Raw genomic sequence first — 144,179 nt, forward strand, 5'->3', positions numbered from 1 at the left:
ACAACTTTTAGTCTGTTATTTTTTTGTCTGGAAGATTGCCATTGAGATTACCATTGGAGATGTTAAAGTATTTTTTGTTTGTTTGTTTATATTTCCTTGATAAGGTCTCAATGATGTTACCCTAATATTTTTTCTATCCTTTACTACACATTTACTTTCTAGACATTCAAGCAGTGCATCCTGAGATGAATAAATTATTGATGTTTAAAAATATATATATATATAAAATAATTATCAAGTAGGCATTAAAATTGGAATAAAGATTTAGAGGAAAAGGCAAGCATATTTCTCCGAAATTAGTGGTGTAAACTACTGTGATTCTAGGTTTGAACACAAACTGATTCTAAATACATGGATTGTAAAGTGAAGGGAATAATTTTTAAGATGTGATTTCATTTTCAGAAGTTGGATTGTATTGTTGGACTATATCCAGAATTTGTTTGTAACATTTCAGCTCAATTCTATCTGCTTTTAGAAGGTCATGTGGTTATAAAATGTAGGATGTAAGGTTTCAGTTATACTTTTCTAAGGTAGTCAAATCATTGGTTTAATCAAGGGTATTATGAACAATAATTATTTGTTTCCCTGAATACTTATATAGCATTTTGATATACTATTAAAGAATCATATGCCATATTTTTAGAACTGCACTGTAGTTCATGACTTTTGTCTTATAAATTTAGATTTGAATCCCACTAGAAAAAAAATGACACTAAAGATGTAATCTTTAAAGTTCTAGCCTACTTCACTGTTTTATCATATAGTGCATTTTTATACAAGGTAAAGAAAATAGAATGTTTGGAATTAGAATTAGAATATTAAACTCAGTGGAAAGTACAAAATGATGAAAGATTTTCATATTTCCATGGAAAATTGCATATGATCCCATTATCTCCTATAACCCCTCCCTCATAAAGCAGTCATTCAGTAGATGCATTTTATAGTTCTGTAAAAAATTTTTAGTTTATAAGTTGCTCTGATGTAGGAAGCAATCCTAAAGCCCTAGGCTAGAGCAGGATTAAGGTTCTTGAGAATGAAAGAGCTATGTAATATTTTTGGCATCTGGGAAATTTCCAGACATTACAGTTGTATTAGGTCAAATAATCGAGTGATTTTCTTTTTAAATTTTAGTACTTTGCAGATATACTGAAAAAAAAAAACCCTCAAAACACCAAATGGAACTTATATAATAAAGAATGGTGCTTATTTTGTTTTTCCAGCCAGGGGTTAAGCCACCAGTGTTGTAAGACACTAACACTGGTTATTTTCTGGCTATAGTATTTAAAAAGACAACTTCTGAAGGGCTATATTCTTTCATTTCTTTTTCTTAGGCTTCATGATATGTTAGAATAATTGCAATGCATTTTTAGGCCGCTTGATTTGGAGTTAAGGACAGAGGCAAATCTCAGCTCTCAAATGTTTTAAGTTAATTTTGAGTATGACCTTAGCATTTCCATATGCATCAGTATTCTTCATACAGTATTCATGTTAGGAAGTTGCTAGAAGGAAAAAGGAAAATAAAGCCCCAAATCCAAAACCTTATCATTCCTTTTCTTCAGGTCTCATTATCTATTTCATGTCAACCAAAGAAAGAAACTGCAGGTTTTCTTCTGTTTCAAATGTCTCTTTATCTGACTATGCCTGGCATATGAATTCTCTTGAAGAACACACCTTACTCTATGCAAAACCTTCCAATAATTCCTCTTTGTTTAATTGACCATGTTTAAGCCCTTCAGCTTGGCATGGAAGCCTTTCTTCAGTTTATGCAACAGCCATACCTTCATCATTTCATGCATTCTCCTCAGATACATTCTGTGCTTTCCACTGAATCTGTTTCTTTCCATGTTCCATGCTTCCCCCTTTAAAAAATTCATTTTATTTAAAAATATATACATCAATAAACATTCAGATTACAAAGTGCAAGAGTAAATTGCAAATACATTCAAAATCATACCATCAAATGACATTGTTAACATTAGCTGAACATTGCCTCAAACATTTTTCTAAGCATATTTAGAGAGTGTTAGCTGGCCAGATGGGCAAGCAGAAAAAGCAAGTCACCTATTCAGTGGGAAAAATAGTCACAGGTCTCCAGAAATTTTCCATTTTACTGGATGCTATAGTTAATGAAACAATGTCTAGATGATTTTTTAAGTAACTTTGATCTATGAAAATTATATATAGTTACATGGTTATTCAGGCTTAATGAAGATATTTAAGCATTCTTACACATGAAAGATCTCAAGAAAGAGTCTTCCTGGCACCTGAATTAAAAGAACACCTACCATGAAATCAATTGTAAAATGTAATAATTGTTTTCTTTGCCTTAACTGGAAATGTTAAGAACTATTATTCCTTCTACTAAGGAAACATTAATCTGAAGTTCATAAATTCCTGAAAAAAAATTTTTTCTGTTAAATTCTAATACATGGTCACATACTTACATGTAATACAGCCATACTTCTCAAAATAAGAGAAGATAAAGAATGGCTTGGAGAAATCTATGAAATTATAGTTCCTCAATGGTTCGAAAGCTAGAAAAACTATTTGCACAAGAATAATACATTTAGTTTTACTGAAATTTAAGAGCTTTATTTATTTACAACTTGGCTGGGTTTCATCAAGTTGTTTTTTTGGTCCATGTTGTTGTTTCTTTTGTTTTATTTTGTTCTGTGTTATGCCAGAAGAGCTCAGCAGATTTATATTACTGAGCTCTTTAATGGTGAGGATATTTATCTTTTGCTTTTATTGGTTAATAGCAGTGTGGATGGGTATCATATTCTGAGGCCAACTTTTCATTACTTCAGAACTTTTAGGAAATTCTACAAATATCTACAGACTTTTACTTTTCTAATGATGGATAAGGCCCCAAAGTCTCCTGCATTCTTCCCCCAATCTCCCCAACCACTACTTGTAGTCACCTATTTAGTTCTTTTAATAACCTGATATTCTCTATCAATCTGAATATTCAGATTTTCTTTCATTTCAGGGATTTTTTTCTGCTATTTGTCTTTGAAAATTTTTAGTTCTATTTTCTGTTCTCTACTTCATGGAGGCCAATTAGTTTTATCAATTATCATCTTTTCTCTCTAATTGTTTCACTCTGTGTTTTATTGTTATTATTTCAAGATTTTTTTCTAAGTTAATAGTTGAATTTTCAGCCATAGCTATTCTCCTACTTGTAGTTTCCAATTTATTTTATTGTGAAACACAGACTTTTAGTTTCTGGTCTGGCATGTCAGGAACTTGGAAGTTGCACTCTGTCCTAACAAAAAATAAAAGGCTAAACAAACTAAAAAATCAGCAACTCTTTTTATTAGATCTGTCAGAGAAAAGAGGTCACAGAGCTAACTGCTCTTCCTAAAATTTGAGAGACACAGAGTTTGAGAATGAATAGAGAGCATCACAACTTACTGGAGCAGAAACTTATGAACAGAAACTTCCATGGGAACAGTGCCAGGGTAGGGAAACCGAAACTGTAGTTGACAGGTTGATGGAGGCTCAATGTGGACAACTCGGAGAGTTAAAAACTCTAAGACATTGCAGTCATAGGGGAACCCTCACATTTCTGTGAGTTTTACCTTCAGGAGCTGTAACATATTTATTTTGTGGATATCAACAAACTAATTCTGAAGTTTAAATGGAAAAGCAAAAGACCAACTAAATATTGAAGGAAAAGAACAAAATCAGAGGATTGACAATATTCGACTTCAAAATTTTCTATAAAGCTACAATAATCAAGATAGCATGGTATTGGCAAAAGAACAAACAGGTCAATGGAACAGAATAAAGAGCCCAGGAATAGACCCACATAGATATAGTCCACTGATCTTTGACAAAGGAACAAAGGCAATACAATGGAGCAAAGATAAGCTTTTTAACAAATGGTGCTAAAACAACTGGGCACCCACATGCAAAAAAAAAAAAAAAAAAAAAGCCTCTAGACACAGAACTTAGATCCTTCACAAATGTTAACACAAAACTGATCATAGACCTAAATGTAAAATACAAAACTATAAAATTCCTAGAGGATAACAGAGGAGAAAATCTAGATGATCTTGGGTAAAGCATGACTTTTTCAACACAACATCAAAGGCATGATCCATGAGAGAATAGATTGATAATCTAGACTTCATTAAAATTTAAAACTTCTGCCCTACGAAAGGCAATGTCAAGAGAATGAGAAGATAAGCCACAGACTGGGAGAGAATATTTGCAAGAGATATATCTGATAAGCAACAGCTAGCCAAAGTATACAAAGAATTCATAAAACTCAACAATAAGAAATAAAGAGCCCAACTAAACAGTGGGCAAAAGAACTGAAAAGACACCTCACCACGAAGTTATAAAACTAAAAAATAAGCATATGAAAAGATGCTCAATGTCATATGTCATTAGGAAGTTGAAAATTCAAACAACCATGAGATAATACTACAGACCTATTAAAATTATCAAAATCCAAAACACTGATAGCACCAAATGCTGATGAGGATGGACAGAAACACTCATTCATTGCTGATAGGAATGAAAAATGCCACTTTAGAGGACAGTTTGGTAGTCTCTCATAAGACTAAACTTACTCTAACCATATGATCCAGCAATCATGCTCCTTGGTATTTACCCAAGTGAATTAATAACTTATGTCCACATCAAAAACTACACATGGATGTTATGGCAGCTTTATTCACAATTGCCAAATTGAAGGCAATTAAGATGCCCTTCAGTGGATGAGTGAATAAACAAACCGTGGTACATCTAGACAATGAAATATTTTTCAGCACAAAAAAGAAATGAGCTATCAAACCCTGAAAAGACATGGAGGAAACTTAAATATTACTCAGTGAAAGCCAATATGAAAAGCTATATACTGTATGATTTCAAATATATGATAAACCCCCAGAAATGGCAAAACTATGGAGACAATAAAAAGATCAGTGTTTGCCCAGGATTGGGAGGGAGGGAGGAATGAATAGTAGGACACAGAGGATTTTTATGTCAGTGAAAATTATTCTGTTTGAGGCTATAATTGTAGATCTGCGTCACTATACATTTGTCAAAACCCATATAGTAAACAACACCAAGAGTGAACCTTAATGTAGACTGTGGACTTTGAGTGATGTGACATGTCAATGTGGGTTCATCAATTTTAACAAATTTGCCACTGTCCCATGGGGCGTCAATAGTGGGTGAGTGTGTGTGTGGAGACAGGGCACATATGGATGGGAACACTGTACTTTCCACTCAATTTTGCTGTGAGTCTAAAACTGCTCTAAAGAGTAAAGTTTATTAACTAAAAATAAGAAGAAAAGGAAAAAAAGAAAAGCAGTTTCTGACAGCATAGAACTAGCCTCGCATTGCTGTTTAGTCCTTGATATTTCTAGGAGCTGGACTTGTATCACTTGGCCTGGTGTTCTCCTATTGAACCCGAATAATTTCACAGAACACCAACATCAAACAAGGTCACTATGTGACCCTAATGGATCAACACAAAATCAAGACTACCCTGTAATCATGTCGGAATGCAGATAAAACATCCACTTTATCCATACTGTAAAAATGGCTCAATGTTTTCCTGTCTTTCTTAATATAAGTCACTGGTGTTTCCTCTCAATTACATGTTTAGTCTCACTTCACTCTTTCTGTCTCTTTGATAAGAATTGTGAAGGTAATCAATAGAATTACCCTGCTTTCTGACAGCATCCAATCCAGAGTGAAGTCTTGCTTTTTTGAAGCCTTTCCCCAAAACACCTAACACAAGCTCAAATCCTATAATAAATTCTTTCTAACATCCTCTTCCTGAGACATCCCATGGTTGCTCAAGGTGTGAGATCTCCATCATTGAAATGCATCGATAAGTTCAACTTTGTTCAACTACTGTTGTGTCTCTGGTGGTCTTTGAATGAAGAACATCAATAATTATTCCTTTAATAGTGTAAGTCTGATTTTCTTAGACCTCCCATCCCTCCTTTCCACCCTCTCTGTATTTTCATATAGTGTCTGAGTTTTCCATGTATTCAATTCATTTTCATATTAAATTATCCTAGGGTCCAAAGCATTTTGGGAAAAGATATTCCTATTCCTAAATCTATATTTTATTACAGACTAGAGTGTTTTTCTTTTTTCTGCCTACTATGTTTCTCTCTTACTTATTTTCCTAGTCTGCAAAATTTCCCTTGGCATCCATTTTTCAAGTTGATTATGCTTCAGTTGGTAGCGCTAGGCAACATTTAATTTGTTCGTAGTTAGCATGAGTAAATTATTGTTAACACCCATCCCCCCTCATCTGAGAATTGTTTTTCTTCTCTTAACTAGTTTGAGCAATGAGTACTGTTGTATTTACTTTGTGTTTGGAGATAGAGTATTGTAGTGCAGTACAACTTTGATGGGCCCTGTTGCCAGGTAAAAGGTATCATATGTAATATTTACATATGTAAGTCAAAATCCACTTCACCTAGTTAGATTTTATTCTGTCATTATGGAGAATATATCTCGGTTTTAGATTGAGGTCTCATAATAGTGAACCTTTAAAAATAGAAATTACTTGCAATTTTTCCTCTTTCGCTGAAATTCTGACCATATGTAATGGTTGTCACAGTTTGTTTTTCTGGAAATTAGATGATACTAAGTGAGAGATGTTAGGAATTTATTGGCGCAGTCTCTTTTTCCATCTGGAGTGGAGGGAGAAGGATAGAGCCAGTAGACACTGAATCATGGCTGAATCTTTTATTTCTTTTTTTTCCTTTTGTTGTTTTTCTTCTTACTAGTTTTTCCCATTTTTATGGTATGAGGGTTCCTTCTGCAGTTTCCTCTGAATATTCCTCTCTTTTTATGATCTTCTTTATGTTTCCTCAATACTGAAGGAGGGATTATCTGTGATTCAGCTATGTGTGTGTGTGGGCGCTCATGCCTGTGTGTGTGTTTTTTTCCCATCTCTACCTAGAATTTCAAATGAAGCTTCCGTTATATTCCAACTCCCTAAAAAACATTTTTCTTTTTATATTTTAAAAGTTTTTCATCCATGAAAATTTCCTGATTTTAGCTGAAATAAATTTTCTCTTCTCTGAAATCCCTGACATGATATTTAAGCAATTTTCTAAATACGAATTCTTTAGGAAGAAAAGATAATATTTTATAATCTTTGTGTATGATGGAAAACCTACAAAGATATGTAGTATATAGGTTGTTCCAGAATGAGTGTTTGATAAAGAATTTAAAAGTGTGAAAAAATTATAAGGGACTCAGTGCAACCACTGAAATTATTTTAAGAGCTATGTATTTCTTTAATAATAATAGTCTTCTCTCTCTCTTCTCCATTTTCTACTTTCTATCTTCATAATATAACAGTGTCGATGCCGTGATTGATAACTTCTACTATCTTTCTTCACACTCACATACAAAATATGAAGTATAAATATATACAAACACATATTCATGCCATGTTTTCTCATGAATTATTTTTATTAAAAAAGGATTATTCATCACAGTTTTTTTTTTTTTTTTTTTTTTGCAAGCTGGCTTTCTTATTCATTAATGCATCATGGACTTCCTTCAGTCCATCCATCAAGTTCAATTGATTTAATTTTTTAATTAAATGGTTTTAAAGTATTTTATTTAGTCACTGAATCTTTATAAATATTTTATTTCTCCAGGATATTTTCTTAAAAGCAAAATTGTTAGATCAAAGGGCATGCACATTTATAATTCTAAAGGATATTACAAGGTTAAATTCTAAACAGCAGTAGACATTCACAAATGTATGATTAATGTATCTTCAATGTATGGTATTTCTAAATCTTTTAAATCTCATGGGTAAAAAATTGATATATCACTGTATTATACTTTATATTTCCCTGGCTGCTGCACAATTCAGCTTGTTTTCAAATGTTTATTGATTCTTTGCAGATTTTTATATTGAATTGTTTCTATTTTTAAAATCAGTTAGTATTAACTTTCCGCATATTAATGTTAACTCTATATTTCCTAGGTGTATTGCACATGTTTCCCCAGGCCACTGTTAATCTTTTAGCTTTTTAAAGTTCATAGTTAAATTTACCTTGCTTTTTTAATAGTGTTTGGGTTTCTTGATTGGATATAGTCCTAAATTCTGTCCTAAAATAATTTATCATTTTTATTATGTTTAAAATTTTAATTTATGTAGTCTTATAATAATTATATGTGATATCAGGAAGTGGTTCATTCACTGTTTCTATCTGATGCATGATCTCTGGGACTGACACTATTTGCTCAACATACCATTCTTTTCCTAATCCATTGAAATGCCAAGATATTTGGTTACTAATTGCCTCTTTTACACTGACATTTCTTTGTGGAATATTTTTCTGTTATACCAATCTATTATTATTTTTATTATTGCGGTGAATCCGTCTCAATTTTTGTTTCAGTGGTTCTATGGTTACAAGTTTTTAGGTCTTAGGCACTTTTGCACAAATTTTTGACCATTATTAGATGTTTAAACCCATTAAAGATTATTTATTTGACTTACTTGGTTGGGAGTTAGTAAGGTGAGCTTCAGTCCCATGAGTTCCATCATTCATGGTTTTTCCATGGAAAGAATCTCTGATTATAGCAGCAGTAGGGCACACTTTCAACATATGAGATAGATGCTGAAAGGAAGAAAATGTTTGAATAAGAGGAAAAAGAGAAAAGAAAGTGTGTTACGTACAGTACTAATGCGCTCCATGTATTTTCTTTTATAACTTCACTTTGGGAGAAGATATTTTTTTCACTTTATAGGTGAAAAGTGGAGTTCATGATAGTTTAGTATGAGACACGACAACATGGATGCTTTTATACTATTGCACCGTGTCCCTGTCAATACGCTCATACATGCAAGTCAAACAATATGCTCATACATGCAAGTCAAACAGGCCTAGATGGTGTTGCTCGGGAGAATTGTCGACCTTTGTTAAGTAATTAAATTTCTGCTGTTACTTGCCCTGGAATATGCTACATTCAGCTGCATGTGTGAGAAACAGCTAGACTGCAAAACAGCCCTAGCAATTCTGAGCAGCTACCTTTTGGGATTGTTCATGTGAATTGATTTGAAAATCACACCTTTCCCCAGTAGTGAATTTCATATATGTCACATGGCTTACCTACATCTTAAATCATGCATTCCCTACAAACAGCTGGGGAAAACAGCATACAATCTTATTTTTGTGATGTAGTAATAGAAAATAGAAAAAAATGTATTTTTAGGTAGCTGTAGATGTCATTGTGATGACATTACACTGAAGGTTTGAACATAGTCTGACAATTTGATACACATACTTTCACTAAAATAATAAAAATAAATTAGTATTTACTATTGATGACATTCTAGAATGGTTCAATATTCTCATTCAATTTATTTTTTAAGTTTGAGAAAGGATAATTAAAGATAACTTATTTATATAACAAAATATAGTCCCACCTGAGAACTGCAGATATATACCTTCAGTTTGAATCTTGGGTTTAGTTATTTTTGAGAATTTAGGTTTATAGAGATTAAGTAAATTTCCCAGAATGATGTAATAACACTTCTTACTTATATAATTGGAAGGCCACCATGAAGTTATATTTTCTGAGACTAGCATGCACTTATTTTTTAATAAAAATTGTAATTTTGTATTTATTCATGATTAGTATATTTCCCTATAAACCGGGAGTGCCATAAAGGTAGAGATCTTATGTCTATTCTCACCATTGTCTTATTACCTTATGTAGGCATGCCACATAGTAGGACCTCAAAGTTTATATGTTAAATCAATGAAAAACATATGAAAAGGGATTAGTGCAACGTCTGACACATGATCAGTATTACTTATTAAAGATAGCTATTCATTTTAAAATGCTTTATAGCCCACAATATATTAAAATTTGGTCTTTGAGATTATACATGTCAGTACTTATACTATGGGGGTGTATTTAAGTTTTAAAATTTCAACTGATTTTAAATGAATGATGAAAAACAGAAAAATGTGGTTAACCTAAAAACTGGTTTACTATGTTTTAGCCTGACTCCCCAAAGAGATTTATTTTCAATCTAGTTGAATTAAAGTTATTAAAAATGGTGTTGCTAACAAGATACTGAGGGGCCATTAACTATAGAGATACTAGAAGTCTGCACAATAATAAATGAGATCAGTTGAATGTCATAAGCACTCTTCCTTGATATTGTTATTTTAAATTACTGCAAACATAGTGATAATTAATTACGTTTCCTGAAACTATAAGCTCACTTTCTATACTGAGAGCTGAAAACAAACCTGATATTTTATAGCAAAATGCCAAGTGGCACTTGTTGTTCTGTAAGTGTTCCCTGGAATAAGTATTTGAACAGGATAAAGATAAAAGGGCAATGCCAAAAAGATGATTTATTTCCCAATTGTTCATTCCTTTCCAATAAGCAAACAACAGTGCTGCACATTGAGGGAATTCACCATTTTGGGCACAGGAAAAGAAACCTGTACCTCCTCAAGATTTCTTTTTTGATACCAAGTTCCTTTTAAGAATTCAAGCAAATTTTGATATTTTGAAGGTCTGGGTCATTCTGAATCTCTCTGGAACTTATATCATGGAAGGGCTAAGTGATTCCACTTTTCAAATAACTGTTGTCAAAAAATGAGCAGTCTAATAGATCACTAATATGCACGTCTTGCTCAACAAATTCCTAATGTGTGATAAGTATTACATGGCATCTGATGCTTTTGTTTGATCAACATTAGTACTAAGTGGTGTTTCCACAGCAAATGTGAAACTAAGATCAACTGAAATCAATCTCTGATTTGAACATGACACAACTCTTACTTGGTAAGACAAAGAAATTCCAGATTCTGGTTCCTCTGGATCTGCTCAGCCTAGATAATTCTCATTGTTTCCTAAAGAAATTAAAACCTCTAGCACATTGCTCAGATCCCTCAGATAGTTGATGGCAGAACCCAAATTAATATCCAGGTTTCTCTACTTATAATCTATTGCCCTATTCAGTACACAGCAGAGAAGCTATTAATTAGCAACTTGACTCAAGCTGTTTTGTCAAGACAAAGTATTTACTTTAAGTCAGATGTTCTTCTTTGAACAAATCCACATTTACCAATGAGATATAGAAAAATGTATGCATATTTTTAATTCTTAGAATCTGATATTAATACATTCTCCTTCTGACAAAAAAATTGTTTTCCTATTTATATGAACTTACTGAAATCATTAAATGATTATGTCACGATACAATCACAAATTAAACTTTGACTCATGAATTATCTAGTTTTCCTTCCCATTTAAAATAATGGATGTGTAATTCTTAGAAAATAGTAATTGCAAATAAATATATGAAGACAAATATTTGAATCTTTTTTCATTTTAATATTTACCATTTATCACAACTGTAATTAATTCATCTATATTTTTAACTCAATTTTTGAACTTTGGTTTTTTAAGAGCGTATTCTAAGTGATAGATAAAGTCAAAGCAAGCATAGGACAAGTTATAAGAAAATGTCAAATCAAAGTTGTAATTTCAAAATTTGCCCATTTCAGTTTCCTTCAAAATGTTTTCATCATATGGAATTAATACTCTTCATCTGTTTCTTGTGCTAATTTTCTCTTCCCACTGGAACACAGAATGTCAAAATCATTAATTTATTAATTTTCCTTAAAATTAAAGCTTAGATGAATGTCCTGGCCATATGGTGGTTCCCTCATCATATATTCATTTTGTTCAGAATGTGCACCCTTTGAACTTAAGAGCTGGGCCAAGTTATAATGAAATGTTTGGAGAATAATAAATTGAAAATACAACCAGAGGCACTTTTTCTGTGCCCGTTGTCTCCCTAGTGCCATTATTTTGTCCAATAATACTGAGTTTGGGAAACCATGAGATGTAGCTGATACATTTTTATTTTTAAGCCTGAGACACCTAATGATTTACAGTGATAAGTATCTGCCCACAATACTGCCATCTCTATTTTTCAGATATTGTGCCCAACCCGGCAGCGGTCTGGGCCCACAACTCTTGTAGCCCTCTTTTTATTTCTACCTACCTGCATAATTTCACAATATCATGGTCATCCCTTCCTGTTCTTTACCCCAGACAAGAGCTAGAGTTAGGAACAGCTACCATAGACTATCAATATTCTTGTAAATCCATGAAAAAAAAAGGCTAATTTATTTTCTTAACAAAGTGTATTTAACTGTTTAGGCTTATTCTCAAGAATTTGAAAACCATTTGTGCTCTTCAGGTTCTAAAAGAATAGCCTGTTGAATTTCTTGGATGTGCTATTTGTTTTGTAGCCTATAGAAATATGTTCAATGAATAATACTAAAAGTCAGTATGGCTGGTATAGCTTAGAAATTAATCTAGTAAATGTGATGATAAAGTTCATGAAAAATAGAAATCAATGCAATACACAGCCAAGAAGTATAATCCTGGGGGACTGGATTCCTTGTTTCCTTTCCGTTTCTTCTTTAGTTAGCAGGGGTGGCTTTGCCTCAGCTCTGGTATTTTGCTCCAAGTGAAATCAGGTTGTAATTAGCAGTTCCTGTATAACTAGGTGGATGACGTTGGTCCTCATAGTGTATGTTTAATGCTATATAATCTCAAAGGCCAAATTTTAATATAGTGTGGGCTATGATGCATGTTATAATTTATTTTTCTCATTGTGTCTTTCCTATCCAAAACCTGTATTGTCCACATTCTTAAATATCATGTTAATGCACATCATTAAGTCTAAGGTATGTATGCATTTTACTTAGAGTTGGTTTGTTATAACACATGGCTTGTTCCTCCTAACTACATAAAACATTTTTACTATTGCTTTTGCAGTTTTACTGCTCAACATATTTGGGTAAAATATTATGTACTGTAAGATGTTCTTGATTATCTCTCTGGTGTTATGTTTTTATTCCTTGGTAGTTTTCCTGTTATTTTGGCCATTTCAAGAAAGGCCAAAAATATCCCAGGAATATTGACATGATTTGGAATTGATAGCTACATGGCCACAAGGTCAAAACCGATTCAGGGCTTAAAGGGCATTTGTGTGTGTGTGTGTGTGTGTGTGTGTGTGTGTGTGTGTGATATGAGTGTACAGGTGGGGGAGTTATCCCCAGATATCTTGACCCATAGAGATACCACCCAGGCTGTCTTTATAGTTCACATTTTCTATGCTTTGTTATCACCACCTGCAGGTTTTCCTGACTCTCACCTCTGGGGGAGCCATCAAGTCTATTCTCAGTAAAAAGGAGAGGTTCTCCTTATTCTTCTTAGAGAATCTCCCTAGATATTTTTCATTAGAAAATTTGTTTCTTCTTGTGCCAATTATTAAAACGCCTTTCCATGTGACCGTAACTACATTTTCTCTGTTTTCAGTCAAATCCTTTCAATCCAATCCATAGTTTTGCAAATGTGTGCTACCTGCTGAGACAAGCTCAAAAATGCTCCTAACTCTTTTTTTTTTTTTTTATTCTTACTTTAATGATAATGGAAGAGTTACAGGGACATAATAAGCAGTTATACTAAAGCCCAAGGCTATAAAAACACATCCTTAAGATGGAGGGAATTAGAAGGTGAGGGCAGCATGGACAGATCACCTATACCACCTCTATTGATGTCTAGATATATTTGGACTGTCCAAAGTTGTAGTATGGGAAGGCCTAAAGGGGCAGTGGAGGTGCATGAGAATGATACACACCAACTTCTGAAGAGTGTCTCCTGGTAATTTAAGCTAGTTTAAAGGGATAATGAGTTGAACTTTAGCAGTATCCTTTACTGAAAAAGGATACCTCAGTGAAAGACAGCAAATTTTTATCATCTGTTCAATATCAGTGGAGAGGACGTATGTGGTTTATTGTTTTTTTGGAACTTCTATGCAAATCTGAAATTTTTCTTAAATTAGAAAAAGTTTTTAGTAAAGTTTCATCATAAAAGGGACTAAATTATTAACCTCTTTTTACTATCTGTGTTAGATTTCATAATGGGTCAAAAGCATGTCTTTGCATTTAGTCAGCCTAAAACTTACTGAAAACAAGGGCATAACATGAACAGTGTGCAAAATAAATGATGTACAGTTGACCCTTGAACAACACAGGTTTGAACTGTGTGGGGTCACTTATATGTGGATTTTTTTAAATAAATATGTAACACAGTACTGTAGGATCTGCGGTTGGTTGAATCTGGGCATGCGAGGCTGTAATTACAGAGGGCTGACTGTAAAGTTAACTTCCAGTATGCATAGGTTAGGGGCACTGACACCTATTGTTCAAGGGTCAATTGTATTTTGAAATAACATATAAGGATTGACATTTAATGAAAACTCATAGTATTAGATTATTCAAAGATGCCAAGTGTATTCTGTTAAAATCTAGTGTTGTTTCCCTTTGTCTCGTCCTTTCTTTTTTTTTTAACATCTTTATTGGAGTATAATTGCTTTACAATGGTGTGTTAGTTTCTGCTGTATAACAAAGTGAATCAGTTATACATATACATATGTCCCCATATCTGTTCCCTCTTGCGTCTCCCTCCCACCCTCCCTATCCCACCCCTCTAGGTGGTCACAAAGCACTGAGCTGATCTCCCTGTGCTCCTAACTCTTCTGATCACTTAGTAACTATTTAGATTCCTCTCGTCCCCGCCAACAAAATTCATACACACACACGTACGTACACATACACGCACATTTAGCTTCTCTTGTAGAGCTACGTTTTGCTAGGGAAAAAAGCCTCTAGTTGAATGATTTAAATGCTAAATCAATCTCCCTCTCTCTCTCTCGTTTAAAAATATTATTCAACTATGATTTAAAGATACCTTAACTTGTCGAAGGTCACATAATCATTAAGTGCTACAGCTTAGATTTGAACTCTCACTCGATGGCCATTTGATTTCCTAGAACTGAACCTTTAGCAATGCTGTACAATTCACACAGCATTGTCATCCATCTTATCCCATCTGAGTTTCTACAGACTGTGAACTGCCTTTTCAGTTTAAACAAGGGAGAAACTGGGGGTCACAGGGCTGTGGGCTGAGAGGGAGAGAAATCCCAGGATTGGTGAGAGGATTTGGAAGTGATATCCAAGATGCCCTTTGATGTAGAGGCAATAACAACTGAGGGATTCACTTTTTGAGAGACTCTTGCTATTGTAGAATGTATTAATGAACAGATGACAGGATGGGAGGCTCTAGATTATCTCAATGAGGTGGTTGTCTTCTTTACATTGGATTTATTTTGTGTCTTCAACCCATGGTGGGAGGGCTCAACTAGGAACAACCAATGAAAAACCTAGCAGATGAATTTCTCTTGTCCTCCTCATCCAACACTTTCATTTTTCAGTGCTTTCTTCATAAGTCATGTTACGCTATGCACGTGCCCTGGACCCTCTTGCTTCCACTGAGCTGGTAGTATGCTCTATTCAGACTGCCTTGTGATTAGATCTGTTATTCTGTCCCACACCCACTCTACATTCTTAGTGTAAAAAAACAGTGTAAAAAGCTATTGTAACAAATAGTGATTGGGTGGCCATCCCATCACAGAGCTTCAAATTAGAAAGAAATTCCTAGAAAAAAAATGTCACTCAAAATAGCAATGTGATAATCGTAATCATTATAACTAATGTTTCTTAGGCTTGTGTGATATTAGGCACTATGCTTGGCACTTTAACATTACCTTCTGTACTCCTCACAAAAGTTCCGTGAGTTAGGTGTCTCATTACCATTTTTTTTCCTTTTTTTAATACAGGAATTCCTTGATATTTAAAGAATTAGCATTGCCTAAAGTAACATAGGAAGTAGTGGAGAGATTATTAAGAGTGATTTGTTGGATATCAAAGTCTATATTTGAACCACTACACTCTACTGGGGTGGCAGGCAATATACGGTGAGATTTTACCTTCATTCCTGCTATCTGGGCCCATTCCAGCTTTGTGAGGGTCAACTCTGATTCATGGTAATTCTGTGGATCTCTCATTCGTTAAACTGCAACCATTGTTTATAATGCCAGCTGATTATTCCTGAGTTTCTTCTGGTGTTGGGCACATGTGTTCAAGGTATGCAGACAGCATAGGTGAAACAGCGTCATCAAGTATCAGCACCCTTGGTGCAGGGCTGTAGTAACACATGTCACTGAAGATGGGGGCTGTGTCACTGATGGAAATTCTATATAACCTTGCCTCTCAAAGGCAGAAAATAATCATCCTGTAAAGCCAGTCTGGCCTGCCGCATAATCTTCAACCAGCGTAAATGTATTCTGTGCCCATAAGTGTTTGTCTTTAAACACACCCCAGCCTGCATAGTCATCTCACCCACCAAAAATACAGAAACTATGTTAAGTTAAATTGCCACAAAGACTCCATGGAAGGCTTGAACTCCTGGTTCTGGACGCATTGATGAATGGTTCTGCTTTGTCAATCTGCTGCTTACAGAATTAAACAGTAAATGAACAAATCTGGCTTCCTGTCCTGCCCTGCCTGAGACATTATGGGAGCACAGCCGTTTGAGAGCTATGTCTCTGTGCACGATTAGGTGTCTCCTCCATTTCTCTATACCATCTCCTACCAAGACACTCAGAATCAATAGTCTCTACTGCAAACCCTTTAATACTTGAGATCTTCAGAAACTGGCAGCTATATGACAACAAATAGGAGATGCCCTTCCCTCAGCTCTTACTGGCAGTGTCTATCTGAAACCCTCTCTGGCCCTTCCCTGTCCTAAGTTGGTCTAGACATCAGCCAAGCAGTGGCAGTCAGTTGTGGATTCACTGCTCTGAGTCTTGGAAAAACATACTGGTTTCAGGCCGTCATTGCAATGACATTATCTGAACCACAGGCCACTAGTTTAGTCTCTGCTTTATCACACTTCGTTGTTATTTTTTCAGTACACCCATCAGCCTGTCAAACCTATTTTCCTGGTTGACAATCGCTGAGCCATAGCCAGAAGACAAACATGTACTAGGATTCTTTTAGGAGGAAAAAAACAAAATCAGCCCTAATAGACTGGCTGTTTCTCACCCTTGGGGTCTAGCCATGCCACATACCAAATGGTATCTGTCCAAGCAGCCATTCTCCCGGTTTAGGCAACGAGTTTCTATTGCACCACCGCTGACAAAGGTTTCCGGGTGCAGTACACTCTTCTTATATTTATTGATATGGCCTGGCAGCAAATGAAAAGCTAAGCTTAGCTTCTGTGACCCTTGGAACAGGCCTGTATTGCAAATAGCCACAGAACTTCAAGTCACGATTTGGCTTGACAACCTGCTGACGCTTTTCTGATGCAGAATGTCTATCAGGCTTCTTTTTGTGGGGCCCGGGTAAATACTGTCACTTGATTCTCTGGGCGTTTAATTGCTAACTCTTCTGTATATTTGTAGGATTATTACTCTGGTCAGGTTAACTGTTTCCTTTTTCAATACTTCAGTCTGAAATAATTCAAAGAATATTTCAAGTTAAACAATAAAATGACTTGATATACTTTAATAGCAGAAAAAAGAAAAAAAAATTTACTCTAAAATTTTAAATTTTAACTCTAATGTGAACCAAAAATAAGAAATTGCTCAAAGTTTGAAAGCAAGATTAAAAAATCAAGTTGCATTTTTTTAGCAGGTCTATTTCACATTCCAGAGATATGCTCCAAAATGCATTCTGAAATTTAGATATAACTATTTGTGATTGAGTTTGTCCAAAGAAGAGGGACATTAGGCACATGGTCAATAGCAACTTTGTAAATTCCTCTGGTATCTTAAGTAATACAATATACTCTCATCTATGTAAGATATGACCATATCTGTGATAGAGGAATCCCTCCTTAAGATTTAAAATGCATGACATAGTGTTTTGTCAAAAGTCCAAAACAAAAATGGGAGACAAGATTTTTACGCTCTCTGAATTTACAGTTTATTAAAAATAACAAAACTAGATGTGCAGTACTCATAATGAGCGTAGGCTTATCTTAAGGTGTATGTGTGTGTGTGTGTGTGTGTGTTCACACACTTCTCCCTGTGGTTGGGCGTGCGTAAGTTCATGCATCCTGTTGTTTACAGCTCGGAGTTTTCTGAGGACTACCATCTGCTTCTTAAGCATTATGGAATAGTGCTATCTGGACATCATTTCAGCACCTGCCAAGGATCAGAAGACCTGAATTCCCTTTCTGATCCTGCTACTTACTAATTTTGTGACCTTGGCCATATCACTAAATTTATTTTAAGCAAGGTAATTTCATTCATTTTCACTGACATGAATCATTATTCCCTTTCTTCCATCTCTCTCCCCTACCATTCAAATTTAGGAAATGATATAATCTTTCTTAGTGTTTCAATTTATACCATTAAATATGCTTCTATTCTCATGACTTGATTGGATAGCTGGAAGAGACATTCCTTGTCTTCCACCATTAGTGAAGCTATCAGCAAACTTATCCCAATAACCACATTCTTTCTCCCTTGCATCCAAATTTATTTCTAGATGCATTATGGCTATATTTTCACTGCTTACTAACTGCATCCTCGTCAGTCACACCACACTGGACTCAGTTTATGCACCACACTGCATCTGTGAACTTGGTTGCTTTTTGGCCACAGTACCCCGAGCAAGAGCCTGCTCTTCTATTAGGCGTGAGTTAGGTTGTTGTTGCTGCCGCAGGCTCTAAAGACCATGGGCTTTGCTTTGGTGATTGCTTCCTGGTCCTCCCAGTCACATAAAGAAAAAAACCCAGTGGTATGTAATCTGATGCCTGCTTCACATGCCTCCCACCTTTAACTCTGGGGCTTCCCTGATACTGCTGAGGCATGAGAAACGGCAGGACGTGCTTGTCACCCAGGGATCCCAGTGCAGGACCAGGGGACAGGGACTTGCAGGCAACAGGGGACAGGTAAGGACTTCACTGACCTGTGCGAGACCCGGAGGCTGACATTTGCTCTATTGGACCCTGGCTTCTGCAGCAGTGGTTTGGGGAAACTGGTACAATTCAGAATCTTGGGAGAGTTGAAGCCCTATCAGGTAAACTTTCACTAAATAGGATACAGAAACCTGCAGATAAATTCTTCTCCTTTCCTGTCTTCAGGACAGATGGTGCATGCATAGATCCAATAAGGCCTCTAGGAAAGTGTACTTCAAGAAAAGCCGTAAGAGATGCTCACCGCTATGCCTTAGCCAGTTCAGCGAAGCCCTTTGTAACTTTGCTTCTCTTTTCTTCCCTGCATCGTTCCCTTTTTCTTTAGCTTCTTGCCGTCCTGAAATTTTACTCTCAAGTAATATATTTGCACATTTTTTTCAGTATCTGTTTTGTTTTGTGGACTTAGACTATAACACACATTAATTCCCAAATTTTAAGTCTTAATTCCTTTTGTTATGTTTTCCAGCTCATTTTTCAAATCCTTTTGTTTTGTTGACTCTATATTCTTAATTTTCTGCCTTGTGATCTTCTTTAATAAAGGTGATTATGTCTTTACAATTTTGTTTTCTTTTTTCATAGCAAAAGGTTGATCATAATTTTGTTGTATGAAAATATGGAAAATATCTCTGTTGAGTAAGTTTACTGCATTTTTTTCTACATGTTTTCTTATTGCATTAAAAAACATCTCCATCAGTTGTTTTTTTTTTATCATCTTTATTGGAGTATAATTGCTTTACAATGGTGTGTTAGTTTCTGTTGTATAACAAAGTGAATCAGCTATATGTATACATATATCCCCATATCTCCTCCTTCTTGCATCTCCCTCCCTCCCACCCTCCCTATCCCACCCCTCTAGGTGGTCACAAAACACTGAGTTGATCTCCCCTTGCGATGCAGCTGCTTCCCACTAGCTATCTATTTTACATTTAGTAGTGTATATATGTCAGTGCTACTCCCTCACTTCGTCCTAGCTTGTTTTTATTTCTACTAAACAAAAGAGTTAGATTTTCTGGTGTGGCTATTTGCAAGAGCTTCTGGTGTAGGATAGGATGGGGCCATATTAGCCTTCTAGGTTGTTTAACTGGGAAGCTCCTTCTCCTTTGTGGTCACAGGGAAACATGTTTCCCATAAAAATTTCTAGTGTGTATAATTTTTGTGTGTGGCTTTGCCTCCCTTGCATCTCTGACACCAGGACTAGGAGGACTTGTGCCAAAAGCCATTGTGCCCATGTTCCCAGTTCCATGTTCTTCTGTTAAACAAGAGATTTAGCCGTTGTACTTCACAGAGACACCCTCCCCTTCTTCAAGGTTATTCATACAGACAGTTGCTTTTTAAAGTCTGGTCTGTCAGGCCCCTTGCATGCTTCTTGCTTCTTCCCTTATTTCCTTCTGCCCATTTTCAGCTTCGTTTGGCAGCCCTTACATGTATTTGGAACGTGTGGGTCATATCTGAAAATACATAGGTATTTATCACCTGCTTTTGTGGATTGGCTAGCTCACAGTAGGTGTTTTCCAGTCTTACATAAAATGACAAGGTGTATAATGGCAACTTTTGTTCACAAATACTATATACATTTTAATAACCACGTTGTTTAAAATAAAAATATGTATATTCAAATGACTAGATAATAGATTAACCACAATAATATATTGTTAAAATGTATGTTTTCACATAGGGGGCATAGCTATTCGTTTCTATTCATACAATGTTTATAAGAAGCTAAATAAAGTAGTAATCATAAATTCACATACATTCATAGAGAATTATTATAGAAATTAATTTAAATATTGCATAGTTTACCTGACCCAATATGTTACTTTCTATTACCATTTTGATATTCTCTCAAAATTTCTGTTTGAGCAACTTCCTCGAAGTGTAATTTACTACCTTAGAAGGCACATACATTCCATATTTGTGTATTTATCATTTTAAAAATTAATTAGTTAATTCAAGCTTTTGCAACTCTCTGCTAAATACTGTGCTAGGCACATTAATGAATAAAAAAGCTTGATTTATTTATTTTTTCTTCAAAGGAGCAAACTCACTAAAGTTCAATATGCTACTGCTATGAATCCAATAGCACATCATTTATTCAAAGTTTTGAGTATATAACTAAATGCATGTATGTATATTTATAAAATATATACATATTTAGTGTCTGTATATTAAGTATGAATAAAGGCTGAGCTCTGTCTATTCTTTTAGATAAAATATAAATGGAAATTCTGCATGTGTGTGTGTGTATATACGTATGAAACATATGTATACACACATATACATTGTACAGTTCCTTGTGCTTATGTGGTGTGTACTCACTGAGTGTGGAAGGAATTAAGGTGTTTTTTAAAAAGGCCAAGTTTCTGACTTGCTTCTTCATGACTGTCATCTCAGAGTTAAACACAGTGTTCACATAAAGTAGACACTAAATAAATATTTGTTGTCTGACTAAATTTCTGGTGAGAAAAGCTATTCAGGCAGAGGAGATGTATCAGAGATTCCTGTTAAACGGATGCATATCTCAAAAAACTGAAGCTGAAAAAAGCAAAGGTGATTAAAAGTTGCTGTTTCTAGATAGACAACAGAGAATTCACTTGAACTTTTCCACATAAAGATAATTGATGAGACACTTTGTTTCTGTATTCTATAATATTATAGGAGAAAAACTACAGTGTAATTTTTCTGTGCATTTTTCCTGTTACTCTAAGGCTTTTAATGAGAGCATTATAATTACTGATATGAGCAGCTCTAACTGGAATTTTTGTATCCAAGGAACAAAATGTATATCTTTACTTTTAAAAAAAAATTTAGTGGCTCTGTGAGCATTTCTTTCTTCATTATTAATTCTATTAATGTTCTTTCCACAGAAATTATCAATCAGATTACAATTGGGCCTTTATGCACTCAGCAATCTAAATATGTCCTTTTAAATGGACTTCATGCTTCTAATTATGTAGAATTCTCCCATTCTTTTGTTTGGCATTCTCTTCAGTTAGATTATTTTAATCAGGGATATTCTTTAATATAAAAAATATCATATATCTCAAATTACTGGGGTGAATAGGGAGAGTGTATCCAGTGAAGTAAGACATCAGAATCTCAAACATATAACTACATCAAAAGGATCATAGCAAGTGCTTTTCCAAGTGGTGATGAACATTATGAGGTAGGATAATCATGTTCTTCTTTTGAGACCGAATATGTCTTTATCAAGCTCTTTTTCTCTAAGACTGAAGAATATCATTAAAAGTTAAATAGGGTCACCTACTGTATTCTGTAGTATTATATATTTTCTTCAGGTGTTATAAATAGCTTGCATCAGAGTAACTGAGATGCTTATTAAAAGTGCCCATTTTGGGCCTCTCCCAAATGAACAAATGCCAACTCAAGATGAACCAAATATTGGAATCATCAGACATAAGCTTTAAAGCAGCTTTAACCATGCCCTGTAATATGAGTAAAAACTCTTGAAAGGAACAGAAAGATATATTTCAGGAGAAAAATAGAAACTGTAAAAGAGAACCAAATGAATGGCAGTTTTAGAACAGGAAAGCACGATATCTGAAGTAAAAGTTGTATTAAAAGGGCTCAATAGCAGAATGGCAATAATAGAGAAAAGAGTCAGCAAACTTCATGAAATCATCCAAGCTGAGGAACAGAGAGAAAAAGCAGACAACAAGTAAATAGAGCCTAAGTGTCCACTGAGATAATATGCAGATATATAATACTTTTGTCATTGAAGTTTCAGAAGCAGAGAAGAAGGATATTGATGCCGGAAAAAAATTTTTTTTAGATAACAGCTATCAACTCCACCAAAAAACAAATGTACAGATTCAAGAAAATTAGTAAATATCAAACAGGATAAAATCAAAGAAAACCCACTCTCAGACATATCATATACATACTGTAAGTCAAAGATAAGGGGAAAAAATCTTGCAAATAGTAAAAAAAAAATATATATATATATATATATATGTATATATATATATATATGTATATATATATATATATATATATATATATATATAGAAACAACAATTCGAATGACTGCAAATTCTCTTTGAAAATACCCATAGTGAAAGAACCTCTTTCAAGTTCTGAAAGAAAAGAAGCATCAGTCCAGAATTCCATATACACCAAAAATATCCTTGAGTAATGACAGCAAGATAAAGACCTCGTGGATGAAGGAAAATAAGAGAATTCAATGCTAGCATGTTCGTTCTACAAGAAATGCTAAAGGACTGTCGTCAGGTTGAAGGGACATTTCCTTTATACCAGAGGGATCCCACACTGTCTCACAGACAAGCTAACAGGCTATTCTTCTGGTTACTTTGAAGATTTTGTGAGTGGATAACCACCTCCTCCATATTATATGTTTCCTGACATATTCCATCTTGGCCCTGTGTCGAGTCCTCTATGTAAATTATGCCTTGCTAGGTCTGAACATTTACAGAGGCTTTTCTCCTGGTATCTTTTAAATCTTCTATGAACTAGAATTCTTCATTTTTATCATTAACATAATTGACAAATTTATCCATTTCTATCCAAAGTTGTTTTTGTTTCCAAGTCCACTAAGATATTAAAAATTATCTCTTCACCAAAGCTTCCAAGGGTGCAGAACACAGTCAAATTTAATATGTATTCTTATTAAAGAGATTAAAATTTATAGAGTATATTTTTCTATAGTATTTCTCTAAGATTATACAACTCTTCTGTGAAGACAGTGTTTTACAGATGAGAAAAGCAAGGTTCAAAGTAAGAGTAGGAGATCTGCTCACTTTCACATAGCTAACATGTCAGTGGTAGGTGTACAAAGGTCTGCTGATTCTCTATTCTGGGTAGAAATCCTGAGGTGACTGATCCAGAAAACTGAAAGAAGGCCAATGTAACTGGTCCACACTGAGGTAGGAGAAAAGCAAGAGATGAGATTAGAGACAGGCTGTTCCAAATCAAGCGGGGACTCTCAGGTAATGCTAACTGATTTGTTTTCTCTAAGTACAAGTGAAAACAGTTAAAGGGTATTAAACAAGAGAATGGAATGATTTAACTTGCAGTTTAAGAAAGATCATTCTGTACACTTTGTGGAGAATAGATGAGAAGATAAGCTTGATATCAGGGAAACCAAACAGTATAGTCTATTTGCAATTTAGGGGAGACATCATGTTTTCTTGAACCAAAGTCCTGTCAGTGGAGGAGAAGAGAAATGAATGGATGATTTGAGACAGAACCAGAGGCCTTTTAATGAACTAAACGTTTGCGGGGGTTAGGTGAGGAAGAGGCCGATCTTAAGCCTCATGTTTCTGACTGGAACAGTGGTTTACAAGACCCGGGTAGGAGCAGACTTGGAGAGTGGATCCGGGAGTTCCCTTAGTTGTTTTTGAGCCTGACCCATTGGTCACATTGTGAGCTACACAGAGGAGTCTCAAATTCAAGCAGTGGTGCTAGGAGAGAAATCCTTAGCATATAAATAATACCTGAACAAATGAATAAAATATTTCACCTAGACCTAGACCGAATGAGGACCAGAACTAAAGTAGAGAGACACAAAATTTACAGTTGGGCTGCAGAGGAGCCCAAATAATATCTTTAACAAAAAGAAAGGAAAGCTTAAATGGAGGAGTCTTGATTAATGAGTGTCAAGGGAAAGAGGGACTAGAAAAGAAGACACATCTACGTATCAGACACTGACTGGCTGCCTAGCTGCAATGAGCAAGGTTAGTGGTCGGTCCCCAGTGCGTTTTGTCACAGTGTGTCCCAACTTTTGACCTGAGGTTCCTTACTCATGGGATGGCCCCCATTTAATAATATGCAAGGAGGTGGTTCAAGGGCCTTGGCTTTTGTGCCCTACAGGGAGTCCCTCTAATGTGCAGTCTTTGCTGTGTAATACCTTCCTGGGCAGGCAGCAGTGTTCTCAGGGCAACATCTCAGTGGGATGGCCCCTCTTGCCCAATACTGCTTCCTCCCTTACCTTCTATAAGGCTTCTTCCCAATAAACCTTCTGAACTTCAAACTCTGGCTTAACATCTGCTTCCCACAGCACATGTCTAATTTGAATAATACTTAGGAGATGACAAGGATTATATTCCATCAGGTTTTCTGAATTCCTAGAGTTCCTAATTTCTCACTTGAATTGCACCTTTGAATAATAATTTATTTGATTTGACTCTCATGGACACTACACTAACTGGATATGTGAAATCCTCACTGAAGTATGAAAGAAGGTGTTAAAGATATTATTTGGAAACAAAAACAGTGTAAAATTTGCAATAACTTCTTGTGCTCTATATTTTTCCTCATTATGCAGATAAGATATTACTTTGCATAACTTGAAAAGTATTTCATTATGCAAGAAAAATTCTAGTAAAATAGTATTTCCTCTTGAGTATGGTCAGAAAATTAGTAGGTTTTTTTAATTTGTTTTTTTTTAAGTATATAATTTTTTTTAGCTATCAGAAAAAGTAGAGAAATAACTTATAGTGGATTTTATTTTCAAATGAAATAGTAAGCTAAACATCAGGCTAGCAACTATCTAAAAACCGAAGCTGAGTCTAAAGATATGTGGAAAAAATAATAACCCACTACAGAAGTGGCTTTTCTAGCCATTAAATAAAAAAATTTATGGATATAGAACATTTAATTTTCATAAGCTGACTTACAAACATTATATAATTTATAATTTTTCCAAATCATGTTTTACATGTCAGAATTTTTAGATTGCTTTAATAATATGAATTAATTGTCACTCAATAAACATTATTGAACTAAAGCTTGATGAATACATGTATATTTGATTCAGGCTAGCAGATAAACAGCAAAACATTTACAATTGCATGAATATTTATTAATGTCTCTCGATGTATTGGCTTATACTACTTGTATTGAAATCTAAATATTTGCTCAGTTAAGTTCCTGGTATTCAGATATTGATTGTAGTTTGAAGAGAGACTCTAGATAAAAAAAATCATAGAGTAATGTTGTGATAATTAAATAGATTTTTCTCTTTAAATTTTGAGATATCAAAGTGTTTAATATGACAAAACTATCATATATGATAAATAGGTATTTTTTACATTATATTTTTCAAAATCAGTTCATTAATTTACAATTTTTTCTTTTCATAATAGCAAAGTGCATATGATGAATTTTAAAGGTTTATACTTGACACTTGAGGGAATGTTATTGCTTTATAATGCAATATATTTTGCCTCATGGAGGGGCATTATTTTAATGCACAAAAGTTCCTAAAAAGAAAGTTTTGTTTCAGTGTGCTAAACTTATTAAAATTAAATGCTTCCTTACATCAAAAAATTTAAAACACTTTCCCTTATTTCAACCTCTTATATATTACTTAATTGTATTTAGCACATTTATTTACATTGAATTTGCTGTAATTGCAGTTACAACTAAGAAATATCTTTTTTTTTTTAATTTTTTAATTTATTATTTATTTATTATTTTTATTTTTGGCTGTGTTGGGTCTTCGTTTCTGTGCGAGGGCTTTCTCCAGTTGCGGCGAGTGGGGGCCATTCTTCATCGCGGTGCGCGGGCCTCTCACTATCGCGGCCTCTCTTGTTGCGGAGCAGAGGCTCCAGACGCTCAGGCTCAGTAGTTGTGGCTCACGGGCCCAGTTGCTCCACGGCATGTGGGATCTTCCCAGACCAGGGCTCGAACCCGTGTCCCCTGCATTGGCAGGCAGATTCTCAACCACTGCGCCACCAGGGAAGCCCCAAGAAATATCTTAATTATCTGTGTATTCCCAGACTCTCAGCATTTTGCTTGGTATTTGTAGACACAGGAGGTATTTAGAGAATTATTAATTCAAGTTCATTTAGCCTTTTGATGTTGAACTCTAACACCTTCCTAGAATTTGCCTTGAAAAGTAGCCTTTCTTGGTCTATAGCAAAGACACCCTGGCAGTTAAAGGTAATGATTTGTGTTAGTTCAGCTGTATTTTGTTTGCTCGTTGCATCATCAAATCATGGCATTATTTCTCCTCCTGCCTTGAATCTTGGATAGTCTTGTGATTTGCTCTAAATAACACAAGGTGGCAGAAGTGGCTCTATTAGTTCTAGAGCTCATGCCTAATGAGGCCTTGCAGTTTCCATTTTTACCCTCTTGGATGCCCCTCTGAAGACATGATGTTAGGAAACCAGGCTAGCTTACTGGAGGATGAGAGGACACATGGAGGAGAACTGAGACTTCCTGGCAGTCAGCCAGTACAAACTGGCAGACATGTGAGTGAGGCCATCTTGAACCTTCTAGCCAAACTAAGACTCCTGCTGAGTAGAATCACATGGCTGGGCCTGGGTTAAAGCAGAGGAACCACCCAGCTAAACTACAGAAAAATGAGAAATTCTGCACTGTCATTTAAGGCCACTAAGCTGGAGGTGGTTTGTTATGCAACCATAGATAATTATGTAATTGTTAACAGAAGGAGAGAGATAGTATGAAAACATAAAGAAGAAAGAATTTGCTATACTAGGGAAAAGATGAGCTCACAAGACAGAGTACAGAACTCAGTTTTCTCTAAGGAAATGTAGAGAGACTAGATAAAGCTTTATGTAGGTGGATTGTGAGTTAGCTGAGTGAAGATAAGGGAGCCCACACGACCTGTCTTTTTGTATTACTTTTATAATTGTTGTATTGTTATAAATGTGTATGCAATTATTCAATTACATAATTACATTGATACATTTACATTACATGTATAATTACTTTACATGTAATGTAATTACATATATTTATGTAATTATAAATATAATTACATAATATGTAATTATATAATAATTTATACATTTACGTATACATTTGTGTATGGATAGATAGATTGTGTGTGCATGAACTCACATAATGATAATCACACACAAGCTAAAACTCACATTTGCCAAAAATTACACTGAATGAAGTATTCATCTTTATCTGGCCTTCTGAAAGCTGAAGCCAAAGCCAAGAAATAGTTTTTGGCCAAATGTTAAGGCTGAAGCCAATTTTCAACTCAGTTACATTGTAAAATATCTTCTAAGTGTGAGCCATGGTCAAAATACTTGAATGACACTAATGTGAGGGTTATTCAAATGGAATAATTGTTTGGGCATATGAAAATAGCAGAAAATAGAAAGTATCAGAAAAGAGCAAGTTCTAGACTGGAGAGTGTTAGAAATAGTTACTTTATATTATGGGCTTTCTATTTTCCAGATACAATGCCAAGCACTTTTATACATTGTTCCTAATTGTCCAAAACACTCTGAAATACACATATGAGAATATATAAGAAAATTGAAGGTTAGAGAAATTTCATACTTGTTAAATGGTCCAAATTTCACAAAATGGAAAAACCTCAAGTTCACATAAAATTGATTGTAAACTCCCTTCAATTCAGACATGATAAAGAATTTAAAGAGTTTAAGGATAAGAAGAAAGAGGTGGAAAAGATAGAAGTAACACCCATAGCATCTTTTGAAAATGAGGATCGATATGGTATCTCTGGGTCCATGATACCTTCAAAGCCTCTAGCGGAGGATCCTTCCTTGTCTCTTCCAGCTTTTGATGACCCCAGGCATTCCTTGGTTTGTAGGAGCATTAACTCTAATCTCGGCTTCTGTATTCACATGGTTGTCTTCTCTCTGTGTGTCGGTGTTTCTCTGGGCCCACTCTAGTTAACTCATTGTAACTTGATTATATCTGCAAAGATCCTATTTCCAAATAAGGTCATATTCATAAGTACCTGGCTAGGGGGAAGGGATGTGTCAGGATTTCAACATATCTTTTTTTGGGCATACAATTCAACCAAAAATAACCACTAAAATACAGGTCTCAATATGTAATTTCAAAAACACAGACATTCACTGTCCTCTCAAGCAGCTATATATTTAAACCCTAAAGAAAAATAGCACAAGATGGGTCTGCACATTACATTCAATGTTTCTAGAAAACGTGAATGATTTTAAAATCTGACACATCAATCAAAATTACCCTGGGGACCTCTTAAGTGTGTGTGTGTGTGTGTGTGTGTGTGTGTGTGTGTCTGTGTGTACACACACACACACACGCACGCAGGCAGGCTGGCTGACTGATTGATTGATTGATTGCTGAAACCACCACAGGCTTTCTGAGTCAGGATTTCCAGATAGCTGCATTATAAAGAAATTTACCAGATGATTCCATTTGTCAAAACAGGTTTGAAATCCTTTGCCTTAAAAGGATTTCAGCTCCAAAAAATAATAAATAAATAAAGAAAGAAAGAAAGAAGGAGATCGGTGTGTTAAACTTAAGGCAAAATGGAACTTCTTTGATGTGTTCTTGAAATAACCTTGCTGAGCTGAGGGTGGTGAAACTTTGTATCACTGACTTCAGGTACAGCTGAGAGAGGACTAAAGACTGTCAAATGCAAGCATCCTGCATCCTCTGATTTCCTAACATCAGTTTTTCACAAATGCCCGTGACTAGAAATTATGTATTATTTTAGAAAAATAGTAATAATATTTGGAGAAATTGAAAAAATCAATCTAAATAGATTTCCTCTTTCTTAAAACAATTTGGAATGAGTTTCATTATGAGGATTTTTTTGTATGTCATTCTAAAACCCCTGTACTTAGAGGAAAAAAAAAAATAGGATCATTAATTTAATAACAAGCAAAATCTTTCTTTGTCTTGTTCATTTAAATATTTATTATATAAGGAATATATGAATAAATTATTTTGTTAAAATCTCAAGAAAGCTCACCTATAGATATCCACTGTAATCAATATGCTGTATGTATCTATATATCTATATATATATGAATATGTTGATATACATCGTATATTTTACATATGATATCAATATCTATAAATTTAGATCTATAAATAGTATAGATTTATATATCTGTCAAAGAAAAATTAATCAGTTGATCTAAGAAAGAATTGGACAATTTTTTTTTTTTTAATTTTATTTATTTATTTATTTATTTATGGCTGTGTTGGGTCTTCGTTTCTGTGCGAGGGCTTTCTCCAGTTGCGGCAAGCGGGGGCCACTCTTCATCGTGGTGCGCGGGCCTCTCACTATCGCGGCCTCTCTTGTTGCGGAGCACAGGCTCCAGACGCGCAGGCTCAGTAATTGTGGCTCACGGGCTTAGTTGCTCCGCGGCATGTGGGATCCTCCCAGACCAGGGCTCGAACCCGTGTCCCCTGCATTGGCAGGCAGATTCTCAACCACTGCGCCACCAGGGAAGCCCAGAAATGGAAAATTTTATTCCAGCCAAATTTGAGGATTATAACCCAGGAAGAGCTTCTCAGAAAGCTCTGAGAACTGTTCCACATGTTAGAAGTCTAAGCACAGTTACATAATTATTTTGAGACAGATGGCTGTACATCAAATGACATATTATTGACAGTTTACATAATCCGGATCTAAGTGTCATCATGGTGGTTCATGTGACCCCTTACAAGATCAAGAAGGAATGTTATCTTTTAAGGAATTGCCGTGTTGATGCTAGGCGAATGTTGCTGTTTGTGGCTGAGCAGGTATTCCTGCCGATGCATAAGGCAGATACACCACGCACAGTGGGGGGAGAGAAGAGGCCAAAGGACAGAGGAGATTTTTTTGTTTAAATTTATCTTGTCTTACCATAAAATATGAATTTTATTTCACATATTTACAAACATAAATGTAGATATGGATATATACTATATACAGTTACACCTATATCTATATATAGATATAGTATTATATTTTACATATAGTTCTTTTTATTTTTTTTTTTTGATGAGGGCCATTTTTAAAATCTTTATTGAATTTGTTACAATATTGCTTCTGTTTTATATTTTGGTTTTTTGGCCCCGAGGCATGTGGGATCTTAGCTCCCTGACCAGGGATCAAACCCACACTCCCTGCATTGGAAAGCGAAGTCTTAACCACTGGACCACCAGGGAAGTCCCTATATTTTACATATAGTTCTGATTATTTAATTTAACGCTTAAAATATATCTTGGAGATCATTCTATATCTGTCTATTTAGATTGATTTCATTTGTTATAACCACTTCCTAGTATTTGTTTAACATTTTGATTATTGATGCAATTTGTTCATAAAATAATGATGTTATAATAAATTTTCTTATGTGTTTCATTGTGCATAAGTGCTAGGATTTCTCTCTGCTATGTAAATTAGATATCAATTACAATTTTTGCCTATTTTTAAATTTTAAGAAAAACTAATTTTTTTGCATTTAGTTTATACTTACTAAATGCTCTCCAAAGATGTCACATTTCCATCACAATATCACAAGACATGACACTAACGATTTCTGTGAAATTCACCATTATTGGACATTATCAGTCTCTTTATTTTGACAGTTTGAAAGTTAGAAAGGATATTTCCCCCAAACCTCACATATATTAGATATTATCGATGTATTCATTTTTGAAACATGAATGTTAAAAATATTTCATTGTCATTTTAGTATTGTATTCTTGATTTTTTAATGAAATAATGCTTTCATACATTTATTGGTCATTTGTATTTCTTCTACCATGAGTTGGTTAGTTTTTATCTTTTGCATATTTTTCTTAAGCTCTCTAGTATTTCTATATTAATTTCTAGATGTTCTTCATAAATTTTGTATTTTGCCATCATTTTGGGTAAGTATTACAAATACCCCCAATCTGTCACTTTTCTTCTAATTTAGTTTACTGAATCATTGTTAAAGATGTTAATATTTACTAATATTCATCAATAGTTTTTATTTCCATGTAAACTACAATACTTACAGAAAGAAATCTTAATCAGAATTAACTTTATGTTTATTAAAATTAGTTCTAGAAGAAAATCAAATAGAATGACTATCCTAGAATACAGGAAAATAATATGACCAGTTATTGGCCTCAAACAAATGCAGGCCCTGGAGAGAATTTTTAGAGAAAATGGGACTGAGGCCAAAATGAATTTCAAGAGAATTTGAACAGGTGTTTGTATTCATCTGCTCTCATTTGTAATGGCCAAGAGACAAGACCTGTGATTCTAACTTTGTCTTGTAATTTATGCTTATTGGTCTTAGAAATATAAATACGTTGAATGCCCTCAATTTTAAGAGTTCAAACACTCAAAGTAATTAAAACTTGTATTTAACAAATAGCACTTGTAAATAAGAGCTCTAGTGATGTTTAAATGGTTCTTTTAGGATTTAAAACATTGTGCACTTGAATAACTGAGTTACCTACACTAAAAAATACATTTTTATCTTAAAACTCTTGTCCTTATGTGCATCAATTGGTGAACTTGTGCTAATGTAATATAGAAGAGGATAGTGTTTGCTGCGATAACTGAATTTTTTAAAAAATAGAGCAGTGATTTTCTTGAGACTTTGGAAAGAACTCCTACAAATTATGTAACAAGAATAGTTTTCTTCATATTTAAAATTTAGCATATTGGATAGAAACATGGTCTTGGGCAGGAATGGATCTCTTTTATGAATGGTAAATCTGCTATACAGGCATTATTTAACCTTCTAAGACTTATTCCCTCTATTTGTAAAATGGAGATAATGATGACTTACATCCTAGAGTAATTTTGAGAATTTATTAAAATAATATTTAAGCATTTAGAACAATGCCTTATATATAATGATAAATATATATTTATTAATCTCTTTTAAAATTGATCCTCATTTTTCTGCTACAATAGTTAAAAGACAATTTACTTTGAAAGCTATTTCTATTAATTTTAAAATTCGATTTGGCCATTAACAAATTTCTTAATGTCTTCTGATGAACCAAAGCTAAGGGTTAAGACCAAAAAACTAAATTAAATTGATATGAATTCTAAGATCAAGTGTAAATTTTCATAAGAGATAAATTCATATTAGTTCATTTAGTTTTTAGTCTGTTTTATCAACTTTGACAGAGTTAAACAATTTTGCTCTCGTCTTGCTGTGAATAAGTAATTGTAGTAATTAACCTAATATAACAATATATTAATTAAAAAAATCAACATACAAGTGACTTTCAACTTTCCCCTAAATCCTTAAATTTCAAAGTGACTAAAACATCCATCTCACCTGTATAGAGTAACTTGGGTCATTTCTGAATGAAAACTGATCCAAAATTATAAAAATGAAAGCAGTAGTTGAGCACTAGGATAAAGCACATTGCAAGTTTGCATTTGACCTAAATTAGTAACTGAATTACCAAAACTGAGTTGGATATATTTTCTCTTTTATTCTTCAATTTATGTTTTCAATATACTTTTGTTTCTCAGAGGTTATACTCTTTCCATGGAGTTTACATTAGAAATAATTTTGGAGATATGACTGTGTTAGAATAGAGATAATGGCTAATAATAGATGTCTCTGACTTCTTTATGAAGTAATCCCTCAGCAATAACTTAATTCATGAGATCTCTGCCTTCCAAGAAGGAAATAACCTCCTTTCAGTCACTTACTTCAGAGCTGTGCTCCATCCCCTCTGAGGGCTGGGGAAGATAATTTTACTGTGTGTACAATGCCTTGCATCACACTTCCAATTACTTCACTCCTCCAGTGAGGTTTGCACACTTGAACAGCATGACTATTAGGTGCTTAGTTGAAATCTGTGGAGGACTGTGGGGACTCTTACCAGTTAAAAGGAGTAGAGGAAGAAGATTGTGAAATAATGTGCCATTATAAGAATCTGAAAACACACCAATTTGAAGAATCAGAGGAGGACAACATAACAGCAATTGGAGTAAAAAGAGAGCTGTTGAGACTGAAGGTGATTTCTGAAAACTCTTTGGAGAAATTCTTTATCAGGAAAAGAGAAGTCTGTCTTTTAGGATTTAGGAAGAAAAGAGTTTTAAAATGAGACTTCTGATTCATTTCACTGATTTCTGTTTTTTACTGCTAGTAGAAAAAGCAAGTGATAAGGAAACTGCAAAAGTAAAAGGAATGAATGCACATTTACATGGCTCCCCAGCACAGTAGTTTCAGGGAAATTTTGTGTTACTTGCTGTTCACCTACTTTGGTTCTGTGAGGTGGTATGATTCCTCTTTGAAAAAGTACTGATATTTGTGTGTGTCGTGTTTCACAATCTCTTCCTTTATCTATAGCCTTCTGTGGCCCTTCATCTGACACAATCTTTGCTTTGAAAGGGGGCTCCTTAGAGCGGGAAGGGTAAAAATGTTGACAAATGGAGAATCTCAGCAAGAATTCTTGCTTTTGGATGAACTAGGGTTTTTATAATATTATCATGGTTTATTCAGATGAGAGTGGAGAATAAAATAGAAGTCTGACTTCAGAAGCTATGGAAAAATGAAAGAGGTAACTTGTATCACTTAGGGTCCTAATGGGAGATGCATCATAATCAAATTTTTTAAATGAGTGGAGTTTAATAAAGGAATTATTTATGAAGATGTGGCTAGGGTTAATGGGAAATATCAAGGGTTGACCTCAATTATCTAGAGCTTTGGCCGCCCTTAGGCTTCAGATAAAACTGAAGAGAACAGTCACTGAGACTGATAAAGAAGAGTTATAGCTCTGAGAGACGCATTGCCTCCCCTGACAGAAGTTGTGGCCTTTGATAGAGAGACATGGCCAAACTCTGATGAACCTTCAGGGAGGGAGGATGTGGGAATAAATTTTTTTCTGTCTTCCAATCTCTAGCAAATGACACCCAGTGATTGAACCAAATTGGAAGCCAGAGGGCAAGAGAGCCATTTGATGAAGTCCCTGGAATTAGCTCCATATGGCACAGAGAATAGTGGTGAACAGCGGCAAGTGGATCTCATGGTGCCCACAGAAAATATCCAGGACATACACACCAAATGTCTAGGATATACAACCAGGATATACAATTGTTTAAGACTTTTTTTTCCCATGATATGTACCCTTATAGGTGTTGAGAACAGAAAGATGAGAAAGTAGGCACAATCCCTGCTCTCTTTGAAGCTCATATTCTAATGCATAATTTTATTATAATGTATGCCTATGTATGTGTGTGTGCACACTTGTGTCACTGACCTGGATACATATACATGCATGTAGCTACATAAGATCTTAGAATATGTACTTTCCTGTTTTTCTTTCTTTCCCAAATCTTCCTCTGGTGGACAGAAAAATTCACATTGTCTAGAGGCAAATTGGGAGCATTACAGCCAAATATAATGAGGAAACATGTTCAGTTTGTTTTTGTTTAATTTGTGTTTTTGAATTTGCAAGCAAGACTTTTGCAAACTAAAAGGGAAGATACTGAGGGGAGAGGAATTTTCAGATTATGCCATAACAAGATTGAGAAGCTAAAAGAGGGAGGTGGAAGCAACTTTACTCTGGCCTCTACTGTCAAGATGAAGGTTCCCAGGGCTGTGAGGGGCGACATATGGTGGTAAGACCTGACCACTTAGGAGAGGTAGAAGGAGCAGATAGATATAAGGACGATGAGACGGCTGAGCACATTTTGGTCAGACCCAGGGTTCTACCTGTGGCCCATCCTTTGTCGTTCAAGTGAACATGTGACATCCTTCTTGTGTAATACAGAGGCCATTTTTGTAGTGTTGGGTGAGGATTTTGGTCCCCTCACTGGGAACATGCTGCCTGTGTGGCCTGGTAAGTAACTAGCAGGAGAATAATCCCATGTCCTCTGAAATTTTGCTCGGCACCCATCAACTCTAACCCATGTCAACAGTCCAGAACATATATCAGCCTCCTCTCAATTTTCCAAAACTTCAGTTGAGGTTCTTGAAGTACGCATAGAATAGACAGTCATGATCTGCAAAGAAAAGTTCTAGCTGGGCAATGCACACAGGTATGTGAGACAGGTATGTGAGAGGTTAGACAGGTATGTAAGGAGGTATATGTGATTGGTTAAATATCTGCTGATGCTGAATACCTAGCACACCTAGAGTTCTGGAAATTGCAACCATACATATAATTCAGTTACTTGAACTTGTTTGAACATTTTCCTTTTTATTAATTGTCATAGTCCTAGAAAACAGACTCATTATTCTCTTCATATGATTGTTTTGACATTACCTGAAAAATAATATTTATGTCTTTTTATATATTTTTTCAGGATTTATTGAAAACAAACACTTAAAGAAGACTCCAGTTGTTATAGGGAGAGGAGCAATTTAGCGGCTTTTGGAGAAGTCACAACTAAATTCATATTCTGACTTTGATCACTGCTTCCTTTGCAACATTAGGTAAGTTACTTAACTTTCCTGAACTTTACTTTTTTGTATTTTTAAAGTAAGGGTAATAATGTTTCCAAGGGATATTGGAAACATTAAATGTGCATGAAAATCTCCTAATCCTATCATTCTGTTATTCTTCCTTTTTATTTACCATCACCAATCTGGTAATATTGCCGTGGGTCCTATCAAAGAAACTGACCAATGGTATAATTTTCAATATTTATCCAGTTTCAGATTGCCTGTAAATGTCTTCTATCATTCCTAAAGACCTCAGCAAGTTAGAGATATATAAAGCTTGAATGGATACAAAGTTTTGCTCCATATTTTGCTGCCTCTTGTCTTGGTTCACATCTTGAAAACAGAAAATAGTGCCCACAGTCCAATGTGATTGTTTTTCTCTAAGATTCCTTCCAGACACAAAACTAAAGATGCCTAGACTCTTCCCACTTGCTGTCAGACTAATGATGCTAATAAACAGCCAGTTTTGAAGAAAGTCAAAGCCTAAAATGAAATCTGTGCCTCCCTACTCATGTCTAAATAAGGGGATGCAAATATAAAGTACAGCAAATTGGATTTCAAATCTAAGATTACTTAAGCAGATAAATAGAAGGGGGAAAACAAACAGAATCTTTGTTTTGTCATTAATTTTCCATCAATATGATAGGTAATTTATTCCACAAAAGCTGGATTGTTAAATTTAGCCGTACTGTTGTCATGAGAATTGTGAAATTAATGATGTAAAAAATTACCTTATAAATACTGTCATGTAAGGATATTGGTAACTAATACTGGAAATGACAATGAAACATTAAGCTCTAAGTCAAATTCCAAGAGAAAGCTATATAATATTTATTAAATACTATTGATTTCCTGAAAACTTTATATGAGGCACTTGCTTCAGATTCTTCAAGAGCAAACAAATCTCTAACTTGTTCTCCCAGTGCAGTATTTCTGAGGACATTTTTAGACACCTGAGACAGTATTAAATTCATTACATTATATTAACTCTGGGTGAAGAACGCGTATTATCCAGTTAATGATCATTGAGAAACGTACCTTTAGAAGAAATAAGACCAGGAAGCAAAGAATGATTATAAATATAGTATGATAAAGATATTTAGATAAGAATGGTCTTTTAAACAGTATAGCTAATAAGTGAATATTTAAATTATGTGAAAGAAAAAGGGAAGAGACAGCTAATTTTCACATATTTAACATACAGTTATTTATACATACATTCACACATGCACACATGCAGACACACACACACTTATATACCTACATAGGTAAAGATGTATTTATGTAAAATTTAACAGGTTTAGAGAAAATTTACTAATTCATTTAGCTCAGCGAGAAGAATAGATCTTCCTGGTTTTGGTGTTGTACTTTAATCATGCAAGCTCTTATCATTGGGACAGGCTATGTGAAGAGTGTACAGGATTTCCATGCATATTTCTTTGCAACTTATGGTGAATCTATGATTACTTCAAAATAAATGTGTTCTAAAATGGGATAATGTTGTACTAAATTTTTTTAAGTAAAAAGAGCATTTAGAGGGAAATTATGCTGTGGTTTTGAAAGCAAGATGGTACTAAATGTGAGTTAAAATGTACAAATTATTACAGGAACTAAATTTGATCATAGAATTTAACATAGGAAGTAAAGGATCAATAGGAATTTAAAAATCCATTCTTCTTATAAAGATGTGGTACATATATACAATGGAATATTACTCAGGCGTAAAAAGGAATGAAATTCTGCAATTTACAGAGAGGTGGATGGACCTAGAGACTGTCATACAAAGTGAAGTAAGTCAGAAAGAGAAAAACAAATATTGTATAATATCGTTTATGTGTGGAATCTAGAAAAATGATACAGATGAACTTATTTGCAAAGCAGAAATAGAAACACAGATGTAGAGAATGGACATATGAATACAGGGAGGGGTGGGGAAGGGAGAGTGGAATAAATTGGGGGATTGGAAATGACATATATACAGTACTATGTACAAAAGAGATAACAATGAGAACCTACTGTATAGCACAGGGAACTCTACTCAGTGCTCTGCAGTTACCTAAATGGGAAGGAAATCCAAAAAAGAGGGGATATATGTATACATATAGCTGATTCACTTTGCTGTACAGCAGAAACTAACACCACATTGTAAAGCAACTATACTCCAATAAAAATTAATTTAAAAAATCCATTCTTCTTCTGTAGGAATAAAAACTTGTTTTTATTCATTTACCTGTAATTTATGGTTAAAATCATCTAGAATTTTATGCGGGAAGCATGGTAAAAAGAAATGAGACTTTTATTTCTGAAACCACATGTGAAACATTTTCTAGGGAAAATTTAAAATGGGATTATGAATCACTTGTTCAGGTTTCCTCTTTGAATAGAAAGTCCATTTTGATTATGCAATAATTAAATAAATGTTTTCTTTTGAGTTCATTAAACATGTTAATTCTAAATGGTAAACTTAAAATGTCTCAATATCCTCATCAGAAATCCAGGGCAATAATGTATTTTTCAAAATGTTATTTTCATATGCTTTAGCACTGATAAAATATTTGTTATTCAGTTTATAAATTAATAGAAACAATGAAATATCTCTTAAAATGGTCTGATAAACAATTTATGAAACATAGCAGAGATACACTTTAAAATTATTAAAGAATGAAATAGAAATTTAAAAAAGAATGATATAAAGTTACATAGACACAAGATACTCATTTATTTTCTAAATAAAATTTGACAAACTAAAATCTTATTAATATGCAAACATAGATAATGTAATTTTGCTTTTTTATAAAGTTTTATTTGAAGTCAGTATGGTCTATTCGTATAAAATAGAGATTGTAAACCATGTGAATTAGTGATTTTTCAGCCCATACCTGAAAGTAGCAGGGCTTCCATGATGTACTGTAAGAATAACTTAAGTATATCATGGAAGAAAGAGCTATTGAAGTAGATTAGGTCATCTATATAATCTCCTTTCAAACTATTAGCTATGATCTGTCTACTTATTTCTGCTCCCCAGTATACATCATCAGCAAAACATTGCCTGGAATTCAGTCCACTCTGATTATCCTGGTTAAAATAGAAAATTCACCTTGAGTCACTTAAAGTTTCTCCTAGTTTCTTTGTGGGATTTTTAGTCTATTCTGCTTCAAAAAGGAACAGCATTTCTCCACATTAATGATATTTGGGCAACTTTGGGAACTTATGTAGACATTAATATGGAAGAAGAGTTGGAAAGAACAGCAACTGAACTGCTGAGATAATTCCCGTCAGCTGCAGTGCTCAGAACTGGCTTGTGTCCATCGGAAGCCTTCTAGTCCTGTGGTCTCACTGAAGGCAGAATTCTGCATATTATCTTTGATCGAGTTCTGCTTGAATGATTTTGGCTGAAGATGGAACATTTTTCCACTCTTCAGAACTTTACTGTTGCACTTGCAACAGTAAATAAATAATCCATGGAGTCATTTATTTTCCTTTTAACTATTAGTTAGTTCTGACTTACAGTTCTGGGTTTAAAATTCACAATATAAATTTTTCATTTGTAAGAACGCTAAAAGTCTGTAGTATCTAGACATAATAACCCAATCCAGTCCTAGTATTATTTTTGTTTTTAAACTACAAAATTGAAATAAATCGTCATTATAACATATTCTACTGTCTTAGTCTGCTAGGGCTGCCATAAAAAAATACCATAGATTGGTGACTTAAAAAATTTATTTTCTCACACTTCTGAAGTCTGGATATCTGAGATCAGGGTGCCAGCATAGTCAGTTTCTGATGATGGCTATCTTCCTGGCTCACAGATGGCCACCTTTTCTCTGTGTCCTATATGGACAAGCAAGCTCTCTGGTGTCTCTTCTTCTAAGGGCACTAATCCAATCACAAGGGTCCCATGACCCTCAAGACTTTATCTAACCTTAATTGTCTCCCAAATGTCCTATCTCCAAATACCATCATATTGGAGGTTAGAGTCTCAACATATGAATTTGGAGGGAACACAAATATTCAGCCCATAACATCTACCATATCAGGAATCTTCTTTAAAACATGTTTTAACAAAGAGTATGACAATTTCAAGTGTTCTGAAAGGTAACACTGCACAGTGTTTGTAGCACTTGACAACCTTCCTAAGAACACTATACCATTTTGTACTGAAAACAGACATGGTGGAGTTTATAAAGGGCTTATAAGAAACTATGATATTTGCTTCCAGGAAATACTGGAAGAGAGGGAAAGTCTACCTGCACGTTATAGTTGATGAAAATTAGGCTCAGAGAGGCACCATGACTTGGCCACCATGTTTCTGAGACAGGAACCCAAATTTTCATGCTGGCTTCATGAAGATCCCAATATTCATGAATGATATTTTACTCTTCTGTAAAAAAAAAGTTCCCCAATATTTCTATTTTTTTTCTCTCAACTTCTTCTTTTATTATGAGCAATGGAACAAAATTTTTGGCTAAACATTGAAAACATAAATTTTTCTAGATTTTACTTTCCACAAGTTTTCCTTTATTGATTGATGATTTGTGTAGTATTTCTGGAGAAGTAATCATTTATCTAAAAATTTCAAGATTACAGCTTTCTAGTAACCTTCCATGAGTAGGTAACAAGTTTCTCTAACATAACATACCAGAACATTTTCTGTGGTTAGAAACAGTAGGAAAATTCTCACTGGTCTGCAAAAATGTTTTTAAAGGACTGGCAAAAATATGGAAACCTAATTTTGATTTTGCATATTTTCCTATTTCTTACTTCAGTACTCTCTCTGGAATTCTGTCAGATTTATATGTTTTTCTCAGTATGCAAAACCTCGAACTATGCAAAAACCGTTCAATAGAAATCCAACCTAGTTCAGTTCACAGAGTATCTGGAATGAACACTAACTTTGGAATCAAATAGCATTTGGTTTGAATCCATATTTTAAGTTGTGTAGCAACTTAATTGTTATACTCAAATTTTTAGCTAAAAAAGACAAATGATAATAATTACTCTAATATTTACTATTTAGAATTGCAGCAAAGATTAAATGGTTTAAATTATATATCTCAGTAGGTAGTAGCCATATATATGGTGGATAATTAACTAATAACCTCTCTTCATTAAAACTTTAGTACTAGTTTATTTTTTTTGTATGACATTCCTTTGGGGTCAGCATATTGTTTTTAGTTTTGAAAAGATTTAAGGGACTTCCCTGGTGGCGCAGTGGTTAAGCATCCACTTGACAATGCAGGGAACACGGGTTCAAGCCCTGGTCCGGGAAGATCCCACATGCCGCGGAACAACTAAGCCCATGCACCACAACTATTGAGCCTGCACTCTAGAGCCCACCTGCCACAACTACTGAAGACTGCATGCCTAGAATCTGTGCTCCGCAACAAGAGAAGCCACCACAGTGTGGAAGATCCCACATGCCGCGGAGCAACTAAGTCCATGCGCCACAACTATTGAGCCTGTGCTCTAGAGTCCGCATGCCCGCATGCCACTACTGAAGCTCGTGTGCCTAGAACCCGTGCTCCGCAACAAAGAAAAGCCAAAACAATGAGAAGCCCGCGCACCACAACGAGGAGTAGCCCTCGTTCGCCGCAACTAGAGAAAGCCCGCACAGCAATGAAGACCCAAGGCAGCCAAAAATAAATAAATTAATTAATTACTTATTTAAAAAATGAAAAGATTTAAGATCCAGAAATTTGGAGTCACAATCTAAAAATATTATTGCAGGTTAATAAGTGATGAGTGTTCAGCACAGTTTAAACATTCATTATAAATATGTATTTTTTATGAATGAAAATAGGAATGAGAGCCAGTGTTAATGTAAAATCTACTTCAATGATATCTTAAGCCTCTTACGAAATTGGTATTTCTAGCCTACTTCTCATAATGGTTAATGGCCATAATGAATGACTCTCTAGTAGTTTAACCTATATAATTGGTCGAAGTCACAGGCTATCATCAGGAGGTTTCTCAGGGTTAGAAAGGACACATAAGTCTGTCATCCATTTACATACCAGAGAACAGACTGGAGGGTAGACATTCCCAGCATGAGGTATCAGGAATTATTGAGATTAAGAATTCATCTGAAGTAAACTTTTTATTTTAATATTTTTATACTGACATACACAAAGTGATAATAAAGAGCACCAACAGATAAACTTACCTGTACTATTCTTTTTTCATTTAAGCACTGCTCATAAATAATGTCATCAAAGGCTATATTTAATGTCTGCTCAAATCACAATTTTCTTTAAGTCTGACAGTGGCTTCTTTAAACATAAGAAGATTCTCTTTAAGATGGAGCTTAGTTCCTCATTTCTCAGACATTCATGTTTTTATATCTTAGCCCCAGAACTTAGGAGTATACTGTGCTTCAAGGATAAGCTAGTAACGTGAATTGTGAAATGTGTTTAATTTGAAATTGATCAAAGTGGACCTATGGTATAGCAAGATGGTAACTAATTTGAAATGGGTGGAATGGGATGGAGCTTTCAGATCTATGAGTAACTCATGAGTTTTATCTACACCCTTCCAAGCTTATTTATAAGCATTTGAATCAATGGATTAGTGTTATTATGCCAGGGTGGTTGTCCCTACTGAGTTTGATTTGCAGTATATCGGAAGTAAAAATTATTAATCTTAAAAACCTAGTGACTGATGTTATGCATAAAAATGAATTTATTTCTTTTATCACACTCTTTGGACATTAATTCCCTTGCATTTAACAGAAAATATATTCTCAAAAAGTTTAAAGACATTTGTCTTAAAATTTTTCTTGTAATGCTATTGGTATGAATTGAATGCTTTTTTAGCTTACTTCCATAATTGATAGTATATGCTATTTATTAAGTTATGTTGCATCTGAAAGATTGAGCTTGTATATAATTCTTTAACAGGTACATACTTGTTGAAGAGTTGGATTTTTTTTTTTAATTTTTTTTTAAATTTTATTTTATTTATTTATTTATTTATGGCTGTGTTGAGTCTTCGTTTCTGTGCGAGGGCTTTCTCTAGTTGCAGCAAGTGGGGGCCACTCTTCATCGCGGTGCGCGGGCCTCTCATTATCATGGCCTCTCTTGTTGCAGAGCACAGGCTCCAGATGCACAGGCTCAGTAATTGTGGCTCACGGGCCTAGTTGCTCCGTGGCATGTGGGATCTTCCCAGACCAGGGTTCGAACCCGTGTCCCCTGCATTGGCAGGCAGATTCTCAACCACTGCACCACCAGGGAAGCCCCCACAGAGTTGGATTTGAACATGTAAAGTATGATCAGGATCAAAATTTCAAGCAACAAAAAATAGGAAGGAAAGCAAAGTAGTGTGAAAGCAGGTTATTTATTTTAAATGGATGAATGCAGGAAGAAATATAAAATATATATTAAATTATTGCATACTGCTTACTAAATTACTATTATATCTGTAAACAAAATAGTTTTCATTTCTGAGTAGCAGTTGAGTGCCTCTGAATTTTTAAACTCATCTTTAAAAAATAATAATTCTTTCTCCCACCACAATGATTCATTCATTCAACAAATATTTTTGACACATTTACTATGGGGCCAGGCACTCTTGTATGCATGTGGAATACAGAGGTGAACAGAAGAGACAAATATATGTTATTTGCATGAATAAAACAAGTTTACTTATATAATTTTGGCTCAACCAAAAAAATGTATAGAATGCAGTGAATTTTTCATGGATTCCCACTTCTAACAAGATTTTTAAATATTTGGTATATTTCTTTCTGATAATTATTCTCTTAAATTTCTGTGTTTTCTTTCTGTCTCATTCATCTGTCTTTCTCTATATGTAAAATATAAGGTCATGCTACATTTATGTTTCTATATCCTTTTATTTAAACACGTTATAATCTTGTGACCATATTTCTGCACTTGGGTTATTTTTAAATGTATGCTTTTTAATAATAGATGTGTGACATTTTATTTATTAATTTCCTTTTTTAGTTACTTACTGGTCTCCATCCTTTACTATTATAAACAGAGCTAAATTGTACATCTTTTCACAGAGTATGGAAAGCATTGTGTAAACTGCTGTTTATTTCCTTAGGATTAATTTCCAGATTTAAAATTACTAGATCAAGGCATGAATAAAATGCCCTTAAAAATTTTATACTTGTTTTCATTTCACCCAGTGTATAAGAGTTCCCATGTTACCACGTTCCTATAAATGCTTGGTATTTATTTTAAGCTTTCACAGCTTGATAGTACAAAAGTAGTATAACTTTGTTATTTATTATGAGAGAGATTTAAATGATTTTCATAAGTATTATAACCATTTGTTGTGTTTCTTCTTTTCTGCATTGCCTTTTAATATAATTTGTTTATCATTTTATCATGCCATTTCTTAATCATTTATGTATTTTATATTATAATTTATACATACTATGAAGAATTTCAAAGTGTTATTGGTTAAATTGGACATTTTATTTTCCAATTCATTGTGTATTAGGGTATTCCAGAGAAATATAGCCAGTAGGATATGTGCCTGTGTGAGTGCACAGGAGGGAGAGAGAAAGAGAAAAAGAGAGAGATTTATTATTTATTACCAGGAATTGGCGTACATGATTGTGGAGGTTGAGAAATCCAGCCACAGGAGAGCCAATGGTGAAAATTCCAGTCCAAGCAGGGGTCTGAAGGCAGGAGAAAACTGATGTCCCACCTTGAAGACAGAGAAATAATTCTTTCTTACTCAGCCTTTTCCTATATTCAAGCCTTCAGTGGATCGGATGAGGCCCACCCACACTGGGGCACTGGGGAGGGCAATCAGTTTTACTCAGTCTACTGATTCAAATGTAAATCTCATCCAGAAACACCCTCTGGGCATACCTTGGCCTCAAATTGACACATAAAATTAACCATCACAACTTACATTTTAATTTTTAACAATTCTTGTTACCTTTTAATATTTTTATTATGTGTTATATAATTAAACATATCTGTCTTTTACCTTGTCTTTTATCAGCTTTTTTTTGCTTTAGAACATATTTTCCATGGTAAAATTGTTAGACTATTGAAGCATATTTTCTTCTAGTCTTTACGTGCTTTTATTAATTATTATTCAAATATTTTAGTATAAAGAAGACAGTAATTGTCTATTGTTTCATAATTAATTTAGCATCATGTTGTGATAGAAATCATACTTATTAGAAATGACATTTTTAAAAAATTTATGAATTCTCATACAATGAAGGTGTTTATAACATGTTTTATTCATCTATTTTGTGCATAGACAAATATTTAAATAATTGAGATTATTAACCCACTAAGTTTGGTAACTAGTTTATTTTTAATGCATTTCCTTTTGTTAAAATAAGATTAAGCATTTTAAAATTAAGTTTTCAGGGTTGATTTTATTGTCATCATAGATTTCTAGGAGTTATCTTCATATTCTATAATTTAATATTTTCTTTGTTTTACATGTGTCAGGTATCTACTCCCTGTATTTGCCTTGTCTTTTCACTTTTTTCATGGTATCTTTTGATGAACAGAACTTCCTCATTTTCTGTATTTGGTTGTTTAATGTTCCCTGGTTATTCGTTCATATTAAATTTATAATCATGTATTTTTTTAACATCTTAATAATGACCTTTCAAGATTTTTATTGGAAATTTATTAAAATTTTAAATTATTTTGGAAGAACTGACACTTTTACAGTATTATATATTCAGTATAATATACTACATAAATTCTGTATAATACAGAATATGTACAATATTATATATTCACATTGAAGTACATCTAGGGCTATCCTTTTAATTAGTCATTTATTATTTACTTAGTAGAATTTTAAAGCTTAGTTTTGTTTCACTCAGACCACATATTTCTTAAATTTATTTCCAATAATTCATAACTTTAGTGGGGAGAGATTGTAAATATGATGCTTCTTCCATTATGTTTTCCCAACTCTTGTTAATTTTATAGACAAAAACTATTTGTAGAAAGCACTGTGTCTATTTACTGTTGACTGAAAAAAATGCACAACCTAAAAGTTGAGAGTTATGTTTTATTAGGTGGACAAAACTGAGAACTTAAGCCCAGGACACAGCATCACAGATAATTTTGAGAGGCTGCTCCAAAGAGACAAGGGAGGAGCCAGGATATACAGGGGTTTTTGCAACAAAGACCAGATAGTCAGAGCATCAAAAGATTACTGTCAATTAAGGAAAATCAGACATCTCAAGTTAAGGAATGTAGTGCTTTCCTATGTATGGGAAGATGCAAAGTCTGGCCTCATTGAAATCATTCCTTTGGTGTGTACCTCAGCTATCTGGGGCCAGTATCCTGTGCTTCTTATCCTGAGTTTCCTCGGAGTGCACCGTGGACTGGCTGTAATGTGATGGCTTGTTGGCTGCAACATTCTTTGTTTACTGATATGGCAGGCAACATTTTTTATTCACACTACCCTTCTTCCATTCCCCATTCTTTCCTGCTAACTGAAGTCTTTAGAGTCAGGTATTCAAACGCCTCCCACGTTACTTTGTGACTCCAACTCCAGCTCCAACACTTTTTTTCTGATTATACAAAGTTAGTCATGATACTCTTATTGCTCTTTTTAATGACTGAAGTGGGAATGGGCATATAGCCAATTCTGGCCAATGATACTGGAGGCAATACCTTTTGTTGGACTTCAGAGGATCATATCATCAGTCATAAGACCATGTATCCAAAACAGACAACTTTCTGCTTCTTTTTAAGATTGTTGCTTTACATGGTATACTTCCTGGGAACTTCTGCCACTATCTTAGCCCAAGGATGAAGCATTTAATCTAGAGAGGGCAGATCAAGAGAATCATAGAAAAGTACCAGAACATGGAATGCACTAAATCTGAAGCCTATTCTACCTGTGAATTTCTTCTCATATGAAATAATGTCATATCCTTATACTAGTTTGAGACAAAGATTTTTCTATTATTGAGGTTAAAATCATTTTAACTAATAAACTATTATGTTTATAGTTGTTTTGTAACCTGGTATCACATGAATGTTCTTTTCAGTTAAAACATATTCGATTTTCTTTGGATTTTAATCATATCATGTGAAAATAATCATGAAAATAATCAGGCTCCAACACGTAAGGAGCCTGAAAACCATTAATTCATTCCTTCAATAAAAAAAAAAGGTGAAAAAACTGAAAGCTATTTTTGAATCCAAGAGAGCTAAGTTTTCAGGGCAATATGCTACTCTGCAATCTGGGAGTATAGGTACATCTAGAGACACAGCTGAGATCTGCTTACCTAGAACAAAAGCAACTGGAGCCATAAATTGGTAGGGACACTTAATTGGTAATTTTGACAAATTGCTGGAGGCTAAGTGAACTAGTGTTAGTGTGAGAAACAGCTGCAGGTTACAGTCTCAGGGGAGAGGGGCACTCTTTCTGGCCTCTTACCTCCAGGAAATTTATGATTCTCACGGTGAAGAGCCAAGAAAGATCCTTCCCTGATTTTGGCAGGGGGAAGAGAAAAACAACCATTGAAAAACACACCTAGAATATTCTCCAATACAAAGCCCTGTTTTCCAGGAAGAAGGGCTTTATCAGAGACATATTAGCCTTCCTGTGTTACATAGGAGGAGGGTGCTAAGAAACACTTGTGAAAAGTACAGCCTAGGCACACAGACCCAGAAAAAACCTGAGATTTCATCATAAAATTAGAGAATGTTTCCCTTCTGCCACACCTACCACCACACCAACAGGGTTTCAGTATAATCTCAGTGGATTATAGCTAAAAGGCTGAGGAAGGGACACTAGAGGATTTTGAAGCTTCTGGCACCCACTGATACGGCAAACATTAAATAGAGCCCAAGTTCTAGGCAAATTAACATAAAACCTCACACTAATGGTCTCTTTATCTCAATTCTCTCTGATAGAATTTGATTGGTTTTCAACAAAAATTACAGGCATGCTAAATAGGCAAGAGAAGCAAACAAATGATCAGAACCTTTCTCCAATATGACACAGATGTTGGAAATATTAGAGATAGAATTTCAAATAAGTATAAATAATATGTTTAGGGCTCTAATGGAAAAAATAGACAATATGCAAGAACAGATGGGTAATATAACCAGAGAGATGAAAACTCTAAGAAAGAATCAGAATAAAATTTTGTAGGTCAAAACAGAAATACAATGTACCTGACTGGACATAGGTAAGGGAAAAATCAAGAAACTTGAAGATATTTTAATAGAATTTTGCAAAATGGAAATGCAAAAAGAAAAAAAAAGAACATCCAGAGCTATGGGTTAATTACAAAGGGTAACATATGTGTAATTGGTATACCAGAAAAAGAAGAAAGAACAGAAGTAATGTTTAAAGTAATAATGGCTGAGAACGTTTCAAAATTAATGATAGATACCAAATAACAATTGCAAGAAAATCAGAGAACATCAAGCAAAATAATATCAAAACTATCTATACCTAGGCATACCATATTCAAACTGAAGAAAACCAAAGACAAAGGAACTAGAGAATCAAAACGCTCCATCTATAGAAAAATAAGGATACAAATTACATAAGACTTCTAGTCTTCAACCATGCAAGCAAGAAGAGAGTGGAGCAAAACATGTAAAGTATCGAGAAAAGAAGAAAAAACACCCACATAGCATTCTATTTCTAGAAAAATTATCCTTCTAAAATGAGGGAGAAATAATGACTTTCTTAGGCAAACAAAAACTGTGGGAATTTATCAACAGCAGAACTACCTTACGAGAAATGCTCTAACTCCTTCAGGGAGAAGGAAATGATAGAGGTCAGAAACTTGGACCTAGGTTTTAAAAAAAAAAAGGAAAAGTGTTGGAGAAGAAACAAATGCAGGTAAATTAAAAAAAAAAATTTTCTTATGTAATCTAAAAGATAACTGTTTGAGATAATAGTGACATCAATGTATTGGGCAATAATAGCACACGGTTAAGTGAAATCAATGACAGCAAAGTCATAAGAGATAGGAGATAGAACTATCTCCTATCAGAGATAGTGGGAATACTCTGTTAAAGGGTAGCTGCACTACACACAAAATAATATAGTGTTTTTTGAGGTGAGCTTAGATTAGTTTAAAAATACATATTTCAAACTCTGACTTGCTCACTAACATTTTTAAAAAAGAGGTATAATTAGTATGCTAAGAGAAGATGAAATAGACTCAAATAATATTAATTAAAACCAGGGAAGCCAGGAAAAGAGGGGGGAAAAGAAACAAAAACTACAACAAATTAGAAGTAGATACAAACATGATAGATATTATTAACCCAACTATATTACTAATTACTCTAAATGTGAAAAGTCCAGTTGAACCAATTAAAAGACAGAGACCATCAGAGTATATAAAAGACCTAATTATATGCTGTCTACAAGAAACACACTTTAAAGACTCAGGTTAAAAATAAGGGATGATTCACCATGCTAACACAAATCGAAAGCTAGACAAGCTATAAAATTGAGGCAAAGCCAACTTCAGAACAAGGACAATTCTCAGGGATAGAGAGGAACATCATGTAATGATAAATGGGTTAATGTCTCAAGAAGACATAACAGTTCCTAATGTCTCTACACTGAACAGCATGCTGTTAACATACTGACGCAAAAACTGATAGAAATGTTAAAAAAAAGAAAAAGTCCACTATTATGGTTGGGGGCTTCACCATGCTTCTCTCAGTAATTGATGATCAAGCATACGGAAAAGTATTAAGGATATAGTTGATCTGAGTAGAACTATTAACAAACTTGTTTTAATTGAAAATAATCATGACTTTCTCCTGCTTTCCAGGAATTATCTTCTTCTTTAAAAATTTACTTACAATGAAAAAATTATCCAGCATGATGGTAGGAATCATTGTGTGAAAATAGGAATCTTCTTATATTTTACCTGATAAAAAGTATGCTTCACAGGGCTTTTTGGTTATTTCTGTTGAACTTTTGGATAAATCTGAATAGCTGAATAGCTTATAAACTCAAGATTGAGCTTTCTCAGAAATGCTAAGAATGGTGGATCTTCCACATTGATAATTGAAAGAAGATATATTTGCTTTGATATCTTTCCCTTTGCCCTAATGGTTACTTAGTAAGTTTAGTGGTTGGCTGTAAAACTCATAGAGTGATTTTATTCTTATCCCAGGGGTTGGTCATGAGATACATGTGACCTAGGCAACATTTTCTGCCTCAGCAAAAACTGCTGAGACTTTACTTTTTTTGTATCAGACATCATGAAAAATACAAAATATTAATCAAATTTGTTTCAGAAAAAATAACTACTTAATATAAACAATTCCTTAAAGATTCAATATAAAAATTTTGAAAACCATTGATGTTTATACTAGTAGTTGTGCTAATAGAGCAGAATAAAACTAGACATGACTGGTTAGTAACTAATACTTTATGGTATCAATCACTATTGGTATATATACAAATATCTTGATAGTTATGTTTTTTCTGGCAATTTCCAGAATTTTCCAATTAATGGAGAGATTCCATGATACAAAAACCTGAGGGATCGAATGCAAGTTTTTCAATCCATCTGACACTTACCTATGGACATCATAGAGGGCTTGTCAAACAAATGTTATTTGTCCTAATGGAGCAGACATTAACATTAACACATCTTAATGATTAATTGGCAAAAATTTAAGGAAATTAAAGTTCTTAAGGATGATTCTTGACCAATGTTTGATGCCAATAGAGTTGTGAGCAACTGACATCTTATTGGATGACTAGTTAACTGCATCATAATCTGAAGCATATTTTTTCTCTCTTTCCATTTAGATATCCATCTAAATGATAGATAAAACTAAATGTGCCAGTATATCTAATTGGAATATGAATGTTATGCTACCTGTGTCTTTGATTAGTTTCTATCCTAAAGAAAAAGCATATAAAGATTTTTTTTTATTGGGGAGAAATTAGCATTTGTGTAACAGTTTATATTTAGCTGGTCACTCTTCCTGTTCCTCAAACCCCTTGCCTGGAATTATGGACCTTTTTCAGTTCTTTAGTCCTATGTGTGTCGATTCCATGCAGCCTGGATTGCACAGACAGGCTCCTGTTAGGTGTCTGCCTACACTGTTTTTCATATTCTTAGCTTGCTTTTCTTATTGGTTGTCTGGATTTATTTGTAATAATTTTGACTTACTTCTGTGACCTGCATAGTCAATATCGAGGTCTTTCTTTTGCCCAGTTTTTTATCTCCTCTTAAACTCAGCTATTCATTGGTGCTCCACTTACCATTGCTCATTTAAGTCCTTTCTCCAGCTCTACCATAACAGTTTCCAGATCTTTACAGATTTCTATCCTGCATCTGTGTTACTCTTCTACTTTAAATTCTGGGATCATCAGATTCTGTAGCCTAGAGTTCTAAGTCTGAAAGTACTCAAGATGAGAGGGCAACATTATCTTGTCAGGAATTAATCTGTGAGTTTATTAAATATTTCCCTTCCTCATCATTCTCTCCTTGAGAACCCAAGGGCAACTTTTGTCCTCTGCCTGTTCACACCAAAACAGAAATGTATACACTAACATTTCTGGCCTGAGTAGACAATAGAAAGATTTGAAAGTGTGCTTGCCTGAAATAGATGAAATTGGGGCTGGAAGAAAGGAGAGGAAGAGGCAGAAGGTTGACCTGGATTGTAAAGGAAGGAGTGAAGAAAGAGAGGGAAAGGGACCTTGCATCTTGAAGACAGGCAGCAGAGTAGAAGGATACAGCATCAAACTCTCCTAAATACTGTCTGCCTGGACATATTCAGTCCTCTCAGTACAAGATTTGGATGATTTTTAACTTTAGAGAGAATGACAGCATAACAGAAAACCTTACTTTCTGACTGAGGTAGAACTTCTCAGTTAGGAATTATCCTTTAGGACAGGCAGTGGTAGACGTAACCCCTGTGTTATAATAAGATGCATTTCTACTTTTTATTATCAATAAAGTGGCAATAAAACTTAGCTTCTCAGAAAGAGAAAGAAATCACATCTTTTCAAAACAAAACCAGCTTTCCTCATTGACTTCCATTTCCAAGTTTTCCATGAGTCAAATGAAGATGTATTCCATTAAGTATTTCTGTTTGAGGGATACTGTTATCTATCTTTGATATTTTAATATTAGTACAGAAAATGTTATCACTAATTTTCCTAATAGATACAAGGGGAAAAAAAGACTTTTCAGATGTTTTATGTTCTCAGGGACCTGAAAGTAATATAACTTAAATGACTGCAGTATGAACTTTGTTATAGAATTTTAAATTTATACTTATACAAAAAAAAAAACAGGGAACAGTGAAAAATTATTTTATACTCAAAAACTGATACTATTATTTAATAATATAAAATGTTTTAGGAAAATAAAAATTTAAGTTTTGTGTTGCCTATTTTGGCTTAATAAATAAAATCTTATATGCATGTTTTGATGCAATCATATTAGTCATTTTAAAATAAAATCAGCATTTGAATAAGTGCAAAATGAATGCAAATATTATTAATTAAGCCTACTACCCACTATATTTTAATTAATGCCCTATAAAGATATATTTGTTCAAATATTTTTTTTCATAGAGGATCAGAAAAAATATAGTGGCAGAATATTAAATCAGATTGAAATGTAATATCTTGGAATGTATTTTTGAGTAGAACAACTCCTAGATATTTATAATCATATATAACATTGGTAAAAAATACATAGAAAAATTTTATTGTGCCCCTAAAATAGAAAACGTATTTCTTAAGAGTATTATAATTATTCCATACAAAATTCTTAGTATTTTGTTAACTGTGATTTTGAGATTTATTTTTTCTAATTTCACTGTTACTAAAATAAATGTTAAGTTCACTTTTGAGACATGAACATTCACTGAAATTATGAGACATTTTATGTATAAATTATACAGTTAATCATCTGCAATCTAGTCTCTAATTAAAGAACAATTATGAAACATTTCTTAGTGCTAATTTTAACTTTTAGGTACAATTACCAACCTTTATAAATGAACCAGTGTAGGAAATCAGCCAGCAAATGTCTTTGCATTTTTCTAGTTATCAGTACTTTCTTCATCATTACAGTGAAAATAATAGTGATTTCAAAGGACATTTATTATTCTTATTGTATTAAAAATTCAGATAACATTCACAAGTATTAAAAAAGTAAGATTTAAATAGAAATGTTATAATTCAGGTTGAAACTAAACTTAAATGGAAAGATAATTATTTAAGTATCTCTAAAATATGTTTCTTAGGTTATTTAGTGTGAAAGAAAGAAAGAAAAAAGAAAGAAAGAAAGAAAGAAAGAAAGAAAGAAAGAAAGAAAGAAAGAAAGAAAGAAAGAAAGAAAGAAAGAAAGAAAGAAGGAAAGAAAAGAGAGAGGAAGGAAGGAAGGAAGGGAGAGAAGGAGGGAGGGAGGGAGGAAGGGACAAATAGAGAAGAGCCTCCGTATTTGTTAGCAGGAAATGAAATAATTTATTTTAGAATTACTTTGAGTTTTCCAGGTAAAAGTGTACAACAGAATATTTGAAATGCTAGAGCTCGGGAAAATAAATTGGTGATAAATGTGAAATTTAATAAATGTAATATGGGTAGATAAAAGGAAGAGCATGTGGAAAGAGAATGTAAGAACACCAAAAACAGTCTTTAGGGATAGAAGAAAGGCATATGTGCAAGAGTAAATCAAAGAAGTAAAGCTATTGAATAGCACAATGTTACAGGAGCTAAAAGAAGAAAGTGTTTTCAAGAAGTAAGAGTGTGTGGTCAAACTATGAAAGACTGAAAAATAAAGGCAAGTAACTTGGTTTCATATTTTGGAGGGAATGGAACATATGAGAGGCACACAAATCACTTCTGAAAGTGAAATATATAGTTATAAATCCCTAAATATAGTTATAAATCCCTACGTTAGAAAATAATAAGTACCTTAAATCAATACCCTAAACTTTCATTTCCAAAATCTATTTAGAGAAGAAAACAAAACAAAACAAAACAAAAAACAGCTGTGCTTTTGCCTAATTTCCTTCCTATTCCTTTTTGGGGCAATATCTCCCAGTTGGAGAAACTACCAATAAATCTTTATTTTTAGTAAATCCAATCAAGTTGTCCTGCCTCCACTGGCCAGGAGTGGACATGGACGTGTAAGCATGTGATATCACTCAGATGCTTTAATTAGGAATTTTAAATATTAAAATATCCAAAATATCCATTGTAATTTAAGCTGATAAACAGCAATGGAGGCACCTGAGGAGACTATTCTTTGGTTCCTTGTACCTACTGCCCTAGAACTCTTTTGCATCTCATCAATCCTTAACCATGCAATTCAAAATTTCCTTTCGGAATTGAGCTGTCCCGTATCTTTCCAATAAATTCTTGGTTTCAGGTAGACAGAGTGTTTCTAGGTTAACTGCCATAAAATTCAACTCAATATAACTTTACACAATAGGATAGATGAGAATGTTTTCTATTTTTGTCGAAATATGAAAGCAATATATGGTATAAAATATTTAGGAACAAGTTTTGCAAGACAGTGTAGGATCTGAATGAGAACACTGCAAACATTTATCAAGTTTTTAATGAAAACCTTCAAACCTATGTACTATAGGATATACACACTTCCTGAATAGAATTATTTGGTATTCAAAATGTCAAATTTCCTCAAATTACTTTATTTTAATTTTTTAAATTATTGGAAAATTTCAAACAACTGAACATGGTCAAAAAGAAAATATCAAACATCTATGTTGTCACCATTTGGAATTTACCATTTTCAATGATTTTGCCTACTTGTTTCTAGATATATTTTTGTTTTTCCTAGTTTTATTTTTACAAAAGACAGTCATTCTGTTATTATTATTTTTTTTAATCATTATTTATTTATTTATTTATTTATTTATGGCTGTGTTGGGTCTTTGTTTCTGTGTGAGGGCTTTCTCTACTTGGGGCAAGTGGGGGCCACTCTTCATCGCGGTGCGTGGGCCTCTCACTATCGCGGCCTCTCTTGTTGCGGAGCACAGGCTCCAGACGCGCAGGCTCAGCAATTGTGGCTCACGGGCCTAGTCGCTCCGTGGCATGTGGGATCTTCCCAGACCAGGGCTCGAACCCGTGTCCCCTGCATTGACAGGCAGATTCTCAACCACTGTGCCACCAGGGAAGCCCCATTCTGTTATTTTTTAATGCTATATGCATTGAAAGGAATTTTTTAAAGGTCAAAAATTAAACAAATAAGAAATTAATAAAAATAACCTAAAATTTAACTATCGACTGATTTTCTTCATTTATATTAGGGGGGCCCATTCCAGGAATTTTTCTATGAATATAATCAGAGATAAATATGAATGGATAAGTTGACTATAATGTAAAACAATAACACTTATAAAAATGATAATATACCACTGATTATACTATACTTAAAATATTACATTTACGTATTCATATCCTTTTGTGTTTTTTCTTATTTTTGTCTTGTATGTAGTAAAGAAGATACTAAGTAAAACTAGTTAATGAGTTTCAAAAATTATTTCTTAACAGAAAGGATATTATTTCTTGAAAAATAACTCTAAGGTTTAAAAATGCTTATGAAAAGTATTAGGATGTTTGAGTGATAATGATATTTGCAGTCCCCTGCTTTATTATAAAGACTATTGACGTCCTCCTTTGAAAGATGAGAACATAAGCACTTTTAGCCTTCTTTCCAGGTATGCTCTTCATCACTGATCTTTGTTAACCAGGTTATAATTTTTATACTAGGCAAATTTATTATATTCAATTAGGTTTGCTAACTTTAATCCCTCGCTTTGTTTAGCACTGATTCTATATTTAAGTAAACTCAAGGCTCACATGATTTCTCTGTTCCTGAGACCTTTATATTCATTTTCCTCTTAATTGCCTGGATACTCAATATTAACTGTTTTTTCCCCAAGAAAGGCCAGTAGGTATTATCTTTTATGAATTCTTACATATTTGAAGGTATTAGCCTACAATGTTCTTGCCTCATAATAGCTTTGACAGATTGTGGTATAAAATGTAACAGCCTCATTAAAAAATTTTGAAAAGTATTTTCTCCTTTCACTAATCTCTGCAAAAGCAAATATTTTAAAATATTTACCAGTAAAATTATCTGGGCCTGAAATTAACTTTCTGAGAACATAAGTATTCCATGTACTTTCCAAAGAATATCTACTTGGCAGTTGAGTGTCAAGTCCAATTTTTCATTTGTTTTTTCAAAACTATATTCTTGCTGAATTTTAGATTTCTTTAATCAGTTTTCAGGAAAGCTTTATTTAAATTTCTTATATGATGGTAGATTTGTTTATTTCTCCTTTACATCTGCCAAGTTTTTTAATATTTTACTCCATGATATTAAATACATAAAAATTAGGATTTATAATAACATATTGAATTTGATATTTTATTATTATGAAATAATTCTCTTTATCTCAAAAATCTACATATTCTGATATAAATATAACTGCAACGACTTTATTTTGTTACTGTTAACATAGATATATTTTCCCATTACTTGATTTTCAACCTTTCTGTATCCTTACGGTTAAGATGCTTGCTAAAGAGTAAGCAACATTTTAAAAAATCTAGTCTTATAATGTTTGTCTTATTGTTGTCTATAATTTAATTCAAATATAAAAGTTTAGTCTTGGATTTATATTTGTTCCATGTGTCCTATGTTCAATTTTTGCTTCTTTAAAATTTTTTTTCTAATTATTTTGTCTGTATTGTTATACATTCTTTTACCATTATTTTTAAAATTTATTTTATTGAAGTACAGTAGATTTACAATGTTGTGTTAGTTTCTGCTGTACAGCAAAGTGACTCAGTTATTACATATATATATTCTTTTTCATATTATTTTCCATTATGGTTTGTTACAGGATATTGAATATAGTTCCCTGTACTATACGGTAGGACCTTATTGTTTATCCATTCTATATATAATAGTTTGCGTTTGCTAATCCCAAACTCCTAATCCATCCTTCCCCCATCTTTCCACCCCCTTGGCAACCACATGTCTGTTCTCTATGTTTGTGAGTCTGTTTCTGTTTCTTAGATAAGTTCATTTGTGTCATATTTTAGATTCCACATATAAGTGATATCATATGGTATTTGTCTTTCTCTTTTTGATTTACATCACTAGTATGATAATCTCTAGGTCCATCCATGTTGCTGCAAATGGCATTATTTCATTCTTTTTTATGGCTGAGTAATAATCCATTGTATATAAATACCACATTTTCTTTATCTATTCATCTGTTGATGGACATTTAGGTTGCTTCCATGTCTTGGCTATTGTATCAATAAATAGTGCTACTATGAACATAGGGGTGCATGTATCTTTTCAGATTATAGTTTTCTCTGGATATATGCCCATGAGTAGGATTGCTGGATCATATGGTAACTCTATTTTTAGTTTTTTGAGGCAACTCCATACTGTTTTCCATAGTAGTTGCACCAATTTACATTCTTACCAACATGTAGGAGAGCTCCCTTTTCTCCACACTCTCTCCAGCACTTGTTATTTGTAGACTTTTTAATGGTGGCCATTCTGACTTGTGTGAAGTGGTAACTCACTGTAGTTTTTTTTTTTTTTTTTTTAAAGACAAGGACTTCTTTTTTTTTTTTAAACCCCACATTTGTTTATTTATTTATTTATTTTTGGCTGTGTTGGGTCTTCGTTTCTGTGCGCAGGCTTTCTCCAGTTGTGGCAAGCGGGGGCCACTCTTCATGGCGGTGCGTGGGCCTCTCACTATCGCGGCCTCTCTTGTTGCGGAGCACAGGCTCCAGACGCGCAGGCTCAGTAATTGTGGCTCACGGGCCCAGTTGCTCCGCAGCATGTGGGATCCTCCCAGACCAGGGCTCGAACCCGTTTCCCCTGCATTAGCAGGCAGATTCTCAACCACTGTGCCACCAGGGAAGCCCTCACTGTAGTTTTGATTTCCATTTCTCTAATGATTAGTGATGATGACCATCTTTTCATGTGTCTATTGGCAATCTGTATGTCTTCTTTAGAGATATGTCTATTTAGGTCTTCTGCCCATTTTTTGATTGGGTTGTTTTTTGTTATTGAGTTGTAAGAGCTGTTTGTATATTTTGGAATTTAAGCCCTTGTCAGTCATATCATTTGTTTTTTACCATTATGTTAGTAAACAGTTTAAAAATTAAAAAATACATACATTCTTAAATTATTAAGTCTAATGTCAATAATCACTTTCACCATGTCCCAGACAATGCAAGAACCTAGAATACTGTATTTTTATTAGCCTCCTACTTTTGTACAATTTTATTGTACATTTATTGTGTATTTTAATACAACATATACTTTAAATCCCATGAGAATATTGTTTATATATACATATAGATATGTAAAACTATTTTCCTAGTACTCTTTCTTTACGTACTTTATTTACTTCTGAATGTATGCTTTTCCATCTGCTATCATTTTCCTTATGACTAAAGAACTCCCTACAAAATTCTTCTTACTATTTTGTTTATTGAAGTTCTCCAAGTACCATTTCCCAATTTTATTTTTCTAAATTTTTATATTTTCCTTTCTTATATTTTCCTTTATTTATGGACTTAGGATTTTAGGCTGGTGCTGATTTTTTTTTTTTGCAGTATTTTAGAGAACTTTTGTTTTTAAACTTTCTTTTGTAATGTTGGCTCTTATTTTTGTTCATTTGAAAGTACTGTGTCCTGCCTTACCCCTTGCTCCTTTTAGTATTTCTTCTAGAACTTGTTACAAATGTAATCCTTGTTCTTTGATGATATCATATCTGATTAAATGAGGCTTATGCTTAAATGACACTCTAGATATGGCTTTGGCTGCAAAATTGATTTATTTAATTATAAAAGATAAAAACAGGACAGACTCTTAATGAACCTACACATACAACTGTATATTCATCTAAAGAAGCTCAGTAAAATATTTGTTTATATGATTTAAATATTCTTTGCTTCAATAAAAATCAGGCACCATTCAAAAAATATTCCCATCAGTTTACATAGTATAGTATACCATGGTGTTCTCCATCTTTTTTGTGTTAATACAACTTTACAATCTTAAATATTATTTTTAAATTCCAAAGAGCTTTTGTTTATATAGGCTATATCTATCAACACTTGCTATATAAATATTAAAGTAACAATAATAAGCCCAGTACATGAAAACATAGATAAATTTTTATGAAAAAAACAAGTTACCCCAAACAAAAAAAATTAGTAAGAAGAGTGGCATATACACATTTTTTTGCAAATTTCTTTAAGGTATACCTTAATAGAAAACCACTGGATTATCCTACCTACTTCTGCATTGGATCTGTTGCAATATCATAGGTTATAGAGCTTTTGGAAAACTCCTCTGTATACTCGACAGAAAATAAAAGTGAAAAATATAAATAACATCTTAGTATTATTATGAAAATGGCGTTGGCTTAGCAGACTCCCTAAAAGTGTCTCTAAAATCACTGGAGGTTACGTAGCATAAGGAAAAAGAGAAAGGAATTTTTTTATATACCAATCAGAAAATAGACAGGTATTGGTATTTAAAATAATGCCAACAAAATTCTAAACAAATAACAGGTGTCAAAGGAGATTTGGTCACTTGATTAAGATAGGATCATGTGTACGTAAGAAACAATACTTGGCTGCCTATCAAATCGTAATAAACTAAAATATTGTAGCATAAATAGAAGAAGTTTATATAATTTTATGAAAATTTACCCTGTACAGAAGTGAGGAACCTGTGTTTGTTTCAAAAAATAATCAAAAACATGAAGAGCCAACACAAGAACAGAAACGTATTCTGGCTAAATATAGAACCTCTGTTACCTGGGCAGATTTCACTGGGCAGGTTATTAAAAGAATAACCTTGTAATACTCCTGGATAAGAGAAGACTGAATTTGTCAAGATCAATTGTCATTCTAATAAAGAAAAGCCAAACTCTAGTTTTGCATTAATATAATATTTGAAAGTAAAGGTGTCTTACTTTCTAAAAAAATTGTTTTCTTATGAAGAAACTCAGAACGGGCAATGTTGATAAACATTTCCAAAATTTGGACACATTTTATATTCTATTTTCATACTAAAGTATTAGAAACCAAGACAAATAAAATTCATTTCCCTTAATCCTCCCCAACTTGTCAAACGCTCTCAAGTTGTGTCTTTCACTATGCTCTTCCATGTTCTGGAACAAACAGAAACTTTAGGACAAAACTATTGTCTTTTTCCTTGGAAATCAAAAGCTCATTCCTTAACCTTACATACACAGTTGCATTTCTCTATTAATATTGATCCTACTATAGTTCCAATTACCCATATTAATGATAACTTTTAACCAAAGTAGCTTCCTTGCATTTTACAAAGAAAATGTATAGATAAGCAAGAAATATATATCCTACATAATTATTTTGCAGATTAGCATATGGCACAATGTTTTACAGCCAAGTATGTCACTTTTGTACCTTCTTAAAGTGGAATGAATGAACACAGTCCTGAACATGGTCCAAGAATTTGGCTATTCTATAGCATATAAAAATAAGAGTCAATAACTTAAAACACTATTTAATATATTATATATGTATATGTTATTTTATAAAATATATATATTTTACTTATAAATAAATTAACATGTATCATATATTACATAATATATAAATGTATATTGTACAAATATATGTAACTATATAATATATAATATAAATATATAACTATATTCTATAAATATAAATGTATTAAAATTATGCTTAGTAACAAAAGCATTAGTATTTTAGCTTACTTAGATATTATCAAAAGATTATTTGTATTTCAATAAGTGGTGCTCAGAAAACTGGACAGTTACATGTAAAAGAATGAAATTAGAACATTCTCTAACACTACATACAAAAATAAACTCAAAATGGATTAAAGACCTAAACATTAAGACCAGAAACCATAAACAATCCTAGAGGAAAACATAGGCAGAACATACTTTGACAGAAATTGCAGAAATATTTTTTTGAATTTGTCTCCTAAAGCAAAGGAAATAAAAGCAAAAATAAACAAATGGGGCCTAATTGAACTTAAAAGTTCAATAAAAAATATAAATAATTTCTGTATCTCTTAAACGGTAGTATATTAAAATATTACCAGGTCAGTATATTTTCTATTTTTTTAAAAATATTAGACTTATATAATCACCTCTATTCTTTATAAAGCAATTAATACTCCTTGACTTTGAGTCTTTTTAATCTAATTTATTAATGCCTTCTTAGACTAGGAAAATATTTCAACTCACAAAATGAAAGATAAAGACTCTTGTCAATTCAGACATAGACATACAGAACTTAGAATTTAAGTTCTATAACCTCCATAACAGATCAAAATAAATACAGAAACATAACCCCCTGGTCCAGATTTCAAAGACCTGTTTTCCCTTCCAGAAGGCGTGAGATATTTTCCCAATTGGTTTGTTCTCCCAAATAGAAAAGCAAATTTAAAAAGACCATCAAGCAGGATTTCCTATCAGCTCTCACCCAACAGAGAACATATCTCCATCATTTACTCAACACAGACCACTAAGTAGTCAGATCATAAAACCAGATTCCTAATTTGTGCTGCCACCAGCTGGGAATAACTTCTCAGTCCTAAACAAATGACAACCACAACCAAACTTGGACTAGAACTGGAAACAAAGTCAAAAAACACAAAATTAGGAAAAATAACAGAAACAGAGAATCAACAACTTAGAGTTCTAATACCTCTTGGGAATTACTCTGGGAGTCAAGACAAGATGTGAGGTCAGGTACTGTTCTCAGGTGACTCAGTGCAATCATCTCTGGCAGGTGGGTCTACTCTGCAGAGCTTGCAAAACTGTTAAAGTGTAATTTTCTAAAGTTAAAAGCAAGACTACAATACGAATATAGAATAAACATGTTTCAACAATTTTAATAATCTCATTCATCAAAAAGGGAACCAATAAAATGGTAAAACTGGTTCAAAGGATAATTCAAGGAACAGAGATTGATGTCATGAAAGGATTCTTGAGCAGAATTTGATAATAGAAATAAAACTTAAATGTCTTATAAACCCTAAAAGTGAAACCTTGAATCCTTTAGGCTTATCTTTTCTACCTGACAGAAATCTGTAAGTTAACACTTAATTTCACAGTTTCGGGGATCTAATAAAATAATAAATAGCAAAATAAAACACAGGTGCATTCTCCTAGATAATTATATAATTCTAGAGTGAGCCTGTTAAACAATGACATTGAAAGGACATGTAGTCATCCCCCTGCTTTATTTCCAAGTTGTGGATATTTCTTTACTTAACAAAAATAATGGTAAAAAGAATCTTGCCACACATAAAAGGCTTAAGCAAGGTCACTCAAACACAGAAAGCAATTCATTTAACTTTCACAATCTGACATGATATTGTAACTTTCACAAGGGAACTATTTTATCAACTGCTAAGAACCACACATGATAAGTGAAAATAGTGTACCTAGTGCCAGTCTGTATCTTTTAATTAAAAATATAAATTACTAGTAAGTAATATTAAAAACATAAACAACTAATTTTGCACAATTACATATACTCTCAAGCCATTTCCTTGACTCAGTAAAATGGCATGAAAAAACCAGCTCAGGCTTTACGCCCACCTTACCGAGTATATTCCAATTTTAAGCCAAAGTATAAGAAAGATATCTGCTTATTGTGTTGTATTTTGAAGACTCAGATTAAGCACAGAAGTATAAAAATAAAGAGTTTATATATTATCAAAATGTCACCATGTCCATCTATGAGTCTATATGTTAAAGAATTAGAATTTTTTAATCAGTTGAATTTCAGAAGAGATACCACCTGTAGATCACATTTAAATAGAACCTAATTTCCTTAATTGAGAAAAAAATCCTGAACAGGTTAAAAATAACTTTCTATGCCCAACACATCTCTTTCCACTCACATAGATGACATTTTAAACACCTGCTGTTGTAAGTGATCTTATTATCCTTAACAGCCAAACCTGGGAATGGCAGAGCTCTTACTGCCCTTCGTGTTCAAATAGTCCACCTGTTTTTAATTAGTTAAACAATCAATCTACCTATAGCAAGCTATTTTGGGGTTATAATGACAGCTGCTATAAGGGCAGAACTTTCATTTAACCCAATCACATTTTCCATTTTCCAATCCTATCTATTACATATATAGTTTGTTACCCGCTATGCAATAGCAAAATAAGAGTTTCCAGTGAGATTCCATCTTTGTAGGATAATTTATATTTTATATAATCTTTTTAAAGATTCTTTAAAATATAGGAAGAACAAGAACTTGAAATCAGACTGTTCACTTATGAGATAATTTTTTATATTTATTTCATTTATTTTTATTTCATGGCATTTCTACTTCTAAACAGACTTCAAGGCAAAAATTTTTTTTGGAAAGAAAACTAGTTTATTTCAATGACTTTTTTCAAGTGGATCCACGTTTTGGATAAACAGGCTTAGTAAAAAAAAAATACAATCAGTAATTAAAAGGAAACAAATTTTAAAAAGCAAACTGATAGAATCTCCACTAGAGGATCCATGTTCTGGACATACAGACTGTTTTGATATACTGCTGTCCAAGACCGAGAGAGAGCGAGAGAGCGCGAGAGAACGTGAGAGAACGTGCTAGCTCCAGGAACACACCTGAAGTCAATCAAGATTTTATTTAGTTTGCTGCAGAAAGGGAGAGCACGCCTTCAGGGACCCTTGAGGGACTCAGTAAAGGGAGTTGGGTGGGTGCTGGATAGTTCTAAAGGGGTATTAGGTAAGTGAGGACCAGTTCTAGATTAGATATGATTGCGTACTGACTGTGTGTCTGCTGTTAGAAATGATGTTCAGAAATGCTGACTCACAAATAATATTTAAAGTTGTAGAAATGGATGAGAGCACTTCTATGGAGAGTGAATGAAGATAACAAGGAGTGTTCTGAAAACCAAGCTCTGGAGCACTTCACAACAAGAAAATACATCCAGTAAGGTAAGAGGAAAAACCAAGACGCTGATGTCCCACAGACAAAGGTAAAAAGTGTTTGTACAAGATTAATAGTTTCGTTGTTGTTTGTGAATATTGATTGAGTCTGACTCTAGAGCCCTATCAGGGTATATCAGAGTAAGAACAGGGTAGCTGGGAATTTGGCTACAGGAAAAAAAAAAAAAAATGGCTTGACTACATTTTGGTTGTTTTTGCTTTTTTTTAAAGAATGGTAAACACTTTCATACCATGCTTAATAATTTTAATATTTTCCTCATTCAATTGTTATAAAAGTTACAACAATGAGGTTTCTGTTTTTCAATCCATATAATAGTTAAGTAAATTTCAGTGATTTGTCCCAAGTTATATGATTACTAAGTGAATTGCAGAGCTCAGACTCTGGTTTCTGTTTCCATTTGTGGCTTTTATCACTATATTTAACTGAAATTGCAGACCAATGGTTTGTCATCTCTGGCAGCATGTTAGAACTATGTGTGGAAATTTTAAATTGGGGCGCCGGTCTCACTCTCAGGAGTTCTGCATTAATTCTATCAATTCATTGCTTTAATTGGATGAACTCTAGAGTACATCCACTGTGCAAACCACTGACCTAGATATTTCTACAAAAATGGTAGTTGGACTACCTGCTTTTCTAGAGTTCAGTCCAAGAAGACAATCCTAGAATTTCTGTATCAGAATTCCATAGAATGGAGTTCGTGAATCTTGAGTTTTAACTAGCTTCCTACATTAATTTTAATCAAATAAAGATTGAAGACCAACAGGGTAGCAAACTGATTCCCAAACATTGCTATTGCTGAACATTACAGGGGAATATTTTTAAAATTTTGATGCCCAGGTCAAACTGCATATCAATTAAATCGAATGTTTAGGGGTGGAAAACAGGCATTAGTAGGTGATAAAGCTTCCCAGGTGATTCCAGTGTGCAGCAAAGTTTGGAGATCACTGGCAAAATGATGCAAGCTAAACAGAAAAGTGATACAGATTATGTAAATTGATAAAGATGAAACTATCACATTTGAAACAAACTACTGTTTGACTTTTTTGACCTATATAATGACAATTTCATACAGTTCAACTTAAAATACAATAGTGTCCATGAATATTCTGCAGAACCAAGTTTTTTGCTTTTCACTAAATATTTTACAGAGACCACAACTTTCTTTTGGAGAATATAAACAACAGTAAGTTTTACAGGTAGAACAATAACTCTTACATCAGAACCCACTGTTTTTAGCCTGACTTTAGCACTTTTTGGGAAGTCTTGAAGTTTTGTAGAACAATTTAGTGTTATTATACCACCTTTTTCATATGCAGGTGAAATCAATGCTCTGTTATGTAAGTTTGCATTTATCTTTTTTTTCCCCAGAGCTTGAATTTATTTGTTGAAGTTAAAGTAACTGTTCTGGTTAGTTGGAACATTTTGAGCAGTTTTTCCTGTGATTTAAAAACATACATTCCAAGGTTGCATTCATGGCAAATAAACTAATTGAGCCCAGAAATATTGAAAACGATGAGAAGAATTGGTTTAGCCAATGTTACATAAATTTGCCCCTCAGCGTTCTTTTGCTAACAAATCCAGAGTTTGCAGTCCTGCTACAAACCTGCCCTGAATTGCTTAGCATAATGAAGATGATTTTATCTTAAAAAAATTGTCTCTCTGTCCCAGAAGCATCTTGGCTCTCTGATAAGCAGGACCAGATCCATTTTTTCCTGGCTGTGAAGCAAACGGGGATTGTATTTGTTGTGTGGAAGGCACTGGTGGGGCAGAGATGAAACAATCTAAATTGGAAATATCATAGGTCTATTAAGCATAAATTAGGTTTATGTATTTTTTTGAATTTTAAAATGATGTCAAAAATTATAATACCGAACTAATAAATACAAATACATTAACAGAAGAAAGGTAAAATGACTTAATTTGACTATATATCTCAAAAGGGTTTATGAAAAACTACCTGCATATTTTATGTTTGGTCTCATTTTCTTTATTGGCATCAATACCTCATTATAAATTTTCACATATACATTTTTAGACACCCTACCTGGGCACGAATTATGCCTTCAATTTTTTCCATATGAATTGTGAGATGCAGAAATACAAGCAAACAGAAAAAAAAGGGTGGGAGGTCCAACTATTTAATGATTAAAGTACATGTTTTATATTACCTTTGTCCCTCCTTCAACAGTTCTGAACTTTTTTATGTGACCCAGGCTCCAATTTTTGTTCAATAACTTTGTTATTTTGTTTCAATAGCTTTGGAATCCTATTCAGTCAAAATTCAGTTTTTATTACCTCCTTTTTCACTTGAATATGGTATTTTATATTCATACAGAAAAAACTCTTTAAACGGTCATTTCAAATGTGAGGTATGCATGCATAGAAGCATTGCGTCATTTAGCCCAATATTTTTTTCTTTAAAAATATTTGAGACGTTCTTTAGTTAATGTCATAATATATGAAATGTATTATTTTTAAGTATTTCTATGAAGCACTTTTAAAAACATATTTTTATATATTATCTCATTTAATCATTTAACATTGTTGTAATGGGATGATTATTAGCTCCAGTAAGACTCCAGTTAAGACTGGGAGTCGAATCTACATACTTAGTCCAGGTGTATCAAGTCAGTTGCAAAACCCAGCTTTGAACACACACCTACCTGACTTGAATGGCTATGCTTTCCTACCCTGAGAGAAAAGAGAACATTTTATAAAATGAGTATAGGGAGATTCCAGACATAAATTGAAGATTTATAACTTGAGGTAAAAAGACAGCTAAAATAGTTGAGCAAATTTTAACTTTAACAATGTCTGAAACAAATCCAAATGTTAAATCTAAATCTTTTAGTGGCAATAAGCAACTACTATGTGCATGTGTAGCAATTCAGTATAAACTGTTTAATTTGATATATACATTTGATCTGTACAATGGCTGCTGTGTTATAGCCAATCAGAAAAGAACCTTAATTCATATAATATTAGGTGAATTGGGTAAACAAAATAGATAGTTCTGAATTTGGAACTCATTTTTGATAACCTGATATGCACATTAAAGGCAGAGAGGGAAAACGCTACCTTTATCTGGATCATAGACCTAGTTTACCCTTGTTTTCCCAAGACCTTAAAAATGTAGCATCTGGACAAAATAGAACTTGCTGTGAGGCTTCATCAGGCTAAAAGGAGAAGCATCTGGAGGAGTTGGCAAATGCTGTCCTATTCCTTCACTGGCAACACTTGCCTTTTCTGTATCATTGAACTTGAGGATGTCAAACAATTTTGAATTCTTCTTGGTCCCTGAGATCAGATGTTATAGTAACATATGCTTGCATAGGCCAAGCAAAGAACTTTGCTCAGAAGGCTTCTTTCTCAGATGATACAAGTCACCTCAAAAAATTTACTCCATCAGTGCTCAGGAAGAAGGTTTGTGTCCATGTTGTTAAGGTATAGCTATGACTTTCTGTAAGGTCCTTATTGCTCTAACCAACCTAACACTATGAATATTTGGAGAAAAAGGTCTTCCACAGATTGTGAGCAGATTTGATAGAAGGTCATTTATGAGATTTAAAATAAGATCAGTACATGAGAATTGAGTAGTTCTGTTTGTGGTATTTTCCCCCTTGCACCAATACATAACTTCTCTATATGGATAAAGACAGAAATAGAGGTCACTTCATCCAATGGTATGTGGAAATATGATTTGCATATTCTTTTATTCATTCACACATTTATTCGTTCATTTGTTCAGCAAGTTTTTACATAGTGCCTACAATAGTCCAGTACTATGCTAGTGGCTAGAAATATATATTTGAACAAGATGTATATTATCCATGACCTTTTCAATTTGCATTCAAGAAAGGGAAAAGTGACCACATGTACATATAAAATAAAATAATTCCTGATTACTAACTACTATGAAGAAGTTAATAAGAAAGATTATTTTGTGGAAGATGATCATTAAATGCCCTTCTGAAATATGACATTTGAGCTGAGGTCTATATGAGGTTAAAGCAACTTATGCAGGTATTGAGGCAGTAAGATAAGAGTCCCTGAGGTGAGCAAGGGCTTGTCGTTTTTATGAAGAATTAAGAGGAATTTAGTGAAGGTATAACATGATGGAGAGGGAGATAAGAGCTATGTTATCAAATGAAATTGGAAAGAAGGTCAGAGACCATCATGATGGGTGGTGTAGACCTGGTCAAGGCATCTGTGATTCATTGTGAGAGCAATAAGGAGCCATTGAAGTTTTTAAACAAAGAAGTGAAATTAGTTGGTTTATATTATTAAAATGCTACCATGGTTGCTGTGTGGAGAATTAACTCTTTGGCTCATGAGTGGGCCAGGGAAATATGTTAGGAAGCTATTGCAATTGTTTAGATGAGATATGGTGGTGATGGTAGTGGAGATAGAGAGAAGAGAACAGATTTGACAAATATGTTTGGGGAAAAGTTGGAGGAATAGGAAAAACATTTACTAAGTGGGGAAGAGATTCTTAGCAAAAGAGAGGAATAAAGAAATCCCTTAAATTTTAATTTCCAGAACTGGGAAATGATCTGTGCAATATTCAGCACTTTACACAGTAGGGAAAGGCTAGATAATTAAGGAAGGGGAGCAGAGGAAAAGTTCCAGTGATGCTATAGTTTTGAGGTTACTCCAAGGTGGTCAGAAGTGAGTTGGTTTGAGAGCTCAGAACTGAGCTCAAGGGCCACACAGAATAGAGAGAATGATGTGATTAGTAGTGGAAAGTAGTGTCCAGAGAGACAGAAAGAGAAGCAGCAAAGTATTGTGCCAGAAAATTCAAGAGAGAAGGATGTTTTCTGATAGATGGAGTGGTTAACTCTGTCAAATGCTGCACATGTTCAAGATTAAAGATGAAAGCCTGTGTTTAATAAGTACAATTTTTCCGTGTTATTTTTTTTGAAAAGCCTATTTCATTGCATTTCATGAAAGGGAAGATTTCTCATTCATTCAAGTTTTGCTTAATTATAAAGTATCTCAATAGATACAATAACAAAGTTTCTTGCTTAGAAAATCTGGAGAAAAAGAATCATTAAAAGCTTGATCAGAAATTAGTCTAAAAAGCTCCCCTTATGTACAGTAATGCAGTTACATGATAACCCCGTTGAGGCTAACAAAGTTAACCAAATTTCAGAGATTAAAAGAGAAAAAAAAATAACAAATTATTATATAACAGTAAAATTTCTCTGTCAAATAATTTCATTAAAAAACATAGGGAAGCAAAAATCACAGCTTATTCCCTTGTTCCCTAGCTATGCAGGACAAAGGAGAAATAGAAATGACATGAGATTTTGAAGCTCTGTTACAATGTGAAAGAGAAAAAAATAATTGAGGGTTGTGGCTGGTAATTAGAAGACAAACTCACTACTACTGAAGGCTTAGCTCTAAGAAAAGGAACCTAATTTCAGGTCAAGAAGTAGGCTTTGAATTATATTTTATATATTCGTTTATTCTGTGAATCTTAAATGCACTAATAGAATTCTTGATAATCTACTGAAAAATCTGACATTTTTCAAAGTTGTCCATTAAAACTCTTATTTGATTAGTATTGTGTAACCACAACAAGATCGTGAAATGAACCATAAATCTGCAGCATGTTTAATGTAAAACAAAATTTGTACTTGGTAAAGAATAGAAAGTGCAACTTTCATTTCTGTATAGGGCTATATGTAATTTATAACAAACTTAAGGCAGTTACAGCACCTGAAATTAAACAGAAAATAAAATTATTCCCTGAAGGTAGTGGAGGTTGATGTTAGAAATGCATTTAGAAATGAGTACACAAATAGTTTATACTATTATTGTGTACATTACTCAGCAGCTGTGACCTCATTACAAATCCCTCACTATGTTTCTCGGAATATTACTTTAACCTCTTTGAGTGTGAGGCTTCTAGTATACCTTTATGTTACTCTGAGAAAAATATATTTTATATGGCAAATATGATGAGTTGCTATTATAACAGACATATCTTCGTTCCCTTTAATGTGGCTGAAGTAGTAGATCTGTTGGGAATGTTATCAACTATCATTATACCCCCAAAATATTGTTAGTCAATGAAGAACACGTGATGAGGACGTTGTTTGTTGTTGTTGTTTTTCAGTAATGTTGGTAGGTTTCATCATTAATTTGACAAATATAGAAAGTGTCTACTCTTTACCAGGTACACATCTAGATGCAGGGGATCTATTAGTGAGCAAAACAGATATCCTCACCTTTATTGGAATTATCGATCTATACATATTCATTAAAGAAAAATGCTTGAATAAAAATAAAATCAAGAAGAAAATAGGTGGAATAAACTTTTCAGTGTCTGATTCATCTTTTTTCCTGTCTTTGTACACAGTCCAATATAGACATCCCATGGATGAATACTACACATATTAAAGTTCATTTTCATTTAAGTCCAGATAAAAAAACAAATCTAGATCTTATAGCTTATAGTACAAGCTTACTATGTACCAGAACCTGTGCTCAGAGAAACACTGATGAACATGACTATTCTTGCATGTAGTTTACAGGCTAAAAGTTAAGACTGACATTCATTTCACACACACGTGCACTTTGTGGTTAGTTTGATGAAGGAAGTGTACATGATACCTAAAAGATAAAAGGAGTTGGGGGACTAATACCTTTTAAAAAAAAAAAAAAAGTCTTGAGTACAACTCAATTCACTCTTCCACACATCCCAAGTTTACTTCTGTTGTGATTCAAATGTAAGCTTCTCTGAACCCTTCCTCTCCATATTCTGCTCTATATATTTCTTTGTGCATTATTTTGTCTTATGCGAGCTCCTGTTGCTTTTATCCTTCCTAGAAATCTCTATTTTTTCCTCTGGAACTGTGCTAAAAAGCAAAACAAAAACAGCTACAACCTCAACCCCTTCAAAAAACGTTTCCTCCCATTCCTAGCATTAAATGTAACCTTCTTAAGGAGAGGTGCTTATTGTCCTAAATTCCACAAATGTCAGGCATGGCAGATGGTATCCCTAATCACGCTATTAAATCATTCAGAGTCTAAAACCTATCTATTTGGGGCACCTGGATATACTACCAGCTTCTCAGTTCCTTTTCTAATTCACTGAAGACATGAGCTGCATTACTCAGCAGGTTTTGAAGTTCCTGAGAAATGTCTATGACCCACCAAAAACTTTAGAATCTTAATTCTTTGACTTCTTCATCTTTAATAACCTTCAGCCATTTATAATGTAATAAAAACTATGGTCCCCAGTCTGCAGCTTAAGCTTGCTTCTCTTTGTGAGTTTGTTCCTCCGTCATTCACCCTGTTATCTAAGCAGATACCTGGTGCTTCTTCTGTGACACTTCTCTTTCATCTTCTCATATTCAAAAATCCAGTTCCTAAATATTGATATATTTCAAATATGAACATTTATTTCCATTTATTCACTGCCACTGCCCTAGACCATGACACCATAATCACTAGCTTTGGTGAGGCTACTATTAAAAATACTATAGAGAGGAAGTTGAGTACTTAGTACAATTAGTTATCAATTCTTCCATTGTACTGAAAATATTGGGGTCTATGTGATTTTTAAAATCAGTCTTGGGGGGTATTATCATGGTTTCCTGTCTTCCAGGAAAGCACCATATATAGCTTGATAATAATTACTTTCACCTGCAGAGGTTACCAAAATATTTTCTAAGTGTTGTTTTTCCACATAGCTTAATTGGAGATGAGCAATTATGAAACATTTAGCATTTGTGTTCTCTAACATAATAAAGATAAAACATAATTATGAAAGTTTTTTGCTCTTGAGCAGCATATTGTTTGCTGTCTTTCACCAAGTTATTCATATTTAACTGAACAATAACTTGAAGTATAGGCCAGACAATCCCAACGTTCAATTTTATGCCATCAGGAATGAAAAAATGTTGGTATCTGTATCAGATCATTCTAGATGTTCAGATCAGAGTCAACCTAAAAATTATGGACTAGACATTACATTAAGCCCTTTGCTAGGTAAGTCTGTGACGATATGACATTCACAATTTTGGTGTGTGTGGGTTACCACTGAGGAGATGACCCCTCACATATTTTAAAATATTATGGAGAGCTCGGCCTTAATTGCTCCACATGTGGCTGTTTCTCTGTTGGCACCGAGTGCAATGCACCCTTTTGCAGGCTGTGATATCGCTCCAAGAAGAGTAATAGTAATTGCTTTTCTATCTCTGTGATATTACAAAGCACCAAAAATGTCATCGGGTATAGGTATTTTGCCAATAACTCATTCTTCTTTCTCTCCAAGCACAAAATTTGTCATTAAATTTGCTATCGGGTTTGCAAACTTCTTGGCATAATAAGTCTTGCTTGTTTTTTCTAAGAGGAGTGATTTTCTGTCGTTTTGAGCTCTTCTCTTTTTTAAAAAAACAAAATCCGTCAATCTGCGCTATAAAGCATCATTTTGTCCTTGTGCTTCTGGGGAAAAAAGCTCAACTTTTTATCAGAGATTACTGTATTTTGTTAAAAATAATGCAAAACCTTTGTTGGCTTCACATTACAGTTTGACAAAGTTTTATAAAAAAAAAATCAGTATGTCTTGGAGCCAAATAGATATTCCCAATAAAAAAAAAAAATAAGCCAGCTTACAGATAATTGTCATCATACCTACTCAAAGTTTTCTTTTTCACTATATGTGCGAAACAATTGACTTGACCTAGATTACTGTATTTTATTATTAACTCCAAAATGAGTCTCAGAGGTCAAAATTATTGCCCAAGGTAACAGAGCCAGAATGTGAAAGAGGATGGAATGAAACCCAGGTCCCTGAGAACCATGTCATTTTTTCTCAGTTCTGTTGTCCAGCATCCTAATAGATTAAAGAGTTTTCTTAAATCTCATCATAAACATTACATGGATAATAAATTCAAAAACTTGACACAGAAGATTTTAGATGTAATCGACAGTATTTACACTCTTAATAGAATTACAACTATCGAAGAAAATTTAGTTTGTTTACAGTGGTAGATATATTAAAATATCTTTTAGCAATAAGAAAATATTTAAAGGAGATAGGTTACAGAAAAACAAGCTACAATTTCAGATTTTCCATTTTTACTCAGGATATAATCTTGACTCTCAGCTGTTATGTAATAGCCTCTACATTAGTCTTTTAAAATTTTAACAAGACGGTATGCCTCGTTCCAAACAATATTATGAAATTATTGTTAATATGTATCATTTTATGATTTTTTTTCTCTCCATATAAATAAAATTTGTAAAACCTTCAGTAGGAAAACTGGATTACTTAATCACACACTCTCATGTTACCTCGCTCCTGAGTGAAAACTTTATTGCAAATACTGCAATTCACTTTCCAGCTTTTTAGGAAGTGGATGATCTCTTGAAAAAAGTAGTTCTTTAGAACAAACAAGTCAGTATTACTCTTTTCTGTTTTGCAGTTTGCGTTATACTTTGTATCATTTCTACTCTGATTATTCAATGATCTTTTCAAGAAAATAAAGTTAAGAATATAAACATTAACTTATATAAGATCATAATTCAAAGAAATTAGGTTTCTGAAATGCATTTAAATATGGTAAAATAATTTAAAGTTTATTTGAATATTCTTAAGTATTTTCCCCTGTGAAGTAAAGCTTTTAAAAAATGCAGATAGATACAAACTCTCATATCACTCTCCGTACCTCTTTTGTGAAACATTTTTATTTAATAAATGTTCAATAAATGCTCTGTATAATGAATAAATACACTACATCATATATATTTATGTATATCTCTCTTTTATCTGGCTAGTTATAAGAAATCCTTTACTTTTCTCTAGTACCCAGATGACCATACAGTTCTTCATACATATTAGGCATTTTGAAACTTAAGGATGAGTATATGTGAATAGAAGTGTTGTAAAATATATTCTCATTATGCTTAACTTCCCATTCATATTTTAATATTTAATAGCCAATTTGATATTCAACAAGATTGAAGATATGTCTCATACTAGACTTCTTGTATAAATTAGATTACAATTTACACAATTTAATTTAAACACTTTACAGGAAAAAAAGTTATATATGCAATCATATTAGTAGGAGGTAAAATCATTATTACTAGATAAATATGATTTTCTTCTTTCTTCCTTTACTTTTTTTCTTTGTATGTACTAATTTGTCACTGCTTCTGAAGGTGGTAACTGAATTAGCTGTAGGAATAAGGCTAATAGAAGTTGCTAACAAAAAATATTCTCTAGCCCACCTATAAAGTTTAAAAGAGAAAATTGGCCCAGTTTATGAACTTAACACAATGGTAATGGCACCAACTGCCTGATTCTACATTTTCTGAGACATTGTTCTAATGTAGTATTGGCCTGACAAGTTCATAACATTATATTTTACCTATTGACTGCAACTTTTAATGTAAAATTGTATTTGGAGGTTACACTTTATTTCCTTTTCACTAAAATTCTACTTTTTGATGGCTTCTTTAGCTTTTCTTTCACTGATATATAGGTTTAACTTCTATGTAAACTTTTAATTTTCTCTAGTAAGTTTTGCAATGCTTATTTTATTTATATAACTTTGTATGATACTTTCAGATTAATAAAAACTTAATAGGAAAATGTACTTAATTTCCAGAATAAATATCATTTTAACAACTTTATTGATATCTTTGACATATAAAAATAGTAAATATATAAGGTGTACGTACAACTTGATATTTTGATATATGCATACATTGTGAAAAGATCACCACGATAAAGCCAAATAACTTATCCATCACCTCCACATGGTTACCATTGTGTGTGTGTGTTGAGAAAATTTGATTTAAAATCTATGTTTTTAGCAGATTTCAAGTATACAATACAGATTAAATAACACTTATACAAAATACCCAATTGTTTATACTTAGCATTATATCTTCCTTACTTTGTCTAAATTTTATACATTTTGCTTTTTGTGTGTGGTTTCTGGATTTTTACTTTAGATTTTGCTATATGAATTACGCTTTCTATAATTTAGTCTTAGGTGTTTTGATCGTTAGGTAAATTGTTTTCAATTTTACTAGTTTTACTAAAGGTTTACAAAATCCCTACAGCTATTGCTGTGAAATGACCTAAGCCAGTTTAATCATGCACAACCCTTAGGTTCTTATCAGTAGATAAAATCAAGCACCAAAAATTTTGAGCATGGGTAATCTCACCAGGAGAAATTTTTCCTCACATACAGGCATTTATTAGGTATTTGTTAGCCAGTAGAGGGCAAAGACACAGCTTGGAAAACCTGCTGTATAGGCTTGATGTGAATCCATGCTCCCTGCACTTGGGCTTCACAGCTCACTTGGGGAGGACAAGACATGCTCCAGAGGTAGGACTTGGTTAGACTTGCGGTTGGCATCATACAGCCAGGGACCTGTGCAAGGAGTTGGACGATTCCTAAAGTAGAGGTTACAGTGTTGGCTGGGTTCTCATACCCCACTAGTGCAGGCATGGAGCATTTTTCTACATTTTTCTTATCCAACTAACAAGTCTTGAATGCCTTTAATTTCAACAATGAACATACAATTCTGACTTTGATTACCACTGATTTTACTAATGAAAACTCATATCTGATATTCATCATTCTATTTAGCAAAGCCTCTGGTTGATAGGTCAGACCCTTGTGGTGTGCTTAATATTTAATTGTTAACATCATATTATCTATGCTGAAATATATTAAATCAATTGAACATAGCATAACAGCTATATTTGTCTTTTAAAAATTAGAAGTAAATTTGTAGAATAAATAATGAGAAAAGTAGGTCTTCTAAGTCTTCTTCTTTTGTGCATATAATCCTTATTGTGTTTTTGTTTATGTCTGTCTCCTCAACCTTTGATGGGAAGGAGTATATCCAGCCTCTGCATTTAGGCACAAATCAGTCGTGTGAAGCATTCCTAGCCCTCCTCATTGTCCACTCCTGTGATACCATCGTCGCACCTTCAGGTCACAACTAAAAAGTAGTTTGTACAGAGTCCCTATCTGAATTTGTAGTGCCTAGCAAATATTAACCTAGTGAAATCTACAGAACTGAGGTAGATACTTTTCTTTAATTTTGTTTTATAACTTACTACTTTTCTTGCTCCCAGTTCCCATCATGTTTATTTTCCTCATTCATGAAGTAACTGGAATGTGGATAAAATTTGCCTTTTATATGTGATATTTAAACAGTGGAAACTACATTTCTAATAATAGGGAAATGGTTGAATAATCCCTCTATATATTTTTATATGTCCAGAATATATCATACTGTGTAACCTGTAACCCTGTTATAAGGGATTACTTCAAAATAAAAGAAGCTGTTTATGATATGATGTTTAGTGAATAAAACATACTTTATATGTTTATAATAAAACATACTATATAGAGAGTTGACCCTTGAACAACATGGGTTTAAATTGCACAGATTATTTTTTTTTTCCATTAAGTAGATACTACTACTACTACAGATTTGTGCTTGCTTGAATCTACAAATGCAGAACCGGGGATACTGAGAGCCAACTGTAAAGTTACACAAAGGTTTTCAACTATGTGAGGAGGGGGCCATTGGTGTCCCTAACCCCCACGTTGTTCAATGGTCAACTGTACATAGTCTTTGCTATCCCAGTTTAAATAGAGAGGGAGAGAGAACATCTCTCAGGCAAAGCAAGGGCAGTGGTTCTCAAAGTATGTTCCGGGGACCCTTGAGAGTTCATTAAGATTCACTGAAAGGCCAGACTCAATGGTAAAAGTCCATTCAAAGTGCAAGACAGACCCATGAGTTTTAATTGGACAATATTCAAAAAGTTTATTGATATAATTTCAGATTCCACATTTAAACTAATTTTGAAAGAAATATCACTTATCAGTTTTGATATAGTCAAAGAATATGTTCACTTAACTGAAAAGTCCCTAAATTACCCTTTGTTTTTCCAACTACATATCTATATAAGACAGGCTATTCTTTATATAATTCAATGAAAAACAAGTTGCAACAGTTTGAAAACATAAACAGATTAAAAAATTAGACATGTTTATTAAGCCAGCTAATAGCTTTATAAAAATATAAAACAATGCCACTCTTTCAATATCTTTTTCTTTGAAAAATACTTTTAATTTTTTGAAAATATTTATTTTAGCATTTCAAAATGAAAAGGAATTCTGAGACCAAAATAAGTCAGAACCATTAAGCTTGAATATTGTTGTCAGTTGCAAATTTCTCAGGTACAACATAATTTTATAGATTATCATCACAGGAAATAATGCATGTAAAAAAGATAAATGCTTACATAATGACCATTTCAAAAATTGCATAATTTACCCCGTTTAAAATACCAATTTAAATTTTAGACTAATATATGCAAGTTGAAATTCTAAGAAATAAGAGTATACTAGCAAAGTAGTATCAGTTTAATGCATGTTAAGCTGGTTTAAAAACACACAAAGAGTGATGTCGTCAAAGTGGTGGAATAGGAAGCCACAGACACTCTTTCCCCCACAGATGCACCAACTTAATAAAAACACATAGACCAGTTGCCTTTGTAAGACATCCAGAAACCAGTTAAACTGTTGCTGCACCCCAGGCAATTGCAAAGACAACTGCCTGGAAGCCCAGTAAGAAAATCTGTGGTACTTACTCACAAGAGCCCTTCTCCCCAGCATAGTGCGGCATGATAGAAACCTCCCAGCTCCTAATTTACTTCTGGGGATGGAAAGAAAAGACTGGAATTCAAGTCCAAAATTTTGACTTTTAGCCAGGGGCTTCCCTAAGGACTAGTTTTTGACTTGCCTGAATCTAAGCACTGACACTGAAGGGTCACCAGTTTGGGAGCTCATTGAAAACAGACAGTCAGTGTGGCTTGGTCCACAGCCTTTATGACCATAGGCAGACACTAGGTGAAGGTCCTGAGTAGAATACTTATCTTGTAATGTCTTTGGTTTTGGTATAAGGGTAATGACTGCCTCATTAAATGAGTTAGGAAATGTTCGCTCTGTGTCTACCTTCTGAGAGACATTGTAAAAATTTAATGGGATTTCTTCTTTAAATATTTGATAGAGTTCGCCTGTGAATCCATCTGGGCCTGATGTTTTGTTTTGGAAGGTTATTAATTCAATTTCTCAAATATGTATATATATATAATATATATATATAATATATATATTATTCAGATCATCTGTTTCTTCTTGTGTGAGTTTTTTTTTTTTTAATTTATTTATGGCTGTGTTGGGTCTTCGTTTCTGTGCGAGGGCTTTCTCTAGTTGTGGCAAGCGGGGGCCATTCTTCATTGCGGTGCGCGGGCCTCTCACTATCGCGGCCTCTCTTGTGGAGCACAGTCTCCAGACGCACAGGCTCAGTAATTGTGGCTCACGGGCCCAGTTGCTCCGAGGCATGTGGGATCTTCCCAGACTAGGGCTCAAACCCGTGTCCCCTGCATTGGCAGGCAGATTCTCAACCACTGTGCCCTTTGTATGAAGCCCCCTTGTATGAGTTTTGAAAGCTTGTGTCTTTCAAGGAAGCGGTCCATTTCATCTAGGCTATGAAATCTGTGAGCATATTGTTGTTCATAATATTACTTCATTATCCCTTTAGTGTCCATGAGATCTGTAGTAATGCCCCCTTTTTCATTTCTGCTATTAGTAATATGTGTCTTCATTTTTATTTTTTCTTACTTAGCCTGGTGAGAGGCTTTTGAGTTTTATTGATCTTTTCGAACAACCAGCTTTTGCTTTAGTTGGCTTTCTCTAGTGATTTCCTATTTTCAATTTTATTTATTTGCACTCTAATTTTTATTTCTTCTCCTTACTTTGAATTTAATTTATGTTTTATTGTTTTTAAGGTTAAAGCTTAGATAACTGATTTTATATTTTTGTTCTAATACATTCATTTGATGCTGTAATTTTCCCTCTAAGTGCTGCTTTTCACTGTATTCCACAAATTTTGATAAGTTGTTTTCATTTTCATTTAGTTTCAAATATTGTTTAGTTTCTCTAATTTCTTCTTTGACCATCTCTTAGAAGTGTGTTATTTAATGTCTATATAATACTTTGGTATTTTCTATCTTCCTGTCACTGACTTCTAGTGTATTTCCATGTGGCCTGAGAACACATTGTATGATTTCTATCCTTTCAAATTTGTTAATGTGTGTTTTATGGCTCAGAAGGTATTCTATCTTGGTGAATATTCCATGTGAGCCTAAATATAATATGTATTTGCTGTTATGGAATGAAGTAATCCATAGATGCCAATTATATCTAGTTGATTGGTGGTGGAATTGAGTTCAACTGTGTCCTTACTGATTTTTCTGCCTCTTGGGTCTATTTCTAATAGAGGAGGTTTTAAGTCCCCAACTATTAGATCAAATTCATCTACATCTTACATTTACATGAGTTTTTGCCTCACATTATTTGATGCTCTGTCATTAGGTGCATACACTTTAAGGATTGTTATGTCTTTTAAATAATTGAGCCCTTTATCAATATGTAATGTCTTTCTTTATCCCTGATAACCATCCTTGCGTTGAAGTCTGCTTTGTCTGAAATTAATATAGAACATCTGCTTTATTTTGATTAGTGTTAGAATAGTTCTTCCCCATTCTTTTAGATCTTCCCCCTCTGTGTCTTTATATTTAAAGTGGGTTTCTTGTAGACAACATATAAGTGGGAATTGTTCTTGATCAACTCTGACAATCTCTGTGTTTTAATTAATGCATTTAACCATTGATGTTCAAAGTGATTGTAGTTGGATCAATATTTACCATATTTGTTACTATTTTCTACTTGGTGCCCTTGTTCTTTGTTCCTATTTTTGTCTTTTGCTCTTTTCCTACCTTTTGTGGTTTTGATTGCACATTTTATATGATTTTATTTTCTCTCCTTTCTTAGCACATCAGTTATACTTATTTTCTAACTTTTTTTTTGATGTTTGCCCTAGAGTTTGCAATATGCATTTACACCTAATCCACTTTCCAAGAACACTATACCATTCCATGCGTAGTTAGAGTATCTAAGAATAACAAAGTAATCTGAATTCCTCTCTTTCATCCCTTGTGTCATTTTGTTATTGATTACATTATACATAAGCATACATAAACATTTATATATGCATAAGCATACATAACTGAATATATTGTTGTTATTATTTTGGAAAAAACTGTTATCTGCTATATCAGTTAAGAATAGGTATGGATCTTATGGAACTCAGTTTTTATTCTAATCCCATTCATTCTCCAATGCTCTTCATTTCTTTATGTAAATTCAAGTATCTGCTTTTATAATTTTCTTTTCTCAAAAGAACTTGTTTTAACATTTCTTGAAAGGCAGGTCTACTGTCAACCAACTACCTCAATTTCTGTTTATATAAGAACATCTTTATTTCTCCTTCACTTTTGTAGGATAATTTCCAGGGGTACAGAATTCTAGGTTGGTGAGTTTTTTCTCTCTCAACACTTTAAATATTTCGCTCCACTCTTGGCTTGCTTGCATGGTTTCTGGGAAGTTCAATGTAATTTTTATCTTTGCTCCTCTATAGGTAAGGTATTTTTTTTCTCTTTGGCTTGTTTCAGGATTATTTATTTTTCTTTGATCTTCCTTAGTTTGAAAATTATATACCTACATGCAGTTTTGTTTATGTTTGTTGTTGATTTGTTTTTTTTTTTGTTTACTTTTTATTTACCCTTTATCCTCCTTATTTGTCATGAGTTTCCTGAGTGGTGTCTGGCACTAATTTGGGAAAATTCTTAGTCATTATATCTCATATATTTCTTCTGTTTCTTGCCCTTTATTCCTCTCTGGTATTCTCATTCTGCATATGTTAAAACTTTGTAGTTGTCCCACACCTCTTTGATATTCGGTTCTGTTTTTCTGAGTCTCTTTTCTTCTTTGGCCTTTGGTTTTGGAGGTTTCTATTGAAATATTCTCCAGCTCAGAGATTCTTTCCTCAGCCATGTCCAATGTACTAATAAGCCCACCAAAGACATTCTTCATTTCTTTTACAATGTTTTTGATCTCTAGCATTTCTTTTTGGTTCCTTTTTAGAATGTTCATCTCTCTGCTTATATTAACCGTCTGTTCTTGCATTCTCTGTACTTTATCCAGTAGAGCCCTTAGTATATTAATCATACCTCTGTCATATCTGGGTCTGGGTCTGATGCTTGCTCTATCTCTTCAAACTGTGTTTTACCTTTCATTATGCCTTGTATTTTTCTTAATTTATTTTTATGTTGCAAAATGATCACCACAATAAGTTTAGTTAACATCTATAACCACATATAGTCAAACAATTTTTTCTTAAAAGTTCAATGGTAGAATTTTTAAGATCTACTCTTAGCAACTTTCAAATACAACTATAGTCACCATGCTGTACATTGCATCCCCATGACTTACTTATCTTATAACTGGAAGTTTGCACCTTTTGACCACCTTCACCCTTTTCACTGACCTTTATATTTTTTTCTTGATAGCCAGGTATGATGTACTCAATAAAATGATCCACTGTAAATAGGCCTTTAGCAATGGAGTGGTAAGTTGTAGAGGGAGGAGAAGCTGTTTATAGCCCTTTGATTAGAAATCAGTCTTTTGGTGAGCCTGTGCTTCTGGACTGTAAATTCACAAGAGCGTCCCCCAAACTTAGGTAGGACAGAATAGATGGAGGGTACTATAATTCTCCCACCTCGAAGGCTAAAAGTGGCCAAATTGGGTATTTTGCCTTATTCTATCATATTTTTATGATATAAAACTAATGAAAGTGAAATCAATGCTTATTGTTTATATATTATGATTATTTAAATGTCAGACATAAGCCATGTAGTGTATTTTAGTAATATTTATTCCATTAAAAAATTTTGGTTTTCCTCAAGTTAATATGTGTATAGTTTTTTTTCCATTTATTTAGTTTTTTTATGTATGTTTCACTAGTTTAACTTCCGACTCTCTTCCAGTAATGTTAATCTCCACTCAGTAAGTTCAAACATCTTAGGTATTTTTTAAATTCTTGGAAAAAATTCTCTTTCTGAGACTTTTGATTTGGTCTAGTTTTGACTCATTACTTTTCAGACCTGCTGCTTAGCCATACCCTTACAATGACCCTTCAAACTTGAGATTTCCTGTCACTGTGCTCTTGTATAAGGTCACTTCTTTCCAGAGTGCAATGTCCTCCTTTTTCTGTGTTAATCTGCTTTTTAGATGGAACACATACTCCTGAAGCTTTTTAAGAGAAGATGCATGGGAAGTCATTACTTTTAGAATCCTGTTTATCTGAAAATATGTTCATTTTGTTTTCTCACTTCTTGAGAGTTTGAATGGGTATAGAATATTGGGCTAGAAATTATGAAATCAGAATTTGAAGACATTCTTTTATTATCTTATAGTCTCTGAATAATCCTGTTGAGAAGTACTCTGGAATTTTATCCCTGATCTTTTCTATGAAATACTTTTTGTTTTGTTTTTTGATTTTTTTTATTTCCTTCCTCAAAAGTTGTAGAATTTTTCTGTCTTTTTGAAATTTCATATGCCTGTTATAGATCTTTTTTTCCTTCCATTATACAGGCACTTGATGAGTCCTTTGCATCAGAAAATTCATGTCTTTCCATTTTGGGAAAGTTTTTGAAATATCACTTTAATTATTTTCCCTAATTTCTAATTTCCTATTTCCAACTTCTCCTAATTTCTTATGTTTTCTCTCCTATTTTAAATCCCTTTACATTTTTTACTCTATTTTCTTGGATATTTCCTTAATCTTATATCCCAACCCTTCTACTGAGTCGTTTTTATGGAGTGTTCCTTGATTAATGGATGCCATAACTGCTATTATATCTGATCATCACAATAATTACTTTTAATATTCTCCTCTTTTTACATTTTTCCATCGAATTATTATTTTCTCTTAACTTGCTTTGTTCAGTTTCTTTTCATTGCTTTATTTAAATGTCTGATCCTTGTCCATTTGCTCATGTTTAAGAGTGAGAACTAAAAAGCTGATTGGAAGTTCTGTTTAAATGAATTTTATCATCTGCTGTCATCACTTAACTGGTGCTTTTAGTAGTAGAATTGCTGATTTAAGTATGCTTTGGTATTTTCCATTGGACTGTTAATATTCCCTTGAGAATAATCTTGCAATTTTTCTCTAAATAATATACAATTTGGTTAACTGATTGTTATCTGATTGGGAGTGGAGGAGGGAGGCTAGTTATCTCACCATGTCTTACTTGATAGCAAGCTTTGGAAAGCATTATAAATTATATTTGTTTAAATTTATGAAGTATCCATCAGTGGAGTAGTTCAGATTATCTAACTTACTATATCAGTAGAAGTATAAGTTCTATATTGACTGTTAAAGTAATTGAATGTGATACAATTTGACTATTTAATAAAATACCTATTCCATCAAGCTTAAATAAATCATTATAAATCATTTATTTCACAGAAAATGAATGAGAATTTTGATGTTCAGATACCACAATTTTGGCACCAGGAATGTAGATCCATCTTCATACTAAACTGTTACTCTTAGTGAGGTCCTTACAAAATTCTGCATGGTATAGGTCTCAAGAAAAAAAATTAATTTTGAAATAATTCAAGTTTACTGTTCACCACCATTTCTTTTTCCCAGTTTAGATAGAAAGAAAACCATTATTGGTTTTCATATTTTTTCAAGAATATTTAGTTAACACTACCAATTAATTATCTAGAAAGGAAATATAAATTCAAATGATGTAATTGATTTAGTTCTTTCTATTCATTAATTGACTCAATAACTATATCTTTTTTTATGCCTAATATATGCAAGACATTTTGCTTCTTCCTAGGTTTTCAAATAATACAGTATGGTCTAAATACCTGAGGTGCTCCAATTAAATATCAGTTGCATGACCACAAATAAAAGCCTTTCCTAGAAGAATATCTGTAGAAAAAACTTATTCTTCAAAACTAGAGTTGACATCCAAAAGCTCCACCCCCAGTAAAGTATCATAATCTTTCTCCATCATAAGTGTTTTTTTGTTTGTTTGGTTGGTTGGTTTTGGTTTTGGTTTTGTGTGTGTGTGTATGGTTTCTCTGGATAACTTCCATTTATTAATCATTGTACAAGAAAATCTTGGCATTAATTTGAGGAGAAAAGAAGTTACTATATCCAAATATTTCAACATTGTGAAAGTTCCACTTTTATAACAGGGGTTTTTTAAGTGGAGAAAATGTTTGGAAAATTTTTAAAAAGAAACCTAAGATTTATTAGAGTACAGTTTCCAAGTAAGTTGGTCTTTGGGCACTTTATATTTGTAATGTAAGTGTTTTTGATTTAAAATACATAACACAATAAGCTGAATTGAAATTTAGAGCAAAAGACAAATATTATCCTTCATCAAGGGAATAATTTATGATGAGATTACTTGCTAAACTTCTCCATATTAAAAAAAAAAACTGGTAATTTCAAGGACAGAAGAACAAAAATCACATAGGAGCTAAATCAACTAAGAAGTTTGATCCACTTTATTATAAGTTCAAATAGCTTATTTTAGTGATGTTTTGGTGAGATGGAAGTCAAGGTGAATGTATTCCAAGTTGATTTTTCCATAAAATAGAGAGAAGAAAATGCTGCGAGAGGAAAGATATCAATGAGTTTAACAATTCAATTGGGATTGTTCGCTAAGCAAGAGGGGATTGTGTATCCTTGACGCTCCAGGAATTTGCCAAATATTGATGCAGATATTGAATTTCCCACTTAATATTTGCTGAGTCAGTACAATGATATATTAATCTCAACAAACTTTAACATGACTCCAGCAGATAACTGAAATATAGAATATGAATAAAGTGATGTGAGAAACAGGAGGGAAAAAAAATCAATTTTCTAGGAAATTTTGAGAAAAATTTTAATTGAAAATAGTATTTTTCTGTGGTCTTGAACTATCAGCTGAAGCATGACAATCAGAAAAGTGAGAATGTTTATTAAAAGATCAAAGAGCATGTATAAAGACACAGTTTCAAAAGGGTGTGGAATATTCCCTTCGAGCAGATGCTTGAAGTTGTTTGACTGAAAATTCAGGTCTGTAAGGAGGAGGAGTGGAAGCACAGTTAGAGAGGTGGGTGTATTCTGAAGACTTTTAGAGGTAAAGCTAAAGAGATCTTTTATCCAGTAGGCACTCTGCAGTTGTCTGGACTATAACATGATCTATGCATATTTTGCAGAAAATAACTTTTTTTTACAGAAAGTCGTGTTAGAGATGATGAACTGGAATATAGAGATTAGCTGCAAGGAGTCCAGGCTCTAAAGTAGGATTAGGAAAAAGATAACGAAACCTTGAGAAAGAGGAGGTAACATTGGGAATGGGAAGGGAAATGTCGGTTTTGGAAATATTTCTAAGGTATAAGTTGATGATTAAATGCTGAGATGTTTTAACTACCATATAGGCATGGATCCTACTTTATTTTTTCAAAATTTACTGGGGCTATCTCCTAGAAAGGGTCAAACATGGGTAAACAATGAAATACAATTATTTATTTATTCTCTTCTGATATTTGGTTATCATCGGCTCAGTTTCTCTCTATTGCATTGGTAGAGGCCTTTTTCAGACTTCTTGGATTAGGGAAAGCCATTAGAAAGCCATTAAATTCTCTAGACTAGGGATGCTATTTTATAGAATGTGAACATTCAAACGGAAATTATTAAAAATATCTTTGCAAAGATTTTATTGAAATAACTTCCATATTTTATCACCCTTCAGAATCAATTTCCCTTCCAATTGAAATTCTTACAAGGGAATTTAGAGGGTTACTTCTAAAGAGCACTTGGGGAAAATAGAAAGTGAAAAGGTATCAGAGTGATTATTTTTAGCAAAATAATAAAAAGAAATTACACTGAACATAACTATAGAAAGAATGTCTCAACTATCTCTATGTAAATTATGTTGACACTTTGTAGCTGGTTTGCTTATATTCGCCTCTTTTGTACATGCAGGAAGCAAAAATAATGATTCATTCTATTGAAACCATAGATGCATGTGACAAGATTACAAGAATCTAAACTTCTAGGTTATTTTTAGCTAAAGTAATATTTTTCTGATATTTGAAGTTTAAATATACAAATTAAAGGGCACTTTTGTTACTTTTAAAATTGAAAGAGGAAACCATTAATGACATTCCATTTAACTTCTTATTGATACTGTGATTGAAATATAATAAAATATATCTGTCTCAGTCTTGAATCTGTGCTGTGAAACACAGTAAATATTTTACATACTCAGTACTATATTTTATTCTGTTTTTTAATCAGCCCTTTTCAGATACTGTGTTTTAGAGTCTGAGTTACTACAATGTCCGATGATGCACACAAAGCACCAAATTACTCAACTTTTCTGGCTAGCTATGTGTAAGATAACTGTTTGGTGCTATGTATTTCCTTATAAGATTTGAAGTTACCTTATAGGATGATCTGTGATTGAATGACTCATTTTAGTATATTTATGACTCTTGGAAAATGGATGTTATTAACAAGGTATTCTCATTCTACTTAATTTTTATAAGGATAACTGTTAATAGCCTTATCTAAAGGGTGAAATACGTGGTTTCACCTGTCTGGGAAGAGAGCTGACATGGAAATGGAGAGGGTGAAGCCTACAAACTGTATGAGACTAGCTCATTGTTTCTGTACCTAGATGGCATCAGTGTATATATATAGATGGAAGTTCTGAGTAGTTGGGAGAAGCTGATGCATAGCTTATGAAAGAGGTCCCATTATCAGGAACTAAAGAACCAAGATGCTTGCATGTAAAAACATCAGCCTTTTTGTGACTATATTGGAGACTTCTTAGGTTAGTCTGAATAGGACAGGTTACATGAGGCAGAAGAGCAGAAATCTCAAGGTTTCAAACAGGACAGATACTATGCATCACATTCACTCTAACACTTCTACACTACTTTGGTTTTTGTACTTTCTTTTTTTAAATATTCAAGCCAGCTTAGCTTTACAAGTGAAATATATTAGTTAGCATAATTGATGCTATCTTCTGTAACAACTCCAAAATCTCATTACAATAATATAGTAAAAAGCTTTTTTCATTTATGCAAATTTCAATCCAGATATTCCTGGTTAAGATGACCCTCTTGCAGGGAGTGACCAAGCTATCTAAAATCTTTCTATTGGGGGATACTGTCCCTCAATACATGACCTTCAGGGTCACCATGAAGGGGAAGAGTAAAAATCATGCTTGGGAGATTTACTTTTTTCAAAAAGTATCATATCCGGAGAAGGCATATATAATTGTATGTTGTATTCCTCCTGTATTACATTGACTACAACTATTTATATGCCCTATCTGAATGCAAGGAGACAGGGTAATATTGTCTTCTACGTTCAGCAGGAAAATGAGATGGCCTTTTAAACAAGTAGTATTGTCTCATTGGCAACAAGGGACTTGCGTCCAATTGAGGGTGCAGATAATAAGAGGTGTAACAAACACCTGAGAATCAGCATATCAGTGGCAAATATGTAGTAAAGTGGGCAAAGTCTAAAGAGCATATAAAATGTTAAGAAACAAAGTTAGAGACTCTGGCTTTTTGTGCTCTAAACTTTAAGTATTCATTTAAGGACAGTTATACATGAAAGTCTAACCTTTTGTTAATTTCTAGCTTTTCCTTTTGGTTTTATAATAGTTCTCAAATCACTTTATCCTGCAAAGAGAACAGGAACTTCTTAATAAAATTAAAGGGCATACTTCCAAAGTGATTTTTTTTCATGAAGTGTTTTTACTCATGAAAATGTTTTACAACAGTCACATTTATATTTGACAAACAATATTTGTATCAAACTTGGGGTTTTTTTTAGATTTATTTTTCAAATAATATTTTCAATGGCTTACTTAATCTTTTTCATTTATCAGTTGTGGTGTTCACTTTTCAAGATTAGTTAATGTATTTAAAGATGTCCAAGTTACATCACATAATATCCTTTTGATTACCTTTTAGATTTAAAATGTGACATTGCAGTTTATTAAAGTACCAAAAAAGTAAAAGGAACTTGAGTGGTACTATAGGCATGACTATGTTCAATAAATTTTAATAGAATATCACATGTGACTTTAATAAATATACCCAGAGTAAACAACAAATTACATATTTTTAAATTTAAACACGGAAAAAACAATGTAATCAACATAATTGTGAAATTTTATACTAGCCTAACTTTTTATTTTAGAGATTATTCATAATTTTCATCATGAAAGATTTCATTGCTTGTAGTCTATAATACTAAAGTAAGCTTTTAAGTAAGTGTTCAGGAGTCATTACTGATCTCTTTGGGATATTTGGTATAATGATTTGTGTAGATTTGGGTCATTTTTCTGACAACTTTTATTGCTTATGTTGGTAATTGTGATGGTAATTTTATATGTTAACTACACAGCCACAGGGTGCCCTTCATTCTGGGTGTGTCAGTGAGAGTGTTTCTGGATGAGATTAAAGTTTGAATAAGTATACTGAGTAAAGCAGATTGTTCTCTTAAGGTGGATAGATCTCACTCAATTATTTGAAGACCTGAATGAAACAAAAATGCTGAGGAAGGAGGGTATTTCACGTGGCTGACTGAGTGAGCTGGAATACTGGTCTTCTATACTCAGGTTGGAATTTATACCATCAGTGCTCCTGAGTCCCCAGTTTGCTGACTGTAGCTACTGAGATTTTTCAGCTTCCATGAGCATGCACTCCAGTTCCTTATAATAATATATATTTATATCTGGGACTTCCCTGGTGGTGCAGTGTTTAAGACTTCATCTTCCAATTCAGGGGGTGTGGGTTCGATCCCTGGTTGGGGAGCTAAGATGCCACATGCCTCATGGCCAAAAAACCAAAGCATAGAACAGAAGCAATATTATAAAAAGTTCAATAAAGAATTTAAAAATGGTCCACATCAAAAAAATATTTAATAATATATATTTATATCCATATCCTGTTGGTCTTTTCCTCAAGAGAACCAGTACTAACAGAGACTGGCTGTAACATTAGTTCTAGAAGATTAGAATTTTAAGAAGGAATTTTCAGAATTGGTTTGGGATTCTGTAATATTATTAGATTTAAAGATATTTATGACTCTATTTCCAGTAGTAAAAAGAGCACTGATAGATCAAGCCTCTTAGATAGCCTCATCCACCAGAGGGCAGACAGCAGAAGCAAGAAGAACTACAATCCTGCAGCCTGTGGAACAAAAAACAAATTCACAGAAAGACAGACAAGGTGAAAAGGGAGAGGGCTATGTACCAGATGAAGGAACAAGATAAAACCCCAGAAAAACAACTAAATGAAGTGGAGATAGGCAACCTTCCAGAAAAAGAATTCAGAATAATGATAGTAAAGATGATCCAGGACCTCGGAAAAAGAATGGAGGCAAAGATCGAGAAGATGCAAGAAATATTTAACAAAGACCTTGAAGAATTAAAGAACAAACAAACAGAGATGAACAATACAATAACTGAAATGAAAACTACACTAGAAGGAATCAATAGCAGAATAACTGAGGCAGAAGAACGGATAAGTGACCTGGAAGACAGAATGGTGGAATTCACTGCTGCAGAACAGAATAAAGAAAAAAGAATGAAAAGAAATGAAGACAGCCTAAGAGACCTCTGGGACAACATTAAATGCAACAACATTCGCATTATAAGGGTCCCAGAAGGAGAAGAGAGAGAGAAAAGACCAGAGAAAATATTTGAAGAGATTATAGTCAAAAACTTCCCTAACATGGGAAAGGTAATAGCCACCCAAGTCCAGGAAGTGCAGCAAGTCCCATACAGGATAAACCCAAGGAGAAACATGCCGAGACACATAGTAATCAAATTGGCAAAAATTAAAGACAAAGAAAATTTATTGAAAGCAGCAAGGGAAAAATGAAAAATAACATACAAGGGAACTCCCATAAGGTTAACAGCTGATTTCTCATCAGAAACTCTACAGGCCAGAAGGGAGTGGCATGATATACTTAAAGTGATGAAAGGGAAGAACCTACAACCAAGATGACTCTACCCAGCAAGGATCTCATTCAGATTCGATGGAGAAATCAAAAGCTTTACAGACAAGCAAAAGCTAAGAGAATTCAGCACCACCAAACCAGCTCTACAACAAATGCTAAAGGAACTTCTCTAAGTGGGAAACACAAGAGAAGAAAAGGACCTACAAAAACAAACCGAAAACAATTAAGAAAATGGTCATAGGAACATACATATTGATAATTACCTTAAACGTGAATGGATTAAGTGCTCCAACCAAAAGACACAGGCTTGCTGAATGGATACAAAAACAAGACCCATATATATGCTATCTACAAGAGACCCACTTCAGACCTAGGGACACATACACACTGAAAGTGAGGGAATGGAAAAAGATATTCCATGCAAATGGAAATCAAAAGAAAGCTGGAGTAGCAATACTCATATCAGATAAAATAGACTTTCAAATAAAGAATGTTACAAGAGACAAAGAAGGACACTATATAATGATCAAGGGATCGATCCAAGAGGAAGGTATAACAATTGTAAATATTTATGCACCCAACATAGGAGCACCTCAATACATAAGGCAACTGCTAACAGCTATAAAAGAGGAAATCGACAGTAACACAATAATAGTGGGGGACTTTAACACCTCACTTACACCAATGGACAGATCATCCAAAATGAAAATAAATAAGAAAACAGACGCTTTAAATGACACCATAGACCAGATAGATTTAATTGATATTTATAGGACATTCCATCCCAAAACAGCAGATTACACTTTCTTCTCAAGTGCGCACGGAACATTCTCCAGGATAGATCACATCTTGGGTCACAAATCAAGCCTCAGTAAATTTAAGAAAATTGAAATCATATCAAGCATCTTTTCTGACCACAATGATATGAGATTAGAAATCAATTACAGGGAAAAAAATGTAAAAAACACAAACACATGGAGGCTAAACAATACGTTACTAAATAACCAAGAGATCACTGAAGAAATCAAAGAGGAAGTCAAAACATACCTAGACAGAGATGACAAAACACGACGAACCAAAACCTATGGGACACAGCAAAAGCAGTTCTAAGAGGGAAGTTTATAGCTATACAAGCCTACCTCAAGAAACAAGAACAATCTCAAGTAAAGAATCTAACCTTACACCTAAAGGAACTAGAGAAAGAAGAACAAAGAAAACCCAAAGTTAGCAGAAGGAAAGAAATCATAAAGATCAGAGCAGAAATAAATGAAATAGAAACAAAGAAAACAATAGCAAAGATCAATAAAACTAAAAGTTGGTTCTTTGAGAAGATAAACAAAATTGATAAGCCATTAGCCAGACTCATCAAGAAAAAGAGGGAGAGGACTCAAATCAATAAAATCAGAAATGAAAAAGGAGAAGTTACAACAGACACTGCAGAAATACAAAGCATCCTAAGAGACTACTACAAGCAACTTTATGCCAATAAAATGGACAACCTGGAAGAAATGGACAAATTCTTAGAAAGGTATAACCTTCCAAGACTGAACCAGGAAGAAATAGAAAATATAAACAGACCAATCACAAGTAATGAAATTGAAACTGATTAAAAATCTTCCAACAAACAAACGTCCAGGACCAGATGGCTTCACAGGTGAATTTTATCAAACATTTAGAGAAGAGCTAACGCCCATCCTTCTCAAACTCTTCCAAAAATTGCAGAGGAAGGAACAGTCCCAAACTCATTCTATGAGGCCACCATCACCCTGATACCAAAACCGGACAAAGATACTACAAAAAAAGAAAATTACAGACCAATATCACTGATGAATATAGATGCAAAAATCCTCAACAAAATACTAGAAAACAGACCCAACAACACATTAAAAGGATCATACACCATGATCAAGTGGGATTTATCCCAGGGACGCAAGGATTCTTCAAAATACGCAAATCAATCAATGTGATACACCGTATTAACAAATTGAAGAATAAAAACCATATGATCATCTCAATAGATGCAGAAAAAGCTTTTGACAAAATTCAACACCCATTTATGAAAAAAACCCTCCAGAAAGTGGGCATAGAGGGAACCTACCTCAACATAATAAAGGCCATATATGACAAACCCACAGCAAACATCATTCTCAATGGTGACAAACTGAAAGCATTTCCTCTAAGATCAGGAACAAGACAAGGATGTCCACTCTCACCACTATTATTCAACATAGTTTTGGAAGTCCTAGCCATGGCAATCAGAGAAGAAAAAGAAATAAAAGGAATACAAATTGGAAAAGAGAAGTAAAACTGTCACTGTTGGCAGATGACATGATATTATACATAGAGAATCCTAAAAATGCCACCAGAAAACTATTAGAGCTAATCAGTGCATTTGGTAAAGTAGCAGGATACAAACTGAATGCACAGAAATCTCTTGCATTCCTATACACTAATGATGAAATATCTGAAAGAGAAATTAAGGAAACACTCCTATTTACCATTGCAACAAAAAGAATAAAATATCTAGGGATAAACCTACCTAAGGAGACAAAAGACCTGTATGCAGACAGTTATAAGACACTGATGAAAGACATTAAAGATGATACAAACAGATGGAGAGATATACCATGTTCTTGGATTGGAAGAATCAACATTGTGAAAATGACTCTACTACCCAAAGCAATCTACAGATTCAATGCAATCCCTATCAAACTACCATTGGCATTTTTTACGGAACTAGAACAAATCATCTTAAAATTTGTATGGAGACACAAAAGACCCCGAATAGCCAAAGCAGTCTTGAAGGAAAAAAACGGAGCTGGAGGAATCAGACTCCCTGACTATACTACAAAGCTACAGTAATCAAGACAGTATGGTACTGGCACAAAAACAGAAACATAGATCAATGGAACAAGATAGAAAGCCCAGAGATAAACCTACACACCTATGGTCAACTAATCTATGACAAAGGAGGCAAAGATATACAATCGAGAAAAGACAGTCTCTTCAATAAGTGGTGCTGGGAAAACTGGACAGCTACATGTAAAAGAATGAAATTAGAACACTCCCTAACACCATACACAAAAATAAGCTCAAAATGGATTCAAGACCTAAATGTAAGACCGGACACTATAAAACTCTTAGAGGAAAACATAGGAAGAACACTCTTTGACATAAATCACAGCAAGATCTTTTTTGATCCACCTCCTAGAGTAATGGAAATAAAAACAAAAATAAACAAACGGGACCTAATGAAATGTCAAAGCTTTTGCACAGCAAAGGAAACCATAAACAAGATGAGAAGACAGCCCTCAGAATGGGAGAAAATATTTGCAAATGAATCAACAGACAAAGGATTAATCTCCAAAATATATAAACAGCTCATGCAGTTCAATATTAAAGAAATAAACAACCCAATCCAAAAATGGGCAGAAGACCTAAATAGACATTTCTCCAAAGAAGACATACAGATGGCTAAGAAGCACATGAAAAGCTGCTCAACATCACTAATTATTAGAGAAATGCAAATCAAAAGTGCAATGAGGTATCACCTCACACTAGTTAGAATGGACATCATCAGAAAATCTACAAACAACAAATGCTGGAGAGGGTGTGGAGAAAAGGGAGCCCTCTTGCACTGTTGGTGGGAATGTAAATTGATACAGCCACTATGGAGAACAATATGGAGGTTCCTTAAAAAACTAAAAATAGAATTCCCATATGACCCAGCAATCCCACTACTGGGCATATATCCTGAGAAAACCATAATTCAAAAAGACACATGCACCCCAATGTTCATTGCGGCACTATTTACAATAGCCAGGTCATGGAAGCAACCTAAATGCCCATCGACAGATGAATGGATAAAGAAGCCGTGGTACATATATACAATGGAATATTACTCAGCCATAAAAAGGAACGAAATTGAGTCATTTGTTGAGATGGGGATAGATCTAGAGATTGTCATACAGAGTGAAGTAATTCAGAAAGAGAAAAACAAATATCGTATATTAACACATGTATGTGGAACCTAGAAAATTGGTACAGATGAGCCGGTTTGCAGGGCAGAAGTTGAGACACAGATGTAGAGAACAAACTTATGGACACCAAGGAGGGAATACCACGGTGGGGTGGGGATGGTGGTGTGTTGAATTGGGCGATTGGGATTGACATGTATACACTGATGTGTATAAAATTGATGACTAATAAGAACCTGCAGTATAAAAAAAAAAAACAAAGAGCACTGATAGTCCCTGGCATTATCTGATAATAAAGATATACAGAATATCTCTAGTGGATAACCTAATCAACCACTTACAAGAAGTAAGGAGCTGTATGATATTTTCAAACATTTTGGCAAACTAATGAATATAACAAGGTTTACTGGTTGCTTTTAATGTCCCTGGTGAAAGAAAAGAATGAGCTCAGGGAATTGAATTTCCAGCTCAGGTGCCAATAAATATCCTGAAGTCTTCCATGTGTGCCATGAAGGAGACCCTTATCTCCTGTAACCACAGGATGAGATGGCTGAAGATCAAATGCAGAATCTCATCCTGTGACTGGTTAAATTTACAATATAAATTGAACTCCCAGCCTCACAGGATATTACTGTTAAAGTGAGCAATACCTCATTCCTGAGGGGGTTGCAGACATTAGTGCTACCATCAAGGACTTAGGGCATGCAAGGGTAACAATTCCCACCATATCTACATTCAACATACTTATTTGACCTATGAAGAAGACAGCTGGATCTTGGAGAATGACAGTGGATTATTGAAATTTAATCAGGTGGTGATTCCAACTGCGGTTGCTATTTCATTGCTTGAGCAAATTTACACATTTCCTGGTACCTGGTATGCAGCTATTGATCTGGCCAATGACTTTTTCTCCACCCCATTCCATAAGACCAACCAGAATCAGTTTGTTTTCAACTGGCAAGACCACCAATACACCTTCACTGACCTACCTCAGGAGTATATCAGTTCTCCAGGTTGATTCCATAATTTAGTTCATAGGGAAGTTGATCGCCCTTCCCTTCCACAAGCTATCACATTGGTCCATTACATAGATGACATTATACTGACTGGATTTAGTGAGCGAGAAAAGCAAATACTCTGACTTATCGGTCAGGTATTTGCATATCAGAAGATGGGAAATAAATCTGACAAATTCAGAGGCCTAGTACCTCAGTGAAATTTCTAAGGGCTTGTAGTGTGGGAAGCATGTGGAGACTATCCCCTCTAAGGTAAAGTGTAAGTTGTTGCATCTGGCCCCTTCTGTAACCAAAAAAGAGGCGCATTGCCTAGTGGACATCTTTGGATTTTGGAGGCAATATATTCCTTACCTGGGTATGTACTCCAGCCCATTGCTGAGTGACCTCAGAAGCTGCGAGTTTTGAGTGGATGCCAGAAAAGAGAAGGCTCTGCAACAGGTCCGGGCTGATGTACAAGCTGCTCCGACACTTGGGCCACATGATCCAGCAGATCCAATGGTGTTTGGAGTACCAGTGGCAGATAGGGATGCTGCTTGTAGCTTTTGGCAGGTCCTAGACATGGACCTCAGAGCAGACATTTAGAATTTTGGAGCAAAGCCCTGCTACCCTCTGCAGATAACTACTCTCCTTTTGAAAAAGAACTCTTGGCCTGATACTGGGCCTTAGTAGAGACTGAACTCTTGACCATTGATAATCAAATTATTATGTGACCTGAGCATCTCATCATGAATTGAGTTAGCTGACCCACCAGGCCATAAAATTTGGCATGCACGACAGCATTCCCTCATCAAATGGGAGTAGTTTTTACTTGACCAGGCCTGAGCAGGCCCTGAAGACACAAGTAAGTTACATGAAGAAGTGGCTCAAATGTCATGGCCCACATTTCTGCTTCACTGCCTTCCCTCACCCAGCCTGTACCTATGGCCTCATGGGAAATTCCCTACGATCAATTAACAGAGGAAGAGAAGACTCGGGCCTGATTTCTAGATGGTTCTGCAGGATATACAGGCACTGCAGGACAGTGGACAGTTACAGCTCTACAGCCCCTTTCTGGGGCACTCCTGAAAAACCCTGGTGAAGGGAAGTCCTCCCAGTGGGCAGGATTGTAAGCAGCACACATGGCCGTTCACTTTGCTTATAAGGAGAAATGGCCAGCCATGTGATTATATACCAATTCAGAGCTGTGGCAAATGGTTTGGTTGGTCAGTGACTTGGAAGGAACATAATTGAAAAATATGGTGACAAGGAAATTTGGAGAAGAGGTATATGGCTGGCCCTGAATGAACAAAAAAACAAAGCTATTTTTGTTCCATGTAAATGCTCACCAAAGTGTCGACTTTAATGACCAAATGGCTGAGATGACATTTTCTGTAAATACCAGACAGCCTCTTTCTCAAATCACTCCTGTCATCACCCAATGTGCTTATGAACAAAGTGGCCCTGCTGGCATAGATGGAAGTTATGCATGGGCCCAACAACATGGACTTCCATGCACCAAATATGCCCTGGCTATGGCTATTGCTCAGTGCCCAGTCTACCAGCTGCAGATAGAAACACTGAGTCCCCAGTATAGCATCATTCACCAGGGTTATTAACTGGCTCTTTAGTAAATATTGGTAACATTGGGTAACATTCCCACTTCCAATGGGAAAGGAGGGGCAGCAGTTTATCCTTACAAGAATAGATGCTTATTCTGAATAAGAATTTCCCTATTTACAATGCTTCTGCCAAAACTACCATCCATAGATTAACTGAAAACCTTATCCACCCTCATGGAATTCCTCATAGCATTGCTTCTGATCAGAGAACTCACTTCACAGCAAAAGAAGTTCATCAGGGGGCTCATGTTCATGGAATTCACTGGTCCTACCATGTCCTCCACCATCTTGAAGCAGCTGTTTGATAGAAGAGTGGACTGGCCTTTTGAAGACTCAGTTACAGTGTGATCCAGGTAGCAGCACCTCATAGGGCTGGGGCAAGGTTCTTCAGAAATCCAGATATGGTCTGAATCAGTGTCCTATAGACAGAATTCATGGATCCAAGAAGCAAGGGATGGAAATGGAAGTGGCACGACTCACTATTACCCCTAATGACCCAGTAGCAAAAATTTTGCTTCCCGTTCCCACAACCTGATGCTCTACTAGCCTAGAGGTCTTAGTTTCAAAAGGAGAATTGCTTTTAAAAGGAGACAGCAATGATCTCTTTGAACCAGAAGCTAACATTTCTGCCCAGCCACTCTAGGTTCTTTGTGCCTCTGAATCAATAGCAAAGAAGGGAGTTACTGTACTGGCTGGGGTGATTGATCCTGGCTACAAAGGGGAAATTGAACTGCTTCTCCACAATGGAGGTAATAAAGAATATGTCTGGCGAACAAGAGAGTACTTAGGGTGTCTCTTGGTATCACCGTGCCTTGTGATTACGGTCACTAGAAAACTACAACCCAAACAGGCAGGAATGGTCCAAGCCCTTCAGCAGTGAACATTTTGGTCTCTCAGGTAAAGAACCACAACAAGATGAAGTGCTTGCTGGGCAAATGGAGTAAAGAATAGGTAGTAGAAGACCGTTATAAATACCAGTTAGGATCATGTGATCAATTATAGAAACATGGACTATAATTGTCATGAGTATTTTCTCTGTGTGGTTTTTGTTTTTTGTGAATATGTTAGTTTCTCTGGAGAACACAGACTAATACAGTAATTAAAACATAGTAACAATTTAGCTAGATCCTCCGTGTTGGAAAACCATTATATCCACTTTTAGCCACATACTTAAAACAAAGTTTAATTGCTAATACCAAAGTTATTTTTTTTCCTAAGCAAAGTTGCACTCTGAGCCAAGTGACATTAGTAACTAATCTTGAATAATGCATTCTCCATGGTGCTCTCTGCATTGGTATGCATTACTGTACACCATTACTTGTTTTATTTACTGTAAAATATATACCAAGCTGTCAGGGGATGCTCACAAGAGCACCACAAAATAATTAAGATTCATAAAACCCTGTAGAAGAGTAAAAATCTCTACCAACCTAAGATGTTATCAATGTTAATTTACCTTTGGCCCTTCAAAATACATGTTATTACAATTTTTGTGAACTAAGACCAAGAGAATATTACAATAATTAGACTCATGCCCAAAGTAGTTTAATATGAATATATTGTAGGAAAATCTCTTACAGCATAAGAATCTGTATCAGTTTCTTTTAAAAGAACTCAGCTCCTTAGAACACTCAAAAAGATGTTTTGTTTTCATTCATTCATATTTTAGGAGGAAATTCTTTTAAGATGAAGGATGAAATGAGGAGGACATACTCCTGTAATACTAAATGATCATTTTGGAAAGAAGTTTACAGATAAATATCAAGAACCCTAGTAAAATTGTATCCTTTATCTCATCAGTCTACTGTGATGATGGGAAAGGTATATTGTTATCCTCTAAAAATAGCTTTGATATTTAAATATTATCAAAGGTAATATAAATATATGTTAAAATGCCGAAGTAACTTGTATGCGCAACCGGAGATTTTATAAATCAATTAAAATAGGCGCAGTTGATTGAGAAAGTAAATTAATCCTGAAGCCCCCAGTATATGACTTAGCAATTCCTCTCCTTGTTATACTCCATAGAGAAAACTCATACATAGGGCCAAGCAGGCATGTCTAAAAATGTTTATTGAAACATTATCTGTGAAACACCAGAAAGTAGACTCCATGAAGGCATAGATTTTTGTCTGTCTCACAGCTGTCTCCCCTATGGCAGGGAACACAGAAAAGTCATGGTAGGTGTACATGAATATTCATAACATAGACCATATGCAGGTATTTGAAAATATAAGTTAGGGTTAGTGTTACTGACATTTTTTTTATTGTGGTGAAAAAAAACACATAACATGAAATCCACCCAGTTAACACATTTTTAAGTGTACAGTACAGTATTAGTTAACTGCATGTGCATTGTTGTACAACAGATCTCTAGAACTTTTTCACCTTACATGACTGACACTGTATACCCAATGCATAGCAACTCCCCATTTTCCCCTCCTCCAAGCCCCTGGCAACCACCATTCTATTCTCTGCTTCTATAAGTTTGACTACTGTAAGATACCTTGTATAAGTGGAGTCATTCAGTATTTATCCTTCTGTGATTGGCTTATTTCACATAGCATAATGGTTCATCCTTGTTGTAGTATATGACAGGATTTCCTCCTTCTTTAAAGCAGAATAATATTCCATTTTATGTATCTACCACATTTTCCTTATCTGTTCATCTGTAGATGGATATTTAGGTTATTTTCACCTCTTGGATATTGTAAATTATGCTGTAATGAAAATGGAGGTGTAAATCTCTCTTCAAAACCCTGTATTATTAAAAATAAATACCCAGAAGTTGGATTTCTGAATCACATAATATTTCTGTTTTAGTTTTTTAAAAATTTTATTGTTTATTTATTTTGGCTGTGCTGCGTCTTAGTTGCAGCACGTGGGATCTTCGTTGCAGCATGAGGGCTTTTTAGTTGTGGCATGCAGACTATTAGTTGCAGAACCTCTGTAGTATTTTCCATAGCAGCTGCACCATTTGACATTGCCACCAACAGTGCACAAGAGTTCCAATTGTTCCATATCCTTGCGAACACTTGTTATTTTCTGTTTTGGAGGTTTTTTGGTTATTTTTGATAATGCAATCCTAAAGGGTGTGAGGTGTTGTTTTGGTTTTGTATTTACCTGATGGTTAGTGATGTTGAGCAGTTTTTCATGTACCTGTTGGTTATTTGTATGCCTTCTCTGGGGAAATGTCTATTCAAGCATTCTTTCTTATTTTTTAATGAGTTATTTGGTTTTTTGTCATTGAGTTATAGGAGTTCATTATATATTTTGGAAATTAACCCCTTATTATAATTATGATTTGCAAATATTTTCTCCCGTTGCCTTTTCACTCTGTTGATTGTTTCCTTTGCTGTGCAAAAGCTTTTTAGTTTCATGTATTCCCGCATGACTATTGTTACTTTCATTGCCTACGTTTGGTGTCATATCCAGGAAATCATTGTTAAGACCAATATGTATTAGTTGGGATTCTCTAGAGAAACAGAACCAATACGATGAATGGGTAGATGGATGGAGAGATAGATGGATGGATAGGTGGATATAGATTTACGAGATATTAGCTCATGCAATTATGAAGGCTGAGAATTCCCACAATTTGCTTTCTGTAAGATGAAGAGCAGGGAAAGCTCAGGGTATAATACAAACTGAGTCCAAGGACCCGAGATGTGGGGATCTGATGATGTAAATCTCACTCCAAGGACAGTTGAAAATGATGTGATTCTCTAGCTTATTCAGTAAGGCAGGAAAAAATTCTTCCTCCCTCTGCCTATTGTTCTATCAGACTCTCAAGAGATTGCATAATGCTCAACCCACACAGGGAAGGGCAATCTACTTTACTGATTTCACCAAATTCAACTGTTAAACTCATCAGGAAACATCATCATAGGCCCAAGAAAAAAATATGAATATCCATGACTACTCTAAGTTGATACATAAAATTAATAATCATACCATGTTATGAAGCTTTTCCCTTTGTTTTTTTTCTAGGACTTAAAGCCTCAGGTCCTAATTTAAATCTTTAATCCATTTTAAGTTGCTTTTTGTGTAAAGTATAACATAAGGGTTCAATCTCATTCTTTCGCATGTGACAATCTAGTTTTCTCAGCACCATTCCTTGAAGAGATGAACCTTGCTCCATTGTATAGTCTTGGCACCCTTCTGGAAGATCATTTGACTATATATGTGTGTGTGTCTACTTCTGGGCATTCTATTCAGTTTATTTTTCTATATATCTGTTTTTATTCCAGCTTTGTAATAAGTTTTGAAGTCAGGAAGGGTGAAGCCTCAAGTTTTGTTATTTTTTTCAAGATTGTTTTGTCTATTTGGGGTCCTTTGTGGTTCCATATGAATTTTATGGAAGTTTTATCTATTTCTACAAAAAATGACATTGCGATCTTGATAGGGATTGTCTTGAATCTATTGAGCACTTTGTGAAGTTCGGACATTTAAAAAATATTTAGTCTTGCAATCCATGAATACATGTGTCTTTCCATTTGTGTATTTTTACATTTCTTTCATCAATATTTTGTAGTTTTTATTGTACAAGTCTCTCACCCCCTTGATTAAGTTAATTCCTAAGGTTATTTTTGTTTGTTTCTTTTTTTAATGCTATCGTAAATAGGATTGTTTTCATAATTTCCTTTTTGGATTGTTCATTGTTAGTGTATAGAAATGTAACTGATTTTTGTACGTTGATTTTGTTAGCACTAAGAATTTTATTGTGAAATCTTTAGAGTTTTTAAAGTGTAAGATCATGTTATTTGAGAACAGAGGTAATTGTACTACCTCTTTTCAGATTTGAATGCCTTTTATTTCTTTTTCTTGCCTAATTTCTCTAGTTACAAATACCAGTACTATGCTAAATATAAGTGTAGGAATAGGCATCCTTGCTTTGTTCCTGATTTTAGTGGAAAAGCTTTTAGTTTTTCACTATTAAGTATGATGTTAGCTGTGGGCATTTCATATGTGACCTTTATGAGATAATTTCCTTATATTCCTACTTTGTTGAATATTTTGATCATAAAAGGACATTGAATGTTGTCAGATGCTTTTCTGCATTAAGGTAGTTGTGTGGTTTTTGTTTTTTTTCATTTTCTTTAAGTTTTATTGGAGTATAGTTTATTTACAATGTTGTGTTAGTTTCTGCTGTACAGCAAAGTGAATCAGTTATACATATATATCCAATCTTTTTTAGATTCTTCACCTCCCCCCACAAAAGAAACTAAATATTGAGCAAAGAAAAAGAGTATTATGTGAAGGAAAATCCATGGAAGGTTAGGGTATCTTTTTTTAGATTTGTTTTTCTTGTACTGCTATCACTGGTAGTAAGCCTGTTTTAATATCCTGGAAGTGTGCAGCAATCATGAGTAATTAGAACAATTCTTTCTTCTGAATAAAATGCCTAGCAGAGTTTAAAAAGAAAAAAAAAAATTCGGTTGTATGGTTTTTGTCCTTCATTCTTTTGTTGTGGTGTATCACATTCATTAATTTTTTCTTTTTTTTTTTTTTTTGTATGTTGAACTCCCTTTGCCTCTCAGTATGGTCATGGTGTATTGTCCTTTTGATGAGTGGTTGAATTCAGTTTGTTAGTATTTGCTGAGGGTTGTTGCATCAATATTTATCAGAGATATTGGTCTATAGTTGTTGTCATTGTTGTTTTTTTCTTATAGTTTCTTATTTGGCTTTGGTATCAGGGTAATATTGGTCACATAAAATGAGTTTGCAAGTATACCCTTGACCTCAATTTTTTTTTTAAGAGTTTGAAAAGGATCGGCATTAATTCTTTAAATGTTTGATAGAATTCTCCAGTGAAGACATCTGGTCCTGGGCTGTTTTTTGTTGGAAGGTTTTAAATACTGATTCAATTTTCTTACTAGTTATAGGTCTGTTCAGATGTTCTATTTCTTCATGATTCATCTTTAGGAAATTGTATGTTTCTAGGAATTTATTGCTTCTGGGTTTTTCAATTTGCTGGCACATAATTGTTCATAGTTGTCACTTATTATCCTTTTTATCTCTATGGCATTACTTGCAATGTCTCATATTTTATTTCTGATTTTATTTTTTAAATATTTTATTCTTCATTAGTCTGGCTAAGGTTTAGTTAATTTTGTTGATACTTTGAAAAATCAACTCAGCTTCATGGATTTTAAAATTTTTTAAATTTTTCTACTTCATCTATTTCTGCTCTAATCTTTATTATTTCCTTCCTTCTGCTAAGTTTGGGCTTAGTTCTTTTTTCCTTGAGGTGTAAAATTAAATTATTTGAGATCTTTCCTCTTTTTTAAATGTTGGTGTTTATTGCAATAATCTTTCTTCTTAATACTTCTTTTGCTGCATCCCATAATATTTGGTGGGTTATGTTTTTGTTTCTCAAAATATTTTCTAATTTCTTTTTTGGTTTTGTCTTTGACTCATTGGTCGTTCAAAGTGTGATGTTTAATTTCCACATATTTGTAAATTTTTGAATTTCCCCTCTGCTATTGATTGCTAGTTTCATTTCACTGTGGTTGTAAGAGATACTTGGTATGATTTCAGTCCTGTTAAATTTGTCAAGACTTGTTTTGTGACCTAACATATGTTTGATTCTGGAGAATGTTCTGTGTATATTTGAGAAGAATGTGAATTCTCTTCTAGAATGAAATGTTTTGATGTGTCTGTTAGATCCATTTGGTCTATACTATTGCTCAAGTCCTCTGTTTCTTTGTTGATCTTCTGTCTCACTGGTGTATCCATTATTGACAGTGAGCTTTTGAAATCTCCCGCTGTTACTGTTTTTCCATTCTTTTACTTTAGCCTATGTATGTCCATAGATCTAAAGTGAATCTCTTAAACAATATATAATAAGATCCTGCTTATTTATCCATTCAGCTAATCTGTGTTTTCTAACCTGTACTTGTAATCCATGTAGGTTTAGAGTAGTTACTGACTGTAAAAGACATACTATTGTTATTTTGTTGTTCTCTGTATGTCTTGCAGCATTTTTTCCCCTTCTTTACTCTCTTGTTGCCTCTTTTGTGTTTTGCTGATTGTTTGTAGTGGCATGCTTTGATTCTCTTCTCATTTCCTTTTGTGTATACTCTATAATTATATTTGTAGTTATTATTACAATTATATAAAACACCCTGAATTTATAGCAATCTATTTTTAAACTGAGCAACTTCAATGTCGTATAAAAACCATACTCTTACATTTCTGTCCTCTTCCCACTTTGTCATTGATGACACAGAGGGACTCTGGTGAATGCCGTCAATTTCCTACCAGCTTCAATGTGGCTGATTTTGTGCTTGCCTGAGGTACAGGAGTCTCTTTTTTTTTTTTTTTTTAACATCTTTATTGGAGTATAATTGCTTTACAATGGTGTGTTAGTTTCTGCTTTATAACAAAGTGAATCAGTTATACATATACATATGTTCCCATATCTCTTCCCTCTTGCATCTCCCTCCCTCCCACCCTCCCTATCCCACCCCTCTAGGTGGTCACAAAGCACCGAGCTGATCTCCCTGTGCTATGCGGCTGCTTCCTACTAGCTATCTATTTTACATTTGGTAGTGTATATATGTCCATGCCACTCTCTCACTTTGTCACAGCTTACCCTTCCCCCTCCCCATATCCTCAAGTCCATTCTCTAGTAGGTCTGTGTCTTTATCCAAAGAAGATATACAGATTGCCAACAAACACATGAAAGAATGCTCAACATCATTAATCATTAGAGAAGTGCAAATCAAAACTGCAATGAGATATCATCTCACACTGGTCAGAATGACCATCATCAAAAAATCTAGAAACAGTAAATGCTGGAGAGGGTGTGGAGAAAAGGGAACCCTCTTGCACTGTTGGTGGGAATGTAAATTGATACAGCCACTATGGAGAACAGTATGGAGGTTCCTTAAAAAACTAAAAATAGAATTACCATACAACCCAGCAATCCCACTACTGGGCATATACCCTGAGAAAACCATAATTCAAAAAGAGTCATGTTCCACAATGTTCATTGCAGCTCTATTTACAATAGCCAGGACATGGAAGTAACCTAAGCGTCCATTGACAGATGAATGGATAAAGAAGATGTGGCACATATATACAGTGGACTATTACTCAGCCATAAAAAGTAACGAAATTGAGTTATTTGTAGTGAGGTGGATGGACCTAGAGTCTGTCATGCAGAGTGAAGTAAGTCAGAAAGAGAAAAACAAATACTGTATGCTAACACATATATATGGAATCTAAAAAAAAAAAAAAAAAAAGTTCTGAAGAACCTAGGGGCAGTACAGGAATAAAGACGCAGACGTAGAGAATGGACTTGAGGACACGGGCAGAGGGAAGGGTAAGCTGGGAAGAAGTGAGAAAGTGGCAGGGACATATATACACTACCAAATGTAAAATAGATAGTTTGTGGGAAGCAGCACATAGCACAGGGAGATCAGCTCGGTGCTTTGTGACCACCTAGAGGGGTGGGATAGGGAGGGTGGGAGGGAGACGCAAGAGGGAGGAGATATGGGGATATATGTATACGTATAGCTGATTCACTTTGTGATATGTGATACAGCAGAAACCAACATACCATTGTAAAGCAATTATACTCCAATAAAGAAGTTAAAAAAAAAAAAAAAGCAAACGAACAGCATGATGTTAGCTAATGTACTCTAAAGAGGCTTTCCGGAAAACAAATGATAACATTACTTTGAATTATTCCTGCCCTGTTAAATGGACATGCAGCAATATTGCTTCTGGTTAATTTACAGAGATCATCTTTATTTATTTGCATGTAGTTAATGAGCATGTGGGCATGGTACTATGGAAGTTTCCTGTATAACTGGTTTGGTTACTTTACAGTATGTACCTCTTTACATTCCCTACCGTGATATGAGTTAGGTTATGGTTAAAAGTCAAGAGAAATGTTCATCTTTGAAAAACTAAAAATATAATTTTAAGAAAACCGTACACAATATTTTTGTTCCCAGTTCTTGAAAGAAATTGAGAAGTCTACATTTGCAAAATGAAAAGTGTTCTGGCAATTCTTTATTAATAGTAGGTAAATAAGAATATAGTAAGTTTTAACTGTTCATAAGAACAGTATGTGGCAGCTAAAACTATAATATTATTTAAATCCAAAAGATACATATAGACAGAATACCACTGAGTAAATATTGCATTAAAAAAGTATAAAAAGAAAGTATTACATAATGAGATAGTTTCCTGTTTAATAATTCAATGTTACCTTGGGTTTCATATTTGCATATACTACTGTCACAACAGTGACAGCGACTTGGCTGACAGGCACGGTAGGAGAAGAGTCAAGGAAGCATGTTTGTTTAACACAGACAGAAGTTTCACTGGAGGCGGGAACAGAGTGGCACTCTGTATCAGAGGAAAGTTTTCTAACCTTACATTGTCACAAGGGCACCTTACCTGCTCAGATAAAACTTAAGTGATAATTCTGTTATCTTGTTCAAGATACTAATTTCCTCATGTTTAAGCCTATTTATATGTCTTTGCCTCCTCTCAACTATTTTGGAGACATGTGCCTGCTTGACTACTGTAAGTTATCATTGGTAACAGTCCCAGAATTTCTTAAGTATTTATTGGATGTATTCACCAGGCAAGCCTTGATTTCAGTACTCTGTTGGTATTTGGGTGGTGGGATGGTAAGAAGGGAACTAATGGCACAGTATTTAAATAGCTTACATTGGATTCAAATACATGATGAGAGGATACTATTGGTACTCTTAAGGGAAAACAGCCAATAAGATCACTCATTAGTAGCCTTTTATTTCTGCATACATTTTTAACCTAAGGTCAATTTCACATGTTTTTGAAAACAATAACTGGTTCCATGACCTCTAGCGTTCAAAGGTAATTAGTAACTCAAGGAGTCACTCTTCAAGTAGAAAATAGCCACATATGTTTCAAGTCCAGAGGATCTAGGCAAAATCTCTGTACTTAATTTTTTACCTTCTATGGAAAGAATCTCATTAATCTAATAGATTTTCCTACCAAATCCTGTCTGATTACTCTTTTACAAAGGGACTATCTATGACAAGATACAAACTTTCATCTATCAGAAAGTCTCTAAAAGTTGGCAAGCATATTAATAGGAAATATTTTAAAAATCAGAAGATCAAAAACAGCACCCTAAACATGAAACAGAATGTTATCTCATTTTTTTAAAGTTACTAAAAATAAGCAGATGTGGGTGCAAACTACTTTGTATGAAGAATATGGGAGAAAGAGAGCAAGCATAACTGAGTAACACATCTACTGCTATTCATAACAGACTTGAAATTTTAGGGGGCACCTATTATTCGCTCACTTTGGGAAGCACTTACATTTAATTACTGATTCTTATCATTTCAGTAAGGTCTTTCCTATTTAGAGTTCAAGGGCTGAATGTCTCTGATATCTCTTCCAAAAGACCAAGTACAGGATTCCCCGCTTTTTGAAAATTCACTTTGCTTTTATGAGAGACCTACATTAGTGCCCATTTTCACTAACTGGAAGAAATGCGAAGAGAATATTCGCTTTTAGGGAAAAAAAGCAAAGAGCGAACATAGCATTCAGCGTTTGTTTAGCGGTGAGCCTTTATAGAGGCCGCAGCCACTCGGAGGAGCAGCCAGACTAGCGCCACCAAGCCCCTTTCCTGGGAACTACATTTAGTATCTCAGCATCAAGCTGTAATAACGTTGAACTGTGTCTGAACATCTGTGCTTTATCTTGATTTGTATTGTGCATCCTTAGCAAGGTGTGTCCTAAGATAATTGCTTCCCTGCTGTATGCCATTTTGCCTTTGAAAGTTTTCATAGGAAGACTTTACTTTCAGAGAGTGAGGGAAACCTGTATTCAGGCTTTAGTTCATGCAAAGGTTCTTAGAAGGATCTTAAGGAAAGGCTGCCAATTCATGCCGATAATAAAATTAGATGTGTTATATGAGTCTCTTGTAGTATTTGGCCTTCTCTCATTAGAATAGGGTACAGTCTAGAAATAGAGTTGATATTTACCGATCCATGAGATGGCATCAGAGAGCTGATATCCTCCTAAATGAGTTGAAGTCATTGTTATTAAAGTCAGTGAAAATATCTTAAGCCATATGAGTTTGAGGATCTCTGAGGGCTTTGCTAATTTTAGTTTTAGAATTGCATTCATTTGTTCTACCTATATTGAGTATTGTGGGTGGAACAGACTGTGGATCTTTTCAAAAAGTGGCAAGTATTTATAAAGCTATTTAATGACAGCTGCATGAAAATGGATGTCTCTGTCACTGCAGAGGTAAATTGGGATTACCCAACACTGTCAGAGCCAAAGCTCTTCAGCGAGGAAAAACTTCAGTCCATCCTGTGGTTATGCACCATTAGCCAGCACATAGAGGTGTAGTTACATGTAACTATGAGGGGATGTCCAAAGGAAACATGAGGTTTGGGATCTTGCCCATGTCTCAAATTTATAATTTTACCAAAATTAGTAGGACCAAAAACATCATCAGCAATTTTAGTGAAGTTTCATGCACAGTGTTGATTGAGCAGAATAGCCAATTTTTTCTCCTAGTATCACATAATCGTATAAGATTTTTGCAAGTTTTCTTTGAAACTTCTTTACCTCTATTAAGTGGCCATCTTGAAAGTGCCAACAATTATGCTTGCATAATTTGAAAACAGATTCTTCCCAGTATCTCTTTCTAAGCACTGGAAATCTCTAATTGCATTTTTGAAAGTTTCCAAAAACTTGGTCTCTTGAGTTATTATGGGGGCATGTATATGAGTGGGAGCAGCCTTCTTTTCAGGTTTCTTCATCCTAAGTGAAAACTGGAAGCACCTACAATCTCCTTAGGAAGAATTTCAACACAAAATTTTCTCTAATATTTGATGATTTCTAATAAAGTACTTACTAAGTTTAAGAACCCCAATTTTTGTAAAAAGTGTTATAAAAGATCATGAACTACTTTCCTTGGCCCCAGCAAATCAACATGTGCAGCTGAGTTTGACAAATTCTACCATCAGGAAATATTTTGCCTCTGGTAAGGGAACATTCCTTTAGGTCAAATTGAGATATGTCATGGTATATGCTGTCTGATAGTTTCCCATTATAATTATTTTATGACTCATCAACAACCAAGATTAAATCTAGATTTTCTATAAATCTTTCTAATAAATATATTTGAGACATAAAGATTTCTCAGACCAAGACTATGTAGATGTAAGTTTTATTGTCTTAAGGTAATGAAAAATCTGTAACTGAATTTAAAGTATTGCAATTATAAATAAAAATTGTGAGGAAGAAAATAAATAGGAGAAAAACTTATCTGCTAAGAAGTCTTTTTAGTTGCTCCTGATCTTGAAAGATGGATAAGTTTTTGGTCCCTAGATCAAGAGGAAGGCTGTGGTAAGCTACTGATCTCCAATGATGCCCATAATGATGAGCTGGACTTGACTATATTTATTTATATATATTTATGTATTTATATATGTGTGTGTATATATGCATACATGTATTAATATATATGTGTGTTAAAGATCACCTCATTTTTAAGACTTATCAAAGTTCATCCCTGTATTAGATTTAAATTTAATCACAGGGAACTTTGAAGTCCTTAGTGTCCTTATTTAGGACTTGGGAAATTTAGGAGGATCCCACAGTAAACAACTGTTTATTTTTGAGTATCTTTATATAAAGGGTCACTTAAAGAAAGTGGAACTGTAAAATATGTAACATTAGGTGGTACAAAAGATAAAACAGTATTTGATTCTGCTACTAGTGGAGAGCTAGAAATGACCTTTATAGATTTGAGATTCTAAAACAATATATCATCACTTGTTGGGTTTTTCAACCAGATGTATAGGAGTATTACAATAATACAAGTTAGAATTTACTCTTTTCTTTATTAAGCTATTGACTCTTGGCTTTAGTCTTAACTTCTAAATGATGATGGGTTCAGCCCTGAGAGTCTCAGTAGAAAATTTGGTTGTGTCTTCCAAAATAATTTAGATCTAACTGAATGAGAAACTATTGCAACCAAGGTAGTTTTTGAGAAAAGATGAAATGAGATAATGCTATGTTCCTACTCAGACTCCAATAATATTTTTAAAAGTCTGTGACAGATAATAACTTTATTTAAAATAACTGTTTGATTTTCAGTGTTATAAATACAAAAGTTTATTTTGGTTTAGGTGTTAAATATGTATAACACTTGTATAGATTAGTAAGATAGGGTTGTTTGGGTGCAGAATGTTGAATTAATTATTTTTCTGAAGTTATATTTTTCTATACGAGGCTCCTTGCTTGTTTTATTTATAGACAATTATTCAGATGTGTATATTTACTTGCATGTGTTCTTTTAAAATGTATATTGTTTTCCATCACGTATTTTTAATTTATATAAATTTGTATATAATTTATATATATATTTACATATATATAAAATTTCATATGTATATGAGATATATATTATATATATGTATGAATGTATAATATTATTCCTTTTTTTGTTTTAACTCAACGCTATAATTTAAAGTTCCATTTGGGTTGCTACATGTATATAATTATTCTTCTAACTACTGCATGGTAATCCGTGATGCGCATGTATCATATTTTGCCTATCCACCAACCCAGTTATAGAAACCCAGGCTGTCGCCTATTCCTCATCACCACACAAAGAATGCTGTGAGAAACATCCTTTTCTATGTATATTCCTTTATTTATCTGTGTGAGAATTGCTTGGGGATATAAACTGCCATTAGCATTATTAGCTTGTAATATATAAGAATACTTAATTTGACCAAATACTCACAGGTACTCTTCAGAATGGCCATGTGCATTATATTCTCATCAGCAATAAACAAGGGTTTCCACCCAAATCCCTACTAGCACTTAGAATATCCAACTTTCAATATTTAGCCAGCTTAATAGAAGTAAAATATCTCATTGTTTTAATTTGCTTTACTCTGATTACTAATGATTTGGAGAATCTCTTCATATTCCCATTAGCCTTTTGGATTCTCTCTTCCATGACTAGAATTTTGTGTATATTTGTCCATAGAGTTCTAGTGGAAAGTATTATTTTATGCTTATTGGATTACAAAAGTCTCTTGCATTTTCTACAAATAATTGCTGGTTAGTTTTAGAAATTGCAAATATTTTCCCACAATGTGTGCTAAGTCTGTAAACTTTGTACATAATGTAACTTATTGAAGGATATGTTCAGTTTTATATAATTATTATCAATTATGTTTTTCTGAGTTTGTGTTTAAAACTGAATGTCCTTCTTTGCCTTTAACAAAATATCCTCTCTTTTAGAAATAATATAATTACATTTATATTTAGATTGCATTTAGGTTGTTACTTCCTTTATGATTCAACTCACCTTGAATGTGCTATTAGATTGGAGGTTTTAATTGTTTCCAGTTTTTCCAATACAACTTATTAAATTATTTGTACTTTTGCCAATAATTTAATCACCTTTATCACATATTGTGCATTTTTGTACGTATGGGTCTATTTCTTAGCTGGCTGCTTATTTGTTCTATTGGTCTATGTATCTGTTTTTGTTGTTGCAGTAAAGAAATTCCTCTCCCTCCCTCTTATTCCTTTGCTTATTTTTGTTTGTTTGTTTTTGGTTATTTAAATTTTTTTTTATTGGAGTATAATTGCTTTACAATGTTGTGTTAGTTTCTGCTGTACAGTGAAGTGAATCAGCTATATGTATACATATATGCCCTCCTTCTGGTCCTTCACTTATTTTTTTATTTGAGGTTAACTAATTTGTATATGGACATTTATTTTTCTATGGCATTTTAGAATGTGTTGTGTAGATACCCTTAAAAAATCAAAATGGAATTTTGATTGTTTTAAGTAGGATTAACCTCTATATATTAATAAACCCTAAGTGTTTGGATTGTCCCATTCATTCAGAGAATTTTCCATGAGTTTTACTAGTTTTAAGGCTTTTTCCATACATATTTTATACATTCATTGTTGTGTTAACTCTTAGGTGGCCTGTAGTTTCTGCTGTTGTGAGCAGCATCTTTTCATTATATACCATAATTAATAATTATATAGAGAAATACTGTTGAATTTGTAAGCTGATTCTGTACCTGATGAACTCGTTGAACTCTCTTGTTAGTTGTAATAGTTCTCTAGGTAAATGATCATACTGTCTGCAAATAGTGACAGTTTTAATTCTTCTCAAGGTAAGTATACCTCGTCAGTAATTCTGGTGTAGTGCTAGACAGTAATGAAAGAGTGGGCTTTCTTTTGTTATATTTATTGTTGCTTTATGTTTTGTTTTATTTTTCACTTGTTTCTTTTTTTTAACTCAAAGCAAAAACACATGAAGTTTCTCTAATACCATTTAAAATTTTTGTTAAATTAATAAAACATTTTTGTAGTAGTTTTAGGATCACAGCAAACTGAGTAGAAAGAACAGAGATTTCCTATGTACTCTGTCTCCACTACATACAACATCCTCCACCAGCAACATCCCACATCAGAGGGTACACTGGTATAAACCATGAACCACCCACAGTCCGTAGTTTTCTTTAGGGTTTACTCTTGGTGTCGCACATTCTATAGGCTTTGAGAAATGCATAATGACATGTGTCTGCCATTATAGTATCACACAGAATACTTTCACAGCCCAGAATTCCTCTGTGCTCTGCCAATTCATCCCTCCCTTCCCCCAACCTCTGGCAATCACTGATATTTTTACTGTCTACCTAGTATCACCTTTCCAGAATGTCATATTGTTGGAGTCATAAAATATGTAACCTTTTCAGATTGACTTCTTTTTTTTAGCATTGATAATATTCCCTTGTCTGGATGTACCATAGTTTGTTTATCCATTCTCTACTGAATGACACCTTAGTTACTTCCCAGTTTTGGCAATTATGAATAAAGCTTCCATGGATATCTAACTGCCTTTTTTTGCATGGACATAAATTTTCAGCTCCTTTGGCTAAATGCAGATCTTCCTTGACTTACAGTGGGGTTACATTCTAATAAACCCATCATAAATTGACAATATGGTAAGTTGAAATGCATTTAATACACCGAACCTATGGACATCATAGCTTAGCTAGCCTACCTTAAACATGCATAGGACACTTACATTAACCTGCAGCTGGGCAAAATAATCTAACAGAAAGCCTATTTTTAAATAAAGTATTGAATAGCTCATGTAATTTATTGAATACTGTACTGAAAGTGAAAAATAAAATGATTGTCCGTGTCTTGGTTGTTTGCCCTCCTGATCATGTGGCTGATGGGAGCTGCAGCTCATTACTGCTGCCCAGCATCGTGAGAGGGTATTATACTGAATATCGCTAGCCCAGGAAAAGATCAAAAGTCAAAATTGAAAGTATGGTTTCTACTGAATGTCTATCACTTTTGCACCATTGTAAAGTACAAAAATAATAAGTTGAATCATATTAAGGAACACAAGTGCTGGATATTATAGTAGGAGAATGTTTAATTTTGAAAAATAACTGTCAAACTGTCTTCTAAGTGGCTATTCTGTTTTCCATTCCTATTAGCAGTGAATGAGAATTCCTGTTGCTCCACATCCTTGCCAGTGTGTGGTGATGTGTTGTTGTCAGTGTTCTGGATTTTGGCCAATCTAAGTGGTGTGTAGTGATATCTAGTTGATATCTTAATTTGAAGTTTCTTATGACATAAGATGTTGAACATCTTTTCATACACTTATTTGTCATCTGTATATCTTCTTTGGTGAGATATCTTTTCTTTTGCTCACTTTTTAATTGGGCAGTTTCTCTTATTGATGAGTTTTAAGAATTCTTTGTATATTTTAGACAATAGTGCTTTATCTGATAGGTCTCTTGCAAATATTTTCTCCAAGTCTGTGTGACTTGTCATCTTATTCTCTTGACATTGTCTTTTGTAGAACATAAGTTCAAATTTTAATGAAGTACAGCTTGTCTATTATTTCTTAAATGTATCATGCCTATCTAAAATGTCACCATACTCAAAGTCATCTAGGTATTCTCCTATGATATCTTTTAGAAATCTTATAGTTTTACATTTTACATTTAAGTCTATGGTCATTTTGAGTTAATTTTAGTGAATGGTATAAGCTTTGTCTAAATTCTTTTTATTTAATGTGGATATCTACTTGTTCCAGTACCATATGTTGAAAGGGCTATTTTGCTCTATTGTATTGCCTTTACTCCTTTGTCAATGATCACTTGACTATATTTATGTGGGTGTATTTATGAGCTCTGTTCCATTGATCTGTTTGTCTAATCTTTTGCCAGTACCATACTGTCTTGATTACTGTAGCTTTATAGTAAATCTTGAAAATGGGTAACGTCAGTCCTGTGACTTTGTTCTTCTCCTTTAATATTAAATGGGCTATTGTGGGCCTTTTGTCTTTCCATATAAACTATAGATCCATTACCATTTATATATGTTTTATTTACCATGTTAAGATAGTTATTTTTTTCTGCATTTGTTGAGTTTTTTTAAAACCACTTGTAAATATTGAACTTTAGCAAATGTTATTATTTTTTTTTAATTTTTTTACTTATTTTTATTATTTATTTATTTATTTTGGCTGTGTTGGGTCTTCGTTTCTGTGCGAGGGCTTTCTCTAGTTGTGGCAAGCAGGGGCCACTCTTCATTGCGGTGCACGGGCCTCTCACTATCGTGGTCTCTCTTGTTGCGGAGCACAGGCTCCAGATGCGCAGGCTCAGTAGTTGTGGCTCACGGGCCTAGTTGCTCTGCGGCATGTGGGATCTTCCCAGACCAGGGCTCGAACTCGTGTCCTCTGCATTAGCAGGCAGATTCTCAACCACTGCGCCACCAGGGAAGCCCAGCAAATGTTATTACTTCATTGATTGACGTAATCTTCCTTATATTATTTATGTGATGAGTTACATTAACATATCAATAGTTCCCTTTATTTAGCTATTGAACTGTGTAAGCACTATGAAATGAAGCCAGTTCTCACTTTGTGTGGTTCAGAGTTGTACAAATTATAGTTTTCACAGTGTAGTTAAATAACACCAGTCTTCCAAAAACATGGTCTAAATTTCATTTACCATGGTGTGTATTAACTGCGAGTTGTTGCATAAAGTTCAAATTTCTTTGTTAGCACTTCAGCCCACAAATCTCTATATAAATAATAGGTGTACATCTGATCAGTGACCAATCATTTCATTTCTTTCAGAGTCTGTTGGTAATTGGTGATTAATCACTGTGCATCTATTACTCAGTTTTCACATATAGAGAACAAAGCATGCATTTGTGTTGCTTTCTTGCTCCCAGTGATAAACTTATGTGACATTTTACAAAACTGGATGATCAAAAGAGAATTGGCTAACAAAGGTAAAAATGCAGCCAGAAGAAGGGTGAGGAGAAGAGGAAGAGGAAGAGAAGGGGAAGGGGGAGGAGCGAGGGGCGAAGAAGAAAAGTGGTGATGCTGAAAGTGAAATACAAATAGAATGTAGATGAAGTTGTACAAGAAATAGCTGACCTTGGACATGTTGGCACTGCCACCAATGGAAAGACTGGATTTGCAGCCAGAAGAAATTAATGAAGGTGAACTAATTGACATAAATGAGGAAAGTAGTTGTGATTAAGAGGATAAAGATATCCTAGGGGAAGTGACATCAGCAATTAACTTCACGTTAAAGAAACTCAGGGAGATATTTCATGACATTTGAAAGCTCAAAGAATAAAATGGTGGAAACTGATCCAAACTTTTGAAAAGGAGTATGAAAATTCTTTAAGGCTTTGAGGAGATACTTCTCTGGTATTGTGAATTATATGATAATAAGAGGAAGTCAAGCACTGTTCAAAATATTCTTAATAAACATTTTACAAAGAAATACAACTAATTCTCAATTTTTCTAATGTTTTAAGTTACAGTGTGCTAAATAGGTTTAGAGTTACTATTGTTTTTCATTTCCTTATGCATTTATAACCAAATATAAGAAAGTTTTTAGTGTTTAAAAAAAATTTACAGATCACAGAGCAAAATGAAGACTGCCTGTACTTCTGTTCCCTAATTTAGGCTTCTCTTTAGAAGATTTGGGTGAAGAAGGATGGTACAAATATTTTATTGCTATTTAAGTAGGAATCATAACTCATACCTCACTTTTCTTTATAGAGTAATTAAGTTTACTACAGAAACAAGATTACAAACATTTCTTTTAGGTTTGTATAGACTGAATTGGTTTCTCATGGTCATTCAACACTTAATTAGTGTGTTATGGACCTTTATAAACTATTTTAATAAGAGTTATATTTTTCTTTGAGAATGAAGCATTGTTATCAAGAATGTTTTAAGTGATTTTAAAATGAAAATAATCTCTTTTATATAGGTTTTTTTGACATCGTATGATCACTGCACTTTATTTTACATTAAGTAATTGAATAAAATCTCATGAAAAACTAAGGAACTAATTGGTGGCCAGGTCTCAGTACTCACGTACCTTGGTTATTTATCCAGGTAGGACAGATCCACACAGCAAAATTCACAAGAGCCATGTACTATTTAAAAAAATAATAATTACACACATAAATATAGAATAGAGCAATTTAAAATTTTATTCTTATTAGTTATGCTAATTAGATTTTGTAATTATATGTGTAAAATCTTATTTAGTTGATTAGGTTTTATTCAATTAGGTTACAATTAGTTTACCTTCATTCTTGGTTTCTAATTGAAAGCATGAGGATGAAGTAAGATTTGTGTAATACAGGCAGCCCTTCCGAAAATACAGCATAAGCAATAAAAATATGTGTGTCTGATCTATCAGCTTGATTTAATTTAATTGGTAATATATTAGAAACACATTATTCAGAGAGAAAGAGATGAATCTATATCTTCACCTGTAGTAAGTTATATTACAAATCATGTATAAGACAGACAAAAAAGAAACAGTATAGATGCATTTTTTTCCATGAATAAGATAGAATACATAAAATATTCAAAGCGATATACTAGAAAACTATCCTGAAATAAATATGAATATTTGTATTAATAGCTATTCTATGTCTAAGAAAAATAGACGCAGATTCACTAATATAAAGAAATATCTTAATGAAATTGATTGTAAACTAAAGAGAGAATTCCATAGAAACCCAAGGAATAATCACAATTGGAATAAAAACAGGTGACTTATGATTAGATACTGTTTAGGTTCATAGTACACTATAGCAACATTTAATGCTATATAATACTATAGCTTTGTCTATAACATTCTCAGCAAAAGTATGTTCTAGGAAGCTTATACTTTTCAAACTTTTCTTCAGACATAAAGGCCACAGAAGATATTTTCAACTGTAAGAATTTAGGGTATATAATTCCTATGAAGTTTTTTCAAAAATACTACAAATGATAAATTTGGCACCAACTTACAAAGCAGTAGAAGTATAGTGATAAAATAACTGGCAATGCATCAATTTAATTGAAGAACTAAACTTGTGGAAAATATGGCTTCTAAACAGAACTTTTATGCTATAAACTATGAAGACAGTGTTATGCTAATAACTGCAAGAGTCAGGAATAAGAGAATCTGGGAGATTGTATAATATTGATTTCCCTATATTTCAAAACAGAAGACCAAAAATATAGTTGTAAAATATGATCAATCATGTAATATATTTAAGAGTACCTAAGATTTAAAGGCAACAGTAAAAAAAACAAATATTAATATAACCAACCAAAATTAAGTGTTGGCAGTGATAGCAGTGGGAATGATCATAGGAAAAGACACAATTTTTATATTGTTCCTGATATGCAAAATTCATAAACAGAGAATAAATGGATACCTGGTTACAAAGGTAACCAATACTGTTGTCTGTAGTAACTGAACTAGTTTACATTCCCACCAACAGTACACAAGGGTTCCATTTTCCCCATATCTTTGTCAACACTGGTTAGCTCTTGTCTTCTTGATGATAGACATTCTTACAGGTAGGAGATATCTCATTGTGGTTTTGATTTTCATTTCCCTGAGTATTAGTGATGTTGAACATCTTCTCCTGTACCTTTTGGTCATTTGGATGTCTTCTCTGGAAAAATATGTATTTATTTCCTCTACCCATTTTTTAATTGTATTGGTTGTGGTTTTTGTTACTGAGTTGCATGAGCTTTTTATAAATATTTATAGAGTAAATTTTTTTATTATATATTTTATAGACCCCTTAGTGTTAGTGTATAGAAATGCAACTGAATTCTGTGTATTGATTTTATAGCCTGCAACTTTACTGAATGCATTGATTAAATCCAATAGTTTTTTAGTTGTGTCTTTGGGATTCTTAATATATAAGATCTATTACCATCAAACAGCAACAATTTTACTTCTTCCTTTCCAGTTTGGAGTCCTTTTATTCTTTTGTCTTGCCTAATTGTTCTAGCTAGGACTTCCAGTACTATGTTGAACAAGAGTAGTGAGAGTAGGCACCCTTGTATTGTTCCTGATGTTAAAGGAAAAGCTTTGTTTATCTCTGAGTATAAGGTTAACTGTGGGTTTGTTGTTTTTGGCTAAAATCTATTTTGTCTGATATAAGTATAGCAATCCCTGCTTTCTTTTGGTTTCCACTTGTGTGGAGTATCTTTTTCCATCCCTTTATTTTGAGTCAATGCATGTCCTTAAATCTGAAATTGGTCTCTATATCCAGAATAGGCAGGATATAGTAGAATTTTATTTTTTTAATCCATCCTCAAAAGACTCTGTACTTTTTGATTCATGATTTCAATCCGTTTACATTTAGAGTACTTATTGGTATATAAGGGCATACTAATAACATCTTAATTGCTTTCTGGTTGTTTTGTATTTTCATTGTTTCTTTTTCTGTCTCTGCATACTTTCATTAATTGGTTATTTTCCATGGTGGTATATTCTGTTTCTCCTTTCCTTGTCTTTAATGGATCTACTCTAAGTTTTTGCTTTGTGATTACCTTGTGATTCACATAAAACATCTGTTATTGATGTCACAATTTACCTCTTTTTATGTTGTATATTCATTAACAATTTATAGTCACTATAATTATTTTTACTATTATTTTCCTTTAACTTCTATATTATAATTGAGTGGTTAACACACTATCCTAATACAGAGGTACAGTTTTCTAAGACTGACTATATATTTTCCACCTTTACCAGTGTGTTGTTACTTTAATATATTTTCATGAAGCTGAATAGTGTCTTTAATTTCACCCTGAAGAACTCCTTTCAGCATTTCTTGCAAGGCAGGTCTAGTGTGGTGAATTCCCTCAGTTTGTGTTTGTCTGGGAAAACCTGTATTTCTCTTCATATCCAAAGGATAACTTGCCAGATAAAATATTCTTTGCTGACAATTTTTATCTTTCAACATTTTGAATGTCATTCCATTCTCTCTGGCCTATAGAATAGGGTACGTTACTTTTTCCACTGCCTGCCTTTCAGATTCTTTGTCATTAATTGTTTACAGTTTCATTATAATGTGTCTTGGAGAAGATATTGTTCCACTGAGATAGTAGGGAATTGTATTAGCCAGTGGACTTCTATGTCCAGATTTTTACCCAGGCTTGGGAAGTTCTCACTTTTATTTCTTTAAATAACCTCTCTGTTACCTCTCCCTACTTTCTCCTTTTGGAATCCTATTTATTCTGATACTTGCCTTTTTGATAGAATCCAATAGTTCTTATGGGATTTTTTCATTCTTTTTAAATCTTAGTTCTCTCTCTTTTCTGTTATTTCTGTATTCCTATCCTCCAAGTCATTTGTGCTTTCCTCCATCAGGTCTGCCATGCTTCATATGCTTTCTTTTGCATACTTCATCTCATTCCTTGAATTCTTCACTTCTAGAATTTCTGTTTTTGTTTTTAAATAATTTCAATCTCTGGTAAATATATCCCTCTATTCATAAATTTTATTCCTGATTTCACTGAATTATCTTTCTGAGTTTTCTTGTAGTTGATTGAGCTTCTTCATAACAGCTACTTTGAATTCTTTATTAGTCAGATCACAATATTCCAGGTCTTTGAGCTCAGCTGCTAGAGAATTATCATTTTCTTTTTGTGATACATTATTTCTTTGATTTTTCATATTGCTTTTAGTTATACATTTCTGCTTTTGCATTTGACATAACAGGCACCTCCTTAACTTAGATTTTATGCTTTCTCTGGTTCTTACAGTTCACCAGCCTGGCTATTAGAAAGCTCTCATTGGTTTTCTGGAAGGTGGTGCTATAGCTTAAGTTTGTGGTTTCTCCCTTGCCCACAGATCGCTGCCTTTCTGAGCATGCTGTCTGTGCACAAGGGGCCAGCAGCCCAGTGAGAGAGATATGGATCTAGCACTCAGTGTGGTGGGGATACATGAAAATCCAGTCAGGAAATCCCTATGGGTGGCACTTCCAGAAGCTTGTGGGTGGACTTTCTACTGAGTACAGTGTCTTCAAGGCTGTTTGAAATTCTCATCTGCCTCTTTCCCTATGTCTTTCCTCCCACAAGTCTTAGAGTTCCTAGCTTAGTACTCCAGGTACTGGTGGAGAGAAATGGGTTTCTCCAGCCACATCCTGCCCAGTTAGGGTAGTCAAGCCCTCCCTCAATGCCATCTTATTTCCTGGTGGGAGAAATCATCTTTGCCAGATAAATCAGGCCAGTCATCCCCTCCTTGGGGGTGGGGCAGCATAGGAAATTTTCTCTTATCTCCTATGCTTCAACCAAGCTTGTATTTTGCTTTCTTTCTTCCTTCCTTCCTCTCTTCCTTTCTCTTTTTTTTTTTTTTTTTTTTTTTCTTCAGTGCTGTGTATGAGCCTCCCTTCAGAAGGACTGGGCTTCTGCAAGTTCTTTCTCAAGGGTGAGTGCTGCCTGATTCGGTACTAATCTGATTCTTGCCTGACAGCAGTGAGCAGAGTCCAGGCAGTCTTGCTGGCTCCACTGGCTTTACAGCCCATATGGAAATTTGTCTATCTCCTGCCTGCTGACCAGTAGGTGAGATTTCTTCTGAGTCCCTTGGAGCAAGGTGCAAAGTCCAAAACCCCTCACAGAAGCTCTCTTGTTTGTGTATGAGTGTCTAATTTGTTGATTAAAAAGGGGGATAAAAAGGAGAAATGTCTTATGCCCTCATGTTGCTGATGTCACTCCAAACCATTCTTTTAAATAATTAGGCTGGATGGTTACCAGGGACTAGAAAATAAAATTGGTAATTTCAGCACAAAACTGGAAACAATAAAAAGAAACAAAGCAAATTCTGGGATTGAAAATATAATAATGGATATTAAGAATCAAATGTATGGATTTAATAGCAAATTAGACAAAACTTAAAACAGAATTATTAAGCTAAAAAACAGGACAGGAAAATAATACCAGCATGGATAATGAGAAATAAAGAGATAAATATACAGTAAATGAGAAATAAAGCAAAGGGCTTTAAGAGTCACAGAGGATGAGGTAGAAACTTCTAACATGTGAGTATAATTTGAAACTCAAGAGAGCCAAGACACTCTTGAAGAGAGAGTTAAGAGGATTTAACTTGTCAGGAAACAAGATGTGTTATAAAGCTACAGTAATTAAGGGAATGTATGGCATTGGTGCAAAGATTGACTGATATATCAATAGAATGGAGTAGAGTTCATAAGCATTCATGTATAGACATTTGAATGACCAAAATGGCATAATAGATTTTTTTAAAATGACTTTTAAAAATAGACTTTTAAAAAATGAAATTGAGTCACCTAGGTATATTCAATACATATTTTTAAATGTATTATGAATTTAAAATATCTCAGCCGTATATAAAAATCAAATCTGGGTGAATTGTGAATCTAAATATAAAAGACTAAATCACAAAGCTTTTGAAAGATAAAAGAACAATATCTTCCTGATACCTAGTTAGGAAATTCTTAAATAGGATATCCCCCAAGAAAACTAATCAAGAAGGAAAGAACCAATATTTAGGACTCCATTAAAATAAGAACTTTTGTTCATCAATAGACACTATTTAGAGAATGAAAAGACAAGATGTAGTTAGTCATATGATATTTGTAATATACAAATATAACCAACAAAGGGATACTATCCATTCATTAAGGAACCCCCAGGCAACACCAAGTAGTGGAGAAGCTATAGGGAAACTGAAACTCTCACATACTGCTGATGTAATGTACAACCACTTTGGAACACAAATGAACATATGCACTCCTCGTGAGACAGAAACTGTACTCCTAGGTGATACCCAAAAGAAATGGATGAACATTTGTACCAAAGTACATGTACAAGAATATTCATAGCAACATTGTAATAGCTGTAAATTGAAATAACCAAAACATCAACAGAAAAATGGCCTATCTGTAAGATAAAATACCTTAGAATAATATACATGCACGAACTGCTGCTACAGGCAGCAACATGGATCTCTCAACGTGTTGCATTAAAGGAACATGATACAATAGAATACATGGTATTTGATTTTATTTGTATAAAGTTTAAATACAGACAGGACTAATCTGTGGTTTTTGAGATCGCTGTAGTGGTCACCATTGGAGTGGAAGGCTAGGATAGTGATTGTGTTCTCGGGGAGGCAAGGTTCTTGTCCCATCACAGAAAGAATTCAGAAATAAGACATGGAGATCAAGAAAGTAAAGTGAGGATTTATTTAAGCAAGAATATGCTCTCAGAGAGAGAGCGGGCAGACAGGTGAATAGCTAGCTGCCCTGGGTTTCTTTGGCAAGCAAGTTATGAGGGGCATACAAATGAAGGGGTGGAATATTATTTGGGGAAGAAGGGGTTTGGGGGTCATATCCCCTGATTTTCATCCCAGCTCCATTTTCCCGACGGGAGGAGGGATTTTTGTCCTTATTTAGCTTAGATCAGAAGTGTCATGGCATCAGTGCATGATGGGTACTTCTTACCTGCAAGACTATTTTATTGTAATGACAGTATAATGAGCAACAGGTTACATTTGGACACAGAAGATTCTGGCCTTTCCCCACCTTTCTTTGTCTACCTCCAGGACACTTACCCCAAAATGTGTGGTTTCCTGTCAGTCTGAAGGTTTCTGCTTTTCTTTATCTGCCCATGGACCCCCACTGTTTACAAAATGCGTGGTTTCCTGCCACCTGGCCCATGACCCCTTTCTCTGCTCATATCTAGCTACCTGCCTGCTGTAACAATTGAAAAGGAGCACGATTAGGGAATAGAGTTCTCAGGTGCTAGAAAGATCTATTTCTTGTTGTAAGTGATGGTTGCATGGGTTTGTTCATTTTGGAATAATTCATGGGACTGGAGACTTATGCTTTGTGCATTGTTCTGTATGTTTTTATTTCAAAAATAGTCAAAATAAATCAAAATGTGAACTTAGTAGAAAAATAGGGAATGTATTTCTTATATTTGAGTAAGAAAGGCTGTTCTAAGTAATAGTCGTAAAGAAGAAAACAATATGTTTGGCTACATGAACATTAAATTTTTATAAAGTTAAAATGCAAACCATTTATATGAAAATATGCAAAACATATGCAACACATATGACACATGACTGATTTTCTTAGCACTGTATGATATAAATTAATACAACCTGGAAAAGGTTGTACCTTTTCACAAATATTCAGATTTTCATAAAACGTCAGATATTCACAATAATTGAGAAATTTGTCAAAGCAGTTAATTTCATCTCATTTTTCAGATAAGGAAATAAGATTCGAAGATGTTTAAGGACTTTTCAGGGTTATAGAGACAGTAAGTGGCAAAGCTGAGTTTCAAATCCCTATCTTCAAATTATACATCACACCCATCTTTCTTGAATTGCAGTGTGAGTTGAATGATTTGGGGATCTTGTTACAACTCAGATTCCAATTTACCTGGGCCGGAGTGGGGTCTGCGAGTGTGCATTTCCTATGAGCTCCCAGATACTGCTGCTGCCACCTCATGAACCACACTTAGAGTAGCAAGATTGTTCAACATGCCACCTGTGTGTTACCCATGGTGTGCCACGAACTTGGCTAGGACAGTTAGAAGTACAAAGATAAATAATGCACTGATTTTGTTCTTATAGAGCTTAAAGCCTTATAGGAAATTTTTAAAATAACAATAAGGAACTGTGACAAGATTCATTATTCTGCTGAAAACACTAAATACATGAGTCCCCCCAAATAACACATTTTTTGGTAATATCAGAAGTTCAGAAATAACAGAAATAAAACCAGTGATCACCAAAGTAGTAACTGCTAAAAGTTCATTGTGCACACATCACAAAGACAGTTTGTGAACTGGGAACACTCAGACCAAAACATGGAATGAGGCTCAAGGTATACTGTTATAAAGCAGCTTATATGGTGAGAAAGCAGTGACTTTTTTTTTTTTTTTTAAGATTTTTTTGACGTGGACCAGTTTAAAGTCTTTATTGAATTTGTTACAATATTGCTTCTGCTTTATGTTTTGGTTTTTTGGCTGCGAGGCACATGGGATCTTAGCTCCCTGACCAGAGATCAAACCCACACCCGCTGCATTGGAAGATGAAGTCTTAACCACTGGACTGCCAGGGAAGTCCCAGCAGTGACTGTTTTTTCATCACAGTGATTGGTTATATTATAGGAACATTTTCTTAAATGATAGGGAATTGGTCAGTGGTTACCCCATATCAACCTTGGGAAATAGTTTTAAGTTTTGTTTATGATTTTCAGAGGCATACGCAAGAAATGACCCAAGTCAAGTTAACCTTGCAAAATAAGCTAAATTTAAGCTCTGTTTGCATGACTAAACTGTTTTTGTCTGCTCAGGGACTCAAGGCTGGTCTCTGTGATTCTAACAGTAGCAAGGCTAAGACCTTAGCAGCTTTGCCTTGGATACTTCAGAATACCATCATAATAAGCTCATCGGATACAAATAGGAAATATATACATATAACTGTGACCATCTGTGTGTGCATGTTTATGTATTTAAAACTCTTGTTGGTAACTGTCTTCACTGTGGCATGATGCCACTTTGATCATTGATATGTTTAAGGCTTTTAGTTCTTACTAAACAGTGCAATCGGCTACCTTATAAGATATGACTGATTTGCATAAGTTTATCATCTGTTTAGGACTCAACCTCGTTTTCAAATGTTTGAACAAGCTCATATTATAATAAGTAAACATTAAAAAAATTAATCTGCCGGTAATAGATTTTCCCAAATAAACACATTTCAGCTATAATCACAGGATATTATGGTTATTCTGCCATTTCTGTCATCTGAATTTTAGTCTAATTTTGTGAAGCTCATTACTGAAAAGTGGATGGTTCACTAATTTGCACTCTCAAGAATTTTCTTAAATTAGGGGATATCTCGCATCCTGTGTGTATAATGATATCTAGTTATAAACTGATTTAAGCAGCCTAACATTTTAATTAGTAAAAAAGCCTTTAGTCGTTCTCATAAAACCATACAAACTACTTATTATTATAATTTTTATTAATAACAGCAGATATAGCTAATTTTTTGCACTCCACAAATAATTTGGGAAATATCTGTAGAAAGGAAATGAAAACTGTGAATATATCAACTAAGTGATGAAACTATTTCCAGCATAGGATAAAAGATGAGAAGTATTACTCAGAAGGTATTTAGAAATATAACTTTGTGGAGAACATGATTCATTTTATCAGTATCACAGGTGATAAGACAGTGCCAGCATCTTTTTAAAAGTTTTAACTAAGAATTATAAAGAAATTGCCTGCATTAAATATAATTGGAAGTTCACAATCTTTGGAAAGTATTTAAAACATGGCAGACACTTTAGATGAGGAAATGGAGGAAGTTCAAGTTTCAACACAAACCTGTGAAACTATGTGTCAGTTAGTAAATGACATAGTTAAATCTTGAAACTTAATAAACCAGATGAATGTAAACCAGAAGGTAACTTTCTGAGAGAGTACTTTAACTATGCTCACCATAGAAATAGTACAGAATTTCCATGGGTTATGGTACATTTTGTCAACTGAATGTATCACAAAATATGGGAAGTTCAATGTAGGGCTGTAATAATCACATGACAATGATTTTTAATAAAGTCAGCATAAAAGATAGAATGTGGTCCTACTTGTTTGCTTTCATAGTTTATAAAAGTTTATAATACAAAGTATTATATAATACAAAGTATAATACAAAGTATTACATTCAGTAAAATTTGTTTATAAAAGTAACAGCACATTGCCTTGTTTACAGTAGTTTTAAAATAAACACCTGTAGGATGAGCAAGTGAATGAGTGTCATAGTTAATCAACCATATTCAGTGTCTCGGTTTGTCAGACACAATGTCAGATGGTTACGATGTTGTCATTAATGTGCCAGACAAGGTCCCTGTCCTCATGAGGTTTACAATCTGTCCAGATAGACATAGTAATCAAATAATTTCAAATGGTAAAGGTAAAAACAAACAAACAATATCAAGGTACTGGAGGATTTTATATTACTGAGGGGTAAGTAGTTGGGGTAGCAACTACTTAATCTCAGGCTCAGAAGAGTAACTTTTCAGCTGAGAGCTGAAGAAAAGTCAGCACTAATTAGATGTAAGGATAGGATGTTATGGGTAGAGAAAACTATGTGTAATTGTATGTCCTCCAGTGAGAGAGTGTGCTGTGTTCAGGGAAATGCAGGAAATCCAGCATAAAGGGCAACAGAGAGAGATGTGCCTGGAGTAGGAGTGATGGACAGGAGGCAATCATACATGCCCCAAGCAAAGGAAAGCTTGGAAGGATTCTAGGCAGGGAAATGATGTGACCAGACCCGTGTGTTTAAAAGACCCTCTGACAGAAATGAGGAGGGGAGAATGGAGATGGACAAAAGTTCATGGGGAGATTCAGACAACTTAAGTTATAGTTCTGGTGACAAACGAGGATAATGTATGAAGATGGTAGCAGTAGAGATGGAGATAAATGTGCGGTTTTGGGAGAAAGAAGATAAGGAAGCAAAGATTACTTTGAATTTTCTAGGTGGGTAAAGTGACAATTTATTGAAATTAGAACTATTGTAGAAGAAATAGACTTGGAAAGAAGATCATAAGTTGAATTTTGAGTACTTAGGGTTTGAGATGAATGTGAAACGTGCAAGTGCAGATTTCAAGAAGGTAAGGAAACATTTCAATCTGGAGTACTGCACAAACCAGGAAGGAATATAACAGTGGGTGTATCTGGGAGCATAGAAAACATGGGTGTAAAAGAGATTATGAGATTGCCAAGAGAAAGAATGTAGAGTGAGCACAGAAGTGGTCTAGGACATATCCCTGATAATTCCTCACATCCACCCATTTGCTGATAGGCAGGGAAGTAGTAGGCAAAGATACCGTAAAGATCTACCTTAGGCAGCAGTTAAATTGAGAAACCCAAGAGAACTCTGGGGATCCTACATTAATCAGAGTCACTGCATATGACTGTACTGTTTAAGCATTGCACAGTGGCCTCCAGCTCAAGCCCAGGTCCCTGGTTAGGGGGTCTGTCAGCCAAAGAAATGAGTTTTTTGCCATATGTCTATAGGGACCACTTACTGTCATTTATACAAAAATGCAGTATGTGCTTGTCACCATCATTGGGTCTAGTTTTGCTTTCTCAAGGCTAAGAAAAGGCTGTGATATATATATATATATACACACACACACATATATATACACACACACACACACAAGTGGGACAGGCAGCTAATTCCTACTATTCGAGTTAACTATTTAAAATACCACAATTATTAAAATGAAAATATACCTGGGAAAAGTATGTGAGTTTTGTCCATGTTTCACAGTTAAATTTAAAAAGCAATATTCAGTAAATATGGGAGAATTGGGGAGATTATAGGACACAGGGGAAAAGGCTAACGGTAAAGCTGAAAAAGAAGAAAGGGTGCCTAAAAAAGGAATTTTCAACATTTTTGATGAGCATTCCATCAAGCTCTATTCCATTCTTCTGGCATTGTCCAGCCACTAAAACAGTCACAGGTCTTGTATATCAGAGCTTGAAGTGTATGATCATTTTATCCAATGTTTTCTAACCCAAATTATACTATAGGCAAATGAGCTTTCTTATACCTCAACCTATAACTGCAAAACTAAGGGGAAAAGTTGGGAAATAAGAAGGGAATCCAGCATTTTGTCACCTCAGAAGTTTATAAAATAGTGTACAGGCATGATGTTCTGGAGCTGGTCATTAGGAAACATTGACTTCGTCTTGAATTAAGGACTCAAGTGTGACTAGCATAAAATTATACTTCAAGCTCATGGTAGAACGAAGCACTGTATTCCAATTTAATCATCTGTAAAATGGGATGATAATATCTCATTAATTTTCCCTTCAGAGTTTAAGATTAAAGAAAGAAAGTAAAAAGAACAGAATTTAAACAGTACTTTGGTTCAGAAAGAGGGCAGTAAATGTGAAGGTCTTTGTATTTATGTTAAATGTAATATTTAATGATCATCCAGATTTAAACCCTACTGATAACTTTTGCAATTAGCTAAATCATTAGCTGTAATATTTAAATTTACCAATTTAAAAGGGAGCATCACTAAATATTTCCAATTGCTTGTATTCCAACTCATCACAGGGAATATTGACTCTCTTGTTTTAAAAATGGCCAAAAAGGAAATTGGCACTACGGTAGTAACATGTTTGAGAAAATGGAGCAGTAAGGAAATGATATGTGTGTTACTAACATAACTCATTTCCATATGTTCCTCCAGCATCCCATCCCCAAACACACGTAAATTTGAGAACATTTCCTTTGAATAGTTTCTAAACATTTTTCTTTTTTCATAAAGTGCTTTCATCAGAAGATGGCAGTAAAATTTCATAACCCATAATGTTTACAAGTCTTTTCCAACAGTGTAATCAAATTTTTTGGAATATTTATAAAATTTTATTCTTACTTAAACTGCTAATCTGTTGAAATGCTGTTTGGTATGAATAATGCAACAGCACACTGATTTTTGAAGGCAGTGGGATGAGAGACACTTTATAATTTGAACAACTCTTCGGCAAAGATAAACAATTTATTTGATCCTTTAAATTAGTGGAAATGGGTGTATACCATTTTAAAGTTGTTTTTTATTTTCTTAGAGAAGTGCTTTAAAAAATTACTGCAATGTAGATTCTATTAAAGACAAGTTCATTTGAAAGTATGCAAACATATTTGTATGTGAAATGAGGCCCAATAACTGAAGAACAAGTAAAAAAAATACATATTTTACTTTCTGAATTAAAACATAGAAAAAAAATGGCGTTCTGAGGTCATCACAAATAATTTTTTGTTTCTAAATTTGTTATTTTCAATTGATCTATTTTTGAGTCTCTTTTGTAATGGTATTTAATATGCTATCAGTGAACTACACCTGAGCATAAAGAAAATTTGATCTTGACAAGATATTATAATAGTGAAAGTACATTAGGAAGAAATAAGTAAGAACCATATGATGAAAATTCCTATACACCAAACTATGGGATTTGAACTTGCATGCCTCACAATCTCATATTATAGAGAGCCAGATTATGTTTTTAAGGTGTATATATCCATTATCTACATATTGTCTGTACACATTGGTTGTGTATCAGTTATTTATACATCATCTCTCAGCCCTTTCCTCACCCATCTGGATCTGCTGATATGGTACCTGAGAGTCTGAAAACCACTTCTCCAGACTCCCTTTTTTTTTTTTTTTTTCTTTTTTTAACATCTTTATTGGAGTATAATTGCTTTACAATGGTGTGTTAGTTTCTGCTTTATAACAAAGTGAATCAGCTATACATATACATATATCCCCATATCTCCTCCCTCTTGCGTCTCCCTCCCACCCTCCCTACCCCACCCCTCTAGGTGGTCACAAAGCACAGAGTTGATCTCCCTGTGCTATGCAGTTGCCTCCCACTAGCTATCTATTTTACGTTTGGTAGTGTTTATATGTCCATGCCACTCTCTCTCTCTAGCGCGGACCCCAGACTCCCTTTTAAGTGGGCTTCCTCTTGGAATCTGACCACGGAGGCAGTGGGAAGGGGAGGAGGGGGCTGTTTCACCGTTCTCAGGCTGCAGCTTCTTTCTGCTGTCCCAGCACCAGTCCAGCGAGCCAGGCCTTCGGTGGTCATCTCAGTGGTCTGAGAAGCATCCATGCAACGCCTGGCTCTCCAGGGGTCCGTGCACCAGCCTCACAGCGGTTCCAGTTGGTGTCCAAATACTAGCCCGCATGCCTCATGCAAACGTGTAAGAACCTCTCACCTTTTCTTACTTCTCCAGCGCTGGTGATTTTAGCTGTTTCTTGTTGTTAAACCTGAGATTCCTCCACTTCCTCTGTTGGTTCTTTCTGCTTCCAACATCTGTGTAATCACCTCTCTCTATTCAATTCCCTTTGAAATACCTATCATGGTTTCTGTTTCCCTGAATGCTTCCCTATTACCTGATAGGATAATACAATTAAAAGCCAGCAAAATAGTGAGTTGTAAGAAGAAAGAATTGTCCCTAGTGTTTGTTTTTTGTTTGTTTGTTTGTTTTTATTTCACTGCTATTTGGTCCGGGTTCATTACCTTTAAAAACATCAAACTTATTTTTATACCACAAGCAGAGTTTCATTAGAAAGAGTAATACTTCAAAGAATATGCCCATATGAGTGTTTTTTACTTGTATGATAAACTCACAGTATATACTCTAAAACTCATAATCCTGTATAAAAAATGCTCTCTGTGACGTCTGGAAAAGCCATTTTAAGAGAAGCGGTGGTTTTTATGTTTTGTGAATGTCTGAATGCATGCATATGCATAGTCAGGGACTGGCATATCAAAGTCTTAAATAGACTTTGTTCAATTAACTTTCTGCAGGATAAAACCCAAGCTGGTGTCATTTAGAGTTCAGGCATTATGAATGATCTTTGCTTTCAGGAAAAAAAATGCAGCTTCCTGCCTTAGAATCCAGTTAGTCAAACAAGAATTATATCTATGGAAAATGACAAAAACAGACTGTAGTACAAGTAAGTAGGCGACACATGGTCTAAGATGATTTCATAGTGTGTTCCAATAGCTAAGCTATCAACAGACCAGGACTCTACAAGGTGCAATATTTGTAAATCATGAGGCAAATAATCTGTGTTAAAGAGGCTTGTCAGTGTAAAAAGCATTAAACCCAAGAGGAATACTTAAGAAGAGGGTCCTAATCCACTTAAGAGAAACTGACAAGAGCAAGGCCAAGTCCTAGGAATGGGGAGACTAGACAGTTTAACAGGCCACTTATAAAGCCATTGACCAAAATAATGGTGTCAAGGCTATATAAAGCATCTGGTCCTCAGAACATGCAAAACCCGTTTCTCAAAAAGGTGTGCAGATTTTGATATGATAGGATGCTGAGTCACAGAATGTGGATTTCACACTAATTATACGCTTAGATTCATCCTAAAGTCTGGAGGTAGGACTTACAGGAAGGGAGCAATTTGCTCCAGCTTTCAGGAGGAGAAGTCAGGAATTAGGTTGAGGGAAAAGGGATTTATATTTTAATAAGTCAAACCAAACTGACAAAAAAATCCTGGGATACTGTGTAGTACGTAGAAGTTCAAGGACGGGCATCACTTTTCTTTTATCCAACACAGAACTTTGAATATTGTGTATTCTTTTATGATTTATTCCCACCAAATTTTGTTTACATATGTCATAACTAAAGTACATTTTTAGAATTAGATATATGAGTATTTTTCTGTTTAAATTTGTGTTTAAAGCCAAGGCTTCTATCAGTTTCTTTTTTATTTAAATAATATACATATTTAATCACTTTAAAAAGTTGATATTCTCAGAGAACTTCAAAATATTCTTCATAATGATCCATATATGAAATGCATGTAACTTTAGTGAACAATTTTTTTTTCTTTTCTGGTTATATTTCAAGTATTGTTTTTTGTTTGTTTCTTTGTTTTCTATAAATGGCATCTAAAATAATAATTTGGGACATAAAGATATTGGAGGAATTCAAACAATTATAGAAAATAAGTGATCAGAATGCTGGAGTTTTATAGCCCTAGTTTTATGCTTGATTCTTTTTTTATTTCATACCATGGAAAATTAATTTTGCCATAATAAATTGAATGTGTTTTATTCAATTTAAGCATATTGAACTTAATTTTGTATTTAAGTAGATTGTTCTTGTTATATTAAAAAGAAAAGTTCATTTAAATTTCCAAGAGAAAAAGATTTTAAAGAGATAAGATTGCATTGCATTTGATTTTAAAAAATACATTTTATTTAAAATGATTTAAGTGTTATTTAAGGCGTACTGATAGTAACATATTTCATTTCCCACATGTTGAGGAAAATGTACATAAATTATTATTAGGTCTTCATGTGACCTAGTAATCTAACCTCACACACAATAGCCTGGTATAGAACAACCAGTTAATAAGATGGCAATGGAGATTATTGCAATTTTGAAAATACATCTGTTTTTACATAGGTTTTAAAAATTTGCTAATGTTCTATTAACCCATAAGCCTTGTTTCTAAAGTGACATCTCCTCCAGGAAAAAAAATAGGCACATGAGTTAAAATAAAGCATGTTCAACTAAACAGCCCTACCCTCCTTGCAGCTTTACTGTTTGCATGACTCCATAAATATTTCTGAAAATATCTTCAGTTCTAGCAACTGGGCCACTTAACATCAGTTTCCTGCTCATTGAGACACATCCCTTTGGTTTATAGCTTGTACCTCTTTGCACACCTAGGGAGCTGGTAAGTGGGAATATTGCCTCAATTCTCAGAGTGACAGTAAGCAAAGGGGGCTGAGCGATCAGGTGGGAAAGGCATCAGATGATGAGGTTGCCCAGGTGTAGATTCAAACCGTCTGACTTTCTGCTCCAGCCTGAGCACAAATATTATTGTAAATGAGGCCTCTGTACCCTGCCCTCTTGCATTACTGTCAAGGTTTCTTAAAATTCAAGATTTTTTCTTTTTTTCGTTGTATCATTTTTGTTTGGCTGAAATAAATCCTCTTTTCAAAAATATTTTATCTATCAGAAACTGCATATGTTAAGGAAACTTTTGAATGCTAGCTTGTCTGAAAAATTTCTCAATGGAGTTTGGCTATATATAAAATTCCATGTTCAGAATTATTTTTCCGCACAACTTTAAAGGCAGTGTTCAATTTTCTTCTAGCATTCTGTAACATTAGAGATAAATTTGATATGTATCCTTTTGAGGGTGAAGTGCATTTGTCTCTCATACCACATACAGGGATCATAGTCATGTACATTTTGTTTAATTCTTTCAATAATTGTGCTCAAGGTTTCTGAGCATCTGTATACTTCTGTATTGTTTTAAGATTGTTAATAAGAATTTAAAACATTCTACACTTTTTCCCAAATTATCACTTTTTGTTTTAGTTTCAGTAATACTAATTGTTTCTTTTGGTAGTCCATTTTTATGTTGTGTATGTGTTTTAAATATCTACTGGTTTTTGCTTCTTTTATAAGATAGGTAGCTGGTATGAGTACTTAAAATAGGCCTTACTCCTGAATGGAAAGTCTGATGTCCACTTGTAGTTGAGGTGCTTCTACTGGTCTCCCCCGACCTGCCCACCCCACCACACACACGCACACACACACACAAACACACTTCCCATTCCTTCTTCTGTGCTTTGTGTCCTCCATACCACTTACTCATACAATATACTCTATCTGTCTCTTTGTGCGCTTATTGGCTTTCCCTCCCATCCTCCTCTAGCATGTACATGGATTCCTGGGATTTTTGTCTGGTTGATGCACTTCTGTATCCACATTACCTAGAAGATTTTCTGAACAGATATTTATAGAAAGACTGAATAAATGAATGGCCAGTAATCAGGCATCCTCATCCCCTGTGCAAGAACATGGAGAGGAACTCTATGGAGTATCATTATCCCAAAAAATGTCCCTGATCTCTCCAGGCATCTTCTGCAGTCATCAAGGCCAAACAGAACAACTGATTTTGCCTGGAAGTAAGTTCCATGCATGGGTAGACAGATGTCAAGCAGCAGAGCTAATCCACAGACATTCCTTAGAGACAAATTGCTACAGGTTCCTGTCCCACACTCTTAACCTACCCTCTGTCCTCACCGATTCCTAGTTTGTAGCCATTTCATTTCTCTGCAGAAAGGACAACTCCCATCTCTGCTTCAAGTCCCTGCTGAGACTGTGGCTTCTGTTTGTTGTTGTTACTAGAAACTCACCATCCTCTCTATTTTGCTACTCACTTTTCTCCTGTTCTCCTTGCTGTGTGTGTATGTGTGTGTGTGTTTGTTTTTGTTCTGTTTTGTTTTGTTTTTTGTCATCCTTCTCTTTATGGATCTTTAAGGTGTAGAGGAGACCAATCCATAGACTCTGCCTGCAGTTTGACCTGGAAGCCCAGTACTTGTTTAATGGTTAACTGGTTACATTTTAAGCCTTCAAGGTAGTCTAAGGGAGAAAATTCTATACACAAGTACAAAGTATAAGTTCTTTGTAAGCTAATACAACCTGAGGGGGGATAAAGGACACTAACTAAATCATTGAATTAAGAAAGTACCTGGCAGTGTATTCTTTTTCATGTATTAGCTGGCTATAGAATTTTACTAGTGGCATATATAGCTGTGTATCAGTCCTCTGAAGTAATGGACTTGTAGATCTAAGGAGTTTTATATTAAGGCAGAATAATACATCCAGTCTGGGAGTAGTTCAGGAGAGACACTATTTCACAAATGCTGGCCTGTTTTTGAAGATATGTGAGGTATTTTTAAAGTCATAGTCAATTATAAAATATTTTACATTTTCAAGCTCTCTTGGTAAAAAAACAAGTTTAGGAAAGAAAAGGAGATAAAATTATTCTAACAGAGTCCCACATTTTGTTTCCTCCATATGTCTAATTTAACAAGAAATGATGTAGTCAAGTCCTAATTTCCTTCAGACACAACTCAGAGCAGGTATAAGAAAAATCATTATTCAAGTCATAAAAAATTCACTTAGGTTGACCTGTGTTTTTTTAAAATAGAGGCTTCTAAAAGAATTCTGTTTCTCTTAAACACATCCTGATTCCTTTTTTTTACCATGCCAAAAAATAGTTGAAAGGTGATAGTATCTCCTATTGACAGGTGTCTTGCTGTTTCATATTTAATATTTTCTTTATTTTGGGGAGTTTTTTTTTTTTCAATCTATCACTCAGGAGGAGGCAAGGCTGGTTTAGAGAGAGATTTCAAGTGAGTCTCTGAGCTTCCTGATCTACATTAAGATAAAATACTTGACTCACTCTTAATGATAAAAGATAAAGTATTGTGCTTAAAACATGCTAATGATAATTTTATCATCCTAATGAAATACGTTAGTGTTTATTATACACATTGCATAGATGAGGAAACTAACATTTAGAGAGGGGTTAAGTAATTTTTCAAATGTCACATACCATTTACGTTGAAGATCTGCAATTTGAACACTGCTGGGTTTGAATCCAAAGTAATTGTTCTACATCACGGAATCTTCAATTTCCCGATACAACAAATTTTCACTATCTCAATGTATGAGAAGTTATGTTATCTCTCAATATATGAGAGAATGACTGAGAGAGAGAACAATGTATAAGGGTGAAATTAGTCCTTTCAAGTATATCTCCTGATGGAGACCCTAGAAGTGATATTGGCAGAATTGTTCAACAATTCCATTTTTAAATACTGCATTCTAGGTCTCAGTAGTGTTATAAGCTATGCTATTTTCCATATCTTAAAAAAGAAAAAGCCTTTCTTCCTGTTAAAGTATTGGCTAATCAGCTTTGCTAATTATTCCTTCAAAGCTCTAGCAAAGATTTCTTTAATTAAAATTGAGGCCCAAGTATTTCAAATTCAGGACTTTTCATAATGATTAATGTGTCACATACAATCTTTATATGCTAGTCAGTTAACAATATTTCATTCTTAAGAATAGAGATGGTGAGTTTCCAAGAGCAGCGTTCGTGAGGCATTTTGGCTGGAATCCCAAATTTCAGTTCTAGATAGTTTCTTGCTAGTTCTAAAGTTATGCATTTTATTTTTATGAAAAATAAAAATAACATAGCCTATGAGTTTTTCTCTTTTTCTCAATGATCACTGTGACAGGCATCTCACAATGCCGTTACAGGAATCTTTGAGCTCCCTTTTTCTCCACCTCTACTTGTTGATTCCTCGGTTGGTTGGTTTTCTTAATGCACAGGGTAAAAGCCATGGCGTATTCCTCCAAAACATTATGTAGTAGTGGGAAGAACGTTAGGCAAGGAATGAGAATGATGGGCTTCAAAGTTAGACTCTGCCACATATTAATGGGGTATATAAAATGGTAATTTACAAAAATCCATGTCACAGGACATCTAATCTGCTTTCTGCCTACAAAGCACCACTGAAACCTAAATTCCAAGTTTACTACTAACCGCAGAGTTCCTAAATCCAGGGAATATTTTCGCTACTGTTATTTGATCTCTGAATGTTGAGAGTGACAGTCTGTCATAGGCCTTGCTGTGGACTCATTTGCAGTCCCCTCTAGATTAATATGCTTATGCCCTAATCCCAACATGATGGTATTTGGATATGAAGCCTTTGGGAGGTAATCAGATTCAGAAGAGTCATGAAAGTGGAGCCCACGTGATGAGATTAAAGTCCTTAAAAGAAGAGACACTAGAGAACTTGTTCCCTCTCCCTCCCTCCCTCCCTCCCTTGCCATTTCTTTCCTTCTCTCTCTCCACGAACACCGCCACACCCTCCCTGCCTGCCTGCCTAGCCCCATACGAGAACACAACAAGAAGGCAGCTGTCTGCAGTTCAGGAAGAGAGGCCTCACCAAACCCAACCATGCTTATGCCCTGATCTCAGAGTTTCAGCCTCCAGAATCGTGAGAAGACAAATTTCTATTGTTTAAGCTACTCAGTCTATGGCATTTTGTCATGGCCTTGAGTGCCCCTGCATGTTCTTGACAACAGTGCACAGCCCTGACCACTCTTCTCTGGACCTTTGTCAGTGTTCTGTTTGCAGCAAGCAAACTTGAGAGATGATTTTTCTTCTGGGACAAAGAACAGGCTTGTTTATCCTTTGCTGTGCAGTAGCAGGTCCCCCAAACTTCATGTCCCTCAGTTGCAGCGCAGAACCATTCCATGTGCAACATCCTTCTGGGCCTGCAGGCATCATCACGGTGGGTCTTGGGGGCAAAGGGAACTGATACACTTACTGATGCCAAGAGCATTATATCTTGCCTAGCACCGTACTAAGGCTGTCTCTTGAACTCTTTATCATGGACTTAACTCCCATATAATTGGATAGTATCCCTGTATCGATACATTTTCCACTCTGAGACTTTATGTTCCACTCCCCTTTATTCAACACACCCAGGATCTAATTCCACCTTTACTCTCCTGGTAACTGTGGAAATGTGTTCAGTAGGTCCAGCAGCTACTTCATTGTCTGATACCTTTCTTTCTTCAGGAGAGCCAATATTTCCCCAGGGAATCTGGAAAACAGCTACTAGAATTAATAAGTGAATTTAGCAAGGTCACAGGATACAGTTAATATGCAAAAAATAATTACAATCTAATACACAGAGGGTCAGTAAACTTTTCCTACAAAGGACCATATGGCATATACTTTAGGCTTAGCAGGCCTTATGTCACATACTCAGCTCTGAAGTTGTAGCATGAAAGTGGACATAGTGTATGAATGAATGAGAGTAGCTGTGCTCTATAGCATTTATTTACAAAAACAAGCTGTGGTTCCGGATTTGGCCCATGGGCTGTAGCTTGACAGTCCCTGTTATATACCATGAACATTGATTAGAAGATGCAGTATTATGTCTAACCAAGTAATTTATTCAGGTCTCCTTTAATTTCTTTTGTTCATGTTCTGTAGTTTTCAGCATAGAGACATTGCACATATTTTGCTGAATTTATTCATTAAAATTTGATGGTTTCTGATAGTAGAACTATTTTTCTAAATTCATTTTCTAATGTTTTTGGTGGCTAGTATATAGAAATATTATTGATCTCTATATATTAACCTTGTACCTACAAACTTGATAAATTCTCTTATTCAAGTTTTTTTTTTTTTAATCCCTGGGATTTTCTATGTAAATCATTAGGTAATCTGCAAATAGAAAGTTTTACTTTTTTATCTAATTTTTATGACTATTCTTCCACTTACTTTACTGTAAAGTCTAGGACCTCTAGTATAATGTTAAATGAAATGTTCACAGTGTGTATTCTTGCCTTTTTATTTTAATACTGGGTAAAGTGATCAATATTTAACCATTAAATATGATGTTAGTTGTAAGATTTTAGTAGGTATATTTCTTCAGATTGAAGAAGATCATATTTATTTCTAGGTTGCTACAGATATTTACTTGAATTATTGCTTACTTTGTCACATGTTTTTTCTGTGTCTATAGAAATATAAGTTTTTCCTCCTTTGTTCTCTTAATATGATAAAGCGCATTAATGGATTTTTGAATGTTCAATTAGCTTTGAATTCCTTGTATAAACCCCAGATGGTTAAAATCCATTATCTTTTGTATAAGCTGCTGGTTTAACTTAATATTTTGTTGAGGATTTTTGTGTCTGTGTTCATGAGGAATATTGGTCTATGAATATATTTTATTTTTGGAGTATCATTGTATCATTTGGGTATCAAGTTAATGGTGGACTCATAAAGTGATTTGGAATTACTCCAACATCTTCTACTTTCTTAAAGAGTTAGTAGAGATATATACCCACAAATGGGATTGTTGGATCATATGGTAATTCTTTTTTTGTTATTTTTTGAGGAGCCACCATACTGTTTTCCATAAGTGGCTGCACCATTTTATATTTCCATCCACAGTGTATAAGGGTTCCAATTTCTTTGCATCCTCGTCAGTACTTTCTATCTTTTGATTTTTTGACGATATCCATGCTAACAGGTGTGAGATGATATCTTATTTTGGTTTTGATTTAATTTTTCTGATGATTAGTGATGTTGAGCATCTTCTCATAGTCCTGTTGACCATTTGCCCATGTTCACTGTGGTATTATTCATAATAGCCAAGATATGTGTGATTTGACTTACATGAGGTTCTAAAATAGTCAAACTCATAGAAACAGAATGGTGGTTGACAGGCTGGGTGTGGAGGGGGAAACAGGGAGCACTGTTCTACAGGTATAAAGTTTCAGTTATGCAAGATAAGTTCTAGAGATCTGCTGTACAACATTGTGCCTATAGTTGATATTACTATATTGTGCACTTAAAAATTGTTAAGAAGGTAGGTCTCATGTTGTGTTCTTACCACAATTTTTAAAAAAAGTTTTAATTGAGACATAATTGACGTATAACTTTGTACTAGCTTTAGGTGTACAACATAATGATGATATAGTATATATTATGAAATGATCACCACTATAAGTTAACATCCATCACCACACATAGCTACAAATTTTTCTTCTTGTGATGAGAACTTTCAAGACATATTCTTAGCAACTTTCAAATTTACAATACAGTTATATGCATTTATTTTATAATTAAAGTATTTTCAAGGGATAAATTTTATACTAAAAAATAGTTTGTGTAGAGTTGATATTACTTTTTCCTTATGTGTTTGGTGGATTTGGAAATGAAGGCATATGGAACTGTGGGAGGGGGTTGTATGCAAAGAAGTGTAATTAAAAATTCAATAAGACTATTCATGGTGTTTATTTCTTCTTGAGTAAACTTTGTTAGCTTTTATCTTTTAGCAAGTTTGTCCATTTCATCTGTCATCAGATGTATCATCATAAAGTTGCTCAAAAATAATCTTATTTGCCTTTCAAGGCTGCAGGATTTGGTATTATAAATTTAACGCCTAATATTGATGATTTGTTTTATATCTCTTTTTCTGGAATATTCTAGGTAGGAATTTATCAATTTCTTAATCTACTCTTACCTTTGTTATTTCCTTTTTCTACTTAGCGTGTCTTAAACTTGCTCTTTTATTTTCCCCTAGCTACTTAAAGAAACCCTTAGGCCACTAATTTTTAGACTTTATTTTTAACATATATTTAAAGGCAATTCTATGTTTTTGCTTTGTATAGATATATGGATTTTAAAGATATTAAAAGAAAATTTGTCTTTATTTACCCATGTGTGTATACATACCATATACAATATAATTCACTGCATTCATTTTTGAGGATCTGAAAATTCTCTGTAGTAGCTGAGTCTCTTAAATCTTTAAACTTTTATCTTCAACCATACTTAGGAGGAGTTTTTTTACCTCAAAAAGTGTTGTCACATTTTCCTCTCCTTATAATATTGCAATTCCCATGTGTAAGACCCTTTGAAACTGTCCCACAAGTACCTGAGACTCTGTTCTTCATTTTAACATAGTTGGTACTTTAAATTATTCCATCTTATTTCACTGACACTTTTTTCTTTCCTCTCTATAATTAAATCAAAATTATTCAGTGTATTTTTAATGTTACAAATTGTATTTTTGCTTAAAATTTTTCATCTCATTATTTTCTTGTATTTCCAATAATTTGCTATTATTTCTTTTTCTTATTTATTATAAGCATACATCTTCATTGACCAGAATTTTAATAGCTGCTTTAGTCATTGTCTGATAATTCCAATATCTGTGTTATCTTGTGGTTGACATGTATTGATTGTTTTTTTCCCTTGAAAATCAGTCTTTTTTTTTTTTTTTTTTTGGCTTTTAATATGGCAAATAGTTTGGGATTGTAAGCTGGACATTTTGAGTGATAAATTGTAGAGATTTTGCATTTTGGTACATTATTGCAGAGTTTTAGCAGGCAATTAACTTGGTTAGGCTCAAATGCACACTGTAATGGGTAAATGCTGAGATCTCAACTCATATCTTTGTCTTTTACACAAGTTATAATCAGTTGGCCCCATGCATGCTTGGTTCAGTGTTTTGCCAGAGTTTTGTGTTTTTTATATATACATATTTAAGGGATCTCCTTCTCTGGCTTACTCCTTTCTCCTTTCCTCATTCTCCAGTCACCCAGATTTTTCTGGTCTCCTCTCTCTCTGTTTCCTTTGTCCAGAAAAATAAAGATGTTCTAGCAGTGTTTAAGCTGCCTATGCCACTGCTAAGTACAAAAATGAACTTGTTCCAAATTACATTTCCACTCCAAAATCTGCCTCCTTTTTCGTATCTAGAGACCTCGAGTAGTTTTTATTTCTAAAAATATTTCCAGAATGTATTACTTATTTGTGGGAGAAACAGTGTTTCAGAAACTCACTCCTCCATACCAGAAGCAGAAATTCACAGATTTAAAATTAATAGCATAAGGATTTAGATTTTTCATTTTATCCCAAGAAGTATTCTCTTACCTGGTATGGAAAAAGCAGATTGACTACTAAGAGTTCGAAATTTATAGAACTTGAATACAGTGCACAAGTTTATCCTTACTGCAGTTTCACTGTTAGAAGATGAAATGGATTTAATAATTTTTAACTCAAATTTTCATTTTCAAATAATTGAGATTAACATACAATTGTAAGAAATAATACAAAGAGATACCATGTACTCTTTACCCAGTTTCCACAAATGACACCTTTCAAAATTATAATATTGCAACCAGGAAATTGATTTTAACATGAACCACTAATCTTCTTAATTTTCCCAGTTATCTATGTATTTATTTTTGAGTGCATTTAGTCTTATGCAATTTTATCATATGTGTATATATATCCACCCCTACAGTCAAGATATGGAATAGTGCTTTTATCACATAGATCCCTTCTGTTGCCATTTTATGACCCCACCCACCTCTCCCCCAAAACATGGTAACTGCTAGTCTGTTCTCCATTTCTATAATTTTTGTCATTTCAAGAATATTATTATGCAGTAAGTAGTTACATGGCATCTTAAAGTATGTCAACTTTTGGAATTGGGATTTTTCACTCATCATAATTCCCTTGTGATTCATCTAAGTTACTGTGTATACCAAGAGTTTATTCTTTTTTGTTGTTTTACTAGTATTCCATGGCATGTGTATACCATTAGTTGTTTAACCATTCATCTCTGGAAGGACATCTGGGCTTTTTCCAATTTTGATTATTATAAATAAAGCTATTATGGGCATTCATGTTCAGGTTTTGAGTGAACATAAATTTTCATTTCTCTAGGATAAATGGTCAAGATTTCAATTTCTGGGTTGTATGGTAATTGTATGTTTTAGAAGAAACTGCCAATCTACTTTTTCCAAGTAGTTGAACCATTTTACATTCCCGCTAGTAATATATTTTTTGTTTTTCTTCATCCTCACCAACATTAGATGATGTCACTGTTTTTACATTAGCAATTTTGTTATATATGTATTGATATGTCATGTAGTTTTAATTTTCATTTCCCTATTATCTAATGATGTTAAATACTTTTTCATGTGTCTATTTGCCATCTTTACATCCTCTTAGATAAAATGCTTGTTCATTTCTTGTGCCAATTTTTTCATTGAATTATTTATTTGATGTAGAGTTTTGAGAGTTCTGTATTCTAGATACCGGTTCTTTGTCAGATATATTGTTTGCAAATATTTTTTCCCAGTTTGTACTTCTTTTCATCTCCTTAAGAGAGTCTTCTGCAGAGCAAAAAGTTTTTAATTTTGATGAGATCTGATTGATTAATTTTTCCTTTTGTTTGTCCAAAAACTCTTTACTTCACCTTGTATCCAAATATTTTCTTATTTTCAAGTGTTTTTTTTTTTTTTTTTGGTTTTACATTTAATGTCTAAACTCATGATCCACTTTGGATTAATTGTTGTACAAGGTGTGAGAATTAGGTCAAGCTTCTTCCCACCACCCACCCCCTGCTAATGGACATCCAATTGCTTTAGCATCATTTGTCGAAAAGACTATCCTTCCTCCAATAAGTTGCTTTTGCACCTTTGTAAAGAAATCAGTTGGACATATTTTGTGAGTCTGTTTCTGGGGTCTGTATTATTTTCCATTGATTTATGTATCTATCTTTTTGCCCATACCACACTTTATTGATTACTTTAGGTATACTTTAGGTATAATAAGAATTCATCTTGGACAGAGTGAATCTTCCCATGTTATTCCTTTATTTCAAGATTATTTTAGCTATTTGGGGCCTATGCCTTTCCATATGAATTTTAGAATAAGCATGTCGTGTCTACAAAAACTTTAAGATTTCGATAGGAATTGCGTTAAATGTGTAGCTCAGTTTGAGGAAAATTAACTTTTATGTTGAGTCTTCCAATCCATGAACATATATCTCTTGATATATTTAATTTTCTTTTCATTTCTTTCATAAGCATTTTTAACTGTAGCATATCGATTCCCCACATGTTTTTAAAGTTTTTACATAACTATTTCATTTCCTTTGTAGAGTTTGTAAATGACATGCATTTTTATTTATTTATTTAGCTGCACCAGCTCTTAGTTTGGCAGGCGGGCTCCTTAGTTGCAGCTCACCAGCTCTTTAGTTGTGGCATGCAAACTCTTAGTTGCAGCATGCAAACTCTTAGTTGTGGCATGCATGTGGGATCCATTTCCCTGCCCAGGGGTCGAACCCGGGCCCCCTGCATTGGGAGCACGAGTCTTATCCACTATGCCACCAAGGATGTCTAATTTCAGTCTTCATATGCTCATTGTTGGATGCTTTTTAAAATTAAAACATTAGTTAAATATATAGTAGAAGATAATTTTTAGTACAAATAATTTTTATTACAATAGGAATCACCCCATGGTGCTGGGACTTCATATTTCTCTTCACATTTAGTCAGTGATATATTAGCCAAAACATTAAAATATTTAATGTATTAAATTAAAGTATTTAATGTATTAAATATTTTTATGTTTATGTGATGTGTATATTCCTCAGTGCATAAAAAAATTTAAATTAAACAATATTTTGAATCCTCAGGTTTTTTTTTTTTTATAGGAGAGTGTTAAATACTTTGAAGTTTTGAAACTGGGGGTGATTTATAGAAGTAAGTGTCACAGGAAAAAGAGCTGGCAATTAAGTAATGGAAAATAAGTTATATTTTAAACATTTTTGAGTATTTCTAAGAGTTCTGTGCTTGGAAGGAGGTTAAATAAATTACCTTGATTACTTGGCTAATTCAATTATTTAGGGGATGGATAAGGTATTATTCAATTATTGTACATCAGGGTGGAGTTGGAAACTTGTTTTTCTGCATTTTTAGAGGCAGAAATGTAATCACTGAGCATTAGTATCATACTGAAGTGGTCCCCTAGGGTGTGCGGTTCTAGTTCGCCAAAACATGCTCATTTGCTATAGGAAGTACCCTCTTTTAGCTTCATTCAGAAGAAAAGACTGGATTTGTAAGAACAGTTGTGTTATTTCTTTCCCCATTTTCCTCTTCATCCATTCTCTGAACACACAGCTGCAGGATCAGTTGAAAACATATGTGGATATAACATATCAGATGCTAGGCAAAAGATTCATCATGAAATTATAACCATATCATGTATATGTTTTTGACAATTTTGCCCAAGAAAGTCACTTACTAGAAATAAGATAATTCTTTAGTAATAGCTGCATTAATTATTTTCTATACTTTGTGTCATTTGTTCAATAACGTAACTCCTTAAATGCATAGGCAGAGTCAACTCTGGACTCCATCTGAACAATATCTATTTTTGAAAAGTTATTGGAATGAAAATTAAATTCCCTTAAAAAAAGAGGAATTAGATATTCTTTGCTAATTTAGTTTTTTCCCAACT

At 34.0% G+C, this 144,179-nt stretch overlaps 1 pseudogene; it reads left to right on the forward strand.

Moving 5' to 3' along the window:
• Positions 1-22,469: 22,469 nt before the first annotated feature.
• On the forward strand, positions 22,470-97,095 carry LOC118893962 (annotated as a pseudogene).
• Positions 97,096-144,179: the final 47,084 nt, after the last annotated feature.

This window comes from Balaenoptera musculus, chromosome 4 (assembly GCF_009873245.2).
Source record: "Balaenoptera musculus isolate JJ_BM4_2016_0621 chromosome 4, mBalMus1.pri.v3, whole genome shotgun sequence".
Lineage (NCBI taxonomy): Eukaryota > Metazoa > Chordata > Mammalia > Artiodactyla > Balaenopteridae > Balaenoptera > Balaenoptera musculus.